The following is a 144,179-nucleotide window of genomic DNA, read 5'->3' on the forward strand; positions in this document are numbered from 1 at the left end:
TTTGTAAATTAATGAATTTATTTATTAAATTACTAAAGAATAAATAATATATTTTATGTATAAGTAGTCTAATAATTATTTCAAATAACTTAAGAATTATTTTCGTGTAACATTAACTGTATGTAAGTATTAATTTTCTGATTGGATATTTTTTCTTTTAAAAATTTACAATAAAGTGAGCTGCACTACAACACAATACAAAAGTTAACGAGAACCAAGAAATTTTTTAAAAACACGTTTGTTACAAAACAAAGATTTAAAATAAAAACCTTCATAGTACAGTATTCTTTAAAAGAAGTATTACTAATTTTTTTTTTAAACTGCTGTTAATCTTACTTTCAAGGCCATTCAGTTATTGTAATTGTCAAGATTTTTTCAACTTTTTTATTGTTTTTTTTTCTTATGTAACTAATCAGTCATTATCACATCACACAAGCTTGCTTTTTAAAACAATATTTAAATACTCGTATTTGTTCCAAGATTCTTTAATCCTTTGTAAATAAAAAAGAAACGAAAGTATCAGCTGTTTCAATTATATATCGGGAAAATATATACGAAGGTTTAAAAAAAAATAAATGAAATATGTAGCTTACTGCACTTATAGTAGAAAATAAAAGAACCTTAATTATATTAAAACTTTATTTTTTAAATTAGTAAACGTTTTTACAAAAATGACTTCAAATTCATGGATTATTTTTGCCATGAATTAGTTGATCAAAAAGCAGTAACATCTAATTTTATTTCTGAACTTTGAAAGAAATAGATAAAATCGTTATGAAAATATTTAAGTATCATTAAAGACACTTTTCCTTGTTCAGTTGAAAGAGTATGTTTAACGTACTATTTAAAAAAAGGGATAAATGCATTATTTTTTTGTTATTTTATCAGTCACAATCATGTGTTTATATCTCATTTAAAGCACCCTAGGTATAAGGACACGATTCAGAATTGACTTGTCTCAAACTAATGATTTGATTTTACAGCCAGACCCAGTGGTGAGTTGAGTGAAATTATCATTGTAGGACTCACTATCACCTGCATTTCGATGGGCTTTGCAAGCTAATATGTAACGTATCAGCATGGCATGTGTAACGTACCAGTGATTAAGTTATGGGAATTCACTCCAATTCTTACTTTTATTTACGGTCTGGGGATGTTTATTGTACTTGAAAAAGTGTATATAATTTTCGGTTTTCACCTATGACCAATATCAGGCAGGTCTTTACAATCATTATGATTACGGTACAAACATGCAATACATCAGCTGCAGATGAGATAAGGAACATAGAAAAAGCTAGGGCAAACCCTTGTTGAATTAAAATATATCTGGAAGAAAAATATTCAAAAAAACCCTTTACACAAAAATAGCCGTATGTTTAAAAGTAAGTTACCCCTTACTATATCAATTATATAGTTTTTTGTAAAAACTAGATTTATACATTTATTTTGTGTGTGTATATATATATATATAAATAATGCATTTGCGGTTGTAGAAGAGGTTCTTAAGTATTTTTCTTGACTTCTACACGTTTTTTGTACTTAATACACTAACATTTTTACAAGTGCATTTTTAAAAAATATGAAGTAACAAATTTTTTAAAAATTCTGAATTTTCTGCATCTTCATTCAACTGGTGTGTAAATATGTGCTCAAATAATTCTCATTAACACAGTTTCAATAGCTTATTAATTATTTTTTTTTACTATTGTATTTAATTTCTATGTTTTAAATTAATAATATGTATTTTAATCACATCTATTTTTTTGTTTTATAATTAATTATGTAGATTTTCTGATCTATCCCAGGTAACTGTTGTAAAAGATTAGCGTATTTTACCCATTCTTGACATGATCTATTTACGTATGTATAATATATCGATCAAAATAAAGGCTTACCTATTTATTTATTTGTAAAATATAAACAATAGAATATAGATTAATACATTTTTCAAAAATAAAATATAAAAAAATATTTATGTAAATAACCTTTTATACATAGCTGTAACAATAAAGGAACTTGTCCTAACTCACTGACTGATTGATTCGTCAACGCTCAGCAAAAACTACTGTAGATAAATTGATGAAAATTTGTATATACGTTTTTATTATGGCGTGACACTAAGAAAGGATTTGTTGATATTCCAAGTTTAAAGCCTAAAATAGAGGAACAATGAAATTTACGGTTTTTTATATCTCAATAAAAAAGAAGATATCAACATTATTTTTGGTGTGTGTATTCTTCCAGTAAATATTTAAAAATTAATCTAGATTTTTTTTAAATTCCAAATTTAAAGGATGCAATGGATTTTGATTTTTTTTGAAACACGGTTATTTTTTAATTTCTCGGTAACAAATGAAGATATCAACTTGATTTTTTGTGTATTTTCACGTAAATATATAAAAACCAACTTCTAGATTTTTGAAATTCGACCTTGAAAGGGTTGATAAGTAAAAAAAAATTGAAAAATAGCTGCAATTTTTCTTCTTTTCCAACTATACTAAATGAAATATTTAGACTGGGGCTTGCAAATACTATTCAGATAAATATCTAATAATAATTTTCAGGTTTTTTGAATTTTGATTTTTTAGGGGGTGGGACGGTGAACGAAGCGGCGGCTCAACCAACACAGTTGCTGTCTCTGTTACAGTATGTGCGACGCGACTGGCTGTACCTGCCTCCGGTTACATTACTGAAAAACCTAAAATAAAAGTAATAAAAGAAATTTAAAGAATGAGAAACGAATTACGGTGACCTCGTAGTGGTATTTTTCAGGTAACGCTTAGACCAGGGGATAAAATACATTTTTACTCGTACTCTGTAGGGGTAAACAGTTATAATTAATATTTTTATGGTGATGGGCGACTGTTCTGAAACCCAAATTCTTAGATCACTCAAAGTTTCGGGTCCTGTACTGATGCTCTGAAGTATTTACAATGCACTGATATTTTTTCATAAATTAAACGGGTTTTAATTTTTATTCATCATTATTATTCCCACAAGCATGAGTTTAATGAACACAACGCGGTCCAAGGGGCAGAACCCTCTAGCTACACTAAATATCCCTGAACACGACGGGAAACGCAAGTAACCATATATCGTGAGCGAAGCCGCAATGTGGGGGCTAGTATATATATGTATAAAAACATATCGTGAGTGATTCATAGTCAAAACCCAGCAAAAACTTCTGAACATAGATTGATGAAAATCTGTATGCATGCTTCTTCCGGTGTAAGTGTACATTAAGAAAGGATTTTTTGAAATTCCGAATTTTTAAGGATTAAAATGGAGAAATAATGAAATTTACTTATTGAACTTCTCGGGAATAGATGAAAATATTAATTCGATTTTTGTACTGTGAATAACTAAAAAAAAGTTTCTAGATTTTTCCCAATTCGACCTTGAAAAGAGTGAAGAAAGGTAAAAAACTTCGAATAATGATTGAAATTTTTGTCCATTTCCGACTATACTAAAGGAGATATTCACTCCATTTGGGCTTAAAAATACTTTCAGATAAATATTTAAAAACCATTGTGGGTTTTTTTTTATTTTAAGGGTAAAAAAGTATAAATGTTTTTTTATATTTTTGCAGTTTTGTGCTACGAAAATTGAAACATTCTACATGAGATTTGGTGAATTTGTAATGGTAATTTATGTTTGTAATTTTGATTATGTATTTCATCAGTTAATCCACGACGGGAAATCTAAAAACAAATTAGTGGATCGTGTGCTGATCAAACTGTTGTACTGAAGAAATTACAATTTACTGATAATTTTTATACAGTTAACAGACTTAAATTTTTATTTATCATTATTATTCTCACAAGCATGAGTTTAATTAGCACAAGGGGTCCTGAAACCCACCGGTTTGGTCTAGTAGTGAATTCCTCATCATAAATCAGCCGATTTGAAAGTTGAGAGTTCTAAGGTTCAAATCCTAGTAAACTATTTTTATACGGATTTGAATACTAGATATTGGATACCGGTGTTCTTTGGTGGTTGGGTTTCAATTAACTACAGATCTCGGGAAATAGTCGACTTGAGATGTGTAAGACTACACTTCATTTACATTCATACATATTATCCTCATTCATCTTCTGTGGTTTCGGAGGCTAAAACGAAAAAGAAAGAGGGGGTCCTGGGAGTCCAGGTGGCAGAACCCCCTGAGTAAACGGGACGGGCGAGTGAAGCGAGTCCTGACATCCCCAGATTTCAATGGGAACGCAAGTAATGATATAGCGCTGGCGAAGCCGCGACGGTTACAGTAGTATATATATATATATATATATATATATATATAAATAACAAATAAAAACTATCTTCTAGAAATACTTCCAAGAAAAATATTTATAAGGTATAATAAGTTCGTAAGAAACCAAACGACATTTATACTTTTTCAATCAGAATTCGTGTATTTTCCATCTAACAAACAGTAAATATCATTTGCGGGTAAAGTATTTTTTGTAAATACCTATTATTTTTTGGTGGTGATTTTTATCAGAAACGTAATGAGAACAACAAATTATATTACATAATAATACTTTTTTGCAAATTAAAAAAATTTCATTGTTCAAAATAGTAAGAAGACTAATAAGTTCTACACATACACATGAATATATATATATATATATATATATATTTGTATATCCAATATAGAATTAAAAATTCTTTAGAACGGAGGCTATACAGGGAAAAGAAAGATCGGAAAAACTAAACCTAAAATATGTTTATTTTTGTAACAATAGGTATAAAAAAAATTATAATCCCACCTTTCTCTAACCATTAGCATAAGTCAGTTTAATGAAATAAAATTTAAAACAAAACGTAAATCTTGAACAGGAATGATTTTAAATAATTAAACTTGAATTTGAAAAAGGTACTTTTTTCAAAGACAAATAACAGTAATTTAGTCATATGAGACAGAGTATGATAATTTAACTTCACATACGATTTTTATTCATGTGATACAATGCAAATAGTTAGGTTATTACGGAAAATATATGATTCCTAACTTATTAACCAATAAATATATCTCTATCTATATTATTTAGAATTGGTATAGGTAATATGGTTTCTAAACCTTCGATTTTCAATTTTCAATGCTTTATTTATTAAATTTTAAGGTGTTTTATTGATAAAAGAGCAAAAAATCTTAAAAAAATCTTTTATTTACAGATTTAAGTGACAGTAGTGCAAAATAAACAAAGAAATTTTATTTTATACATATAAAAAATTAAAATTTTTAGTAAAATACAATAAAATTTACCTTTTTAAGTAAAATTTATAATGTTTTTTTTTTATCTTCAATTAAAATAATAATAAATATATATATGTAAAAATTACCCACACACTTATTTTTGATTCTTAACTTTAATAAACCATATCATATTTTCATGATAAAAATATGACTCGGCTCAATATTAACAGTTAATAAGAACGGAAGAAAAAACAATCAATGATTTTTTACTTAAAACTATTTATTTCTATACTGTTAGTCAAGGATTTAAAAAAAATCACTGATTATGAAATAATTTCTCTTAATTACAACAAAACAGTAATAAACTAATTATAAAAATTCATTTACATTTATAACATTAAATTAAATAGAAAACAAATCTTAAAATGACAACATAAATATATTTGAAAATTCATTTAATAAACTGTACAAAAGTCTAAATCTCTATTATTTTCCGACACAACGATTTTTTTTAATAACAAAAGAATCATCATTTCTGATGGTAAAATTTAACGTGAATCAGAATAGTCTGAAAATTTATTTTAATAAAATGAATACAGTTTTATTAATTAACATAAAAAAATGTATTATATGTATAATTGTTGTGTATTGTAGGGATGATATTATGTAGTAGGTTTATTAAGTGTGACTATAAAGTTATATGGTAATTTAGAACATTAAATTTCTTTAGGTATGAAAATCAAAGTTATTCTATTATACTGAAAGTATTCACAGATGAAAAATTTGTTAAATTAACAAATAAGGCATTACATATTAAACATTTTTTTCATACTACAGTAGAAGTACTTCACACAATATAAAGGTTCAGCTGGATAACCATCAGCTCAAGAGTCTACATAATCTGACTGGGAATGGATCATGGTAATGAGTGTTATTCGGTTTGAATGCTTTAATAAAATTATCCATAAGCAAAAATAAGCATATTTATTAATTAAATACACATAAACAACTCATGTGGCCAAATCACTAAGGTATCTGTACTTTCTGAATTTTATACCATGGGTTTAAACATAAGAAGAATCAATTTTAAACATTTGACTCTAGTTTTGTTGTTAGTTACTTATTCTGAAATATGATTTTTTTTAAAAAAATAGGAAATGAAGTTTTAGTGCAGTTGAAGAAATTTCATTAGCTAAGGAGCTTTATAACTGATGACCTGACTAGCACGTTAGAAATTAAACAAGAATATCGAGAAATAAGCAGGAATTCAATAAGAAGGAAAGACCATTGTGAAAGTTAAACTTAGAGTTAAGGAAGAGACTAATGAAACGTTTTTTTTTTGTAGCTGAAACATGGACGATGTGAAAGGGTCAAAAAGATGTTTATTAGTGATGCGATAGAAAGCTTGGTGAATGTAAGGAAAGAAAGAGATTTCAAATGGTGGATGGGATTATGGAAAAGGGAAAATATTCGGAAAAAAGAGGATAGCAAAGGAAAGAATAAGATGGAGAACAGCAGCCGTGACAGAACCTGCCCTAATGGGAGAACATTTTGAATGAATCGTAGAAAAGAGTGTATGGGCAATATGAAAAATTCGAAATATGTATGCTAATAGGAGAGAAACAAAATTTGATGAAAGTAATAATAAAAAAGGCTAACATCTTTATCAGGGGATATATCCTAGGTAGAAATTATCTTTAATGAAGGATCATAGAGAAAAATGTAGAAGAGAGGAGGTAAAGAAGAAGAAGAAGGACTATAGATTTTAAAAAGAGAAGAAGATACGTGTATTAAAAAAGAAAAGATGGTAAGAATAAAAAAAAATGAAAAAATCATATTTAAACCTGCTGACACATTCACCAAGGAAAAAGTTATTGTTTAGCGCTGTTATTTACATAAAATTTTAACAATAATGTTATAATTACAGATTTAATATTTAACAATATTACTTAATCTTTGAGTCGTAATTAAAAAATTGTAATTTTTATACAGGTTTGTAATTTTAAAAAGAAACTTAACACAAAATACGAGTAAGGTTTCTATTTTCAAAATAATTGAACGACATAACTTCACTGATTTACACACGGATTTCATTAAAATGAATATAACAGTATAACGAGTAGTAAATAACACCGTACGGTTTTAAATTAATATGAAATAAAGATTAAATTAGCATTGTGTCAGAAGTCTAATTTTATTACAGTAAATATTATAACTTGTACAACATAAAGAAGAAATGCTCTACACGAAAATAAACATATAGTACACCGATGTTGACAGGTGTATATAAATCACTTTTTTACTGACGCATAACTCGGTTCAATAAAATTATCTGAAGTTTTATTAAAATGTCAATAAGTTTTATTACAAAATTATGCACATTGTATCCATTGATTTATCACTTCCGCACGTAAAATATAACACAAGTAAAACAATAAATAGTTCATGTACACCTTAAATCATGCTTTTTCAGGACTGATAATAGCATCGATACTGAAGTTTTGTGTGACGGTTGTAGTCTCTGCCGAAGATGATCCTAAATTATGAGTTAAACTGTGTCGCCTTAAGTCACAATTACGTCGAAATACTTTTCCACATGCCGAACAGTTGTAAGGTTTAATATCAGTATGAGTCAAAAGATGAGTCTTGAGGTTTGATCTCTGGTTGAAACTCCTACTACAAACCGGACACTTGTGAGGTGATTCCTCGAGATGAAGTATTTTATGTACCGCCAGCGTACGACTTTGACAGAATCCTTTTCCGCATTCACCACACTTAAACGGTTTTTCTTTTGAGTGAATGAACCTGAAATTAATAATAATTATGTAAATTAATTAAGTAATAAATTCTGTTTTTAAGTTTTTAACATTATAAAAGAAGTAAACGTTATAGACTTAGTGCTGTAGCTATACATTATGAATTAGAGTTAAATTAATCTTATCCATTAGAGTTTAAAATATATTTATCGAATACTTCGTAGAGAAAATATTCTGTTTAAATCACTAAACAATAAATCCTAAATCTCATCCAGGTACAGTATGTAATGTATTTGTATATGTACTTTGTAGAACAAGGTTATTGATATAACTATGATACAACTATTTCGAAGAAAAACAAATCCCACGCCAGGCTAATTAAGGAAAGTGAGGAATGAAGTAGTTTCATGTTACTTCTTTTACTGTACCGAATATATTACTGAATATTCAGTATGCCAATCCGTTGAAATACAGGCTATATTCATACCTACAAAGCGACATATTTCTCTGTACACCAAAGGAAATGGCTGTATACTTATTTTATTATTGGCATCAGGATAAGCAACTTCAATTAATACTACGAGGGACCGAGCATCTCCCGGGATAAGGAAATCGCCTTCTACAAAAGTCGTCAGACTCTACGGAGGGTGGAGGAGCTATAAAAGGCAGATCACCCCTTCCTCATGGAATGGGAAACCATTTCTAAAGGCGGATGAAACCAAAGGTTCAACGGCATAGGATGCGGAAGGCAAGGGGAAACCACCGCATTAAAGATCTTTGTGGTATCCTTAGTCCCATTGGATTATACTCTGGAGAGCATCCAGTTGAAACCTGTCATAAAACAGATCTACATGAGAGAGATATATACATAACATATATCACAGCCATGACAGAAGTAACAAGTCAATGTAACCCGTTTTATGGAAAAGAGCACATTATAATCACTATCTGCACTTAATTGTGGAATAAGTGTATAATTCAGTATGCCAAAATCTTTATTAATAATCTGATGTTTAATACCCAAGATAAATTAGGTAAGTTAATTTGCTGAACAAGCAAATCCTGAATGTTGTAATAACTCAAAATATTAAAACAACGATCTTAGTTATAAATCGATGATATTAACCGATTAATAGTTACCAAAAATCTTCTTAAAGTAATGTAAAAAAAAAAAAAGGTTTTAACTATTTTTGACACTGTTGTGCTTTCCTGTGACTGTCTGTCAAAACTTAACTTTTTGACATAAATGATAGATAAAATATTTTGATAATGAGTGACTATTTATGATAAGGACTTACGCTGGAAAAAATAAGGGTTAGTATGAAAACCGATAAAAATTATAAGTATTTTCTGTATAATTATTTATAAAAAAATATATAGAAATTCTATTATAATGTTTATTTAAAAATAAAATTTTATTTTAAAAAAAATATAATTTCAAAAAATTGTTGAAGAATTTTCTAGCCTTTAATTATTTAAATAGATTGTATTGAAAGAATTATAACTGCAAAAAATGTTCAAATCCAATCGGTCTGCACTTAATACATCAAATTTTAAATAATATTTTAAATATTTATAACAATCTCAGTACAGGTTAGGCTTCGGGTACAACAACAATTATTCCTGCTACCTATAAATATTCATTTAGACTTCATTAGTCCATATGTAAAATAGGTATGAATATTTATATAATTTATTTAGGCATATATTTAAAAAATATATGTGCATATCTGCAAGCAGAATATATTTTTTAACTTTTATATCAGTTAAATTTTCCCTGTTAAAAAAAGTTTACAAATCATATTGTTTAAAAACAGAACACAGTTTATTTATTTGTAGTAATTATTTATTAAGTTTACGATGTACGTAAAACATCTGAGATAAAAGATGCACTAATCAGACTTGGTTTCTATGAAAATAACGATGTTCATTACAAAACCTGATCTAATGGTGAATAAGATGAAAGTGTCATATAGAATATATATATATATATATATATATATATATATAATAAAATTCATTATACAGTAATGTAATTTTTATTGAAATTCCAAACTAAATGTAAATTATTTTACTATTGATTTACATAATTAATTTGCTACTACATAATTTTAATGTGTAGGTTTCATTATTTTTTACTCTGTTGTGTACAAATCTTCCTATTTACTTCTTTTTGATTATGTTCATCATTAATTCACCATATAAAATTAATTTTGATTTCTAATATTGCCAATATTAGTTCAAAAATGTGTTGCAAATATTAGTTCGAAAATATATTGCAAATAAATTAAAATCTAAATTTCGTATTGTACAACGTTCAGGAGTTTATAAAAACTATTTTATTTTGCCTTGTTTGCATGATACATAGCAAAAATTAGTAATTACGTTTTTTCTTTTATATTATTTCAGTGTAGGCTAATTGTTACTTTTATTCTTTCATGTTTAATTACTGTATTTTATATAAAAAAAGTTAAATTTTGTAGATTATGAAAGAATTTCAATTAAAACATTTATTATAGAGTTTATTGTACTGAGGTTAATTATGTAAGTAAAATAAATAAATATAAACATACTTAAACAAAATAAACTAAAAAAAGCTAGCTTTTATTGCTTCAATAATAATCTAAACTTAAGAGTGTAATAGAGAATTGCCCATAGGTTACAACCGGATTTAATTATCTAATAATTTTTCTGTCTATAATCTTCTTTTCTTCTATTTTTTCAGTAATTGTAATTCCCAGTAGGGAGATCTATTCTGGAGAAATTTACAAAAGCACAGCGAACCGAGATGTTTAATACGTTATTTTATACGATCCGCTCAAGTTTGTGCAGCTCGTACGCCAACGCAGCACATTACATGGTTACATATTTTTCCACATAAAATTCAATTAGTACAAGCTTTCCTATTACTAGCAACACCTCATACAACTCAACATCTACCGATTGTTAGCAAAGATTGGAGTGTGCAATCCGATTTCAACAGACAGAATGATGATGAAGTCACGATCACTGGTCCACGATACTAGGGTACGGTGGAAAACTCTATACGCCCTTTTGTGGAAAATAAACATGAAATGTGGTTTCAGCATGGTGGAGCTACATGGCATACTGCTGAATGCACAATTATACGTCTGAGAGAAATGTTTGGGAAACGATTAATTTCGAGATCGTCTGCAAACGTTCATCTGATTTGGAAACTCCTGATTTCTTCTTGTGGGGATATCTAAAGAGGTGTATGTAAATAAACCGTTGGCTATCCAACAATTGAAGTAAAAATAACCACCGACACGTACGGTTGTTATAGAAAATGATGTAAAAGGAGTTCATCTTTGTGAGGCTAGTAATGGATATCAATTAAAGAATGTGATCTTTTATATATAATAAAAATAAGTTTTTGAACATACTATTTAAACTCCAAATAAATGAAAAAAAAATACTTTACGATTGATTTAAGCTTTAATAAGAGGAAATCTATTGTCTGTTTATATTAATTTAGTCTCTTTGGCTAGGTCCTTTTTATCGTTAACATTCTGCTGATTAAGGTTGCGTTCGCTATAAAAGATAGATTGTCAAGATCAAGCGGATAATGCATTTTATATTGTAAATTGGTATTAACTTGTCACTGTATTTTGTATTTAAATCGATAAGAACTGCCTCTAATTAGGCAGTTATTTATAACTACTTAATGAGCTATGTTTAAATGTATCAAATACCTTTTACAAAGAGATAAAATACTCCGTAAATCAAAATGATAAATTCTTAACGAAAATAAAGCAACAATGCAATACTATTCTTAATAATATTATAAGAATTTCTTTTTTACATTTATACTAAATAAACACCATTTTAAATTATTCTTTTGTTTTATTTAAAATAAATAAAAAAATATATAAAAATCTATCAAAAAAGAAAAAAAAAACAGAAATTAGGATGCAGTGAGCACTTAAATATCGTAATAAGTGAATAAAATAATAATTGAATAACATTTATAAATGAATAAAATTTGTAAATTATCTAATAAAAGGATTGGCTTACAACTTAGTAAAGAGACGTACCGAATAAGTACATCATAATAATTATTTTGCATTGTTAGAAATACACACGCGCGCGCGCGTACACACACACACACACACACACACACACACACTCACACACACACACCAATCAACCAACCAAAATAATGAACTATGGATGAAGTGGATTATCTTTAGAATAGGTCTAATTTAATTTAATTTTCATTATTCGTTTAAGAGCTACAAATTCCGCTCTACATAATCTTTAAATACGAGTATATTCAAATGTTAATTATTATTTAAGTTTAACCCCTTAAATTTACTGTAAATCCCAAATAAAGCAATACTAGATTTTAAATTTCGTTTCTGCAGTTACAATACTTCCTTGTACTTCGTACATATGTGTACGTCCAAAAACAACCCAAAATTTAAACTAATTGTATTTTGGAGTTTTTCTTAACTGCAGTAATAATCCCTCATTGAGTGCTTTTCAACGATATTAATAAGTGCTACTTATTTTCACTGGTTCCAGAGTTGTAGCCCAGTAAGATTTTAATTAATAAAATATCTGGCTCTTACAAGGGGAAGGCACATCGGTTCGAATCCGACTTCATTTCCTTCTTTTTTTTTTAATTTCAATATATTGATTTATTAATAATTATTAACCTCCGATTGTAAAAAAAAATTACAATAAATAATAATTCAATAAAAAAAAAAAAAAATGTAAAAATAATAAAAACTCTATGTAATTTAATAGGCGTAAAAAAAATCATGTGGTGTCTAATCAGATTTTTTTTTTTTTTAATTTTGTAATGGACTAAGTAGCGTAGTTATTAGTGAAGGAATTAAACTAAAAAAATGTTAACCTAATTTATTGTCGACATGATTTAATTACCTGTTTTATATTCTTTGCTTTTATTTGTGTTTACTTTCTACCATTTATTTTGTTAACAAAATAAAATCCCTGATGCCTTTATTCACTGTTCATCAATCTCATTGTTTGGAAAAGGTTTTACGATAAAACTTTTTTCTTTATTCTTAATCCTTTTTAAAGTTTTCAAACAAATATTTATACCAAATAAGAATAACATTTATAAAAATTAAAAAAAATAGAAATAAAAAAATATTAATTTTATAGAAATTAAATAATAATCTTTTTTAGGTTGTGTAAATTCCTTGTTCTGGTGGTTATAAGAAATATTCAAGTCATTTTCTTGTACGTTAATCGTATTGGCATAAAATATCTATTTCTTATTAACAAAAATACAAATAAAAGTAAGAAAAAAATTACTTCATGGTTATTACACTGCTCAAAAAAAGGAGTGCAATGTGTTTAGGGTGTATGAATGTTCCACCGTAGCAGCTCAATTGCTGAACCGATTTAGGTGTATGACTCCGCGTTGTAATCCTTACGTTAGCGGGAGTGTCATAAGTATATAAATACATACATATGTATAAATATATATGTAGTAGTGGAGATTTGCTGTTGAAGCATAAACTAATGAACTGAGTTAATGAACTGAAAAAAGTGTGCCTCTATCAAAGCTGGATTTGAACTGAATGATTAAATAAATGGAATGAATAATATTACAAAAATAATAAAATTATAGAATTAAATTTACGTCAAATAAAATAAAATAATATTAAGTAAATTTAGAAAAACTCTGTTTAATAATAATGGACTTTCCGTGGGAACTACATGTGAGAATAGAGTGATGAAGTGACGCGAGCACCTCGTGCAAATTAGACCGATCATCACCATCAACTGGAAACAAATAGGGTGCCCCTGGGGTACTGTTTTGGGAGGTGCAATCGGATGCTCTTATAATACCTCTGCAAACAATAGTCCGATTTTCAAAATTCATATGGGGTATTTTTTAATAGATTGAAGACTAAATTTTGCATGCATCACGTACACTCTCGATCTTACAGATCACGGTTATTCGGAATTAATTTAATATCATAATAACTCAAGTTATCTTAATAACATAATAACCTCGTTATATCTCTTCAGAGAATCTTCCAATTTTCGAAACTCAAACTTATTTTACTAGTACTAACATTTGCTACTATAATAAAAAATCGCGATGGAATCAAACCAGAACAAAAGTTAACTGTTACACTCGGAAAAATCGAGTGGCCTGCGCTACGCCGAGACCAGATTGAACCCGGCGAGCTCCCACAAACGGTTTTTATAGAGCTTGATGCCAGTGCGATTTGAGGTAATGCTGTCGGCATCGGATTGAGAATCGACCTCACTATTGTCGAATTTGATGCTTTAAGGGAACAGAGCAAGTTGGAACGGCGTATGCTGCCACTAATATTTGTGTTGGGCTGTGATGGTGCATAAACTGCAAGGGACTACCCTAGATAGAGCTGTCATAGATCTGAGGACTCGTATCTTTGCCAAGGGTTAGACCTATGTAGCACTGAGTCGAGTAAGACAATTGGAGAGTTTAGCCATTAGTTGTTTCTGTATGATTCGCACGATAAAATGTCTCTCGAGGAACTCAACCGCTTGATAAATCTGTAAGTTTAAATTAGTATACGCCAATTAAATAAATAAATTGAAATGTTGATCGGTTCCTAATTTGGTTCAGTACATTAAATAGTTTTTATCCATAAGTTTTCGAATTGTGAGTTTTTATCGATGATACATAAAAGGTATTAATAAAAAGAATAATAAAAATTAAAAACAGGGCTGCCAAAAAAAAAAATAAATAAATTGAACTGAAAAAACAACAATAAATTTAATTAAAAAAGAAAACGATGTACAGAAATAAAGGAATAAACATCGTTATGCAGTATTTAATTAATAAAAATAATGGATATTAATTGAAAAAAAACTGATGTGGACACCATGTGACTTCCTTTTACGCCTATTAAATACATATACACATTTTTTTTAAATGAAAAGTTCATAAAGTTTTAATTCATAAATAATTTCTGATATTTTTTAATATTTTTTATTGTTATCGAATTATTAATTATCGTAAACTTTTTTTTACAAAGGTTAACAATTATTAATAAATCAATATATTTAAATTAAAAAAAAAGGAGATAAAGTCTGATTCGAACCGATGTACCTTACTCTTGAAGATCAAAATATTTCATTAATTAGAATTTTATTTGTCTATAACTCTGAAACCTATGAAAATAACTAACACGTATGATATATCGTTGAAAAGCTCTCAATGAGAGCTTATTACTGCAGTAAAGAAAAAGTTCCTAACCCAATTTTTTTGGCGTTTGGTTTTCGGACATTTTTGATTCAGTCGATTTCAATCAAAAGGGAAGATACACAACCTGATGGTACTACTATACTAAATCCAAAATGTCAACATCCTATGTCAAATCGTTTTTGAGTTATGCTAGATACTTCGCAAAGTGGATTCAGGGATGGTGAAAATGAATATTTCTGCTGAAAGCCGAAATTTTTCGTAATCACAATACTTCCTGCACTTCGTAGAAGGAAGTAAAAAATTGAAAATATATATTAATAAAATAATGAGTAGTATTTCGTTAAATAAATAAAATAAAATAATCCTCTGAATAGCAATTATTCTATATTAAAGCCCCCTGAGCGAATGTAACTATTTTCGTCGAAGAACAAAATTTTCTTACCGATGAGAACTTACCATTAGGCAACTTCAAAACTGCATAAAGATGCTGTTTTTTTTATTATACATCTATAGTGTCCCTGACCCCAGGAGCTGGACATACAATTAAGCATAAACTCTCCTCCGGGGGGTGCCTTCGCCTCAAACTACCTTGGAAGGCCCGCCCAGGCAGCCGGAACTCGGTCTTTTTGTATGCCAGGAATTCCCAAAAGGGAACTCCCCACCGGGACTCTTACATTCCCCCAATGACATCTCAAAGGAGTACCCACCCGGTCATTGAAGGTGGAAGACCAAAGCCTCCCAGCCCGCCCGGGTGGAGCTGTCCTTCAAAGACAACATGACGTTACTGTGAAACAGATGGACCCGTCTTGCATCCTCGACCTCCGGGCGCATAACTGTACAGCTTGCAGGATGTAAATTGAGGCTCCTGCTTACAATCTTTACGTAAATGGCCGGTCTTACCACACGTAAAATAATGGTCACTACTATCTGTACTATTATAGTACTTCGCTCTGTAGGCCACAGAGCGGAGTCCAGGCCGGACTCCAGCATCTAAAGCAGATGTTGCTCATCGTTGGCAGGCCTTGTCACCCGACAGGCCACTCATCCACACGCCTATCAGACAACAGTTTGTCCTCAATGAGGGGCGGCACTGCTAATGTTATTGCTTGCGTCCCGCCGTAAGCCGGCCTCATTGATAAATCATCTATTGTGACCGACTTACCAGTTATCTTACGAATTTCCCTGAGAAACTCATCCTGCTTCGTAAGAGCATCCACATCCTTAACAAGGATATAGACCCTTGTACCACCCCTTCCAGCCAGGGCCGTAGTAGAAGTACCCTCCACTTTTTCGGTAATATCTCTGCTCAACTGTTTGGCCTCACCACCATCGGCTCGCACCCAGAGGTGAAGATCCTTCCCCTGGCCATTCCGTAAGGAGAGGACCCGGTGTACCCGGCGACAATGCACCCTTCACGGAACAACGGAGGAAATCAGCCCCTCTTCTTTGACCACTAACGTAGTGGTCGCTGGCCCCGCTGGTCGTCGCTTCTTGCTTTGCGGCATCGATGTTGAAGGCGGACGCAACAAATGAACAAAATGCCGCATTCCTACTCACATGGCCCACCCTCGGTCTACCGGCATGAGCCAGGTCCCGAATTCACGGAGCCTGCTAGAACATCATAGTGTTTCGAGGTTTGTCAATTCCAACCGCCATATCAATAATCCAAACGTATACAACGCCTTCTTCCAATTCTGTAGCATCTTCTATCAGGGCTGAAGATTGGAAGACGTCTTCCGGCCAGCCTCTCCAAACCAGCCATTCGATTTCTGCATCGGTGACCCCATTATCGATCGCCCGCCTTAGATTCTCATCTGCCCAGGTCATGTTCTGCCGCAGTCCCCGTCCGGTGTCTGTGAGGCTACATTCGTGATGAAGTTAAGTCAGTGTGGCCTCATCCACCATGTCCAGTTGTGCAGGCCGCCTTGGCTGAGGCCCCACAATTATATCAAGTACGTCTTTAAACATTTTCACATACGGGCAATACCTTCCATATTGCGGGAACACTACTTTATTTCCAGCTTAGTGGTTGCGTTTTGACGGACAAGTAAGGTCAGTTCTTCAACATACCGGAGTAAAACTCCATTGTTAAACGCCAAAAACTTCTTCCGTTTCCAAAGGTCCGCACTTGCACCACTCTCCGGTTTCGTTTCCTGTGGTTCATCCTCATCCATGCGGGAGACAGGACCACGTTCGAGATCGGAGGCGTCCTTCCAGGAGGACAGGGATCTCCTACTGCCGGCCTTAGATTTTTTCTTATCCTGTGTTGTTGGAAGAGAAAGCCACAGCCTGCGTTTCCCCAACGCTCTAGAAAGGCTCGGTCCATTGTCCTCAACGTCGTCACCTAATTTCATTGCTAGGGACGGAAAATCTCTTTCAAGGATCCCACTACCCGAGGCATCCGCAGAGGCCAGAACCGGTGATTGGACAGTCCTCTGCCGTCGCCGAGCCGTTGCTTCTCCCCTCTTCTTCTCTTTTCGCCTGGTTATCAGCCAATCTGCACGTCGAATCCCTTCTACTACCATCTCTGCTAGGCTTTCACAGCCGCTGCTATCGGAGAGGACTTCCCGCACCTGGACACGAGAAGGTCCCTCTCCTGCGGGATCATCATCCTACTACCGGAGAAAATCCCTCCTCATCGAGTCCAATCGCATCCTCTGACCATTCGGTCATGATTTACAAGCAAATTAAAAGAAACCAAAAATAAAAACGAAAATCAACAGTAATTAATTGAAAAAAGTAATTAATTCGATACAAGTCGATATAAACGAGTAAACAAATCAAACCGCCTAACAATGTTTAGTACTTTATTTCCATACCTTGTTTCTTAGTTTTTTTGGTACAATTTATTTATTTTTTTGACAGTCCTGTTTTGTAATTTCTATGATTATCTTTATTTTTTTAAATTTTTATTATTTAAATAATCAAAACGAACAAACCAATATTTTTTTATTTTTAAAATTGATTGATAATGGTATTACTATTTGTTCAAAAATGCCCAAATTCATCAATGGAAAATTATTAAATCGTAAGATTCTTTAATCTTTTTTTTTTTAATTTTACAGATATTTTGAACTTATTTCAAGAATTTAAAATGCACAGTTAATTATATTTTTAACTGAAAACTATCAAGAAATGAAATGAAAATTCATGAAACAAAATTTTTATTGATATTATAATTCAGGAATTTATATAATTTTATAAAAAATTAATATTATTGTAGGATAATGTTCAAATGGTGAAGAACTATTTCAGTGAAGCGTGAATAATATTTGTATTGTTAATCCTAATATTTTCTTATTATTGTTATTATTATTATTATTACAGTTATGACTTCAGAACTATATATTCATATGATATATAAATCAATTACACTACTTATTATGTTTAATATTTACAATATTATATGATCATTAGTAATTATAGTGGGTAACAAATGTATAGGTAATATATCAAAAATATTATTATCCTTCTACAAACCGGTCTTCACATAAAAGGATGTAACTAACTTGCATACAAATATTTCTCGAAGCAGTCTACTTATTGCAATGCATGCGATGTAAAAACAACTTTCACGGATGGGATGTCATTACACTTACACTACATATTATTGCGCTGATCGTAGCATTGAGAAAGACTTGTAGTTAAATATAATCTTGTAAACAGAATGATCTAATGCCTATTGTAGCATTTTATAAAATAACCATTAACTGTAGGTGTGTACTACATAAGTGTAATTTTCTTTGGTAGCTTAACTTATATCTGGTTCCTTTATTTTTTATTGTATAAACATTCATTTCTAGAAACATTTTCCAGATTATTTCCCTTTCTTTTTGAATCACCTGTATATATATATATATATATATATATATTTATTTATTTAACCTATGACACTCCTGGTAACGTAAGGATTCCAACGCAGGGTCATAATCTAAATCGGTTCAGCCGTTAAACTGCTACGGAGGCACAAAGATACATATATCCTAAATATCTTGTACTTCATTTGGGCAGTCGTGTGAAAAATTAATAAGAAATTATAAATAATGGTAAATCGAATGTAAGAGGGAGGAGTTGAATTTAAATGAGAATAAATAATGAGAAGAAAAAAATTATAAAACTGTTAAAAACCTAAAAAATAGATGAAAAAATGGAAGTAAAACAACTGGAACAAAATAAGCGTTAATTACTATATGCAATGGATTATGTGCAGTAATTGTAACGAATAAGATAAATGTCATTATAAAAACTAAGGAATCTAGTTACAAAATATATAATAAAAAAAATATCAAGGAATTAAAATATGTTAAACATATTATGTGAGTTGTACATAGGTGATATGAGTATAGCTTGTATGAGTAGATTTATATGAGGTGTGTACACGCTTCTCAAACGTTCATCGTGAAAAAAAAGAAGAGAAATACTTGGCAAATTGTAAAATTTTAGAGAAATACGGAAGGAATAAAATTGATAAACAGAATAATTAATATAAAGTTGTTTAATAGAATCAAAGAAAAAATCAATTGTTTTTTTTTTTGAAATGAGAAAGAAAGTCAAATGGAGATACAATTTAATGGTTGTTTTAAATTAATAAATAAAAATAATTGTGTTTCATAGAAATGTGAGAAAGACGCTCGTACAAGTCAAGATGCAGGTAATATTCAGCCGTATAAGTGACTGCAAACATTTTATTCCCAATACGTTCCTGCTGTAGAGTGAATAACACAGTCATACCATCAGAAAATATTACCACTCAACACGGACTGCTGGTCCTTGATTACCGGACTGATGGCCATCAACAGTCAAGGAAGTGAAAAACCGAACGAGAACGTATAAAATGATGGAGATTACGCGAACGCCTGCCGCAGATGAAAGCAGGACTTACAACTTTGAAAATTGGTGCCGACCACACTCCGTCCGTTGCCTGTAATGAGATCACTTCATGTATCTGAACCTGTGTTGCAGATGTTCTTGGACTTACAAATACTGACCGGTGTTACAACGACAAGCAGGTCTGTTAAAGGAACGAGGATGTACAAAAGGTCGTTAAAGTTAAAAGTAGTGCATACAAAGCATGGCTCAAATCTCGAGATATGACTGACTACCAGCAGTATAGGGAGTTGAAATCAACTGAATAGTATGAGTTGCGACTGCGAAATCTGCGCATTATAAACGCTAGTATGAAAAGTTGGATAAGCCAACTGGTGTAAACATCTATCGGCTGGCTACCTGAGGCATCCTTATGCCCAAGACTCAGTCTAGTGATGCAGGTCAGGGATGACAATCAGCAGCTCCTCCAATTCGATTGCTATGTCACACAATGAAGATCTTCGAGTGAGTGATTGATGCACCGCATCTGGAGTATTTCAATGCGGCTTTTTGAGAGGCTGTGGAACAACTGATGCCACCCATGCTGTACGTCTTATAAATATCGCGAAAATAACAAGCCAACCCTTATGGCAATATTGTAAAGTCATTTGATAGGATTTAACACCAGCTGATGTAGTATGCGTTTATATCTCATGGCATTCTGAGATTTGTATACGTAAGGTTAAACTTTTCTACAAGGATATCACCAGAACTGCCTGCTGGGCTGCTGGCACTCCGCCATATTCTACCATCAATGTTGGCGTACATCAAGGTCATGTTGCTTTTCAGACTCTGCACGGACACACTGACAGCGGATATCCAGATTCCTCACCCATGGACACTTACGGATGATATCGCGCTGGGCAGTGATAATCAACATATCCTTGAACAGGAGGCTCAGCAATAGAATATACGTCCCGGCATTTATGGCTTGCGTCTCAACACCGAGACCTGAATACTTGGAGTGTGGCGATCAGACTGATAGATCCATAACCATCAGCAGACAGTTGCTTAACAAAGTCACTAAATTCAAATATATTGGGTCACAGATGACATCAGATGGTGACACATTGCAGAACGCGCGGATGAGAGTAGATGCAGCATGAAGGAAGTGGAACTTGGAAACAAAAGTTTACGAGATAGTTTTATACCGGTTGCGTTGTAAGGGTCTAAAGGTCTACCTCTGGTAAAGCCCATCAGGTCTAGGAACGGAAGGAGTGGTAGGGTGACTGGGACATCACAAGGTGGGTGTGATCCCGGTAACCTATAATTTTATAAAAAAACGAAAAGATTTTATAAAAAACGTTGTATAAATAGCATAAATGAGGATGTGCGGCACTAATGTCTAGCTGGAGAACGCGGCAGACCGACCCAAATGGCGAGCGCATTACATATTAGCCCATCTCGTCCCTAGGCGGGAACCATGATAAAAACAGAAGAAGAATAATTTTATGTTAGAAATGTTATACAAAGCGTGAACTTTTAGCCAATTTTCTTATTTTTAATCACTTTATAGGACCTCCCTATCATCAAAAGTGTGACTGAGGCTGGGACTGTTCCAGGGGGCCATGCAGGACCATGCCCCCCAAAGGCCTTGCATTTTGAGAACCCAATTGAAAAGAATTGAAACATTTTAACAATACTGTATGCTCAAAATAACCAGTTTCAAGTTGCAACTCTGTAATTAACGTGAATATATCTTTTTTCATAACAGGCAATTAAGAGAGGCTGACGGAACTTGTTCTAATGCATATTCATAACGACATGCAAATTGATATAGATCGCGTTATCGATCGGTATGCTAAGATGCGTAATCATCGAGATGAATTTATTTTGTAAATAAATTTATTGTATTATTATTAATATTGTTGCTTGAAATAAAATGTATATGCAATTTTAGATTGTAAAGGATTAATTATGAATATTGAAATAAAGGAAGAAACAAAAATCAGCTTAATTTAAATCTTCATCTTATTATTTTTTATTCCATCTTATATTATTAATTAATTTTGATTGTTTGTATGGCAGTTTTGATTAAGTTTCTAGTTTTTAGGACATTATAGTCCTAACAACTTAAGCTTAAAGTTAATTTAGCTTCTGCAGTCCCCGTGGGGGTCACTTCGAATAATTTACAGCTTAATTTCTATAAATCGAAATAAAATTGAAGAAACGTAACGTGCTTTTCTGGTTTTGCCGAAACCGTCCATTTTTGCCTATTTTACAGCGAAATAGAACATCCAGCTTAGCAAAATTACACTAGATCTCTTCTATGGTAGTAGTTTGGGGGGAAAAAAGTAAATTAAAAATCTTGGCGATATTCTTAGAGATGAAGTCTATTTCTTGTTTGGAAGTAGTTTCCTACTATTCAAAAACCTTGTAAGACAGACTGAAATTTGGTTAAAGGCCTGCATTTTACGTTAATATGATTACGTTAATTCTTTATTTTCTACATAATCAACTTTTATTAAAATCATCTTGCTTTATAGTTGTGAAATTAATTTTTTAATTTATTTTGAGCTTAATTTTTGCACACAAATTTTGTACTTTTATAACTATTATAAAGTTTACTTGTATTAATGATGAAACCTATTGGAAATTAAGTGATTTTGACATAGCTGTGAATCAGCAAGTTTTGAAAAAATATGTTACATAATTTAACTTATTCATTCACACATTTATAGGATATTTAAAAATAAAAATATTCCCCTTCAATTGCTTAGTTAGCAAAGATTTAGTGAAGACCATATTTTACAATTTACCGCTTTTATTAACCTTTCGTAAACTTTATTTTTTATTTTTGGAAAGATTAGGGAAAAGGTTTCTTAGTATTCTATTGTGTTTTCAGTAACACTCTTATTACGCTTCAGTCAGCTTAAAATAATACACAATATTGCAATCTAATTAAAGTTTAGGATAAATTATTAATGGAGAAGTAATTGAAAAAATATTTTTATTTAATTACATATAATTATAAAATAAAAAAATAAATAAAAAATGGTAAGTTATTTATGGTCTGCTTAGTTAAAGATATTACATTGTGTAGGCAATATTATATTACTGATCAGGCGTTTGAGAAACCTAACTAATACGGCACGCAGCAGTATGGGTAATATTCAGTTTAAAACAGAGAACTATGATATATAATTTTTTTTACCTCCATAAAATTAATAACTAGGCAGAATAAAACAAAGAGGAATTGACAAGGAAAAAGACGAACAAGCGTGTGCGCACATGCGCAAACACACATACATTGAGAAAGAAAGACAGAGTGAGTCGAGAGTGTTCGAGGTCAAAGTAGTGTGTTCTTGGTTCTAGAGATGTTTTAAAGTGGGGGAATGGACATAGGCGAGCCTCAGGCACACTTATTTATATCTAAAGATGCTACCCCCAACCCCACACTAGAATTCACTCGTGTCTTACTGATACACGTTCTGCCATTCATCCTACTTTATTTTATAAATTGTTAAAGACTATCTAATATTTATTTTATTTCTTTTTCTCCTTAATAAGACTAAACTTAACCTAAACTAAGTATCTTGTTTTAATAAATTTTATTATAAAATATTATAATCATGATTTCCTTATAATAAAGGTAAGGTTTGGTTGAAGTTATTTCACCGAATCAATGCTGAATTTTGTAACTGGGATTTATTTTATAACCTAAGAACCACCAGAACGATTTTCCTACGATACTTAGATTTCAGAAAAAAATAAAACAATTTGTAATATATTCCCTAATAGCCGTAGCATTAAAATGTGTGTGGAACTGAATCTGGAAATATATTCAACCCATCTAATCTAGTGTTGTTAATATTAGCTTTTAATAGACTGATAGGCCAGTCTTTTTAATTAAAATAAAAATAAAAAAAAATATTGGTCTTGTCCAGAATTAACAGCAATATTACTTTGACTGTTCCTAATAGGTTTTAGCAAAAATAAAAAAAAATATGAAAGAACTAGTAACTAAAGTGAACGATACAGATTTAACGTATTTTTGGATTAATCAATCTGTTGTATTTAATAATTGAAAACCTTGACCTGGTGATGTAAGGATGTGATAGTTTGTAGGTACACTAACAAAAAAGAGACACGGTTATCCATGAGTCAGGAACTAATTAAGTTAGATATCAAAAGATTTTGGAATATAAATCAATTAGTCTTTGAAAAGGTGGCAGCAGCATTTTAAAGTAACGACCCAACCATTAGATTAGTGGTTACATTTATTACAATTCCATGCCCTAAAATTAGAAAATAACGTATTATTTGTAATATCTATCTTACTAACCGTTGAAATTTAAACCAGCGTTTCTAAACCTTTCAGTATTTGCGACCCAATCTTCAATCATAATTTTTATCGCGCTTCCCCTTTCACACAGTAACAATGCATACAATAATAATGTATTTTGAGTATTGTGACGCTAAAGCTACACTACAACCTTAATTACAAACCTTACAAATTACTAAGAATAAGTAAATTTATTGATATTTGGCAACACCGGCCGCTGCATTGACAAAATCAGATCGATGCCTCTCAATTGCTCTCTGTCTTACATCCACCATATCGGACATTCTTGCGGCTTCGCGAGAAGTTCCAATTTGTCTCGAACATTGTGGAATGCCTGCGCGATCGTCTGCGCAAAGTGTGTAAATACTGCAGCTCGATCTGCTGAAATTGCAGCAGAACAATGCTGCAATTGTTCTGCTATCGCTGAACAGTAACAACATGAAAGATTTATCGCTGAAGGGTCAAGTCCATCCTTCTATCGCTATCGAATCTATCGTGAATGTGCATATTGTAATTTGCATGTTAATTGCGTGTTAAATATTAGAACTACTTTTCTGCAAATCAATAAAACTCATAGCAACACCCCTCGCATTATTTGCTATATTAAATGATTTTATAAACTGGGTAAACATAGAGTGGAAAAATTGCGTCGAAATATGAACCGATGGTGGTTATTCAACGTTTGGAAGATTCCAAACTATACGAGCACTTGTGAAACAAAAAACTCCACAATGTGTCTGGACATATTTCATGATCTCTGGCTTTCAAAGAAATGAGTTCTGGTCTGAATATTGTACTAACGACGGTAGTAACCGTAGTAAATTATATAAAAAAGAGACCCCTAAAATCAAGAATCTTTTCTGCAAGAAGTAAAGACATGGGTGCAGTTAGTTCAGCGTTACTATTTTATTGCTTGGAAAGATGGTTATCACGTGAGAAATATTTGCAACATGTTCATGAATTAAGAGAAGAGATCGCCATTTATAGGAAAACCGACCGGAAGCCGAGAAGTTTCGAGATGGTTTATTTATGATGGAATTGATCTGTTATTTTATGATGGAATTATCTGGTCAACGTATTTGAGAAATTAAATATCATGAATCTTCAATTCCAATAAGTAAATACACATATGTTGGACACGAATCATATCTGTATTTACTATACAATCATATGTGTATTTACTTGTTAATGCACAGTAAGTACATATGTGTACTTACAAAAATCATTAATAAATATTAATGATTTTTGTAGAAGATTGGAATTGTGGAGCAAAAAACCTAGAAATGTTTGCAAATGTGAACGAATGTGTTAAAAACATTCAAGGCTGAAGAACAACATGTATAAGTTGTTTTTGTAACCACTGAAAATCATTAGCCATGCGGTAAAGAGTTTTAAAAAGTATTTTTTGCTGACGACAACTTGGTAACAAGTTGCAAGTGGCTTAGGGACCTATTTCAGAATACTCCTGAAGTTCTCACAACTACCGAAGAAGAAATCTTCATAGACTTCACGGCAAATGGCGAAATCAAAAGACAATCTAGTAATAAATCACTCTTTGAAATTTGGGCAGGGATGGATGATGAGTTTTCTGCATTGAAAACAAGAGCATTTCGTATACTATTACAATTTTCAACATCCTACCTTTGCGGCACTGGATTATCTGCGGTGGCTGCTTTGAAGACAAAATCTAGATCTCAGCTAAATATAGAAAAATAAATGAGAGTGTCTGTATATTTAATTTAAAAATTCCTCCGAAAAACTTTGCTCTGCAAGATAGGCCCAAGGGGGTCCCTAATAATTATTAACCTTGTTTTTTATTTAGTATTGGTAAGTTAATTATTAAATAAATAGCGCAGTACTGATTCAATCCTAGTTATAAGTGAACTACATCAGTGTAAATGTGCATTTTATTATTTATTATGTATTGTGTTTTTCTTTCCTTTCAGTAAGTAACATATTTTTGTAATAATATTTTCTTTTCGATATGCTCGCGCTCCCCACTTAGTGTTGTCACACCCCATTGGTCGGTGGGGGGGACGGGTGCTACAACACTGATTTAAACTGTCATACATAAATAGTGAATTTTGTATTTAAACTTTTAATTTAAAACTTACTGAGATACAAACACAACTCTGAAAATACTTATTTAAAGTAATAAAAGGCATATTAATAGAAATAAAAATTATTCTGTTAAATAAATATAAGTTATATAGAATGGTAACTCTTTGTAGAAAATTGCACATTGACTATTTACGTCTATTTATTTTATGGCCTAATAGATTTATAATTAATATTAAAAATAAAAACAATAATAGAGAAATGTGCATATTTTTAAGATTATACAACTTTCTTGAAGCGATGATAATTGTACGACTTTTTGGCTGTAGGAGGATTAAATTCTCAAAAGGGTTGGTCCTGGGACAGTCTATATAGAATTTAACATTCAGTCATCCTCCATAATAGATTTTTCTAAAAATTAATCTGATCGGTGGCGTCAATAATGAAGAGAAAACTTTCAAATTTCGGGGAAACTGTGACTAAATAGAACAGAACGAATGGATGTCGTTGGATTGTTTATTGCAGTGACTAAACAACAGTCTGGGTCTTTCTATTTATCAGGCTGATATTTAATTTTTTAGCAATGGTTATAAATTATTTTCAGTTTGGTTTGAAGATGGATGGAGTTTGCGTTCAAGATCCGATTCTTTGAAGATCGTGTTTGTAAAAATATTCTTGCTTTTGTCATTCCTACGGGGATTAGCTTCGGAGATTAGATATTTGTTCCACCGATGTGATTTCCCTTTAGTCCTTCCACTAAAGGCCTTTCAGTGCTACTGCCTTTCGATATAGCTGGAATATTCCTAATATTCTCTAGTTTTGTAGAGGGTTCAACACAATCCCTTCTCGAATTGAGACGCATATAATGACTTTGGCGGTTGCCTGACTAGAAATTGTAAAATGAATGGACAGGAAATCTAGGTTATGGTTATTCTTCTTATATATTGTAATGGTTGAACATTTCGTTTTCTGTAGATTATTAACACACACTTTTACAAAGAAAGATCGTTCGTCCCGCAAAGATAAGTAATCAAACAACTTTTTGTAAATGTGGAAATTTTCCCTTTGTATTTTTTCTAATTACCATTTCACTAATACATGTACCGATTGCAAAGATTAACATATTAAATCGTATTAAATTAACCATATAAAATTATTATGAATATTTAAACATGATTATTTAAACAGTTTTCCAACAGAGTAATAATAATTTAAAGTGTATTAGACTATCCAGTTTCTACTTTCTCGCTGTTTTCAAAGTGAGAGAATTAGATGAGTTGAAAATCAATTAATTTTTTTCTCTATTTATCAGAGATTGAAGACTTTTTTTTTTAGTTAGTGCATAAGAGCTTAATGGAACCACCCGGTTTAAAATCAGCTTCTTATCTTCAGGAGTCGTGATATTGTGATGGGCGAATAAGTGAATAATATTTTCAGTAACATACAAAACAAAGCCAAAAACGAACACTTAGTAAACAAAATGGACTACTTTTTATTATATTGAAATCTTTGTCAGAAAATGATCACTCTCTTTTAAAATATTTCTAACCCAGAATCAAGCAACTAATAAAATGTACAATAACATTTGATGATATAACTAAATTTTTACGATAATTTAAAAAGAATAATATCAAGCTGTTAAAATTATTAACATAATTTACGTTTAGGTAATAAAATTAATCAAATGGATCTAAAAAATTTTTTTCCGAAAAACCTACGTATTTTTATACAATCGGAATATTATAATTTATTTTTAAAATAAATAATTAATATTACTTTTATAAACTTCAACGCATATTCTATGTAGTCCATAAATAACAAATTTATAATTTAACCCGCGAGTAGAACTGAATATAACTAAGTATTTAGTAACTAAATAAGTTATTTATATTTACATTTATTAGTTTTTACGATGTTTTTTAGTATATTGAAGGTTATATAAAAAAATTATTTTAAGTCAATAATATACGATTTCAACATTAAAAAAAACTAGGGACTAAAAGGAAAAAGTCAATGTTGTTCCTTTTACAGAAGAGAAAACCAGTTATTAATGTTAGGTAAGGGCACAACGTGTTATCATTTCAACACTACACGTTAAAATAGGAAAGGTTATGTGGTTAAAATAACTTTAAGAATTAATTGTGGTAATCACTGATGTGAAAATAAAAGGTATTTGAGAATAACAAATCTTAAATTAATTTACATATATATTTTTTTTTTTATTATTATTTTTATCATTACTTGATTTTAATATTAATAATTGTTTAATTATTAATATTAAAAAATAAATTTTCCTATATAATAAATAGAATAATAAAATCTCATAACGATATTTATTAAAGGACAGAAACATTTGTTTAACTTTTTACCGTTATTTATTTTATCTTTTTTATACTTAATTAATGGTATTTTTATTTATTTTTTATTATATTGTACTTTGTTCTTATATTGTTATTTTTATTTATATTTATGCAGAATTACTTATAATTGTAACAATTACAAAAGTATAAGTTAATAAATCGGCTGTCTACGTATTTTTTAAGATTACTTATAAGATGTATAATTTACACATTATAACAAAATATTTCATAGATCAGTTGTTCAACCTGTTGTTCACAAGATACAGAACACAGGGTTTTCGAAATTAAACACGATTTGTTTGATACAAGGAGAGGATTTAGTTGTTTAGGCAGAAGGGCTCCAAAATTGTTCAAAATAAGTACCTTGGGACACTTATTTCTGACGTTAAAAGTTGTGAGGTTGATATGAGAACCAGGATCGGCCAGGAAAGAGCAGCGATTTGGAAATTGAATAGCTAACGCTGGTCATCAAAGATAACAGTCAGAATTAAAAGATATTGTTTAATGTGGTAGTTGAACCTATTATTTGATGGCAGGCGAGCAAAAAGGATAGTAAGCGTTTGAAGGCTTTGTCCTTTCTACATAGAGTACCGACTTTCAAAACTAGACAGAATAAGGAATGATGTAATGAGAAACAGAGCAAAAAGGACAACTTCTATAATTTAAAGAATCGAATAAAAACAATTGATTTTGCATGGACATATTCAACGAATTAGTGAGGAAAGGTGGCCGAAAAAGGTGTTAGATTATTCTCCTATCGCAAGAAGGAAGAAAAGTAGACCCAGAAAGAAGTGTTGGGGTGCATAGGGCCACGGAAGAGTGAAGAATGGTGGAGGGTGACTGGATGGACAGGGAAGTACATAAACGTGTGGTATGCGTGGAATCTGTAGAAACCCCGTTTAAAGTAAAGTATGTTTGAAATAGAATAAAATAATTTCTCAAACTTATTGATTAGCATTTCTTTCATAGCTAAATTAAAATAGTGTCTGGTTAACAAACTGACTTGTACATTCGTTAAAAATGTCGCTACATTTTCCTAGGTTTGGAACTTCTTTTGACTTTATTCTATAAAGAAAGGAAAAATTATGAGGAATTTTTACGCGTATGTAATTTTTTTGGTGTAAGTTGATGAAATGATAATAAAACGAATATACTTAAAAATATTTTACAAAAATTTAGTTTTATGATTTTTTCCATTCTGTGGTCATTAAATGGGTGTGAGAATAAATGTATGAAATGTATTTACGATAATTAGAAAACTAACTAAAAATTGTGATCAACATAAAAAAAAATTGATTTACAAAAAATATCTACTGTTTAAACTTAATTAAATATTTTCATGAATGAATTAGGAATAATTTAGAAAATATACTACAAATTGTATTTTCTATAAATCTATAATGTGATTTTTTACATATACGGTATAGTTAGAAGGGAAAAAATTAGTAACTGATCTTACACGAAGAAAAATGACTAAAATCTAGTTCCCTCATTAGATATAACCTCACTAGATATTTCATTCAACTACAATTTTTCTAAACGGCTTACCATGAGTTTACATAATTATTTTTCATCCACAATATCTGAAAGAATTGAGTGAAATTAAGTGATAAACGAATAAATGCCGTCGATTCTTATTAGCGGGTTGGTCTAGTGTTGAACTCATCACAAATCAGGTAATTTCGAAGTCGAGAGTTCTAAGGTTCAAATTCTAGCAAAGGCAGTTATTTTTATGCGGATTTGAATATATGGTAGATACCGGTGTTCTTTGGTGATTGGGTTTCAATTAAACACACGTAGGAATTTCGAACTGAGACTGTACAAGAATACAGTTCATTTGATACATATCATCCTCATTCATCCTCTAAAGTAATACCTTATGATGGTTTCGGAGCCTAAACAGAAAAAAAGAAGGTAATACAGATTGCCAGTAAATTGGAAAGCAAATTTTTCTGAGCATGCGCCTTTGTTTATAACAGACTGCATCCTCTTTGGATTCATTATCTTCAGTACATGTTGTGTGATATTAAAAATAGACTATTAAAACGTAAGCTATTTTCATACTGCATACACGTTAAAGACATGTATAATACAATAAAAAAATTAATAGATTTTTACTTTTTATTAACTTAATCAAAATAGCATGTTTATTTGAGTAAATTCATTAGCAAAAATAACTATACGGTTTACTGCAGACATATTTATTTTAAATTTGGAAATATCGTAATGATGTATTTATCCATTAATTTATTTTATATTTAGTATCCTGTTTTTATTCATATTGTTAAAAAATAATTTATTCAGTAATTGGTTTTAATATTAAAAAATTACACAAGAAGAGATCATTACATAATTATCTGTACTAAGGCAGGTTCCTTCCGCATGACCGTCTCTATTTGCCTCTACTATCAGCTAAATTTTAAGATCCTGATACCTCCCATTTTACTTTACATTGTTTATAATCTTTGTTGTATTTTATACCTTTGACTGATCCTTCTAGCTGATAATTTCTCTTCCTTTTCTCATGATATGTCCCAGCCACATAGCCTCTTCTGAGTGGTTCTGATTAACCTTAATATTCTCGTTAAATGTCCTCTGTACTTTATTTTTCATCGTTTATCCATTTAATTTTCTTTAATTTCCCCCTGACCGTAATTCAAGTGCTTTTTACCTTTATTTTTCTTAAAGTCTATATTTCATATCCGTCCAGAAGCACTCGAAATTTAACACTTTACAAGACGCTTCTTCAAATCTAACTCCATTTTACTACAATCATTGTTAATACAAAGACAGTAGATAAAATGCAAAATTTTAAGGTACTACTTATGAAATATTGTCGAAAAGAGCTCAATGAGGGCTTATTACTGCATTTAAAAAAAGTCCAAAATCCGGATTTTTTTTTAATTTTGGGCTTTTTTTTGACACTTTTGGTTCAGTCAATTGCAATAAAAAGGGGAGGTGCAAAACTAGATGTTACAGTAGTAAATCCAAACTTTCAAGAACCTGTGGCTAATCGTTTTTGAGTTATGAGAGATACATACATACGTACAGAATACATTCATACGTTGAAACTAGTCAAAATGGATTCAAGGATGGTCAAAATGGATATTTCTGATGAAATCTGATAACCGAAATTTTTGCGATCACAATACTTCCTTTCATACAAAGAAGTAAAAACATCGTAATGAGAGTGACTATGAGTATTAGTAAGTTAAATACGTCAATCTTCTCTCTGTGGTTCTAATTATGTATCCCTGAGTATACACACACACATATATATATATATATATATATATATATATATATATAGAAGCGTTCCTTAATAAAATGAATAGTCTCACGATTTGAATATTGCGACATTTTTTCTACATAAAAGGATATGAAATTTATACTTTCTGATAATATTTACTTTTTTGTAATTAGAGCTATATTTACATCATTTTATATACGAAAATAAACTAAAATTAGTTTGTAAATATTAGTGTTTAAAGTAGATTCATACTATTTTAACGATCACAAACCATATAATCCCGGTTACAGAGTCTTCATACTAATATTTCATATATTTTTTTACCATTTCCAATGAAAATTCCATCAAAAAACTACTTTAGTTAAAATATTTCAATTTTAAACTGCTATGATATTAGTTTCCAAAAGATATTTTTCAAAAAAAAACACACTTAGTGATAGAAAAGAAAATGTACTCGCTACTACTTATAAAAAAAATAAAATAAATAAATAAAATAGGCCAAATCTAAATGTTTTTAATGCAATAAACATTAAATGCAGGAAAAAAGATAATTCGGTATTTTCAAAACCACTAACAAAATACATAAGATTCTACCACAAACTGATAAAACTGATTTTTACAAATAACACCTCAAGAACATACAAGATCGTTCGAACGAATGAATCGATCAAGCGCTGCATTGCTGCTATCCGGCGCACCATCATTGGTCCGCTCTGCGCCAACAGCAGATAAAATAAAAATTTGAACACATACAACAAAAAACCCACGCACCATCCTTTTTTATGGAGAGTGAAATTAAATCGTCTTATTTTATTTCACTTTTACCGACTTTTCGAAGAAAAGTACGGTATTACTTCCGGTCATATAATATGGGTGGGGGAGGGTGAGAATGTGATTCTTTACGTTTTGAAGTATGAGGAGTACGAAAATACCATTCACTTAAATTTGGGTTTCCTTATATATATTATGTGTATGTAGGTCTACGTGTAAATTTTTATGGGTCAAAAATTACCAAAACTACTAAATCAATTTCAATGAAATTTAGATGTGCTGTAGTAATGTACCTGAAAGTGTGCATGTAAAAATTTGACAAAGATTGGTTGAATCTTTCTTGAGTTACGCTCAATTTAAGATCGAAAAAATTCTAAGGTTATATGTTAAGTGTGTAGTGGTGTACTTTTTTACAGTGATTCAGTGATTTGCAGTGATTCATTGTATCATAAAGTGGTCAGTGAGTTGAAACTTGATGCTTGTGTTTATGATCTACGGGTTAATCGAACGTATGTAGTGCATTGTACTATGTAAATCAGTGCCTTTCTGACTACGGAGTAGTGAGGGTATCGGAAACGAAAAGTCGATTTTCTTGTGCAGAACTGCGTAACAGTTCTTTCTTTTTAAATTATGTATTAGAGAATTTTAATAACTATTACCAAATTACAATTTGAATATTTTTTATAATTATTTTTTTTGCACGATGAATTAATTCACTGCAATAGATTACAGAGAAGCTTGTACGTGGGAATATAGAAAATGGAAATTTGTAGCATATGAAAATTGCGATCACTGACCGGGATTCGAATCCGTAACCCGGATAAAATGCTAAGATGCTACTACTCCGCAACGGAGACCACCATATTTCATTTTAAATATTTATGGTTATTTATAGACTAATTTACTAGTAAATTGTTTTGTAAATTAAATTTTAAAAACATTTTAATAAATCAAATTTATATTAAAGACTTAATGGTTGTTCGATTTATTAACTTTAGATTGGTTAGTGGTTGTAACATTTGAGGTAAATAAATATTTTTTTATGTTGTAGTAATGTTTTATTTTGTATCTTAATAATTTTGAATTATAATGTATGGTGTATGACTAACCAAAACTTTTCTGTTATTTTGATTTTTGAAAATAAATTTAAAAAAAATTAAATACAGAGCGTTTCATAATGTTCTTCAGAGTTTCGAAAATTCATTAACAAAAAACTATTTCACTCATAAGAATAAAACTAGTACTGTACGAAAGAGTTCTTCAAATAGTTTTTTCCAAATATACTAGGCAGTTAGTAAACCATTTGCTCGCTAGGCGTCGACAGTAGAGAAAATGGCTGCCACGGGAAGCGAGAATTCGTTTTGTGCGTCACTTGTCAAAGTCAGTAATTTCTGTGCAACGTGCGTTCCGATTGAAATTTCATAAGGAGCCACCAAGTGACAATTCAATTCGTGCATGGTTTAAACAATTCAGTGAAACTGGGTTGCTTGTGCAAGCGAAAATCAACTGGTCGTCCATCAACCTCAGAAGTCAATGTCGAACGTGTGCGTGCAAATTTCATTCGCAGCCCGTCAAAATCGACTGCGGCTGCAGGCAGAGAATTAGGAATTCCGAAAACAACAGTGTGGAGAGTTCGTAAACGTTTGTTATGCAAACCGTACCATCTTCAATTAATCCAGCGTCCTTCTGATGGAGGTAAAACACGTAGGCTCGAATTTTGCTTACAGTTTCAGTAAAAGATGTTGTTAGATGAAGGTTTTCTGAACAAGATAATTTTCAGCGATGAAGCTACTTTCCATAAGCGGCAAAGTAAACCGTCATAACGTGAGAGTTTGGGGAACTGAAAACCCACACGCTTCTGTAGAACACATTCGGGATTCTCCGAAAGTAAACGTTTTTTGGGCGATCTTTCATGAGGCAGTGTATGGGCCGTTCTTTTTTATGGAAACGACAGTAACCGGCATGATATACCTAGATATGTTACAATTATGGCTTATGCCTCAGCTACTCAACGACTTCATTTTCCAGCAAGATGGTTGTCCTGCCCATTTGGGCAGGACAACCATCTCTTTATGAAAATTCATAAAGAGGTTCGACAGTACCTTAACACAACATTACCTTGGCGCTGGGTAGGACGTGCGTCTGAAGAAGACCAACACATTATGCTGCGGCCACCAAGATCACCAGACCACAGGGCATGTGATTTCTTTCTCTGGGGATACGTGAAAGATAAGGTGTTGCAAGATATCCAATGCTGCAAGATGTCGCTGAGCTAAAGGATCTCATAATCAATGCAATCAATGCAATCTATCGAAAATGACATGTTAGAACGAGTTTGGCAAGAGCTAGACTTTCGTGTTGATGTGTGCCGTGTCACCAGAGGGCACATATTGAACATTTATAGACTTTACCAAAAACTGTTTGAGTCCCTGCTTCACCTCGTACAACTATCATTTACGTAAGTGAAATACTTTTTTTGTACTGAATTTTTGTAACTCCTAAGAACATTATGAAACGATCTGTATATAGCTGAAAAAACTAAATAGATGCTATCTGCAAGTACAAAGAATATATACAAATTTTATAAACAACACGTAATAGAAAATTTGCAAATTACCTCGTAGAAACGCAGTACAATTATAATAATGGTAATTTTACTTATTAAAAAAAAAAAAAAAAAAAAAAAAAAAAAAATACTTCGAAAGTATGAAATTTAAAATCATACTGCGGACCTCCATGGTTGAGTAGGTAGTGTATCGGCATTTCGTGTGGTGGTCCCGAGTTCGAATCCCGGTCAGGCGTGGCATCTATTCATACGCTACCAATTTCCACCAGGATATGACCATATCTATTGATGCCTGCTCTTTTATAATAATAATAAAAAATCATACTAAACTCGATAGATTGTTTAGTAAATTAACAAATTAACTAACAAAACGTAAACATTGAATTATGCTATTTGATATAATGGTACCTTTAATTTTTTACCTTATTATTATAATACCTTTATATCTTTTTAGATTTATACCTTTTTTTAGTCTTCGCAACCACCGTTAGATATTACTTTAGAGGATGACATGAAATGTCAATTATTTAGCGTGTTAAAATGCCATACCTAACCGGGATTCGAACCCGTGACTTCCAGCTGAAAGGTAGAGGTGCTATCACTTTTGCCACAGAGAACGGCAACACATAAAGGTACTTCAATACATTGATGCGCTATTTAATAACAAACAATTTTTCTGTTAGCAAAAGAACCGTAGATAATAATCTTCTTGAAACAACAATTTTCACGTATTCTGTAAGGAAGTCTTCAAAAAATTACAAATATTAAAAAAAAAATTATCCCGTTTTGTCAGCTACATCATCTACCGAATTTTATTTAAATAAAAAAAATAATAAATTTAATTATAATATTATTATTGTTTAGAATTTATTTATATATATATATATCTTTTTTTTTAATAATTAAATATATTTATTGAAACACTACTTTGTCTTCTTACAACCTGGAAAATGAATAAATTAAAATAATCACGAATCGATTTCATTTCAGCATATAGATTTTGTATATAATAGTTAAAGTGATTTGAATAATTCAATAATAATAATAATAATAATAATAATAATAATAATAATAATAATAATAATAATAATTTTGGAATAATGTATTTATACGTCGATTATAAATGTTTATAATCGACGTATAAATACATTTTAACAAAATAATGATACATTACAGTTGTGTTTCTTTTTAAGACTGATTCTCGCTATGGTTTTTTTATAATACGTGATGAAATTATATAGAAGTGAAATAATGTAACAATTTGTTGACATACATGTTTAAAAGAGTAGGCTGTACAATTATGTTTCAATCTTTTAATCTTTGTTTATTCTACACATTATGTTTAGGCTTTGTTAACTTTTTTAACCTTCAATATACATTTCACTGTAAGTAAACTGTGTTCATATTTCATGTCTGCTCCTGGGTAGATTTTATTCTCCATAATTTCATTTCGAAATCTCTGCTTAAACGCTATGAAATATATGAATATTTTAATACATCTGCTTATCTCAACCATACAATTCTGTTATAAATATAAAAAAGTGGTGATCACATGTTATTAATTTATTCACTGTAAAAATACTGAAAGTTTATTTTCAGTTTCAAACCTTTAATCTAACCCGTAATTTTTATGTATCTTTTTTTATGGTATATCATTTTACTATTTAAAAATCTTATAATTTAAAAAATCTTTTCTATAGTTTTATTAGATTGCTAATTTTATTATGTCTTTTTTATCTTCTGTTGAAAGAATTTAATACAAATTACTAAAAATTCATTACTATATCTTGGACTAAGAATTTATACAGATTAAACAGTTTCCTCATTGCATTGGTTATGATTTTGGAGATTTTTGTTTATTTTCTAATTAGATTAGTTAATATCTATCCCTGTGCTCCAGTCATCAAATTTTTATTATTTATTCACTAATTTACTGACTAAAATACTTCTTTAACTTTTATTATGTTTACTATTTCTAACTCTAAGCTATTCATTTCTCGTTTTAAATTAACCTAATTAGTTTACTATTTTTATTTAAATTTTCAAACTCTCCAACTCAAAAAATCTTGGAATGTTATGTAAATTTCACCGCAGTCCAACTGGGAATTATAATTTTACATCTGAAATAATTTACCCAAGAAAACCCTATCAGGAATAAGGAAAAAGAAATTTCTTAAAAAATATGCTTAAAATGTTGTACTGATAGAAATTTTCTGAAAAACCTATCGCTTCTTTAAAATTTCAAAACATTTTCTTAATTTTAACTTCACTGGCCGATGCTACTCTTCTCATTCCGGTATCGGTAGATGTTATTATCAGCAGTATTTTGAATTAAACAGAAATATATTTAGAATGTACCTGAAAGTTTGTCCGACGGTATTCGAAAAGAGATTGAATCGTGTCAATTTATCTATTAAAGTATGTTCAGATGTTGTGTAGTAAAATATAGAGGTTATTTGATATCGATATTGTCAATTTCTTAATTTCTGTCTACGAGTTGGGTATCAAATATTTACTCTACGTTGCATGGAAGCCTTCAAATGGGATGAAACTCCAACAAAAGATACAGTGAATATTTAAAAGCCATTCGCAATAACACAGACTCAACAATTATTAGCCATCTCATAGTTACTAATAAAAATGTATGAACAGTCACAACATTGATTTTAATGTGAATACAAGAACGAACCATCCTGCCGTACTTAAAAATTAAACGTGCAAAAATTTTAAATACAATTATTTGAAATATATAAAAAACTTGAAAATGACGCAATAATTGAACAGACACCATTCAACACCATTTTTTTTTTACCATATCCTAACTACATTTCTATCCGGTACAACTTCAGTTAAAGCCAACATGACAACAGTAGCGCCAGTTATTAAATATAGTCAAGAAAGCAATCAAAGATTACATTTATTAAATCTTTGTCCTTTCAGAGATTTTTACATTTTAATTATCATACAGGTAAAAGAGGAGACGAATAAATCTAAAAACTAATGCTTACACGTTATATTTATTGAATAATTTTTCTTCTGATGGGGGTCAAAAGTCACCCCTAAAATTAAATTATATATACTAAAGAAAAAATAACATCCTATACCAGGTTTTTCTAGAAAAATTGAGGCGTAAAGAGAGCCTTCATCAGAAAATATAAAATAAGAAGAAATAATTGAATGTACCTCTTTCCGCTGTATATTATAAACTGTGAGAAATAATAAATAAAAAAATTATAGATTAAGTGATAAAAGAAGACCAGATACGCTTTAAAATGTTAAGGCTTGTAGAAGATATAGAAGAAAAAATTTGCTCTCCAGATTAATTTTAGAAGTATGCTGGTATCTCAGTTAATGATAGAGCAGATGAAGCTGCCAGAATGCCAAAATTTGAGAATACGAACAAAATCTCTATTCGAGTAGTAGACGTCAAAAATCAGCCAATGAAGCATCAGTTAGCTAGGTTATTACAAAAATTTGCTTCAAAGAATGGAGAAAATTAACCACCAAATTAAATGCGATCGAAATTGCTCCGTATAAATGGAAGAGCGATAAGATACTGCTTCGCCGAGAACAAGTGGCTTTGACAATACTGAGAATCGGACACACACACGATTAACAAATTCATATATGCTTACTCACGATGAAAGATCAATGTGTATTGTAGACAAACCGTCCACAGTTATCATTTACTTGAAGTGTGTATAATGTACGAAAACCTCAGAAAGAGGCAAGAAATAAGAATTAATTTTGCTACTGATATGGAAAACGGTAAAGAATAAACAACCGATTACTGATCTGTTTGTCGTAAGCCTTTTGCGAAATTATGTTTTGTGATACGTTTGACTGAGGATTCCTTATGTGAAGCCCCTTCGCACTTGAGGATGAGGATAGGGTTCTTCGTTTTTTTCAGATAATTTCGTGTTTTATCATATACTTTAATGTTACATTTTTTTGTGTTTTTTTTTTAAGGCCCTGCACACCCTTATATCTGTAGTTTCTCTTGGTGATTTTGTTTATATATTTATTAACAATATGTTTATTTTTGTTTTGTGTAAATGTAAGTGCCCTATACACCCTTACATCTAACGATATCATTGGTGTTTTTTTCTATTTTTAAACAGAGTGACAAGAGCTAATGCCTTAGAAGTCGATGCCCACAAAATTAAAAATAAAAGGTGGAATTAATATCACTTTTTAATGTAATCCATAAATAAGACGAGAAGGAAGATTAGATCAGAAAAAAATGCTGTTCGAGATAATTAGTCATCACTGCTTCATAGATCTTTAATATTTATCGATTTTTTTTTTTAATAAATAGATTAGAACTTGAAAAAATTATAAGAGAATGGGAGAAAGAACATAAAAAGTTAAACATACACGAAAACATAAAAATGGGCACTAAAACTAAATTCATAAATACAAATATTCTGGTCTTCGCAGACGGTATTGCAATTTTTACAAGAGATATAGACGAGACTAAAATCAAAATTAAAAAACTGAGAGAATACGCAAACAAGATTGTTCTTCAAATTTCTTATGAAAAAACTAACTTTTCAACGACGAAGAGAACAAAACTCAAATCCTTAAAATCTCTGACAGCAAAGAAATAAGTAGAGTTCAAAAATATTTGAAAGAAATCGTAACACTGAATATAATTGAAAATAAATGGGATGAAGAATAGAGTACGAAAAATGGAAACTGCCTGTCATCTCACGGAGAACAATTAAACTAAAAAATTCGTGTCATGTAACTCAAAATAAAGACAGTATAAAACTGTAGTCCTACCAGAAGAATTGCATGAAGAAGCGTCTTTGAAGTAGTCTTAAGAACGAGCAATAGCAAAAATAGAGAGAAAAAAGTTTTCAGAAAAATTTATGTACCAAAATTAGAAAGGTGGAATTTATAAATTGAAAAGTGAAAAAGAAATTTATATATATATATACAGGAAAAATAGGGGACTTAATTCAGAAAAAAGGATTACAGTTTTATAAAAATTTATGCAGAATGAACAATCAAAGTTTGACAAAATAAATGTCTACATAAACAAAGCCGCACAGACCAGTTGGTTTAAACAAATAGAAACAAATTTAAAAACATTAAACATTTCTAAGGATCTACGTAAAGACAGAGATAAATTTATTTACAAAAGTGATTCGAGAATCTAAGTTTCCAAAGAGAAAGAAAAATGGGTATAAACCTGAATAGATGGACGGAAGAATTGCGACATCAGCAGAGCAAGAGAATGAAAATCTTTTGGGAAAAGGAAAGGAAGTCAAAACTGAAAAACATGATCCGTAGTGGTCGGAACGAAAAGAAAGAATAGACTAGAACGTAACATTGTGAATGTTATTAAACTCCTTCAAGGTGGTAATTTCTAATTATTTAAAAATTTGTATCTATGAAATTAGCTGATCAATTGATCCACATTTAAAACTTTTATAAGATGTATATTCTATTTTAAAAAAGAAAACTATAAATGAAAAAAGAATACCAGTAAAAATATTCTGAACATATGTCTGTTCGAGTAAAATCTTAATAATATTTATCTTTTTCAATGCCCTGAAAACAAAACATGATCGTTATTAATGTTTATAACATCATAAAATTTTGTTAAAGTTATCTATAGGTATAATTCCGGTTTTTATGAATTGTTTCATTTGATTTGCATTAATAAATCATAAAAAATTCAACATAATAATGTTTAGTTGAAGACTGTGAGAAATAATGTAGTTTCTACATTTTAAAATATATTATTCGTGTTACGTTTGTGCTCCCACATGTTTGCAGTACATCGATTCTATTTCACTGAAGATTGTATCTCTTCGCATAATTGTATTTAGCAGGCGCAATCATGTATAAAAAATATTTATTATATGTATTCTCCATAGCTTTCTCCGTAATTTATTTCTATTCAAGACTAAAAATTAATTAGTCTTCGAGTAAAAGTGGATGCGCTGATTCGGTCGAACGACTTATTTTTTCTCTATTAAAGGCCGTATGCCGGCGGGAGAACAGATTGTTAGATTCTCAAAGAGATTAACGGCTATGGAAGGCGCAATTATAAGGTGTTGTTTGTTTGGTGTTCGCGATTTGAATGCCGTGCACTCCACCGTATGCCGACACCACCGGCCGGCGAAAGCTCACCGAGCGGTCTATTCAGCGTCATCCATCCGTGAAGTCTAAATTCTCAGGAATTAATATCGATTGAGTGTGAGCGAAGCGAGCGGTCGACATAAATCTTGTTGCTGTCCACTTCCAGGAGAGGCTAGGCAGACGTTTAATTGTGAAATATGACCCTGGTAATGCCGCTGTTGTATACGCTTGTCCCAGAATGTAAATAGACGCTATTTTATTATAGATATACTTAAAGTGTAATGTAATGCACAGATGAAATATATTTCTATCTGATAATGCTTTTTTAAAATGCCGCCTGGTACAAAATGTTTTATGTAGTAACATTGTTTGTAATATTTATTATAAATATGCCAAATCTCCTGATACTTTGTTTACTAGGTAATACATAAAAACGAATAATTAAATTACTTTTGACAATAATAGATATTTTGGTATTACTAGTACGGGAAACTTATTAATATGTTTCAACACTTTAAAAACATTTCTTTTGCATATTTTAAAAGTTCAAAGATCTGCAATCAGAGATTCAAGAAAAAGAGCAACCTATTCATTACAAATTTTAAATTAAGTAGTAGGTCTATAAATTTATAATTTAGATTAATAGAAAGAAAATAGCTTTCTATAATGTACAATTATTGAAAATAACTTCATAAATTAAAAATTCTTAAACCGTTTAGAAAGATTAAAAACTAGTTGCGCATTTCGATTGTTAAACAATAATTATTGCAGGTAAAAGAGGAATTATCAAAGGTTAATATAATATGTATTTTTTGTTTAAACTGTTTATCATTTTAGATGGTTTATAATTTATTTATAAAGAATAACAACAATAAACAAATAGTATTACATTTTGTTATAAAATAAATATATTTTAATACATTTTTGGAAAAGGTGTTATGTTTCTTTCCTGATTTAATTTTAATTTATAGGCATTTCCCTAGGTAAAAATATTTTTTTCAAAAAACATGATTTATAATCTACTCGATAAAAGCAGAGACGTCCGATGGTTGAAACGGACCCATGTACTCGACTTAGGGTTGCGTATCAGTTTGGAATCTAACACCGTCAAGTTTAGCGGTGTCATATCTAATTTCTTGTTACTACTCTTTATTTTTCTTTTTTATTTGTTATTACTGTTTGTTTTGTGGACTATACGGTGCTGAAATTATTGGTTTGTGATTTATGACTGAGCTTGAAATTTCATATTTGATTTTAAGTTTGCTTACAACTGTTTATTGTGTATTATTTATTTTGGGATTCCTTAAGGACCTTCTTATCGCGTGCTGTTGTCAGGAAATTTACTTATGACTCCGCAAGAGAGCCGATTGTAATTATAATTGTTATTGTGCAAAAAAAAAAACATGAGAAAATAAATTCATTTTGAATTCAATTCACAATTTAATTAATTCATTATATCATGTGAATTCAACAAGAACACAATTATACAAAATACCTGTGTAAGTAAATTAAACAAATAAAAACAAGTTTTAAATCTGTCAAAAAATAAAAGACGCGATTGCCAAAAAAGGACTAAAAAATAAAAAAATAGAATGGCCAGTGCAGATCATTATTACACGTCAGTACACTGTAGAAGTGCGGAGCTCCTAAATTTCGGACCATTGCCATTAGATCCGTCGTGAAGGCTTTATGTCAATTTGACGATTAAAATATTTAACTTTGTTAAAATTTCCATATACCATAAACTTCCCGTTGCAAAAGTTTGACAATTTCGTTCGAGTTGTTGATTTTGCTGCATTATTTGTATACAGTATAAGTTTTTTCAAATTTATTTAAACATAAAAATATATATACATATTTGTATAATCTATGATAGTCCTGGTAACGTAAGGATTACAACGCGGGGTCATACATCTAAATCGGTTCTGTCGTTGAGCTTCTACGGTGGAATATACATATACACATACATGCACTCTAAATACAATACACTAATTTTTGGGCAGTCATGTAAAATTTGTTTCAAAATAATCTATTAGGAGTATTAGGTAGATTTCGTAAGAAAGCTACCTATTATAATGGGTATCATGATTCGACTTCCGAAAAATTTCGACATATCTTCGCGTTTCACATCTCCAGACCCCAAAACCACCCGTCTGTTCAAAAGTTTATATATAAATTTATATATATGTATATTTCACTTTCTTATGGACAAAATAACTGCCATAATTTTCCGTCAATCACTTTCAAATTTATACCTAAAATATAACGACCTAAAATCTCGGTCGAGTTCGTTAATGGGAAAAATTGGACCTTGGTGGTGGAAATGGGAGGGCTTTTTCAAAAAAAAACAAAATATCACTATAACTTTCCTATTAAGTAAAATATCGAATTCGTTTGAAGTTTCTACTATTCATTGGATAAGAGCCTAAAGCATATATAAGTAACGTTTTTTGATATATCACCAACCATTGGCCCTGGGGTGGAAAAAATCGGGTTTCAAAGACAAAAAAAATCATACCTTCCTGAATAGACACAGAATCGAATCGGTTTAAAGTGCTCGTTAGTCCTCTAAACATTACTTAAAACATTTGTCTACGGCAAAGGATGACCAAAATGTGGCTGAAATTGTAAGAAGATGGGGATTATCGTATGCTAAACATTTGAAACTTTTTTCACATGTAACCATTGTCGTCTTGTAAATTTGAAATTTTTCTTAACTTAAAGGTGGACATCTTTTTTATCTTCTACTTTTTTTTTTTTTACCTCCGGATCCACCTTTAGGCATGCTTCAGAGGATAAAGATGAATGATTTGTAGCGTGTGTGAAAATACCATGCCTGACCGGGATTCGAACCCGGGACCCCCGGATGTAAGACCGAGACGCTACCACTCGCGCCACAGAGGTCGGCTTTTATCCCCTACTTAGTACCGGTGAAGTGTACCTCCGCCTTCCGGTGTGCCAAAGCGGAATTTTTACTCTATGATAAAATGACCAATATTTAATAAGAAATAAAACAAAAAAACAAATATATATATATATATATATATATATATTTATCAAAATTTAATCTTTATTATATTTACAAATTCCTGTGTACTAATGTTAATTATTTTAATTTCTAAATTTGCATCAAGGTATATTTTTATTCCTTTTTTATTTTAAAGAAAGATTTTAGTGTTTTTTATTTATAAATGTATTTATTTTATTTAAAAAACTCTTGTTGAAGTTTTAAAATTATTTTTAATAAAATTTATACAAGGAAATATATTGTCAGATGTTATCCAAAATTTATTCTTCTCAGTCAAGAAATCGTATTTTAATTAATATACAACATGTAAAAATCTCAGGTATATGGTCACTTAAATTAAAAAAATCGCCTCCAATGTTGGAGAATTTAATAAATATATAGAAATTTATTAAATATACCGGTCATTTTACATATTCTCCATGTAAACATATTTTAAATATTAAAATAACTCGACTATAAGTAGTAATTATTAAATTTATTATTTAAATAATCAAAACATTACTGTTAATTACTCGAGGTTAGTGAACGAAGCGAGCGTAGGTTATTTTTGGTTATGTCGATTCCGTGCACTGACGACTCGTATGTATATCAACACAACTTTACCAAACAAAACCTACGCTCGCTTCGCTCGCTAACCTTGCCTAATTAACGATAAATTTACACATTACGTATGTTTATTTCAATAAATATATTAAACACTCCAACATTGGAGATGATTACATATGAAGCAGTAATTATGCATATTTACAAATTAATAAAATCTACCGTAACATATATATATATATATATATATATATATATATATATATACATACATACAGAGTGATTTAGGAGGAATGAGAAGATCTAAATTCTAAAATTATTTTATGAGAAAGAGCTGTCTTTAATTTTTATAAATTCATACCATTTTTCTGTGTTTTTTTGGGGTTTTCACAGATTTTTATTAAATCACTTTTTCTGGAATTAAATTTTCTACAAGTTTTGTTAATAAAATTTATGAATTTATTAATGATTTAATAAAAATATTGTACTTAAAACTGTTTTGGTCACTGAATATTTCTATTTTACTTTGTGTACCATAAAATGTAGAGAGATATAGTTCTGGGACTTGTTTTATTAAATTGTTCACGTCAAAAAACATAAGAAACGAAACGTTTACCACTTATATAACGTCTTAAAAATTTCAGAATGATCTTATTTCGCCGGGGGTACTGAAATTCGGGCGAAATTTTTCGCTAGCCGTAAGTCGATAAGTATTTTCGGAGCCTAACATAATTATACAGTGTACGTATTGATAAATAGAATTATCTTTTGAAAATGTTTATTTCTTTAGCCTTTCTGGAACACTTAAGTGCATAATTTCATTATATATTCATTTCTGCTGACTGGTTAGTTGGGTTTGATAATAATCTCTATTCCTCCACTTATGTTCCGTACAATCTTTTAATCTCCCGTATTTATTACTCGAAATTCTCAATTATCTATTCCACATATTCAATTTTTTTCATCCTTAATTAATTTTACCTTTTAGTTTGATCATCATCAAACTAAATAAACATGGATCTTCTAAAACCTGATCAATCAATTGTCTAACCTAATATTCAGCATTCTTCATTAACGCAATTTTTTATAGGTCCCTTTTCTATTTGTCATCATTATAAAACGCTACACTCCACAAAATGTTTTTCAAAAAATCTCTTATTAATACTTAGAACTGTACTTGATACTACAAAATTTCTATTCTGCATAAAAACTGTCTTTACTTTCACCAGTCTGGTGATATCTCTAATTTCTCGAACATTTTTTGTAATTTTCATATTTAAGTAACAGATTACCTCCATTTTGTATATTTTTCCCCAGTATTTTATTATATTATTTATTATTGTCATATTTAATTATCTATTTTTATTTTTATCTTATTTACTTGTTCACTCCTAGTAATAAATCGATGCCGTTAAGTTTTAAATCAGTTTTATACTCACTGTATTTAATTCTTTAAAGAATAATAATGAATTCATTTTTGCAATCAGTGTAATATTATTTAGACATAAATTTGATGGGTTTTTATATATTCATTGATAATACAAAAACACTAGATAAAATGCAAAAATATCTATTTAAAAGTGCTACTCTAGATGCATCATTAAAATACTCTCTGTTAACTCTGTCTTAAAAAATCTGATGTGGACACCACATAACTTCCTTGTATGCCTATTAAATTACATATTCACATTTTTTTAAAATGAAAAGTACATAAAATTCTATTTCATTAATAACTTCTGATATTTTTTCATATATATCTTTTTTATTGTCGTAATTTTTTTTTTACAATCAGAAGTTAACAAATATTAATTAATCAATATATCTAAATTAAAAAAAGGAGATGAAGTCCAATTCGAATCGATATGCCTTCCAAATATCTAAATATTTCATTAATTAAAATTTTATTTGCCTATAACTAAGGAAACAATGAAAATAAGTACCGCTTATGTTATATCATTGAAAATCTCTCAATGAGAGCTTATTACTGAAGTTAATAAAAATTCCAAAATCCAAATTCTTTTGGAACCAAAAGAAATTGCAATCAAAAGAAAAGGTGCACAATTAGATGTTATAACAGTCCTAAATCCAAAATTTCAACATCCTACGACTAATCGATTTTGAGCTCTGCGAAATACATACGTACATACATGCATACGTAGGTACAGACGTCACGCCGAAACTAGTAAAATTAGATTCAGAGATGGACAAAATGAATATTTCCGTTGAAATCTGAAAACCGAAATTTTTTGCCGTCACAATACTTCCTTTACTTAGTACAAGTAAAAATGATTAATCCTTGTATGAGTAACATAATTAACTTCAAAAGATAAATGTTGTGTAACATTTTTTTACTTTTTGTCAGTTTAAACTACAATCTCGAAACCTGTTTTATTTTTTAAATAAAACGTTATCTGAGTGTAAATAGTTTTTAGTTTTATTACTTTGTTTTTTATTTTAAGTAAATGAATTTTATCTTAATACATTAAAGAAGACTTACGACTTATTTAAAAAAGATTAGAAAATAAATAATTAAATAAAGGAGATCTTAAAAGTAATTTCCAAATTTATCGCTAAAAGTGGATTTATATTTTAGTGTCAATTGTTGGGAAATTGAAAAACCTTTGTTCCTAGCTCATTTTATTTGTAAAATTATTAATTATTATTTATCTATCATCCTTTAAAGGATGATAGATAAATAAATAATGAATTGTAAATAATTAAAATTACGATAGTATTGAAGTTTAGAATGATGAGTTATTGTGTTACTGGTATTTGCTGAAAACTAACAACAACCTTAAATATTTAACCGTCGTAGCAATTAATTCTGCCAAGATAATAATGATATTACAAATAAATCAGCAGCCCAAGAAGTGACAACTTGAGTTAATTTGGGTGAACGATATCGCAAATTAATTATTAATATTATTTTTTATAATTACTCTTTTTAATTAAACTTAAAGCTTTGTTCATTATTGTTAAATTACTTTTGGTGTAGTAACAAATTTTTTTCTTAAAAATAAGTAGTAGTTTCTTATACATTAATGAAGTATTATCTGTATTGTCTTTAAGGTATTTTGTATGATTTTTCATACTTATTTTGTGTGTGTGTGTAATTGAAATCTATTCTTACATATTTATTTACGTTACGGATTGTTTTTTCAAAATTTTATTATTATAACGGATTTCTATAAAAGAGTTGCCTGTATCATGATGTCACCAGTGGAACTTCGCTTAATATGGATCTATATATGTTTCATCTCGGTACTTAATTCTTCCGCTTAACTTTCTCAGGCTTTTGTATGTACCTTACTATCTAGGTGCACAAAAAGTTATAACATTAAAATTTATAATAAAATAAAATGTTAAAACGTTAATAATTTATAGTAAAATTAAACTTTTATGAACAGTTAAACTGTTCACTTTAAATTATTCCAAACAGTTTCAAGTGTAGCGGTACAGTCCACTCACCATGAATTAGAATAAAGAACAGATCCTCCCTTAATGTTGGTTTTTCATGATACTGGTTGTTGTACCCAAAGAATTTGCAAAAATGTACTATTTTGACTTATTGAAAATTCATCAGATTGATTTCGAAGCACCCTCTCGGTATCCTTCGTAAACATGCTTTCATTGAAACCTAGTCGTATTTTTTTCCGTAACCATACTGTTTACTTTATTTATTTGATCTCATCTCTTCACACCAGCCTTAAATTAAGCCTAGCTGCGCTACGTATGAACTATCTTTCATTTAATTATTTCAAACTTACATAGCTGCTTTTGTACTAAAATACTACTTTATTTTAGTACTTTTGTACTAAAATATGTAGAATTTAATAGATTTATATCTACTTTCTAAGAAAATTGTAATAGAGCAAGATAAGACGTTTGCCTGTGGACATTCTTAGAATATTTTTATTAAGTTAGATATGCTGCTTAGTTTTTAAATTACATTGGTATAGTTTTAAAATATAGAGCGTAAAACTGAGTGCATAATGAATTTATCTTTGTACTAATTGAAGGCTGGTGACGATACAGAAACTGCATTAGGAAGGGGAAGCGAAATCAAACATGAGTGTGTGTGTGTGTGTGTGTGTGTGTGTGTGTGTGAGGCGCATGCGCACGTTTGTATGTTTTACAAATTTATTGTGGTATTATTATTCATATAGTGCTGTTATATATGTTATTACATAACGTATTTATAATACTACAAATTATATGTATATATATATATATAGTTAATTACTCTCGTATGTGCAGATAATAAAAAAAAAGTTGTAAATGTTGTTCTTACTTTATTGCATATATATGAGTTTAAATATAACACAAATAATAAAGTTTCTTCAACCATAATGCATTAAAATAGTTCTGTTAAAAACTTTTTCAAATTATTTTTGTAATGCTTCATAATGCGTAATTACAATTTCAGCTTATTTTGTCAAGAAATGTAGGATTTACAATTATTTAAAATTAACCAGAAAATTAACTTCCTTTTCACATATTTTTTAATGGATTATTCACAGGGTATACATCGATTAAAAATAAAGACTGAATTCTTTTTACAAAAAAGAATATATGGTTTATGAAAAATTTACAGAAACGCTATTATACGGATAAAAAAAAAATGTTGTTTTTAATAACTCGTGCTATGAAATTACATATTAATTGATAATGAAAAAATTCACTTTTTGAAAAAAAGAAAATTCTGATAAAAATGTAAAAATAGATATATTTAATAACGTAGTATTTTATACATAAGAAAAAATTTGGCTTGGTTTGACTCACAAACAATGCACTCACTACAAACATCCATCTACAGTACTATATGGAAAAATAACTCATTTATGAATGTTGAATCCATGTTACTTAGCAAAATGTTATTTCATTTCCGTCAACTAACAATGTTTGAAAAAAAAATTAGTTTGACAATCATGGTATTTTTCTGTTATAAAATATTGAAAGATAAGTTCTTTGGTGGGGGGGGGGGACGATTACCAAATTACCATCTTTTGGGATCCGTCCATGATTGAAGAAGACAATGAGTTCATTTTACTTCAAGGTAACACAATTCATGCACGCTTCATTAGTTCAATTACTGTTATTTTAATTTAAATGATAATTTTTTATAATTGATTACTTCCTATAAAAATATTAATTTTTGTTTAAAGTAAGTAAAAAAATTATTTGTAATATTATTAATCTTAAATTTATTACAATAAATATCTAATTATCTAAATTTTCCTTGTTTTAAATACCTAATTTTAATCAAATACAAAGACTTTCTAACTTGTAAGTTAAAATTCAATTACGTTACAGCTTAAAATTGTAAGATAAATTTAAAATTATGAATTGATATTAAATTTTACATTGTTTAAGTCTTAATTTTAATCGTTATAGGTATTAATCTTCGTAGTTCAATGCATTTATTTTAAAATTATATTTTTATTCAGAAGGCCTATTAAGGGATTACAAAAATTAATCAGTTCCTTTCTTATTGAAACTCTCACCGATTGATTATCATGGCTAGATTATACATCACCAATCACCATCGTTGATATAAGTTTCAGTAACGTAGAGTCAGTTCAATAACTTCAGTACGGGTTAAGTAGATTTAAAACATTTTCGAGACCGTTCCCAATTCTACTAACGATCCGTGCTCTAAAAAAAAAAATAAAAAAAATAAAATGAATTTTAAAAGATAAATTATTCATCTATGCTCTACTTTTTGTGTAACAGAAGGTGGTAACATTTATGAGGTTTAAAAGAAACCGCTCATTGGTATGTACGCATATGCAACAGTATGCATACATAAATCTAGATACTGTTAGTCGCTTGTCAACAGATATTCTTTGTTAATTATAAAGATGTTTTAGTCATAAAAGGTAAAAAGGGTTAAAAAAAACTTACCGGAATTCGTTTGAAGGTGATCTTTGATAGCTAAAGTTAAGTTATGATATTGTGTATATTAATATAGAAAGGTACTGACTATATTGACATGTGAATGATGGGGTGAAATAGAGAATATAATAAAGAACAAAATGAATATATGTATACATATGTAACCGGTGATAAAAGGCAAGAAAGGGAAGTCGAGATCGACCGACCGACATATAAAGGTGGTGTGGGTGTGGATATGCAGACAGAAACGGTTTAAAAGCTCTCGGACTATGACGAACAAGAATTTGGATGAGACGAGAGTAACATGGCATGAAAGAAACAATTAAGAATAGTACGTCTATTTGGCCTACGTATACATTATCTCGGTAGCGGTGTCTGTTATGGTTATTTCAGATGGGAAATTAGATAAAAGAAAATCGTCGTGAAGAACCATATGGTCGGCATGCGGTAAGAAACATCTCTTGAATGTGAAAGGATATATATCCGACTGTAATTGAATGTACTACAAAGAAAAGTTATAATACATAACGCAGCAGGGCTGGAGTGAATTATAGCCATCCCATTCGTACCAACACACACACACACACACAAACACGTGCGCACATATTTGCAGCAAAGATGCTTACTATGATGCTATAGCAATAAAAGTTTCACATAAAACGTAGGGCGGAGAAATTAGTAAGTGTTTTTCGCTCTCTTGTATACTGTAATATTTAATACAATATGTTGTTATTATTTAATGAACATTATACAATTTATAATATGTCCGATAATTTATGTTGAAATTAAAATATACAATAATTATGTTACTGTGTACGGGAATCGTTACATAATGTGGATAAAATTCTAGTTAATTAATAACCGGAAAATAATATTCCTTAATTACAAACTAAATTTGGTGTAGTTTAATTGTATTTTAATTAAAATAAAGAAGAAATATAACCGATATAAATTATAATTTTATTTTATTATAATTTGAATAATGATTTTATAACTATTTTATCTTCAATCTAGTATTCCATATTTAACAATAGAAAAATAGAATATTTAGGAGGATTTTCTAATAAATAAAATAAAATTTTAATCTTAATGATGAAAATTGCGAGTACTAGGTTACCTTATTTGTAATTTATTTTACCATTTGGGTGAGAAACAAAACTTAAGCAAAGTTAAAAAACAGCATTTAAAAGAAATGGACGAATAAATCAAATTAGCACAATAATTAACAAACTAAGACTATTTCTGGACAATGCTCAGAAATTTGTGGTATAAACCACAGATTTATACCAATCACTATAGAAACAGTAATAAATATAAATTTTAAAAAAATAAAAAATAAATTAAACGAAATCTATAAACAAAACGTAAAAAAAAATTTAAAAACAATCAGGATCTAAAATAAAATGCTTAAAAGAAAAAAAAATCAAATATTTAACTGAAAATAATATAAATCAACTAAACTAAAAGACCCACAATACAAAATAAAAAAAATAATTAAAAAAAGAAACTTCATAAGAAATTTTCTGAGAAATTCTATGCATACAACCTATTAAGAATAAACAGAATTAGATGATCAACCAGTAATTATAATAAAATAACCCCAAAACTAGAACAACGTAAAAAAAAAATAAAAAAAAAACGCAACAAAGAGTAACAATCCTAATCAATGATTGAATAGTCATAGCCAATCTATGACTTGGTCTGTTTTAATAAAAATTTGGGTTTAAATCTGGATTACACACCCTTTTATTCAAAATTAAGTTTATTTCTCTAAGGTAGTAGTATAGTTGTTAATTGAAATTTAATCGATTTGGCGGTTTTTAAATCATTTTAGAGGAACCTGTAATTTAAATGATAGTCGACGATTTTTTCTGCCTTTAAAAAAGTAGTGGAAAACCAAGTAATTCCTTACTTTCCTAATAAACCTGCATGTAATGCTAATTTTTCCTGAGAATGGCAATGAGATTTTGGGAAATGATTTCTTTTTTACCCGATTTATAAATTTGTTGCACAACTTAATACACATTGATATAATTGTTAAAAAGATATTGTTACAAAATCAATGCAAACTCTGTCCTACCATGGATATGTTTTCAACATGTTTTTACGGACTTCCTCGCAATAGACGATTTAGCTCGATTTTGTTTTGTATCTTTGTGCTTCGTTATTGATTGGAGGAACAGTTTTGCCTACAGTGCTTAATCAGGTGGAACTGAATGACTGCACCAAATAACGACTGACCGTACCTAAGCCTATGATGGATCCAGACCAGATTCCTCTTACAAAATTCTGTGCAACTCGAACATCAAGGGTCTTGAAGAAGAGTGAATTTGAGTTACACGTAATTCGTGCTTAGACTTGTCCGAACTTTGGACCTAGATTGGCAACTGGAAAATCCAGAGTAACAGTATTAGATCTTATTCAGGAATCCACAGCGATTTCTGAATAGCAGAAGAATAGCCTTCTGGCTTAAGGTGTCAGTTAAACTGCCTTCTTCAGAGCTAGTACCATCACGAGAACAATTGACCTTAATCAACCGTAGTTATGTAAGCAGTCAAATTACGACTGATGGTAATGCAATTAGGGTTAAGCGATTTGGGTCTTGATAGACCTCTATAACTCTAGATGAACCTAACTTTTTTGTTAGTGGATTAATTCACACAACTTTATGAAGGATTGTGACTGGGAGTATAATATGACATATATATATATATATATATATATATATATATATATATATATATAGCGAATAAAAAGGGTCAAGCTTGAGTGGGATCAATCCTAAAACTTTCCGGATTAAAAAAAAAGTCATCCTCCATCTTTCCACCACGAATATATTGTATTAATTATGTTTAGCAAACAAAGAGAGCCTGCAGGGTGCGTAGTCTCCAATAACAATGTAACAAAAGTTAAAAAACAATTAATGGAACATCAGTCGATAAATATGAACTATAATTTTCTAAAAGAACTGGAAAAAGAAAGGCCGATTATAATATACATAATTGTCTAAATTTATGCTGCCATCACTTACTGGGCGTTGAAATATAAAATAAATGTAATATGATTTAACATAACTGGCAAATCATTTCTATAAAACAAGCTCTTTTTTATTGAGATTATAAACTATCCCTGATATTTATTACAAAACTATTTCCTTGTAAATCTTAGAAAATGGATTTTATTTAAAGAAATATCACAACTTTATTCTATATTATTAATTACGTTATTTTCAATAACTTGTTCTTTTCCTGGTAAATCAGTCAGTTATAAATACATATTATTTGTATAAATAGATAAACAATGTATAAATAATATTATTCATTATATAGAAGTAAAATATTAACACTAAAAATATTTAAACTCAAAAAGGATTTATGGAAAAAATGAAAATGTTTTGAAAAATCCGAAACATTGTAATTGAATTGTCCGAAACATTGTATTCGCGAATCCATCCATAAAGTGTTGATAATTTCACTACGTTTCAAAGTAATGAAGGACGATGAAAAAAGAGATAGGAAAAAGAATGAAATTACGAGTAAAATGGAACTGTTGTATGCCACAGTCCATAAAGAATATAAGAAACAAAAACATTTTCTATTTAAAACTGTTTCATAAATTTTTTAAATCATACATTTCTGTGCGGAAGAATGTTGCATCACAATCTAGCCGTAGTAAATTAATATTTATTGTTGGTAGATTTCTCATTTTCATCTCGCTATTATTTTCTTTCCCTGATAATAATGATGTTCACTGTATGTTGGTAATCATAATCAATCTTTCACGTGTAGGATTATGTTGTAGAATATTTTTTTTAATTTTAATGGTCTTCAAGTGCTTTTTTGCAACAATACATATATTCGACTCGCTGGTGAAGTTTATCCACAGAAAAATGAAACACAAAGTAGCTGTCTGAGTAAGGTGATTGAAACATGAAGAGAATGTTATTTTCTCGTATGGAAAATTTTGTTGTCCAATACCGCGATTAAAGCAAATAAAGATTTTAAATCAATAATAGAGTGGGATAAATATTAATATTTTAATAAATACAGAAAATAATATAAATAAATAAACAGTTGCTACCACAATTCAAAAGGTAGGTTTTTCTTGAACGAAAATCACTCAAATCGCAAATTTCATACAACAAAATAGTTAATGCATGTAAGCGATATTGCAGCCTAGCAATATTTTAGGATTAAAAGAAACGCGACCAGAAAGGAACTTAATATACCCCCTATCAGTCAAATGACTGTTAAAGAAAATTATTTAAAAAAAAAGTCTTCCATATAATTATACAATGCATATAGTTAAATCTAAAGGGTGGCTATCTTTTATATATATTTTTTAATAATTATCATACATCAAAAATTAGTTTAAATGTCAGGCAAAGATTTCTGAAAGTATATGGTTGGAGTGTCGCTTTATATGGAAGTGAAACTTGGACAATCGGAGTATCTGAGAAGAAAAGATTAGAAGCTTTTGTAATGTGGTGCTATAGGAGAATGTTAAAAATCAGATGGGTGGATAAAGTGACAAATGAAGAGGTGTTGCAGCAAATAAATGAAGAAAGAAGCATTTGGAAAAAATATAGCTAAACGAAGAGAAGACTTATAGGCCACATATTAAGGCATCCTGGAATAGTCACTTTAATATTGGAAGGACAGGTAGAAGGAAAAAATTGTGTAGGCAGGCCACGTTTGGATTATGTAAAACAAATTGTTAGGGAGGTAGGATGTAGGGGGTATACCGAAATGAAACGACTAGCACTAGAAAGGGAATCTTGGAGAGCTGCATCAAACCAGTCAAATGACTGAAGACAAAAAAAAAAATAAAATAATTGTCAAGGAAAAGATATAAAATAAGTATTTATATTCATATTTTTAATTTCTTTTTCATATTTGTTAATTAATTTTTTTTAAATGTGCACTCCCCGATTTAGTATTTTTATTTACAATTCAGTAATCTTCGCTCTGTAATGCATGCCTAATAAAATCCAAAACGGCTGCTTTCAACGAATTCTATTTCAAAGAACGAATATAAATGGAAGTCAGATGGTCAAAAACATGAAGCTATTTGAAGTCGAGTTTTAATTCCATCTACTACCGCTTCATCTATTAATGGGTATTTTGATAGAGCCAAAGGCGATTTAAAATTTTTGCAGAAAGTTATTTTGTTTTTAGTGTAACGATTTTTCGTGAAAAATGCTTCTTCAGAATGTGGTCAGTTCAGTTGTTGGTAGAGCGCCGACTGGTAGCACTCATGAGTTATCACCTAGCAGGTAGTCTTTGTACATTCTACTTCGTAAATAATTTACTAAGTAACTATTTACAAACACACACACACACACACACATATATATATATATATATATATATATATATATATATATATATATATACTCTACAACTTTCGCTAATATTAAGTTATATTAGCGGCAATTTTTATTGTGAAATTTTTCACTGTGGATTTTTATTGTGAATAAGTATGAAAAAATTGGAGATTAAGTAGAAATATCTTCTTGATAGTCATCATTCAGTAACGTTCTTTTTTCCTTGAAATAAATTTGCTAATACAGTAAGATTAGTTTTGGCACTGTAAGTAAAGCCTTTATATTACAGTCCGACGGTTCTTTTTTATGCTTTATTTTCAATTTTACTTTATTGATTCAACTTTTCAGTAGAGCTCAGTTTGTTAAATTCAATAAAAAACACAATATTCACGAGACTATTAGAGATCAATTATTCACGGAACTATTAATTAGTTTATTTTTAATAACTAGAAATTTAAAATGAAATAATTGTAATAAATCATATACGTAACTAGATTACACAAAAGTTAAACGGCTTAATATATTTTTGCAGTTACAACTGTGTAATAATTTAAATTAAAAAAGGAGTCGATTAACAATTTAAACAGCTTAATAAAAATACAACATGAAATCACTTAAAAGTATCATCTGAACGAACCGCAAATGAATTTTCAAACGATCGTTCCGATCTTTAAAAGAATATTACACGAAGCCGAGGGGCATAATCTTTTTAATTTAAAAGGAGCAGGAGTTGCCAATTAGCATGTGGCTAATACCAGTCTTTATATGCAGTTGTGGTATCATTAACTCGAAGCTGGCGGTTGGTTAATACCAAAAACAAGTTATATTGACCGCAGCTACCGATTGGGGTCGACTAATTGGACAGATCCCCTCTCTTACAATGGAACCGCCTTTCCACCATCTTATTTGCCGTACATTTATCTCTTTTCTTTATTTTTACGTAAATCTTTAATGAAATTTAATGTGTTTTTGGATAATATAAGGTAAATAAGTTGCTTAAGGTAAATAAATAAATCATGTTTCAAAAGTAATTCTTTAGAAGTAATAAATTGTATTATTAGTTAGTAATACTATTATACTTAAGGAATATCAAGAACTACACTAGAATTTTTTTATAATTATAAAAAAAATTGTTAACCACTTTATTTTACTTCAAATTCTGACAAATAACTATTTAAACAAAATGATTAGTCATTAAAAGAAATGCATCTATTATAACAAATTTTGTGATGGGAATGAATTGGAAATAAAAGAGAAAAATTATTTAATTGTAACATTATTTGACAACTAAACGTAACTGTAATGTAGTATGATTTAAGGTAAAGTAACTGACATGTTAAATCAATATCAACCGATCATAAAATTTAATTCAATAAAACCATTTCTATGTAAGTACTCTTTTTGTTGAAATTATAAACTATTCCCTTATGTTTCTTCAAAGGTAGAAATCAGGTATTTTTTATGACGTAATATCAGAATGTTTTTCAATAATATAAATTAAATTTTCCTCTTCTGAATTACAGTAGTCGCTTCACAGAAACGGAAACATTAATTTATTGTTTCACTCTGTCTGATTCTGTGGTAAATAAAATCCGTGTAGTTTTGAATATCGATTAAGTTTCAGAGGAATATGCTTGTAAATAAATGTGCATAGCAATATTTGGTGAAGTGTGAAGAAGGAATTGCGAAATCATTTCCTTCCTGACTTTTCCAAACAGTAAACCCTATATGAGATCTTTTTATTCTTGAGAATGTCAAAGCCAGTTTTAGGAATAATTTTTTATTCATATCAGATCAACATTAATCATTTCAGTTATGGGTGCTATAAAAGGAATTCATTATATGATATGGGAATTGTTTCTTCCTACAAAGATAATTGTAACATGATAGTATTAGCTGTAACAATTGCATCATTTTTGTATTTATGTAATATTTTACCTCTCTGTTTATTATTATACGAATATTATTACGTGGTGTTCCTATTTTATTGATAATATTTTATCTTATCTTAATACACCAACTATCCAGCAATCAGTTTTTAAATTAAGCTGTAGAATTATGTTTTCATGTTTTGTGAGTCATATATTGTAATTATTTTTGTAAATAATGTATTTTAAAATGAAGTATTGAAAATAAATTATCACTATTATCATTATTTTTATTATAATTACTGGGTATTTGTTTTAAAACGCAACCCAAACAAAATGCTTTTTAGAAAAAGTTAATACAATAACTTCGGATGAAGAGGTTGGCAGCACTACCTATTGGTGCTTTATAATCAGCTGATAAGATTTGTTTTATTGGTGAACACTTAGTTATTTTTGGTTATTTGTGTTTTTTTATTAAGAAGAAATTGTTTTGAACACGGAAGAATGGATATTTATTGTGAAAAATTATTTAAAAACTAAATCTATTATTTTTTGCCAAGAAACTTTTTAATTGCAGTTCCGGAATAAGAATGTACTAAATAAATCTTCAATTCATCGTTTTCTAAAGAAATATAGGGAGACTGGTTTTGTTTGGAATCAGAGATGTAGCCGTAAACGTTTAGTACTTATTGACGAAATCTTGGAAAATTGTAGGGTAAGCTTTTTAAACTCCCTAACAAATTATTACGAAAACTTGCGCAACAAAACGGAATGTCTCGGTATATTGCCTTAAAGCTACCCGACTACTTAACTTAAAGCCAAACCGCATTCATATATCACATCAATTACACCCGGTTGATTATACTACTCTAAATGGTTTAATCGGTTTATTCGGGAGAGCATTTCATTTTAGTAATTACGTTAATAGCCAAAATAATCGCTACTGGAGCTCCAACATCATACATCACGACCTTTACACCCACACAACATTGGTGTGCGATATACAATTTCTTGGCAAACAATAATTAACCCAACGGCTTGGTTTACTGGTGAACGCCTCTTTCCAAATCAACTGATTTGGAAGTTGAGAGTTCCAGCGTTATCCACTAGATCGTGGATACCGATGTTTTTAGCGGTTGAGTTTCAATTAACCACACATCTCAGGAATGGTCGAACTGAGACTGTACAAGACTACACTCGTACACATATATCATCCTCATTCATCCTCTGAAGTAATACCTGAACGGTAATTCCCGGAGGCTAAACAGGCAAAAAAAAGACGAACAATAATTGGCTCCATATTCTTTCAAAAAATTCTTAATGCAGATCTCTACCAAGAAATTGTAGCGTAATTTATTGTAAATTTAGAATTAAATGAGTGAGGTTCGTGGTTTCAGTTAAATGGGGGCCACACGTCATACAGCAACAGCAACAATGGACCTTTTGAGAAATTTCTTTGGTGAAAGATTAATATCGACTGGTTATCGTTATAGCCAGCTACGTCAACTGATCTTTCTCCTGCAGATTTTTTTCTCTGGGGATATCTAAAAGGTTGTATATTTAAAAAGTAATCCACACACCATTGAAGAACTGAAAGCCAACATAAATCAAGAATTACGAGAAATTGGAGAAGTACGCTTCGAAAGGTTGCACGGAATATGAAAAAGAGGGTAAAGGCTTGCACTGGTGAAAATGGTGGACACTTCAACATTTATTTAAAAAAAAAAAATCTCAAAATTGTTTTGCACAAATAATTGTAATATTTATAGCTAATCGCAGTAAATATAGCACATTATTTTTCTTTAAATTGGATTGCTTTTCTGGGTTGCGTTTTAAAGAAAAAATCCAGTATTATTAATACGATTAGCTTCATAGTTATATAGCTTCATGATTCCCGAATTTTTGCATAAATTCCTATTAGATTGCTAACCGATACAGATAAAATATCCCAAAAAATATACATACATAACTTTTGAAAGTAACAGTAAAGCGTCTAGAAAATGTTACGAAAAATATTTATGACATCAATCATTCTTCACCTCTATTTTGTGGCACGAAAAATGAGTTTTCTTTCATTAATGGAAATAATAATAATATTCAAAATAACATCCTAAGCCTAAGGATTAAAAAAACTACCTCTAAACCTTACGGAAAGGATATTGTAAAAGAATACAAGCGTTACAAAATTTAAATCTTATTCAGATAGGGGCTAGACAATAATACACTAAAAGGAGAAGAAAACAATTAAAAAAGACAAAAAAAAGAAAAAATAAACTAAAATTATGTAGCCTTGATTTTATTAATTATTATCTTAAATTTGGCATTCTACCAGTAATTACTACAGCTGTTCTAAAGAGCTACAAAATTCTAGTTCAGATCAAGTTAAAATTGCAGTTTGACTACTTCTTACTTTATTTATTTGAATGCCTAAATTAGCAGTAATTTTGTCAGACACGTCAACACTAATTGTTTTCTGGTTCAACTGGTTGCATCAATAGTTAATATATATAGAATTAAAAATTCATTGAGCCTCGAATTATTAAAACAGTGAAGAAAAATAAACAATAAATATAAAGGAACATAATAAAAATGATGATACGACAATGTCAAATCACAGATGACATTTAATTATCATGAACATATTAAAGTCTAATAACCTCATAATTTCTATACATCCACTATATTTGAATAGTTAATGACAGTCGTTATTTGTTTTTTGATGATTAATTCACTATATAAGCTTGAAGCTTGTGCGTGGGAATATGAAATGGAAATTTATAGAGTATGATAAATACCATGCCTGACCGGGATTCAAACCGGGAACTCCGGATGAAAGGCCGATACGCTACCACTTCGCCAAGGAGATCGGCAGTTGAGTACATTTAAGAGGGTTTCAAGAGAAAAATTTTTTATTATCAAGTTTAATTTGGAAAACATTTTACGGTAAATTTATTTTCCTCTTAATTATACTATCTTTTGTTAGGCCTGCATCAGAAGATTATTCTGCCATTTAAGTGAAGTAACTTAGGTTTCTTTTTGTTACTGGAGTAAATAAATTTTTGTTATTAGGATGATCAACTTTTGAAAAATGAAATTCTTGATTTTTACAAAAAGAAAAGCAAATAATGTTTTTTTTCTGATTATGAACTTAATTACTACCATAAACAGATAAAATCTTATTTTCAAACATTTTTATAGACAATTATTTGTTTTGGTTTTAAATTCTTTATAAATTACATATATCCTTAAGAGATGTCTAACAGCTGATTTTGAAGTCGAAAGTTCTGAGATTCAAATCCTTGCAAAAGTCGGTTGCTTTTATACGGATTTGAATATTAGACAGTGGATACCGGTGTTCAATTAACCACACATCTCAGGAATGGTCGGCCTGAGTCAGTACAAGACTACATTCATTTAAGTATCATTCTCCTCATCTTATTGGGTCGTGGGTTGGCTGCTTATTGATCACTCGTTGAACAGATTGTATGGTAAATATTAGGAAAATAAATATATTCTTAAGAAATTAAAGTAAATTGTAAGTTAGGATAAAAAATCAACGAAGCCCAGCTACAAATTAGAGAAAACGTATTACACACCTGGGAGCGTAAAATATGTTATATACGGGGAACGGAGAAATGTTGAACTAGAATTTTAAGATGGACCACGGTACAACTAAAAATTCTATAATTTTCGTGAATGCTTTCAGAAATTACATGAAATGCATAAAATGTAGACCAGCATCATAGCCACCCACATCCATTTTAATTTTGAATTAAGAAATCACGGTAAAGCGCGTTTAAAACGTTATAATGATAATTTCAAGGTTGTTTTTTTTACATTAAGTGAGCATAACTGTTGTTATTTAATTAAAAATTTTAAATAAAGGTTTTCAAGCATGTGTTCAGTAACACAGAGAAGTTGAAAAAATTCAAAACTTTTAAAGTATTTCAATCAATTAGCAAATATTGAACTTAGAAATTAATCTAATGATTAATTTTCTGCATATACGAGTTTTGGTCACGGAAATTCGTTGACAATCTAGGATTATTATATTTTGGAACCGGGTAGCTGGTTAAAGTGTTTTAGCTCTTATTTTCAAAAGTGAGTGTACTAATATTTTTAAAAATTAAAATTTTGTTCATCAAATAACAAACATGTTCGAAATTATTGTAGTAATTCTTTTTTATCTTTAATACATCAAAATTAGTCATTTAAATGGGTTGATGCTGTCCTCTAATTCCTTAAATCTATGTTAATCTTTAAATTTCATAATATTTATATCCAGAATTCAAAATTATTCACGTTTTCTAATTTTTGGCCATCATTTACGAATTTTTAACCTCATGAACAACTCTTTTTTAGTAAATAATTTACTAGCCTCAGTGCTTTAATATATGATCTACTAGTTATTATATTACAATATTCTAAAAATTTCTCCACTTTCTTTTTTAAATCTCTTCATTTCATATCCAGTAATCTAATTTTGGTATCTATTTAATTCTATTTTTTTCAAATAAAAACTTTAAGAGCATAAAAGTTTTTCTTCTACATTTTTTCTACTCTAGATTTTTGTTACCAGAGATAAGGTACAACAAAATAAAACATTGAAAAATGTAAATCAACAATTTTGTATAAGAAATCATCAGTATTTCAGTATAAGATTCTATTCCGAGATAATAGTTTAATTAAAAAGTTATAGAAAAGCTGTAAAAATGGGTCATTAACCCAGAATTCCACATTCCACTTAAACAATAATTCCAAAGGAGGCTGTTTCACCTCATGGACACATTAAAAGATTCCGAGTGAGTGACACATAGCGATAAAAGAACAATATGAAGATTGTTTTCCTTGGCAATAAAGTTATTTAAAATTCAAATATTTTAAACTTAAATATCTTGAAATTTAAATTAATATCTCACGGTCTCAATTGTTTTGGCAACATATTGTAAAAAAATAGATCGCTTAAAAAAATTAATATGTAAAAAAAAGAAATTGCAGTTCTTCAATGAACTAAACAATGCAATAAAATCAACAATAAAATCAGACAATTATTTTTACATTAAACTGGATAATGGATTAAAAAATATATATTTCTATTTAAAATTACTTTTACTGTTAACATAATATGTTGTTGATGTAAAGAATTATTTATCTATTAATTTAGGATATACTTAATAACATACTTGAATATTTAAGGAAATACCAATAGGAAGAAGTTTCCTAAGAAGACAACGAATTATTTACTTTTTAACTATTATCTAATATAATGTAACCAGTTTTTAATAAGAAAATTGCTCAGTGAAAATAAAACCAAAGTGATCGTACTATGGGTAAAAATCTTTGACCACCAAAGTTAGGAAATTTAATAATTTAATAATTATTTTTTAAAAAATAAGTGGAACCGACATCAAGACCGTATAATGTGGTGGACGTATATAGAATTATAAGATTCCCACTCTTCCTACCAATGCTGTGCATTATACATACTGTACATTGGGTCTGAAAGGTCTAAAACGAGGTATTTTAATTTTTAATAATTTTATTAACAATGCTACATATATTTTGAAGAAATTCATATTACCAGCCCTTCAGATGACCAAATAACATCATCTAACGTGACGCATACATGTAGAATATCAGGTTTTCCACTGTCCCTACCTACTCCTCGGAAGACGAAAACATATTTTTGTCAATTATCAGACTGATTTTTTGAATCTAAAACATTTTTCAACATGATCGTTTCACGGTGAAAAGTTGCTGCATCAATTGCAGCAAGATTTATTTCAATCGGATTAAAAGGGAAAAAGGTGTGCTCCAACAAATATTAAAAAAAATATGTGCGGGTTGAATACATAACCTCCTTTTTTGAAGTCTGTTAAGAAAGCATTCTCTTTCAAGTTAAGATCATAAAAACACAGCTAATAGCTGTTCAGATTTTAAGAAAATCTGACCAGCATGTAATTGTAATCAAATATTTAGGTGTACGAGAAATGTCAACAAAATTTATTTAGTTTATAAGTTTTACGATCTTTTTATATTAGAAAAGAATATTGTATATAAAAGCAGTCGCTTGAAGTGTCTGCCCCGGTGACTTATTTATTGTTATCGAAACACAACTTTAAATGGAAACTGGAGGCGCATGAAAGTTAAGGGCAAATCTAAAGGAACGTACGCCGTACACCGTCGCACCTTTAATGCTACTTTTATCGATAACCAAAAGAGATAGGGAATAAGACAAACAGATTTTTTTTTGTAGAAAAATTACTTTCATATACCGCAGATAGTTTTTGAATTCGTTTTAATTAGAGGTTTGGGCACAGTAAAGTTGAATATTGGTAAGAAACATAATCCAGTTTTACCGCAAGCCATTAAAACAACCATCATCTTGAAAAGATTAAAATTTTGTAACGGACTACAGCAGTAGTGCTATGGTCTTTCCAAGTATAAAAATTATATTCATGAAAAATTTCAGCTCATTTGGTCGAATAGTTTTTGTGTAAATTAGTAACAGACTCACAGAACAGAAAACACAAGATTTTTATATGAAGTATAATATAAATGTGTACAAAAAATACGATTGAGGAATAATATAAAATTTACTGATCTATTTACGATAATTTGAAGCGCATTATTCAGCTCCAAATTCAGCAGTAAAGATATGAGCAAACAGTAAGTTATATGTAAGAATAGTGGATTAGACCCACAGAAAAAAATAAAGAAATAATATGATGATAAAATGAAAGCGGACTTAGAGACTAATTATTATTATTACCGTGAAACTTTACAATAAATAAGTTAATAATTTACGTTTTTAATGGTTTCTTATTTTTACAGATTTATTTATATAGATTACTTTTTAACAAAGATAGATTTATTGTTATAGTAGAGTACATTTGATTACATTTATGATAGTCGATGAAATAATATAATCGCTTGTTTGGTTACAGGGAAAGAATTACTTGTAGTAAATTACAGGAAAATTTAATATAATGATTAGTTATCGAAAACGATTTGTAAATGAGGAAGCTGACCATGTTATTCCGTAACTGAGCATTTCTGTTGAAGACATAGATGTTTTGATGAATAGTTTGAACCGTATATTAACAGAAAGTAATCAAAGTGAACTGATGATCTAGCTCTACGCCAATGAACAAAATTCTTTGTTGTAAATACACGATGAAATATTACAAGTACTTTTATTTAACACTTAAAAGGTTTCTGTTCATTTATTTATTTTTAATTATGAAATGTTAAAAGTTTACGCCATTCTATATTATTAAACTCTCAACCATACGGTTAATCTATTTATTTTTTTTTAATAAGAAATTTAATTTGGCAGGTATTACTATAATCAAAATGATGCCTCATAAAAGTTGACGGTATTTTTTTTTAACAATGGCTTACTTATTAGAATAGGCATAGCGGTGTATACTGGGTGGAATAAGGTGGAGAGGGTTCGGCCTGCTCTGATGTGCTCTACGGTCAAAGGTCATATCGTGTCCCGCCTGAGGTTAAATGCTGCGATCTCCTAATGACAATCGTTCTTCTCGCTCATACACTCAGCACTCGGTCTTGGCTACACTAGTACCTCTAGAACTCTTTTTTCATATCCACCCACTCGAGATCAAACATAACTTCATGATGTTTTAACTTATGCAACGGATACTCTCTATTATACATAAGCTATAAAGGTACTTCGGTAAAATATCAAATATAATTACAGGGACCAAAAAGTGCTTACGAAATTAAATACGTATTCTATATACCACAAATATATTTAAATTAATGTATAAATTGTTTTTGTATTTGGGTATGTTTGTGCGTGAGCGTTTGTATGTTGGAGACAGTATGACAGACAGTGATGTACAGTTAGAAAACGGTTTAAATGAAGAGATGTTCTTATATACTAAACAGTTAAATTAATTTTTATAGCGTTTCCCGAGTTTAGTAAATTATAATTGCAGAAGATGAAAGGACACAAGACGAAGAAGATCTCTCTCTTTCTTATGACAATCAGAATGATAAAAACCAAAGGAAATAGAGAGTAAATGTACGAATAAACTTTAAGAAAATTTTTATTTAAATGAAAATATTGACCATTAAGTGGAAATGAAGATTAGAAAAGTAGTAAAAAATTGTTAACAAAAGAATCTTAAAAAAATTATAGTTAAGGTTATTTTTGCTCTTTTCTAATAAAACAGATTATAAAATACGCAAAAGAAATACTACCGAATAATTTAATGTAAAATTTAATATAAGTAAATACATATATTTTCAGTTTTTCATTTCTATATGTAGTTCACTTTACAGTTTACTATTTCATTATGTAGATCACTTCAGAATAGTTAAGTAAGATAATAAACAGATTAAAAAAAGAAACTATTCCAGCATTAACTGGATTATATGGATGAAGGAAAACTTCTTGAAAACTTTGATAAGATTACCAACAAAAAAAAAATTATTTTAATAAAAAATTCTTTTTCACTAAATTAGAAGTTAGAAGCGTGGATTTCCGGTTTCAGTTAACATCAAAAACGTTCCCAGACCAATTTTTTTCTCTAACTCCAGTTCCTTGAAACCCATTCGCTTGAAAATAAACGGAGCTCTATTCCCAGTAGGTTTACATCACCAATCAAGTTTCAACAAACTTGGTTACAAATAAAATTTGTGTCCGATACAGTGGACAAAAAAGTTTTACATACATACATATATGTTTAAGTATATAAACATTGCAGAATCGTGTTCAGGAGATTCCAAAACATAAAGAAAAGTTTATCCCCCCTCCCCCAACATCCACTTATAAAATTCGATCGGATTAAGTAGATTTCTACCATTTTTTTTTAATGAAAAATGGCATGCCTAACCGGGTTTTGAACCCGGGACCTTCAGATGAAAGACCGAGACGCTACCACTCGCGCCACGGAGGCCAGCCTTTAAATTTTTAAGTTTCTGTTAGGATATAAAAAATTAATCAAAAAAATATTTCAAGTGGCATATACTAAACCAACATCTCTCAACCAGGGGTTCACGGTGATATGAAAGGGGGAGTCGCGAAATTAGCTTACAACTTTACACCTAAACAATAATGAAATCATTTTATGAGAAAAAAAAATTTATTATAATTATTTTATTTACATATAAAAACATATAAAGAAAATAAATTAATGAGATGGTGTTGCATTTATTTTTCATTTAAAAGTTTCTTCATACACGGATCTATGTTGGAAACACAAAAAAACAAATTGTTTTCAAGTAATAAAAGACGATTCCTATATTTAGTTTATGGCGCAACCATGGACAAAATCCCTTTTTACAGACGTAAAACGTGACACGAAAGGGATTAATATTTTCAATGCTTCTGTGACTAAATTTCCATATTCACTTCGACGGGCAAGCCAAAATGTATCTAAATTTTCAGATGTCAATTGTGATTGCAACGTTTTCTCGGCAGACATTTCGATGAACTGGTCGTGAATCTCAATTGGTAACCTAGGAGTTGCAATAACATTTTTTCTAAATGGATTCGGTACTCATCAATTCGAGAAATCATATTTAGATTCCGGGAAATATTCCTCCAACTGTACCTTTAGCTCACGCAAATAAATCTTCATTCTATCCAAACTGTGGTGAATAATAGTGTCTTCTTCACCCAAATCTTTCTCAATATAACAGGGAGTGTAAAAAAATCAGAATATTTGCTTTGTAGGTGAATAATCCAGACATAAAACTTTTTAATGAAACATTGTCATTAATAAAATATTTTTATCCCGTTCTTGTAAATTGACATTCACGTCGTTTTTCGAAAATACATCAGCTAAGGAAGCCAACAGAAATATATACTCATTATTTTTGTAAAAACATTGTGAATGGCGTTTGTTTAGTTAGTAATGAGAATGGCCAATAGAGTATAAATAAAAGTATTTTGCATGCTTCACCAGCGCTACATAGGATTTGTATAGAATAGTATAGTATAGTAGTATATATAATTGACAAGCTTATCCCTTTATATAATCTATTTTTAAGAAAATAAATGGGAATATAAAACATTGCGTCCAGTAGAACGAAAAAACCTGAAAATATACCCAAGAACTCCGGTTTTTCCTATGAACCGGTTAGCTTGAAGATCAATACGGCTCTTTTCCCGATAAATTTGTATTACCCAACCAATTTTCATCAAAATCGGTTAAGATTTGCGTCCACTAGAGCTGACGAAAGAATCTTATACATACATACATACATACATATGTATATAGACTTGGTTATAAGTATATAAACATAACCGGGTGCAGTAGCGATTTCCAAATTCTTTGGAAATTCATTAAATGAAATTAGTTTAAAATAAATTTAAAAAATAACAAACATACCAGATAAAAAAATAAAAAAAACAAATATTACGTGAAGAATTGAAAGGAATATAAATTCAGCCATCTTAAACTGTCTAAAAAAATAAAAATATGTTTGTATAAGTAGCTTAGCCTAGGCTATATACGAGTAAAAACACTGTCATTTAATGAAACTCTATCAGACGGAATTGAAGAGCTGGTAGAAAGTGGTAACATAAAGCAATTCTTTATGCTGATTTCATTTATGAGAATAGTGAAGTCAGAAGTATATACATTGCCAGCCCACTTTGAAAATTCATAAATTAAAACTGGTGCGGAATAAGCTGTTTCCTAAATTATATTAAACATGAAATTGAAAAAAAAATTAACATATTTACATAATTTTAAATATTTTTGAATTAAGCTTACTCGATGTTAATTTATTCAGACTCAAGTAATTAATTGCAAATAAAATATAATTATTATTAAAATATAACATGCAATTAACCATATTTAAACTGTAATTCAGTCAAGTTTTAATGGATTTTTTTTTTCAAGGAATTGAGAATAAAATATCAAATGGAGGTTACTTTAAGCGGCTCTGCTTACTAATCGTACTTACCCATGACCCTTATTATTATTTTTTTTTAATAATTACGATCTGATAAAACAAATAAATTACCTTAATTTACTTTTATAAAACAGAAGATTTCTGAACATTACGCAGGTTTCTATAAAGCTTTTTAATTCGTAATGGTGTAAATTGTTTATGTCCAGTTACAGGCTCTAAATATTAATAATAATTTAAATTGCAGTATAAATATAATTAAAACAACTGTTAAGAATGTAAAACGATTAAATTACTGTTATCTCTATTTATTGAGAACTAAGTCAAATTATTTTATGTAAACCTATTATCTGGATGCGTTTCATTTAAAAAATTTAATTAAACAGTTAATTTATGTGTAATACAACAAACTTTTGAATAGTTGAAGGTTATAAATTGGTCCTGTTATCTTAATATAACGTAAATTTAAGTAAAATTTGATTGTATACGTTTTGTAAATAATTTCTAAAAAATATATTGTAAGGGAAATATTTTTAAAATAGCTGGTAACAGATTTTCTAAAATTTCGGCTAAAATTTCGATAAAAGTTTGAGTTTTATTTAATCCTTGGATAAAAATAAAATAAAATTTGTTATATAAAGAGCGATCTACGTAATGTATATTTACATTTCTGCATAATTCATTTATAATTCGCATAGCAAATAAATATCTTAAAATGCATATCACACATTTTAGAACCAAAATAAAAGCGAAAGGATGTAGATTTAACAAAATCAAATAAGTATAAGAAAACAAGTCTGTGCTTTTTGTATGAATAGTATCTAGTTATACTTGTTGATACTTGATTTTATACGGACTAACACGCGCATGTTTGAACAGGTACAGGCAACTCAAGGCGTAAAAATCAACCCATAGCACAATCCTGTTCTCTTAATCTTTTGTGATTACTGGGCTTTTGTATTGTTATTACTCATTCGTCTTTTCTCTTATATAAAAGTAAAAGAAAAAAATAATCGTTTTCATTCCAATAAAACGCTTTGTTTTAAATCTTAATAACATTTGTTAAAACAGTCACTGTAGTCATAAATTTAATGTAATTTGTCATATTATTAAAATTCTTTATTTTTAATTATTGAGAGTACTTAACGTTCAATTGTTCGCAAAAAGAATAAGTGAATAATGTTTGAAACAATACAGTTATTTTATAAATTTGCCATCTTATAATGTAGGATTAAAATGTTTACACACGTAAAACGAATACAGAGATTTTGTTTCAAGTGGTATTTCATAAAAAAAATTTAAATTCCTTAATGAAATTTTGTTTAGCTTCATTTAAGTATTTACAACTCGAAAATTATTACATTAAAAACTTTTATTAAGCTTATCAAAATATTTTTTCTAAAAATTCAGCCCGATTTCAGTGGGGGAATGGTTGTGTTTTTTCACCTTCCATGGACAATTGTTAAACGCAATAAACGTTACCAACCGGAATAAACGTATATATAGAGGAGTGAATTGCTATTGGGCTTTCTTTACTTTAAATCAGTTGTATACATACTACACATCTGTTCGTTGTTTCGAAGGAACAGATTTTAGACATTTTAATTACGTCAACAAAAAACTGACAACACAGTTGTAGAACTTTCCTGCCATGCGGTTTTTTTCTGATGCACGGTTTACGCAAACAACTTAATTTAATATATTAACCATTTTATTTAAATATAATATTTTTTATTTAATTCTATGATTCTAATTAAAGCGTACGCGCATACCGTATTTCATTCGTGCGGGTGTGGCCGAACTAGCGGCCACTTTAAATACTTTTTTACACTGTAAATATTATTCATTTATTTAATTCTATCGTTCTCACCTGTTATGTTACAACATAGAAAACGCTACAGCAGCTGTACGTCAGTGTTATACTAGCGCTCCTTGTGGTGAGAGGGGATATTAATGACATACTATACCCACTTATTCACTAGATTAAATTGAGCATTTTTTGCGGTGGAGGTGCGATTTTGAAAATATTATTTTTTAATTGTCAAAAAATGTGCGTAAGAAAAAAAGAAATCTCGAGATTAGGTGAAATCTCGAGATACTAAGGGTGAACTTGCTCTTCAGCCTCAGATTATAAATTACAGATTATCTGAAATAAATGGAGTTATCAGGAGCTCAATACTTTAGCTGGAATACGAAGGATAAGGATAAACATGGTACAAAGGGGCCTACTGCAGATCAGGTGACTATATGCTGATGATGATTTTAATTGGTATATTACACATCATAAGGAATATTTTCATTCTTTAATTTGATTTTTCTAATGTTTACGTTGTAATCTGTTCAACTAGTAAACAATAAGCACCCCTCATTAGTCAAAATTAAGCAGCCCTATGTTTAAAATACGTAATGAAAATTTTTCAATCTGTTTGATACTTAGTCCGTTTTGTATCATCAAATAAAAATGAAAAAAAAAAAAGAATAAATAAAAAATATATATATAAATAAATGATTCTAATGAATAGTAACACACTTTATGGCATTGAATTCTGAAAGAAAGAAACAATAAAATGGATTCCATTGAGTAATGATGTAATATTGAGGATACAGTAATAATAATAATAGTAAACAAGATGAGTGAAAAAAGTTGAAAAGATTAAAAAAAAAATACTTTGTAGTTTTGCGATTCACTGAAACAAAAGGTATTTAACTCGACTACAGCAACCATAAGACAAGCATATTACTCAGTTTAAGTATCACTAAATTCAACATTTTCCTTTCGACAGGTGCTAAAGCATTGAAGCTGATGTGAGACCGTGTTCATACAGACAAGGTCGACGACTGGCATTACCGGTAAAGCTGACATTACTCAGACAACGAGGTTGTAATTCATCACCACATTTGAAATGTAGACTATTATATTCATGTATATAAAGAGTCGCTTAGCAATGATCTTCATTACTTATTATAAAAATCCATCTGTGACCATAAACTATTTCTTCATGCATTAACTCATGTTTTTTATGTTACAATTTTTGTTCTCTCGACACAGATTTAAAAATATGATGATTTTTTTTTGTCATATCATATGCTCTTGTGAGAAGTTATGGCCAACAGATGAAATCATGATATATATTCTGCCGTATAGAAGTAGTCTAACATTCAACCAGCCGTTTTTTTTTTTTTACTATATAATTTGTTCTTAAAATAAATATATATTAGTGGCAAATTAAAAAAAATAAGAAAATTAACCAATTAATTTCTAGAATAATGTAACCGTAAATTTTGAGTAACTTATATTTTCGTTAATGTTAGACTTTTATTTAAAGAAAATTATAAACACTACTTGTCATTTCAAAAAAAAAATCCTTAATTTCAACCGTTTCATAAAAATTAAGTTTTTGAAATGTTAAAGTAGAAAATATACAGACCACACACGCGCGCGCGCACGTCATAGATGATTACGTCGTAGTTTACATAAAGATTCACCCTGATACATGACTGCATGACAGTATTTAACAACCCCCTCTTATGTGGTTTAAGTTCCCCCTCAAGTGGTTTGAAGTGGTCCTTCAAACTTCCTCAACCTATTTAATTTAGTAAATAAAAATAACATTTTAACATTCCTCCATCAAGAATAATGAACATGATTCCATATAGTGTAGATAACATTTTATTTACTTATATATCAAAATTCTAAAAATTTAATTTTTTATTATTTTCATTTCTTTTATATTTTCCGGAATCTTAATTATAAAATTAATTGTAAATTTAGATTTATAAATGACATAATGTTGCACATAATATTCGATTGTTGATAATTCATATCAACTTTTTAGAAAACGATGAAATTAATTTTTGTGTATTTAAATGACTAAGTCACCGCATAAGCTTAAGACTTAACGAGTGAGAATATTAGTAGCATATGATAAGTGCCAAGACTGTCGGAGTTCGAGCCCTGAATCTTCTGGATGAAAGATGAACATCCTGCAACATAGGCTGGCAGAAGTTACATTAATAATGATAAATCAGTTGAGATGGTTTAAAATGTTATTCATTTTATAATTTTCAGCCTTCTACGTTAAATTTGAATATTAAAAAAAATTTCAATAAAATCAAAACAATTAGTAAAGAATTTATAATCTCAGATTTAAGATTAATTTGATCACTTAAAAATTGTTGATTTAAAAAAAAATTCCACGTAGAGCAATTTTTTTTACTAAGTTATATAGCAAGTATTTACTTCAGAAATATTTTAATAGTAATGTTAAAAAGAAATTATTTTTCATGACATCAAAGCCAGATAAATAATTTTAACTTTTAACTATAACCTTAAAAACTTCCTTTTAATTACAACGTTAAGCTCAAAAAGAATTGGAAATACAAATAATCAAATTAACACATACCCCTACATATGCACGACCTCACGCATCAACCCTTGATCATCCATATATAATTAATATTTCTTTAATATTTTCAGATAACTGAACTTCTGACTGATAATTACTGCCCCAGTCTTACAGTATTTCCAGGCGGCGCTATGATAATACAATTTTTTTCATTTCTTACAGTCAGTTTTCGTGTCCCATATTAAATGATCAATAACCGTTTAATACAATTGATTTTTTAAAAAAACTAGGAATTTAGTAATGCATTCAAAATAAATAAAAAAATAATCGGGGATCTTACCGTAACGACAGAGTGGCTTTAAATAATCTACTGAAGAGTGCAGATAATATCGACGAAGCCGCGAGATACTTAAGCTCAACAATGCGAGGAGCTACTTGACGCACCACATCTAGTGTGAAGCCTACTGATCTGGCAGGCAGGGACTAATCGAGGGAGGTGTTAGACCTGATTTCTGACAAGAAAAGGATCAGGAGAAGATAGCAGTGCTGTAGTAGATCGGAGAACAGGACATCCTAAACAGGGCTGGTCAGAGGTTCAGAAGACTGCTCAGGAAGATAAAGAATGAGTCTTTCAGGGATTTAGTTGAAAATCTGTCCCCTCTCAAGAGACACGATTACACATTATGGAATATGGAAATGTACGAAGAAATTCGGTCAGCCATCCCTCTCATTTCCTCATTTAAGGAGTCCCGACAGATGGGCTTGTGGTGATGTCGAGAAGGCCGAACTGTTTGCTAAACATCTTAGCATGCCACTACCACAACATCTTTTCCGGCCACGATGAACAAGGAGCAGATGAGAGAGAAGTATTTGACTTTCTGAATAGCCTTGTCCCTCTGAGTCTGACCATAAGACTATTCACTTTGGTTTCTAGTGAACTCAATACGATAGAGAAACTAAGAAAGATTCCTAAGTTTGACTCTACAACGCATAAGATGCGTTGTATTTGAGTTGTGCATTTAATGCCAAATACAAAGCACCCAAACCACTATAAAATAATTATGAATAATGTAATTATGATTTCGTGATGATACACATTATAATTATACCTACATATTGTTATAAAAGGATGATATAATTTTTGTTCAGAATAACTTATTCTATAATTAATAATTTTCAGACCGTTCTGAGTGAATAAAAATTATTGAAGGAATTTTACCGGTATCAAGTATATTGAAACAAATAATGTATTAAACTATAAATGTTTCTATTAAGAATTTATGTTTTCATTTATTAGAAAAGTGATATAATTTTTTTAAGTGCTAAAATTTTATTACTCTTATAAATAAGTAATATTATTCACAAATAATTAATGATTATCCAAGAGTAATAGGAACTGAACAGTGAGTGTTAAACGCACACGGTGGTTATTTGATATAATCAGATGTTAAAAATGAAATATTATATTATTATTAATATTAATTATTTATTACTATTTCATTTGATCTGTCTAATAATAATGATTAAATCCACTGTTGTTTGTTAAGTACACGCTTGGAAGGAAAATGTTAATAGAGATGAAGGTGCGCGATATTAAGGTAAGTTATATAATTACACCAAAAGTTACAAAGTGTGAAAGGATCTTGGAAAGTTTTTCACATAATTACTTAAGAATTATTTTATATAACTGTAAATATCAGATAAATCAAAGAACTGCAACAGTAATTAATTACTAAATAAAATATATATGTGTTTATATTTTTTTAATAAAACTTATTTCAAAAATTGCATTAAAATTAAAAATAAGAAACTATTAAACAACAAAAATCTTGACTTTGTTTTAAATTGGCATTGTTTGTTTATAGTTTGAGCCGAATTCAACAAATAGAAATGTAAAATTCTAGATTTATTTAAATTATTCTGAAAATTTTGCTTAAAATATAGGTATATGTACAAAAATGTCTCTTCTGTGAGAAAAAACCGTTTACAAGAAGCAAACGAAGCGATAAAAATAATTCTTAGTTAAAATAATTAAAGAATTAAAGTGAATGCCGTTTGAACTTGCCCTTATCATACAATTGTAGATTATCTCTTTATTTATAATTTCTCATTTAATTTTCTTAAAGTTTCTCGCGAGTAGAATACACTGAGTTACACAATTTTCTCAAGTTCGCTAGAATAAAGTGGTAGATAATGATGATAAAATAATAAATAAAAATATTTTAAAACGTTTAAGTGATAATATGACAAGGTTGTTTAAAAAATATTTCAAATAAACTATCTAGAAGAAGAAGCATATAATGGAATCGTCAAATCGTCAACAAATTAAATAAAGAAATGATCAATGAAATCGGTTCATTTGTTCTTGAGTAAGTTCTTACGTAAGTAAAAAAATATACTTCGAAAGTACGTACGTACTAGTCAAATTGAAACCTCCCATTTTGTCTAAAGTTGAATAGGAAAAAGAAATATTTTTAATATACTAAAGGAAATAATAATAATAATGAAGTATTTTTAAACTAGTTTAATATGAGAATGCAACTTAAAATACAGCGAACATCTCTACTGACCTTCGTTAAAGTGGGAAGACAATTTTAAGGAAGGAATTATTGATTTATACCAACAAATTTTACAAACTAACATGATATTTCAATTAGAATGTATTATGCAATACATATAACGTTTTAATTCAGTTTCTTTTCTAATGTAGAACAATATGTCGGACATGTACATTTAAATCTACGTAAAATTATTGGCAGATAAGTAGCGCAAAAAAGATTTTTTAGATCATGCAGTTCAAAATTTTGATTGACTGGTGTTTTGAAATTCTCCAAAAAATAAATATATTATCTAATAAATTTTTATACGTTTTCAAAATATTAAGTTTTTTAGCATATTTTAACGAGTATAAAATAATTTACATACGTAACACAATCAGTATGACACTGGTTCTAGTACTTCTCCCATAGTAGATTAGAGAGCTCTTTAATTCATATTTTACATAAAAGATCTAAAAATATTTAATATGTTAAACAAAAATATCAAACTTACATTTGTGGGAAGAGTTGTGTTAGGAAATTCAGCTTATTTAAATTATAGAATACTGACAATTTATTTACCAGACTGATATGATAGTTGTTATAGTTAAATATAATTTTTTTAAATATATTTGTTAATGATGCCACAATCCGATTTAGTAAAATTCGATTTACAAATTATATACATGTCTATTTTATTATTTTTTATTATTATTTTTTTTATAATAGTAGGATAATATAAAATATAAATTTATTAGTTACATTATATATTTTACTTTCTTACATTAAGATACGTAAAGTATATTTTAATATAGTTAATAATTGACATAATCTAATTATGTGAATAATTTAATAATGTAATTATAATAATGTTATTTAATTTAATTATAATTAATTTTCTTATTTAAGTGCTTCACATAATTCAGAGAAATTTTTACTGAGTTTTTTAATACTAGTAAAATTTAGTTGGAATAAATTAATTAAACAAAGACATTTAATACACTATTTTATTATGTATTATTTGGCGGAATATAATCTAAAAGAAAATTGATGAAATTGATTTTTATTTAATTTATGACTATAACAAGATAAAATTACAGCCATTTTGAAATATAGACAAAGGTAAAATAAAATAACATTTAAACCCAAATTAAATAAGATACTTTTATAGCAGTAAACATGGTAACGTATTTACGGGTAAATATAAACCAATAAATCTTAAATAATTCTAGGGAAAAAAATTTTGGTAGAAAATGCTGCATTCATTTAACGACTTTAAACGAATCAATTTTACTGAGGATACATAAACTAAAATCTCTCGCTCTCATAACTAAATGGAAGTTGAACAAGATTTTTTTACGTACATGTACCTGATATTCTTAGATGACAGTTAAGATTTCGAGGACACAAGCTATAAATTTCACTCTGATCTTTTGTCGTTTCATTTGTTTGTATGATTGCGTGAACTTTGTTAAAGACAATAACAGAAGAGACAATACAGATAGAAGATACAATGCGATGGAATATAAAAAGAACAACATAGTGAAAGTGGGATGTGGGATATTGCACAAGCATAAGAGTTAAAGTTAAGCAAGACGCAACAGCTATAACTAAACATGCGAAGGGGCAAGTGGGCGCATTACCAGGCTTCAATCGAACCATCATAAACAACAGACTGAGAGCTGAGCATAATGCGTTGCACTCGTACCGCTCGCTTTATCTCTTTCTCTCTTATTCGTCGAGTAGGTCCAAATACTCATTATCTCTGATACAACAGAAATATGTCAGGCTAGACGAGGTCGATGCAAATGTAAACTAACAACATCCATTTTCCCGGTGTCAATTCACGCCTTTTTGTTAAATCACTCAGATGATGGTATATGTGCGAGTGAAACAGCTGATGTTGTTTTCTAAAATCAGCAAGGTAATATAAATTCTATTCTTGCGTACAGAAAAATTATTATCTTGTAACTATTCTATTTCCTTTCATTTTTTGTCAGCTTAGAACACGTTCAACAAGAGGAAATTGTTTCTTAAAAATTTGGTTCTATTCATGACATCTAGAAGCAATCAGAAGTGTTTAAATAATTAATTTTTCAATTAATTAATAATTAATCAATTTTCTTTTATCAGTTAGAAATTTAAATCTTTATTGTTGTTTTTGAAACATTGATTGATATTGCAACTTTTATCTAGGATTTAATAGCCTATTGAAAATGCAGTTTTACGCTTTTTGTCTTGTAATGTATTTTCTTAATCTTTTAAGAGGTTTAATTGGAGAGCAAATTAAAAAAAAAAGTTGAAAGTTGTTGTTGATCTAGTAATGAGTAATATCATTAACGTAAGCAGGCTTTGAATGTAATAATTTAACAATTAATTAATAATTAAAATAATTACATAAAATAAGTAAAATTATTGACGGGAATGCACAGTTTTCTCAGCTAATTATTTTCATTCCCTCTACTTATTGATGTAGATAAAGCATATCTATAAATATATTAAATAAAGCCGATGTCTAATAAAGCTTATTAAATTTAAGCATTAAATTCAAAAGACCCTACTGTCAGTAAATATAAGCCCCTGAAAGATTTGGTACTTTAACATTACCGCTAAATGTTATGTTTAGTAACGCGAAAATAATTCTGTTGTCTAATTATTTCTGTCCACACAAAAAATCAAAAGCAAAACTATTTATATCGAGAAATAAACCGACATTTTAAATTTCTTTATAGCTTACTATAATTTATTGCCTTTGTATTTAATTAAACGTTATATTATATTTTCTATGTCCATTAATTTAAGATGAAAGAGCTTTAAATAAAGTACAGTTCTTGAATTTTCGGTTATTAATAGACAATACTGAACATTTACTGAAATGGAGGGGCTAGAGTAAAAAAGTAAAGGATGCAAGTAGAATACATTTTAAATAGAAAATAATGTTTTTCCACCGCTTTTTCAAAATTTTATATCAACAACTGAACGTATAAAAGTAAATCGAATGTCTATAAAACCACTTTAAGCCTAATTGTAGATAGCTTCGTTTTTTTTTGAGACGAAGCTACGTTAAACATTACTGCGTTGAAGAATTTCCTGTAGCATTTTAGAGTTACACTATTCCAAATGAATAATCACGTTTGTGAATAATAATAATACGATTCATCGTTATGTAATCTGTAAACGTTAATTTGTTGTAAAGATTTTTTCAATATTCTTTTCAATCATTGAATAACTTTCGCGGCTTTCTTATTTATTCCCATAGAGTAAATAAGCAGATCATGAAAAAATAATATGAAAATATATATATTATATACATAAAATTTAAAAAATTATTTATTATAATATACTGTTGTTATTTCTGCTTCGGAATTCATTCACACGAACGCTATTATTTTAAAGGCCACACAATAAAAATATCTTCACTTTCTATTGCATCATAGATGGTAGTAATGAGTTACGGAGTAATCCATTTTTACCGTTTATTTTTAATTTTTCGTGAAATATACAAATCAAATAGTTGTTGATCTGGTGAGCCAACAGTCTTCTGGCGGTTGGTAACAATTATACATGATAAGATTAACGGTTTACCAGTTTAGCTGATCACATGCGCAGCAATGAATTTTATTATACAGTCTGTCGATATAAATTTTACGTAATTCATACATTCGTTTGGAATCATTAAACGAATCAATATTTTTGTATTGTTGAACTGTATTCTTGTAAATGTTATATAAACGTAAAAAGATATTAATGTATGAAATACTGCCTATTTTAACTGTCAGTCTAAATGACTGTAAATCATCTGAGTTATTATTGTGAATTGAACTGGTTTAGTAACACTTACAAGTGTTAAGTATTTAAGATTCATTTCGCAATCCCCAAAAGTGAGAAAGTTAATAGAACAACTCATACACAAGGCTAATCTGGTTTTTATGTATATATTCCACCTTGAGTAAGTTAAGGCGTGCAGACGTGCAAGGGCTGGCATGTGCAAATACACACATAAATAAAAGTGCTAAATGTATATAAGAATATATTTAAACTGGCATAGTAATAATGATTACAATAAAACATGATATTCATCCGTAGAATGTCTGCCCAATAAAATAAAAAAAAAAAAACATATTTTGATAAAGTAGCCTCCAGTTAACAAAATAATAAAAATAAATAACTAAATATAAGATAAAAGATAGCTTTATTAAAATAATTTAAAGAATCCTAAAAGTTGTTTTAGTCATGTAACAACACGTTAAGCTTAAAATGTGAATTCGTATAATAAGAATATCTTCATGCCGAAACACGCCACCATTTGTGAATGTTACACAAATTCCAGCTTGTTATAGTTATATAACCAGTAGAACAAGAAACCCACAGTTGGCAGCAATGATTCCAGAAGAGATGGAAGTGGATGTAGATCAAAAACCGATAAGAAAATACCCTCAAGAAAGGTGTTGCAATGGACAGCTGGTAAGATTTGACAATTTATTTGATCGTTTAAAATGGAAAGTTGTGAATTGTGTGCTCGTAACATAAGATGTACATTCCACAGATCTCAGTCAACACATGGTTCCTGCATAAATACATGGCTACAGTTTCAGTTAAAAACTTCTTTTTTTCATTATCGTTCCTCGTCCTGCTCTTTAAATTGCTTTTTCTAATCCTATCGGTACACATTTTACTAAATACATTTAGTGACTTAAGATTTATCAACGCTTTATTTATTTATAATAATATTATAATAAAAGATGGTACCACAGGGTTGTTAAAAGCATCTGTGGACAGATGCTTTTAACAACCCTGTGGTACCAGGGTATTTCAGTATAAATGTATTTGATGTAGGTTTTATGGACATTGTTCGTTATAAAAGTAAGATTTCAACGGTTTTTAAAGATTTTTGTATGTTTACCCATATTTTAGTTCCACTTGGAGAAAAAACAAATATAGACATTTGCAAAACATTTATTTAAACTCTAACTATTATTAGCAGTCCACATAATAAATTTTAACTTAGAATTTGCTGTTGGTCTACTCCTCTTTTTATGTAACTTTTTTTTTTAGATTTTCTAGTTGAATACTTGAATAAAAACTATATTATTTTTTCAGTTTGGAATAAAGGCAGTTCTTTCTTGAAGAAAAATATTTTAATATATTCTAGCATTGGGTGAATCGAATATATATTTATTTATAATTAAATATATATCCTATCCTAAAATAGTTATGGATTGATTTTACAGCTTCCTACTTAAAATGTTGAAGAAATATTCCATTTGAAAAAATTAGAAATTTAATTTCTTAAAAGTTTCAAATTATATATTTTACATTAAAAATATGGTTGAAAAATATATTTTCCGTCGAATTTATCCGTTTTAACAACCCTTTTTACTGTTGTTTACTTCTAAAAAAATGTAGGCACAATATTTATCAACACACAATAAATTTGGTTACAACCACGAGGTTAAATATTAAAATATACTTTAAAAACCATTAAATTCAGACCAATAAAAAAATATTGTTTTAAAGAATATTGTATTCTTTAAAATGCCGAGTAAAAGATAAAAAAATAAAAATCACAAAAAAATATTTTATGTTTTCTTAATGGTGCAGAAGAAAACATGCTTTAATACTTAAATATAATTAAATGTCAGATCTAGAACATTTACAAATTACTTGATACGTAACAAAAATCATTCTCAAAAATGGCATAGTCATGTTTCCACATAAGGCTTGCTAAGAAAAGTGAGGTAAGAAGTAGTTTGCTACTGTTGTATTACTAAGCTTACTTTACTCTGCGCCATTCCAAACTTATGAAATGCAGTTATAATATTAAGCACTGAAAATTAGTAGTTCATTCAGTTCTCCACAGGGACTGACTGAATAATTACGATAATTACTTTTGTAAAAACTCACAACTACTTTAACCTCAAGGTGCTTCATGCCCAAAATAGCCATAAGAAAGACAAATACAGATACTATAAAATATTGTATAAGTATTGCTTCTTCTATGGAAGCATGATGGTTTATAACTATCGGCACGTATGTTGGCACAAAAAACTACTAGCGTTCAGCAAATATTTGGCACGGTACTAGGCTGACTGAAAACATTGTCATTTTAATATAGATGAACAATTATAACCATTATAACCAAAAGTACATATGATGCTACTAATTAAAACGTGTTTAGTATCCCAATTAATATTATTATTTTAAAGTAATTTAAATAATTATTTTTTCTAATCACATTATTGCTGTAGCTCAAATTCCGATGTCGCTGTCGTCGGTAAATTGTAAAGAGTTCGTGCCCGATTCTGAATTCACATTTATCACAAAATTGTCAATGTGCACAACGTATAAATGTTCATCTTCATGTAATTTTTTTCGACGTTGACAACATGCTCGCAGACATTGCTCTACTCAGCGTCAGACAATTTATAAAATTCCACTTCAGCTAAGTTAAAAACGTCCAACATGTTAAAGTTGTGTTTCTTTTATCTACTTGCCCTTTAACTTGACTCCAAATCATTTCAATAGCATTTAAGTCAGGGTGATAAGGTGGCAACCATAGAACTGTGTGACCATAATTTTCGAAAATGCCATCTATTTGAAAATTCTTTTGATTTTCTTTATATAATTTTATAATATCATATAATTCACTCTTCCGACATAGCAGGAGAACAGTTAATTCATTGTTCGGCTAACCATTTTATCATATCGGTTTTTAAAGAGTTAAAATTTGGCTGCTTTTGTAGCAGAATCTACGATGCAATGATACAATGATCGACCGAGATGGCAAGTTGGAAATACACTTCTCCCGTAACCATTTCGTGATCTTTTCAAAATCCATCATTTTATGATAATCTCCTTTCTTATTTGACTCATACACAAGTAAAGTATTGTTAATTAATCCTTTATGACAGTCGGCATGAACAATTATTAATATTGAGCCCTCGGTCACTGGTGTTTTCAGTCCCTCATGAAAATTTGTTGTGTCTACCCACGATTTTGGTGTGGCTTGACTATCGTGAACGTCGGTTTTATCTGTGTATACAATCGGTCTTCCTTCTTCGCGAAACAGAGAAATTTGTCGCAGAAATTTCATTCTTGCACTTTAATGTCATGCCGTTCTATAAGTATTTTCCGATTGTCTTGCTGTCTTTTTCACCTAAATCTCATTTTACATAATATTCTCCTTAATGATCTTTCACTCCCATTGAAATTAATTTAACTTTAGCGAGCGATTTGCATAATTCCTCTTCACAGTGGAACGCATTTTTCGGTTACATAAAATTTATTTATTAAACGCCTCAAAGCATGCATGTTAAACGAATCTAAATTGCTCACAGCACTGGAGCGATTTGCCGTTTTCTCGGCAAAACGAACACGGCTGGTTTCTCAGTCTCATTTGATTTCCCTTCTGGTATAATTCTTTGGACCGTTCGTTTGATACTTTTTTCGCTTGAGCAACCATATTCAGTACTTCATTTTTCCTCGCTATTCCGGTTCCGGCATTGTTTTGTAAAAAGAAATTGTAAACGTTGAATACAATTTCCCTCGCCTGACTGTTAACTACTGTACCTTTTCTTCCTAACTTGGGTATTTTAAAAGAAAATAATTCTATTAAAATATTAAAAATCTACATGACAGAATTTATTAAAAGCCTTAAATGAAAACTACACAATAAATAGTAAAAATAAATCACTAACAGCTATTCACTTCGTTAAGTAAAATAAACAATACGATAAATGTTTCTATAATAACCACACTTCAAGAAAGTAATTACAAGCGATGTGTGACATGATTCTAAACAGCGCAATGATTAGAGTAGATTAAAAGTAAGTAAATGAAATTCTTAGAATTCCGTGTTGTGTTTACAATTCATAAATAGTACTTAGTCATATATGATTCAGGAAATCTATTATTAAGGAATTCTATTATTATTAGTTGCTATACACTACAGGAAGGCCTAGATCACAACATCAACGTATAATTTAGATTAAAATTTCAGAATTGGATACGCTAGTAAGTTATGAAACCTGTTTTTTATATATTACCATATCACAAAAGACGTATAGAAAATGCGATTTTCTTTTTAGTTTGTTCGTAACAGAAGCCAATGCTGCAGAATATTAGTACATAGGCTTTCAGTCCCTGCGCCAATGTATGTGCCGGCGAGTTTCCACACATTACCTCCATTCACTATGGGAAAAGATGTTATAAATATTTTTTGTAGAGTTTATTCAGAAGTTCAAATACTTCCAAAATATTCAACAGAAGTCCAAAATATTCAACATTTAAAACTAAATATTTTTATAAATTCAAAAAATAAATAAGTTCCTTATTATTATTATTGGAAATAAACACCTATTTTTAGGAGTGACCGGTTGGTTCCTTAAACCGGTTCGGTTATTACATTTAACAGCCATTTTATGGGCTGTAACCGGTTAATTATTGTTGTAATACGACTTGAAAAATATATAAGGATTGTCTTTTGTAAATTATTGTTATCTACGAAAACTTATAGTTTGAAATTAATTTCGAAGATTTGATATTATGTTTAGTGAGTAATTACATTATAAATTTTAAAATTGAAACAAAAAATTTTTTTTTTTATTTATTTAATTTATGAAATTATTATTTATAATTTACCTATAAGTAATTTAATTTAGAACTGCTTTTTACACGTCCGCCCAAAAAGAAGTTTAATGTATCTAGGATGTATGTTTTTCCACCGTAGCAGCTCAGCAGCTGAACCGATTTAGATATTTGATTCCGCGTTGGAATCCTTACTTACCGGAGAGTATATATATTTAATACGTGTATATATATATTTAAATAAATTTAAAAAATCTGGAAAAAAATTATAGAGTACTGTATAGTACAAATATTAAACATTAATACAAATACTACGTACAAAATTATCAACCGCACCCTCTTTAATTATTCTGTATTAGTAAATTAACTTACATTAAAAGCAATGTTTATCAACAATATTATTTTTTTGGCAGTCTTTTTTTAAAAATATTTATCTCGTTTTATGTTATCATCATTATTTACTACTCGATTACAGTGAACTTGAAAAAATAGTGTAGTAAATGTGTTCAGTATATTCTGGTGAAACTTTAGAAAAATGAATTGAGAAATTCAAAGCAAAAGAATAATTAAATATAATTTAATTTAGAATTTCTTTTATTCACATATATTTGATAAATCGTATGTTTTGTAAATATAAGAAAAAATAAATGGATATTCACAGTAAAAGGTGTATTGTGAAATGGATATACTGAAAAAAGAAATGAAAATTATATTAATGTAAGATATATATTTTCTTCTTACATATAATTACTCGTATAAATAAATAAGAATATATATTTACATCCTTTATATTTCTCATCTTATAGTACGTATGACACTTAAAATACTGAAAAGAAGTCATTAAAAAATCTAAAAAAATTAGAAAAAGAAAGAAAATAGATTTAAAAGATATAGAATACAACTTATAATAACGTTATATCTGTAATTAATAATACTCAACATCGTGAAACTAGAAAGTGTTTAAACAGAATATTCTGATTCTGATAAGTTTCAAATTAAAAAAAAAAAAATATGAGCTTTCCTGGCTGAAAAATTTGAATCTATTTCATTTAGCCTTTATTACCTTGTCTTGGTGTGCATTATTGGTATAATTATAAAAAAAATTCTGAATGAAATGTAAGTTTATGAAAATTCATTATAAACTTAAAATATTATTCAATGATAACTTTTGGCTTGGAGTTACAAATTTTAATTAAACACAAATAAAGACATGGTATTGAATCTAGAATTTATAAGATTTTATATTAAATCGCATTAAAATCAAATTTGATATTTTACATTATAATGGACTATTTTACCGTAATCTTATTGATAAAGGTAACCTGACAGAAGACACAAATTATACCAGAAAAAGAAAGATTCTAATTAGCTATACTAAGTAACATGAGAAATTCCCTTTTCCTTTAATTTCACTGATTGAAATACATTTTTATAAATTGTTTTTCCCTAGGATTTGAAGTATAATAAAAATGATTACTCTTAAATAAAAGTCGCTCTAGCTGCCATAATTGTATTAGAAATACTTTACACGTGTTAGAGCTGTAAGAATGACTGGAAAACTCCGTTTACATCAACGTATTTGCAAACCCTTTCTGTTGTGAAATGGTAATTTAAAAGCTGTACCTCTACTTAGTAGCGGTACAGCTTAACTTAGTGGGCGTTCAATTTAACTAAAAATATACAATTACAATGAAAAGAATTTAGTAGACCGGTACTGCAAGATCATCTACCCTCTGATTAAGGTATTCATAACCCCTTATTTAATTTTTTTATTAATTTGAAATTCACTTCTGTGTTAAATATGCTTACGTGTTAAAAATCGTTGTAGAAGTAGATTATTGGCTCTAAAACCAGTTTACATATTAATCTCAAACAACCTTTCTACTTTTCTACATTTTTTCCTATGCAAATGAATGACAGTAAAAATATTTGAAATTCCATAACAAATAATTAAATAATATTTTGTACTTTCAGATACATCTATTACTATTTTATGTAACAAGGTGATAGAATACCAGTACATCACAGATTAATTTTTAAAAAAATTTTCCTTAAGGAAATCAATTCTTTAAACAACATGTTAATTTTTCCATTTCATGGTTAAAATTAAAAATAAGTTTCTAACTGTATTTTTAAGAGGTGAATAAATACCTGTAAAAGTATACACCTTTTCTTTATATATATTAAATTTAATAATTAAATAAAAATTCTTTTTAAACTAAGTCACCTTGTTTCTAAGTATTAAAAATTATTAAGTAAGACTGCATATACATGCATGTACCAATTAATAATAGCTGTACCAGCATTCAGTAGATAATGTCTTTTGATGTCAGTATTATGAGGGGTTTTCCGTTGATAGCATTAATAAACTGATTAATATAGAAAAAAAAATAATTATAGATGCAATTTTCATATAAATAATTTATACGTTTGCTAGCTATTTGTAAATAATTTTTATAGAATTATAAATAAATAATTTAATTGATATTTATAATTTATATATATATATTAGCATTTTTTTAATAAAACACAGAGTCAAAACCAGTTAATGAATTGAACATTTAACCAAAGAAAACTTTTCCGTTAATCGGAATATTCAACAAATCAAAATAAAGTAATAACATGTGTCCCCTTACTGCTTCGCAGCGTTCTTATTGCAAAGCAATGTTATATATCTAAAAATATAGGCTAAAACCCTATTCCACCTACAACACGTCTCATCTCGAACCCCTTGCTTTTCTCTTTCCTTTCTATGACAATAAAATGTGTGCTCAAAACCTATTTCCAGTCAGTCCAGACGTTCTACTGAACGAAACAGATTGGTTTTTTTATTCTGCTCGGAATGGTCCGCAGATTTGTCATCAAGCATTGACAAACTTTCAAGCGATTTTCCTATCTGTAATAACCTCAGAAAGGAATAAATGAGGATTTTTGAGGTTTTCCTAGAGGAGACTTAAGTTTGGCGTCCGATGAGACTTGTTGACTTATCTGTATGTCGTTCTGATCAGAATAAAAAAAGAATTAGCCCGATTCGTCCAGTAAAACACCCACATGGACTAGAAGTAGGTTTTCAGCTGATTTTTTTTATATATAGATTAATATACAATAAATATTGGAGTAACATGTCTATAAAAAAGAAATTGTCAAAATAGTCAAGGCAATATTTATTTTAAACTTAAAAAACTATAAGAACCGTAATAATGCGTATTTTATTATATTTCATATTTTTTATTTCTATTAAAATTTATTCATAATTGTAATAAATGGAAAAAAAAGTAATATGATAATAAATTATTAAAGCGACTTTAATATTTTATCTGTTTAGTCACTATAAGTGACTAGAATTTAAGGTCACCGCAGCCCAGCAACAATACTCCTACGAGCTTAAAGGTTGATTAGTTTGAACAAACAACAATTCATTTTAACTAGACGTGTCTTATGGTATCACTAATCCAACATCGTTTAAATCTTCATACAGGTCTGGTCTGTACGTCTGGTACAGAAAAATTGCTGATTAGAATTTTAACTTGGTTTAGCCTTAAAATGTGAAAGTGTGTTTATGCGATAAAATTTATCTTTGACGTATAAGATATGTAAATGTTATTGTAATTTTGTATTTGTTACACAAAAAAATGCATCTGTTATTTTTCTAATAGTTTTGACTGAATTGTTGATTTTGAAGTACAGTAAATTTGGTAACTATACTTAATCTTTTTAAAAAATATTTATTTTAAAACTTGGAATTTTAGAGTAGTGAAAATTTTGAGGTCCAAGAAATCAAGGAGTAGACACTTGGAGTTAATCACTTTTTATAAAGTGACGTGTACAGAAGGGTTATTATTTTAAATTTATTTAAATTAATTTTTTTTTGCCCAATAACAATTATAATTACAATCGGTTCTCCTGCGGAAGAGTAAGTTTCCTGACAAGAGCACGTGATAAGAAGGTCCTTAAGGAAGCCCCAAAATAAATAATACTTAATAAATAGTTGCAAGCAAACTTAAAGTCAAATATGAAATATCAAACTCAGTCATAAATCACAAACCATTAATTTCAGCACCACATAGTCCACAAAACAAACATTAATAACAGATAAAAAGGAAAAGAAAGAGAAGTAACAAGAGATTAGATACGACACCACTAAACTTGATTCCAAACTGTTACGCAGACCCTAATTTGAGTACATGGGCTCGTTTCAACCGTCGAACGTTTCTGCTGTTATCGAGTAGATTAACTGCAAAGTGGTTTACTTGATTCTCAAGCCTTTGCAGGTATTTCACGCTGCGCTATTGTGCAATCTCACGAACCGATGGGAGCTCCAGATAATCGTGAATCTCGTCATCCCGCGCGAACCACGGAGCTTCGGCAATTGCCCTCGCTACTTTGTTCTGAAATCATTTTATAATTTCCACATTACTAGTACTAGCCGTTCCCCACAATTCTATACCGTACGTCCAGATTGGGCACAGGATAGGCTTGTAAATCAAGATCTTGTTGGATAACGTGAGGCCTGAGTTCCTCCGTAGCAGCCAATGAAGTTCCCTGTACCTTGCGTTTAGCTGTTTCCTCTTCATCCTAAAGTGACACTTCCAGGTCAAACGCCAAAGTTCCAGATACCGCACAGTCTCCTTTTGAGGGATCAAAACACCATCGAAGTACACACCGGGACAGTCACCTCTCCGCATGGCAAATGTGATGTCCCACGACTTACCTTGATTAACCTTAATCCTCCACTTTTTCTGCCACATGCACACACGATCCAGCGCCATTTGTAGGTTTTGCGAGGCTAGCTCAGGGTTTTCGTTAACGGCCAGGTTAGCAGTGTTATAAGCGAACGTGGCGACGATGCAATCATCCAGGACCGGAATGTCCGCAGTGAATATGGAATACAACACAGGGCCCAGCACAGAACCCTGAGGAACACCTCAAGGTTCTAATTTAAATAAAACTAAAAATAAAATTTACTCGTTGTTAACTTTTTCAATGTTATATTTTCTAAATTAAAAACTAATTCATTACAAAAAACACCTACAAATTCAAATACATTCAACGGATTCATTAAGGATACATTTTTAAAATAATAAAAAAAGTTTTTTTTTTGATATTTCAATTAAATATCAAAAATAAAAACATAAGGGAAAAAAGGGAAATAACAAGAGTTCTTTTCTTTTTATTTAAATAATGAACACTTAATCATTTTAATCTATTTTATATAAAATTTCATTTATCTTATTTCAGTTTAAAAGAAAAAAACGTTTTAGAAGTTTTATACAATATTGTCGTAATAGAAAATGTGTAATTTAAAAAAAAAAAATAATTTAAATTTGAAATAATACAAATATAATACCGAAAACTAATAATTCTTTCTCTCATATAGAATAAAGTTATTTTTTTAATTAAGCATAAAAAAGAACCATACATTTTTGAAAAGATTTCGATGTTAGAAATAACAATGAACTATAACAACTAGAAAGGTTATCTGATTAATAAAACGAAATCTCACACAATAATTGTAAAGGCCACCTCTGCCTTAAAAATAACCGCCAGATATCATGATAGGGAGAAAAATGATAATCTATATCTCAGTTTAACATTTTACAACGTAAGTGATAGCCCATAGACACTCTCTAAATTTCTATAAGTATTTAAAAAGTATTTACACGAAAATGCTAGTATGATTTTATCTTAATAAAATGTCTGTTATGTTTGCGCGGTGAAGAGTTGGCAGTATCTGATTTAACCAGGTTTTGTTGTATCTAACTGGAAACGTTATAATCATTTTCCTTTTATTGAAGACATATGAAGAATAAATGTACTCTTTATTTTATTTTTATTAGTACCATATACGTGTTTTAAAGTAAATAGTAAATAAATAACTAAAGGAAAATAAATACATTTATTTAAGATGTAAGGTCTATTAATTCATTTTCAAAGAAAGAACGAAATTCAAGTCTGATTCAAAGAAAAAAAAATCAAGAAATTATTAAGAATTTGAAGAAAGTTTGTGGCAAAATAAACAGCATTGCAATTAGGTTTCTTATTACTTTTGAAAAAGTATATGGTGTAAGAACGAACCTGAACTTGTTCCTTAGTTAGATTAATATGATTTAATTTTGCGAAATAAAATAGTCCTAGGAAAAAAATTTGATAAAACTTTTGTAAAAAATTGAGTCAAATTGAGTCATAAATTTTTGTAAAGGATTTTTATGATTTATATTTTATCTACCTATATAACGCCGGTAGTAAAGTTTCTATATTTCTGCACCGTTTTTGTTCATTTATGAGTACGTTTACCTGGTCGGCATTTCAGATGGTAGGTTAATTGTGTAGCAAAATAGGACAGAAAAGAGTGACCGCTTACTTGTTTACTCCACTTGTTAGATCACACTATAAATATTATAGATTCCTACACATTCAACATTTGACACGGTTGAATCGACCTTCCTCAATACACCCGAAATGTGAAGATGAAGAGATAAAGGATAAGGAAAACAGGGAAATGGAAAATTGAAAATTTTTAACAACGGATAATCTCCAGCATTAGACAAAGAATCACACCCAAAAAAATAGCTTCAAGTCTCCCTCCAGATAACGTGCTTTTATTCCACTTCAAATAACTTGAAAGCCGGCCTACCACTCGGAGCGAGTGGTAGCGTCTCGGCCTTTAATCCGGAGGTCCCAGATTCGAATCCCGGTCAGGCATTTTCACACGCTACAAAATAATTTATCTCATCCTCTGCAGCAATACCTAACGGTAGTCCTAGAGGTAAAAAAAAAAAAAAAATAACTTGGAAGACCGAGAAGGAATTTTTTAGCCATCTATCATCAGGTAAACTTCTTATTTTTTCCAAAGATGGAAGGGGCATATTATTAATGAAAGACTAAAAATATGTCTCGCACTTGTCCTCCACACCGCTGAAAATCGGGCTTATAATTTTATATAAGATATAACGAAATCATATTTCAAATGAAGTTGCTCCATGTTGTTTATTAATATCAAACTAAATTATAAACCTATTGACTAATGATTGTCATATTTTTTTTTTATGATAATGTGTACGTTGCAATCTGTTCAACTAGTGAAAAATAAGCAACTCTTCCCACGGCCCAATGAAATGAGGATGATTTACATGTCACTTATGTATAACATGTAAATTAGGTGTAGTCTTGTACAAACTCAGGCCGAAAATTCCTGAGATGTGCGGTTAAATGAACCCCAACCACCAAAGTACACCAATGTCGCTTTCACTAGGATTTGAACCTTAGAACCTTTAACCTCAACTAGTGTAATCTGATAAATTTTTATGAATAATTAAATTAGTAATTTATTCTACTTGGTATGAAATAATACAATATATAAATCATATCATAAATGGGTAATAATGATATGCCACAGAAAACAAAAGGAAGTGCCCCTGTACTCGTCTGAATGGATCAAGGAAAACCCGTGGTACGGTTTCCGAATTTCTTGGATAAATTAAGGGAAGAAACCACTTACAACCTTAATCGGAGTAGAATCATAAAATTCCCAGCTAACTGTAAAATCAAAAATAGAGCTGTTTAATTTTTACATTCATGTTTAACAAATTTGAAAAAAATTAAAAAAACTTTTACTCTACAAATTATTGTTTAAAAACAAAACAATATTCCCTCTCTAAAAGAAAATCTTTTAATTTCATTTTTAGAGAAATAATGAAAAGAGCTTTTATTTTTAGATGTACTTACTCATCTAAAAGTAAAAGCTTTCATTCATCACTTTGATTTTTACCAACATTTCTTATAAACAGCAGCATTTTTGAGAAAAAAGTTTGGTGCTTATGTCGAAAAAAGTTTGGTGCTTATTTCATTAAAATGAGTTTATTTATTTAGTTGTAGGAAAGAATAGAAGAATAAAAATGTATTTGGCATCCTGGCTTTGTCAATTTGCTGAAAATAACTTATATTAGACAGTTATATTAATACCTGTACGAAACTCATAGTAGACAATTCAGCAATTGTTTAATTAAAAATGGTACATTGATACTTTTGTAAAAGCATACTAAACGTAATTAAAAAAAACAAAAAAAAAAACAATAGTTGTACATGCTCTAGTTCGAAGACATTTGGATCGTTTTAGATGAAAAAAAATTGAACAATTCCGTTAATCGTAAAAGTGGTGGTACTAGATATAAAAAACTGAAAAAAATGTCCGTTAGCAAACGTAATTTTATTAAACATAATACTTAAAAAGCCTTATGACTGGAGCTCATATCTGATATTTAATTTTTAACAAAACCATTTACGTTTTAACATTCCATTTCAAATATCTTGAATTTTAAACAAAATTATAAGAAAAAAAATATCTCAGTTTCTGATAGAATATGACTGATTAAACATAAACATATTCATTCTGATTATTTAACAATAATCATCAGTCTAGTTATTTAGTGACAAAAAAACTTTTAGATATTGTTCACTTCGTGACGGTTAACTTTAAACTGTAGCCTAAACCTCGATTAATTCATAGTATAAAGTTTTATTTATAAAATAAATAATCTCAGAATAAGTTTTTTAATATTGCTTATAAGCAATATCTTTTTAATTTTATTTTTCTAGTATGTGCAAGTACACTGTAATCTGTTCAACTAGTGAACAATAAGCAATCCATTCCATCCGGCCCGATGAGATGAGGATGATATATATGAGAGATAAATGACGTGTATCTTGTGCAAACTGAGGCCGACCATTCCTGAGAAGTGTGGTTAATTAAACCCCAACCACCAAAGTACATCTGTATCCACTGTCTACTATTCGAATCAGTATAAAAGCAATTGTCGTTCACTAGGATTTCAATGAATTTTAATATTTTACTGGCTGAGCAAACCAAACAAGCCCTTTTCCTATGAAAATCCATGATATACGTATCCAAGGGATTTTTAAATGAAAATAAGCAATTTTTTAAACAATTTACCGCAAAAATAGATGTGTTGTTGCAAAAAATCGCTTTTACGATGAAGAGCTATAATAGGAACTATATGGTTAATTTATTAACAGCCGTTTCAAGTCACCTGTTAAACACCTGAAATTTTGCACTTCAATGGAATCATTTTTGTTAATATTTAAATTAGATAGATTTCACATTTTAATGTTAAAAATTCAGACTAAATAGAGGATAAAAAAGGGCACTGATGATTTTCTAACAATAGAATCGTGAATCAATAGTTTATATAAATCTTTTTTTTATAAATGATAATTTCCGCTTACCAACAATTATTAGTAATGATTATGTTCTAGCCCTTTCGGAAAATATTATTTCCATCTTCAGGAACATATGTTCATTAAATAAATATTATAAATTCACTTCACATATTAAACTTAGATTAAAATAAAATAAAATTTATATGAAACATAATAACTGACCGTCAAGTAAGTAAAATCATGTTATACGTATACGCGTCTTGTCATTAAAGAAGTTTCAACTGTTATGACAGTTGAGACTCCTTTAATTTCCGAAAGTCCTAGAACATCATCACTACTAATAATTGTTGATAAGCGGAAATTTATAAAAAACTTTTTATAAATTATATATACCAACGGACAATGCTAAATAAAATTAATCTTAATAGTTTGTCAGTGATTCTCAATAGTTTTAGCTCTACGATCCCCACAAATTAAAAAAAATATATATTTATATATATATAATGAATATTTCGCTACCTCCTCAAACACAACCAATTAATCTTAGTTAAAACTATCTAGCTGAGTTAATAGCGACGGGCCTGAACATCAATGTATCAAGTGAACAAACATGAGCAATTTACAGGTTCCAACTTGGTGTGTACGTGTTCAATGTAATTTGGTCTGCTTACATAATATTCGCTGTGAGAGCTACATGTTCGAACATGCATATTTTACGTTTGAGCATGTCGTGCTCACAACAGTATAAAAGAGGTGACTGCAGCATGTCAATTTAGTTTCGAAACCAAACGTGAGTTTGGTACCTTTTTATTTAATTTTTTAAAAGCCTAGTTTCATTGAAAATAATAATAATTGAGGTTTCGGTTTTTTATTGTGCGGTCAAACGGTGTAACTTTTTTTCAATTTGACTCTTATTCAAAATGGATAAATTTGTGAGAAAATGAAGGCAGCCATCTACATCCAATGAATAGATTTGTAAAATATGACAAGACTGTGGAAAGACAATTACATAAATTGTGGTTTTATCTCATTGGACGGAAAGCCACAAAGCATTGTTTGCTTTCTAGTCCTCTCCAACGAAAATATGAAGCCATCAGAATTAATTTGACACTTGGAAACTAAACACAGGATCATAAAAGCAAATCCTTGCAATTTTTATTACTTTGGGAAATCACAAACTTTTATTTGTAAATCAAGCCATACTGATAAAAGTTCACTTGAAGATCTTATCTCTTAGCATTAACAGTAGGTAAGATGTCCAAACCCATACAGTTGCAGAAAACCTCATATTCGCCTGCCGCAATTGATATGGTCAATGTTTTAATAGGCATGGACGAAGCATATAATTGAAAGAAATTCCGCTTTCTAACGACAGTAATGGCGAATTGATGACATGGCTGCCGGTGTTCGTGATCAGATAATTCAGCAAGTGAGTTCAAGTGAATTTTTTAGTTTATGATTTGATGAATCAACAGATGTGGATAATATTTCTCAGTTTTTATGTTTTATGAGATATAAATGCAATAGGGAAAGATCAATCAAAGGAAATATGTTTTTTTCAAATCAATACCTTGTCATGCAACAGGACAATGTCTTTTTGATGTTTTTTAAGAAGATATAAAACATATAACATAAATTGGACAAAATTGCAGACAATTATACTGCAATTGATAAATTGGAGTATGTAGTGATTGTGTAAAGGCAGTAACTGGAACATTTTTTTTTTTGAAAAAAATTAAAAGACCGTCTTATACCAATGGAGGAATGGACGCACTGCTTCCTTTGCATATAGACATGCTGCTGTGAGAAAAAATATACCAATTAATCTCAAGCAAATTCCTCGTAAAGATGTAAAAATGGTTAGTTTTATTAAAAGTCGACCTTAAAAAAATAGACTATTTGCTAAACTATGCGATGAAATGGGAGAAAAGAAAAAAATCTCTTCTTTCCATTCAGAAGTCAGATAATTTTCCCCTATCGAAGTATTAATCCGGTTATTGGAATTACGAGAAGATTTAGTAATATTTTTCCAGGATAAACAAATCGTTATTATCAATGTTTCTACATAATAAGTAAGAAAATTAGTTAGTTGATGTATTCACGCATTTAAACGACTTGAATGTGAATTTACAAGAACGTGATAATAATTAATGACAGACAAAGTTCATGGTTTCATTAAAAAGCTTGGTATCTGAATTTTTCACTTTCCAAGCAAAAATTTTGTTTTGTTTCCACTACTTCCGATTATATTGAGAAAGATTTGGGTGAAGAAGACAGTTTTATTCACCACAGTATGGACGGGATGAAGATGCATTTGCATGAGCTAAAAATTCAGTTGGCGGAGTATTCCCCGGAAGGTAAAAATGATTTCTTGAAGAGATGGGTACTGAATCCATTTTGTGAAAACGTTATTACAGATGCTAAGTTGCCAGTTGACATTCACGACCAGCTCATCCAGATGTCTCCCGATAGAACGTTACTACTACAATTCAGATCTGTAATTTAGATACGTTTTGGCTTGCTCGTCGAAGTGGATATGGAAATTTAGTCACAGTAGCATTGAAAATATTAATCCGTTTGGTCACGTCTTACTTCTGTGAACAGAGTTTTCATCTACGGTTGCGCTAAAAACCAAATATAGGAATCGTCTCTTATCACTTGAAAACAATTTGCTTTTATCTGTTTCTCACGTAAATCCACGTGTGGGGAAACTTTTAAATGAAAATCAAACGCAACTGTCTAATTAATTTATTTTATTTACATGTGTAAAATTTAAGTAAAAGGTTTATAATACATTTTTTTCTCATAAAATGATTTCTTTATTGTTTATATGTAAAGTTGTAGGTTAATTTCGTGACAACCTTTTCATATCACCATGACCTCAACGTTGAGAAACTCTGGTTTATCTATATATTACTAAAAATATTTTTAGATTAAGTTTTATATCCTAACTGAGAAAATTAATTACTTTAACAATAATATAATAAATATTAGTTTTTAGCGGATTTCCACAAAAAAATGGTAGAAAACGCTACTGCGCCCGATTTTGTTGCGGGGAGCGGGACCAAATTTTCTTTAAGTTTTGGAGTCTCCTGAACACGATTCTGTAATGTTACAGAATATTACAGAATCGTTTTTACGTAAACGTTTCTTCATCTGCTCTATCGGATGTAAATCTTAACCGAAATCGAAACTTGATGGAGTGATTTAAACCTACTGGGAATAAATCCCCATTGATTTTCAAACGTAGTTGTAGGCTAATTTCGTGACCCCTCGTGAAGGTTGCAACCCCCAGGTTGAGAAACGGTGGTTTATGTTTTTCTTTTTGAACATCCTATATTCGTGATAGGACTGGTATATAAGACAAAGGATTTAATCTATAAATCAATTAGATTTCAATTATTGTTGTAATTTTTGAGTTCGAATCTCATTAATTAGTTTCGTCCAAACAAGATTTCAGTTATATTCTGAGGTGTATTTCCAAATTTTTGTAAGTTCAGAAATATAGTCGGACTATGATAAAAAGTCTGAGGGGAAACACAATTGCTGCAATAGAGCTCTGTCTATTTTAAGCCAGTCTAATCTTAATAAGTACAATTACATCAACGTATATTTAGGTTTCATGTAATAATACAACACAGGTTACCTTAATTTTTAACTAAATAAAGAATAACTTTAAAATGTTTTATTTAATGCAATAGTATATTCTACTATTAGGGTAATTATTGTTTTTACAGAAGTAGTTTGTGAAACGTCACGTACTTTTAGACAGTTCAGTTAACTGCCTTGAAGCAGTACCATGATATGGTACGTGTATAACATTATAATAAATGTAATTCCCTGTTTACAATTAAGTCTGTGTTGAACTCGAGTAAAATAACATGTTTACAAATACGGTTATGTGTATATTCACATATTCAGTTACAGCTCGTGGCAGTCGCTAAAGAAAAAGTAAGTAATTTCCGCTTATTAACTTATTAATGTTCACATATTATTTAAAATATCTTATAGCCATATATATTCATTTACGTAATCAGATAATGAAGAAAGTTTATTACGTTGTTTTATAAATAAATCATGATTCACCACACCTTTATTTACCATTAACTAAATATTTAAATGAAGTGATAATAATACGATAATAAAAATAATACTATTTCCATAATAATAGAATAGTAGTGATAATAATACAGTAGTGAAATTACTTAACTCCGGGTTTTTCGCTTTTTTCTTTAAATTCAAGTTAAGGGATTATTTTATTATAATTTTAATTAAATTCAGCTAATAACATGAATAGATACTGCATATTTAAATAACAGTATATAATTCTTGCAACCGGTAGAGAACCATTCTTTTAATTTTTTTTTTTAAACAAAAAATAGAGAAAATTATGATTTCATACCTATCTCAAGGAAAAATATCTACTTCTCAATAATCTTGAAAATATTTCATCTAACCTTTACAGCTTAAAAATTGAATGCACGTATACGTTAATTTCAAATTGGTAACTTTAATATATATTTTTTTGATTTATAAGCATTAAATGCATTAAATGCATTAAAAGCAATAAATGATTTATAAGCATTATTTATAAATCCAGAATAATTCGATTTCATTTAGAATTATAAAAAAAACAAAAATATTTTACTATGCTGATAGTATTGACAAGTGGAAAAGACTTAATGTTAAGTAATGTATTTAGAAGAAAGACTCCGTCTAAGAGTAAAAATATTTCACGTACAATTATAGAAGTAGGGTAAAGTTTCTATCTGTAACCAGGCGTTTGAGAATTTGTTAAAATTTTTTTATTACTAAGACAGCAAAAAACTTAACCTTTAATGAGGCTACAAAAACAAATATACGTACCAATTTTTCACATTTTAGTGATAATTAAACTGCAATATCTAACGAAAATGTAATGACTTTTTAAACGCATAGTATAAAATCTTTTACTGTCGGTAGCATGACGAAATTAATTTCTACTGTGACTATTTAAAAGCAAAATAATTTCATATGAACTGAATTGTAGGAAAAAAGAATGAAAAAGTTTACCTCAGGTAAAGACAGAAAGCAGTCGTAGTTATTAATTTCTGAATGAATTATAAAACCGTGGAACTGTAAAACTCTGTCAAATCTGAGGGGGATATAAGATTAGAAAAATAAATGCGTGAGTCTGAATTAGTTTCTGGTTTTAATATTGAGAATAGATCTTTTATTTATCTTATTATTTATTTATTTGTTTAAATTCGTGGTTCTTCTCCTCATTATCGTTATGATAAGTTAATAAATTTGTGTTGAAGGAGTTATTTACCTGTCGTTTTGAATTTATATTCTTTTCAAGGTTTTTATATATTTCATTACTTTTAAGTTTTTTTTTTGTTTCAGTAAAAAAAAATTACATTTATTTAAATAAAATCTTCTGCGTCCGATTTCAGAAATAGTTTAAGAAAGATGTGAAATTTTTAGCTGTCCGGGTTTCAATGAGGATGATATTTTATGACAAATCAAAAATTATACATGCAATGCAGAGGAAAGTGATAACAATGATAACTTCTAATAACGAGTGAGATTAAATTCAAATATATCACCAACATACTCACTTGTTTTAATATATATATAAAAATTATGTATGTGTAAGTTGTATTAGTAAGTGACGAGTTATTATTTAACGGCTACAGGCTTCCTGACAAAAATTAAATAGCCGCTTTCAAAAAAAAAAAAAAAACAAAATACCGATGACAGGTTTACCAGAAAAAAATGAGAAAAATATTACGTTGCATGCTATCAAGCCTCGTCTACCGAAATGCAAATAATATTTACGTCTACAATTCATACCTTCACACTGTTCTATGAAGGAATTACTGTAAAGTGAACACGATTAGTCTCAGAGAAAATCACTCAGAAAAAAGAGCTACTTAAACCTCAAGATGCTTTGCAGGCATTACAGCCAAAAGGTAGACTGAAACATTCAGTGTGAGGCCCAAATTAACATACCTCGTTCAATGGGAAACTATGAATTAAATTCACTGTCCACGCTCAGAAGCAGTATTTACAAATACTCTAAGTACATTTTCACCCAGTGAGATGAAGTATTTACTATTTTTGAGATAACAAAAAATGAATAAATAAAAGTTTATTTATTCATAAATAAAAAGTTTATTTATAATAGTTACCCTGTTTTTATATCCTAAATAAACAGTACGACTATTACAGAATACAAATTAAATTTATGTTAATGTATTCATAAAAATCTGTTTTAAAATTAAAAACTTGACGAAGTTCAGTTTTATTTAATTGTACAATTGATTACCAAGCTAGTGATATAGAAATCACGTACTAAAGAAAAATTAAGTTATTTTACAATTCTTTAATTTCTATGAAGGTATTCTTTTGGAAAATCTAGTTAGCCTTGAGGTTAAAGAAGAAAATTTCAGGTGACGTAAATACTAAAAGAAACATATCTGTCAGAAGGAAAATTGGAATTTATTTTTTTAAAGTAGCTGGTAACGGTAATTTTCTATGTTGTTTTTAAATTGGTCTCCCTTTTGATAATAACTTCAATGGTTTATTTTGAATTCTGAGCTAGATTGTCTTCTTAAACACAATTCTTTTTTAAATGACACTAATAAAAGAATACAAACTCATATGAGCAATCATCTCAAACTACCACCATAACAGAAAGCAAAAAACACGGGTCTTTTCTAGAAATCAAATAACAAAATTCAGTTCCGCTCTAATGAAATACCCAATTCTGTTATGAACAAACTAATAAAGAACTAAATAACATCGTAAAAAATAATATTATTCCAAAATATAATATTATTTCACTGGAATATAAAGGGAACCTAACACATTTCTTATTTTCCATCCAAGTCTGAAACTTTATTAATATCCGAAATTCTAGTAATTAGGATTTCTTTGGAGTTTTTTTATTAGAACCGCTGGAAAAAAAAGTGTAATACACATTGAAAAATATTTTATCTTACAGTAGTAAAATCAGCCTTATAAAAAAATCGATATTTTTTTAACAGTTTTAATGACAATAAAAATTTGTATTTGATAAAAAAACCGAAAACAGAATCAAACTATACTAGCAAAGATTAAATTGAAAATACTATATCATTATACCAATGGATAGCAACAATCTTTAAGTATGGTATAATTCAAACTTGTCCGCCTAGGTAACCACATGTTTGAGAAATATTCTGTCATGTAAATTAAAAATATAAATACTCCTATAATTTAACCTCCTGTGTAATTATCAAGAAATAATAGAAATGTAGTTCAGTTTATTGCTTGAGATAGCTTTTGCTTACTTTTATTATTAATTAGTAGAGAGGAATGCATCTGATTGCAACTAATGATACAATATAAATTTGAACTTATTTGCACACTTAGATGTAAAGTGAAACCTGTTTTAATTATTGTGGAAAATGAGATGAAATGTATTAGGCAAATAAATTAATGAAATTCAAACCGATGTTCTTCTACCACCTCTGTCAGCTGAGCTACTTTTTGTAGGAGACTGTAGTAAAAAAATGGATGGACATGATGGTGTTCAAGCTCTGTGCAGCATCCCTGAACATATTAATTTCACTATGACTAAGTAGTATAATTTAAGTAGTATAACCTTTCCTTAAAAATATTTTCTTCTTTATCAAATTTTGATCGCAAAGTGGGAGTGGGGTTAAAAATAATTTTTCTTTTAAGTTTTAAGATATGAGGAATTATCTTAATTACGTTTAAATTATGAGGAGTACGAAAATACCATTCACATAAATTTACGTTCCTTATATGTTTTTATACAGACTGTATCAAGAAGTTCTTCCGGGACTTTTATAACCTATTGTATTCGTGAAAATAATGGAAAAAATTTATATAAACACGGGTCCTGAAATGTTTCGTTTGTGAATTACGGCTAGTAAAATTAGTAGAATTATGTTTTATTATGATTTATGACCTGAAAAAATGAATAAGATAGGTCCCAGAACAGTATAAGCAATAGTTTTTAAGAAATCTGAGGTAAAAACCAATAAATTGTTCAACGCTAGAATGTTATTGATGAAATAATTATCGATGCATTTTAGGCGTGGGTACACGACGTCTTTCTAAGAGAAAGACGTCGATTGAAGAAAGAGGATTGAAGTTTTGCATTCGTTGGTTTGCAGGACACTTAAACAAAATAAATTTTTATCCTTATCATAAACAGCCAGTTCAACATCTACTCCCAGGAGACAGTTCGCTTCGCTTGGAGTACTGCAATTGGTGAAATATATATTTATTCGAATGAACTTACAAACATCGCAACTTTTACAATAATTTAATAATATTATGTCAACATTATTATTAACGATATTATGTCTATAGTATCTTTTTATCACAAACACAGGTCACAATGGGTCAGCCATTCCAATGCTTTGGGGGTAAGATCATGGATGTCGTGTAGCGAGCCTCTAAAAGATGTATTTGGACAAACCAGGGCCAGGTGGGCGAGATCGTTTGCTCTTCAACTTCACATCGGCTACATCGTGAGCTTTCCGTAGCTTCCCATTGAGTCAGGCTCTTATTGTAGATACCATGATTTGTGCGAATCGTGTTGTTGATGTTACACGACTGTCTTCTGGGAACAGTAAATCTTGGTACTCTCAGAGTTGGATCTGTCACAAGGTTGGAGTTAGTGATATTCTGACTTTGCCATAGTTATGTCCAGTAATCCTTTGTGTTGAGCTCGTTGACCCGATTGGCGGCTGCTACAGATGGATGTCTGGACTTCAGTCTCTAGTATTATTTGAGAAAATCTATATCGGCATGAATAGGTAGAGACGGGTTAGCATTATATTTTTCCAATTGTGATTTGAGAGCTGCCATGGTGAGGGGGTGCGATATTACTCATAATTAATCCATACAGGACACTTACTTAAACATTAGAGGTGCCAGTACGGATCCTTGTGGTAGGCCATTTTGTAGGCTGTAGAAAATGCTTGGCTTTCCGTTGTGCTGTACTTAGAAAAGTCTATCACTCAGCATCTCATTCAGTAAATTAAGGAATGATTTGTAAGGAACAAGCTGGTACACCTTGAGTAGTAGTTCTTCTTTCCAGACCGTATCACGGGCTGAACTTAAATCAATAAACGCAGGAGATGTTTGAAGCTTTTGTTGGAATCCTTTCTCCATATAGGTTGTAAGCGAAAGGACCTGATCGCAGCAACTTCTTCCTGGCATAAAACCAGCCTGCTCCATTGGTATACCATTACTGACAATGGGTGTTAGACGTACAAGTAGTATTCTTTCTAAGATCTTGAAACATACGCTTAAAAGTGCTATTGGTCTGTAGATTTTAGGTTGACCGATGTCCTCCCCAGGCTTAGAAATAGCAATTACTTTACTTTTCTTGAAACGCTTTGGTAACTTACCTCTTCGCAGGATATCATTATAAAGATTTAAAAGCCATCGTTTCGTGTTTGGACCAATGTGTTTAATAAACTCAGGATATATGTTGTCTAAGCCAGCTGCATTTCTACACTTTGTTAAATTGATTGCAGCATTGAATTCTTCCATTGTGATGTGGCTCAAAATGGAAGGCGCTGACTTTTACGAATTTCATACCTCACTTCTCTCTTGTGTGTCTTATCAATAATGATCTTCGATAGGTTCTTAATTATTTTGGTTATGGCTTCTGGTCTAGTTGTGTTAGTAGTAGCGATGGGTGCTTTTTGTCCGATTTCCAGCTTGCGCAATAAATTCCATGCTGTCCTGCTGCTATACTTAAAGTTGAGGCTCTCCAGCGTTTCTTTCAATCTAACTGTTCTTGCGTTGTTTAGGGTTTCCAGCAATTGTTCGCCTACAATGGTCTCTCTTGCATTCATAAGCATTGTACAGTTCTTGGCGCTCTTCATTCCAACAGGGAATGTAGGATTTTATTACTCCTGGGGGATATATTTTTTGGCAAAGCTGACTTATGACTAATTGTTGAAATAAAATCGACAACTCCGCAAGAATGTTATTGTTTCTCGACGAGGTAAATTTCACTCGAGATGGTTTGATCAGCTTACCAATGAGCATACACATTGGGAGAAGTAAATCCTCATGAAAGGATGGAAGGCAATCTTCAGCATTGATTAGTCGAAGGAAGGTGCGGCCTTCTTCACAATTAGCTGTTTGAAACGTTCATATTACCTGGCCGCTTAAATGTTAAGTACTACTTGCACTTTCTTCAAGAAGAATCACCGCATTTGCTTGAAGATGTGCCTCTTTACGCTGAGACGTAAAATAGACTTCCAGCACGATGGCGCGCCTCCCCACTACTCTTGTTCCGTTTCCACTCAATTAAATTTTCATTTCCCTGAGAAATGAATTGTTCAAGGAGGTCAACATTTCTGATCACCAAGAACGCCTGATCTAACACGTTTAGAGTTTTGATTCTGGGAATGAATGAAAAATATCTTATAGAAAAAAAAATTCCTGCAAGGAATTAATTGTCCACATTATGGTTGCGGCTGAGCAACTTAATGACAGCCCGGAAGCACCAAAAAATGACATCAAAAGCAGTTCAGAAGCGTGCCAAAAAATGAATTGAAAGTGGTGAGCTCATTTTTGAACATACATTATAAACTGGTATGAATAATGCACTTTGGTCTAATGTACTGTTTCTAAATAAAATTCGACTTTTTCTAAATTTTCGTTGTTTTATTCAACTTATTTTACACCACTTTGTTCAAAATAAATTCTCTATATGTTTTATAAGTTTTTTTTTGTGATTTTTACCCGTGTGACAATGTTATTTTAAGAAAAACATAAAAACCAGTGTTTTTTACCCCAATTTATTGGTTTTCACCCCAGATTTCTCAAAAACCACTGCAGATACGGTTGTGGGATGTATTTTATTCGACCATTCTTATTCGTTATATAACATAAGAAGTTACATAACGTAACTTTCGTTATGTAACTTCTTACGTAACATAACATAAAAGAAGTTTTACATTAATAACCGGAATAGCTGAAAACCGAGCGAAATCTTTCATTAGACGTAATTCTCAATTCTGCATTTTGAGAAATATATTTATATGAACATTTTACGTTACTTTCACGAGTATAATAGATTATAAAAGTCCGGATAACTTTGTGATAAACTCGGTACAAACTTTTTTGCTTCGAAAATCTCCAAAACTATTAGATAAATTTAATTGAAATTTAGGCAGGATATGTTGGTGTATCTGTAGTTGTGTATATGAAAATTTGATGAAGAGTAGTTGAGTAGTTCAATATAGAGCCGAAGAAAAATGTTGATGTTATGCTGACTTTGTATCTGTGTATTTTTCATAAGCGTTTATGCAGTGAGTCGCAGTGGGGGCGTGAGTTGAAACTTATTTTTGTTAGGGTGTAGTGATTAATCGAACGTATGTAGTGCGTTGTTCTCTGGAAATTTGTGTATTTCTGATTAAGAAATAGTGAGGGTGTCGGAAATGAAAGTTCGACCTTCTTGTGCAGAATTGCGCAAGACTTTTTCTCGACTTTAATTTGCTATCAAAATAGTGCTTACTACTCAAAACTTACTGGTAATAATAAAATTAACTAAAAATACATTAAGAATACCTAATTAAAATACCTATAATGCTTTAAATAAATTATCAAGATATGATTTATTTTAAATAATTGTACGTAAGTTTCATAATTACATGAAATAGTTAAACTAAAATTTAGTCAAGGAATAAATAATTTAGTCATTCCTGCGAATGAGAAAATTACTATAATAGACTCACTATGCAACTGACCAACATTGAATAAGTAGAAAATAAAGAATACTGGACAAATACTGAGTTATATTATAAATCCTATATGCTTATTATAAAGTAACATTTTCTCACTATTTTTCCAAAATGAAGAAAGTTATAGACAACGATATTTTAGTTATCGCCTATTTTTCAGGTGATATATACTTTTATCAAGAATGATTATTTTAAAAGTTAAAAAACAATCCTAGTATATTTTTTACAAATATGTTTACCAATGTTTGTTTTTAAAAGTTAAAACCCCTAGTATATTTGTTTGATATCAATCTTGTTTTTTACCTTGATATAATTGTGAAGGTATAAAGACTCAATATACCTTGATATAAAGACTCAAAATCATCGGAAAAGAAATAAAATAATTGATATGATAGTTATACTAGTCCTATTATGTTCTTATAAAAGATAGAACAACATTTTTTTCTTAAAACTTATAAGAAGTTTGTTAAGTTCCTCATTAGTAAAAAAAAAAATCTTTTAAGGTGTAATTTGACTTGGTACATCAGTACATGAATATGTTATTTCTAGCCTTTTAATTGACTTACGAAATTCCTGTGTTACTCTATTTAGAAAAATCATATATTAATAAGGTCGTAAAGCCCTGTACAGAAAAAAAGCTATTGTTAGAATCTTTTATGATGATAAAAAAATGAAATATGAAGCAAAGAATTAAGTTGACCATAATCCAGTTTTAATCATCTTTTTTTAAAAATGAAATTTTCTGCAGTAAGCAAAATTTTGTTCATATGAGAGTCGAAATAATAATGTAATTATACTAGAAAAACAAAAAATGAGAAGTAGTTCTCAAGAAATTATATAATTGTGTATAAGATAGTCATTAGTGATGTAAAAAAGTAATAGTTAAAGAAACAGTAAAGAAATAACAAATTAAATATAATTTTTCTTAAATTTGGTGTATGAATAAAAAATACTCGATACCTGGAAATAATAGTAGCTCAGGTAATGAACTGCAGTAAGTAAAAATTAAGAGAAGAAACATTTTCATTAAATATTAAGAAAGCTTAGATCTAATTTTATTTATTATTTCATAATGAAGTAGATTTTCATGATGAGATAAAAATATTAGAAGTATAAGCAAGCCTTCACCCGAGTTTATATTTAAAGGAAAAATAAAAACAATAACGAATTTTAAACCTAACATGGGTTCTATGTTTATTTATAACGACGTATCATCTTGTAACCATCTGAGATGTGATTATTGGTCTCTTTACCTGTCTTTTGAGATATGAGCTCTTTTTTACAAGCTTCTCTACCTGAGATGCCTTTTTTCTTCCTCTTTCAAAACCATAGGTAAATGAAAGAGATCCTTTTTAACCACTGCTTTCTGTTATAATTTAGTAAATTTTATCCATCAAAAATAAAACCTACACTTATTTTGAAGAAATATAATCCAACTTCTTGTTGATAATTTTTGATATCTATATCAACATTTTGTTCTGTAATTAATTGAAAGTTTACCTTTTTTTATTCAGGTATAATAAACAGAAAAAAAAGAAAAAAATACATAAATGTTTTCTTAAACCAAAGTTTTATATAATAATAGAGTTAAAATTATTAATACTTTTTTCTAACAATAATTATTGGATGTAGAAATTAACTCTCAAATGGTAGACAAGACCCAGATAAAGCAAACTGTATTAGTATAAATAATGGTGCAATAATTCTATATAAACTAAAGATTGTATGTCAATTATAAAATAATCAGCACTATGAATCTGGCTTTATATGATCGAATGTTGTGATAATTATGTTGATTATGAGTGATGTATTTTTTGAAGGAAAAAATAAAAATGTACAGATTTTTTTTAATCAGTCTGGTATTGACATTTAAAGAATTATTCTAATAAATAATTCTCGAAAAAGAGACAGATAGACTGAAAATTAAAATTTACAAATGGAAAAGGTAAATGAAACTAGGTAGACTGATATTTTTGGTGGTAGCGTCTCGGTTTTTCATCCGGAGGTCCCGGGTTCGAATCCCGGTCAGGTATCACATTTTCACACCCGCTACAAATCATTCATCTCATCCTCTGAAGTAACACCTTACTGTAGTCCCGAAAGTTAAATAAAAAGAAAAAATTGATTTTGAATTTGCATTTTTAATCTGTCATTATATTATTTCCTCTATTATAAATTTGGATTGAAAAATCATGATCTGATTTCTTATTTTAATCAGTTAAAAACTTACATAATTTGTCTAAAGACAGATTCAATATTACAGAACTATCTTTACAAACAAACAGTTCTAAAAACCAAAGGAATATGCCCTAACAGAAAAGATTAAACTAGTCGATGTCAAAAAAAAATATTCTTACAATTAAAATCTTTAGTAATTTATTATACGGACACGTACGCGCCTGCGCATATATATATATATATATATATATATATATATGAGTGTGTGTGTGTATTTTAGAACTATCATTCTGTTGACTGGTTTGGTGAAATTCTTCACTGCTATCTATTCTGTGCTAATCTCAACCTCAACATATTTACTACATCTTACGTCATCGTCTGTTTTATGTGTTATAATCTTTATCTACATGAAATTATATTACTTCTACCGGTATTTATATCACTAAATTAAGTAAACCAAGATGTCCTAATACAAGCAGCACTAATCAAATTTTTTTTACAAAATTCTACCAAATATTTTTCTCCTTTCCTATTTTCTTTAGACTTCTTAATTCTGAATTTTATCAGGCCATAGAATTTTCAATATCTTCCAGTCAATGCTGAATTTCAAAGGTAGCATTTTTTTATTTTTCATATTGTCTATATTTCACTACCATAAAGCACTAGACTCCGCAAGAATATTTTAAAATATTTATTTCTAATCATATGTAATAATTATGTATTGCTTTTTTGTATTAAGTAGCTTGCTGACATTTCAAATTAAATTTAGATAAAACCTTATTTTTAATTTTATTTTAAAAATCGAAATTTTTATTTTTAATGCTTGGATTCTTTTCCTATATTATATTTGATAGAAGAAAACTAAATTTGATTGAATGAACACAGTTATTTTACCGAGAGGGTTCGCAATTTCTAGGCATATTATTGAAATACTACAAGCCTACCAGTTACCTTTGAAAATACTGTTTAACAACAATGACAGTTTCATTTAAATAGGATCAGTGGCTCTTAAGTTAAAATATGTATAACAGGCAGGTAGAAAAAAAAGAGAAAAGTTTTCTCACGTTAAAATATTTTTTTAATAATTTAATCATGTTATAAAATTAAAAAAGAAAATGAGAAATAACGTTAAAATTAAAAAAAAAAGATTTATTTCAAAATTTTTCAATCGTCAAGGTGATTTAAAAACAAAAATTATTATTAAGAATTGTTTTCGGAAAACTGCAGGTTTAAAAGTTTTTAGACTGTTTTATTGATGATACGTGCTCTAAGTTAAATTATACTGGTGTTAATAACGCTGGAATTTATACATAAAATAATTGTAGTAAATTCTTTGAATGCTAATAGCGTCGTTTATATGGTTAGTGGGTAATGCCAATTCCAGCATTATTAATGAAATATTATTTTCCAATTCCAGTATTGTTAATGAAATATTATTAACATTTTTATAGTTAAGCAATAAGATCTAAAATACTTATATATAGGTTTATTTATTTCCTCGTATTTTGTGCAGAGGAGTATAAAATAACTTTCTTTCTTTTAATGACATTCCTATATACTAGATTTTCCTGCAAAATATATGGTTTACACAAATAGAATGGTCTCCATAACAGTATTTAAGTTTTTAACTGCATAGAAGGAACGTAGATAACAGTTTATGACACATATTTTAATAAAATTACTGAACGGATTTCATTTTTATTTGAAGAATTTCATTAATCTTAAACAAAAAATAAATAGTACAATTTGATGTTTTATATAAACGCAAGGGGTTTTGCAATCTACAAATACAATTTCCTCTATCAATAAATGTATGCAAGTATGCATACCTTTTGCCCAGTTGGAATTTAGCTGAACAGTATTTTTTCAATTGAATATTTACATGAGGACTGGTACAGATGCCTTCTTTAGTAAAGATTTGCTCAGTTGGTCTTCTTTATTTGAAGGTGAAAAAAGCAAATTTTGCAAAGAGCATTTGAACTGGTCTGTGGATTTGCAACTTGTACTGCTCTCATTTTTAATAAAGATTTCTAATTTCTTCATGAAACCTGTCTGGGATAAGCATTTACAACATGAAGGGGCTTAGAATCCCTCTGAATGTGAATTCAAAGGAATTATTTAGAAAAATTCGAGTAAAACGTTTTAGAGAATTATGGAGTGTTGGATAATTGCAATTGAAATGATAATTATGTAATTAATTTTTAAACATTAATTATCAACCAAAAATTGACTGATTTGATATAATTTATTTGAAATTCATATATCAATATATGAAATATGTATTATTTGAAAAAAAAAATTAAATAGAGAATAAACATGTAAATAATTATCCAAACTGCCTTAATTTATGCTCATGTTAAACATGCTCATGCCGTGTTTTATGCTCAAGTCAAATACCTCAGAAAGAAGTTTTGAGGTTAACATGGTTTAAAACTTTTTATTATAATGATAATCGAGACACAGTTAATTACAGTAATTTTTTTCTGTTAATAAAGATTTTGTTTTTAACCCACCCTGTTGATCTAGTGGTAAACTCGTCGTAAATCAGCTGATTTCAAATTCGAAGTTCTCAGGTTTAAATCCTAATAAAGGTAAGTTATTTTTATTCGTTTTGAATAGTAGATTTGGATATCCGTATTCTTTTGTGGCTGGATTTCAGTTAACCACGCATCTCAGGAGTAGTCAACATGAATGCTTGTTCAAGAAAACAGATTGACCGGTTATGTTACATTACACTGATGATAAGTCGCTAATGGGTTTAACTGTCGATGTGCGACTATAAATAAAAAAATTGGTTTGTGCAGTTTAATAAATTTTTTTCTTAATTATAATTTAGAAATGCATATCCTCTAGTTTAATGTATGCAGTTGAACAGTCGATAACAGATGGTTTTGTACATGTGGTCTACAGGATAATAACAAATGTAATATGAGTTTAAATCATTTCTAAATTATTAAAATAATTATAACAATAAAAATAAATTATTTCTTTAAAAAAACGGTTATATAATAACAGGTAAAACTCTTTCAAAACATTTTTTTTACTTAATTAATGATTTATGAAAAAAGCATTTCATTAAAATAAAATTATTTTTGTAAACGTTAATAGGATAAATATTATCAGTCTACAATTTATTTATCAATTTAGAAATGGATTATAGAACTTCAAAATTTATAAGGATAACATAAAAATATTTTCGAGAGCCAATTTTCGGAATTACTGTATAAAAATTGGATACTTTCTACAAAAAATATTTTATGTTTGAAAAATTCTTCTCCGCCACCTTTATACACACATAAGATAATTAAATACCCATATTTATGTCTACTTAAACGAACACGGATTTCCCAGACACGGATAGTGCTTTAAACGAGATATTACATACAAATAAATAATATACAGCAGTTAAATAAAATTTTTTTATTATCTTTCTGTATTACATTATAATATTATATCTCATGTTGGATCACGAACTCAACCTATGAAGGAAACCGTATACTCAGATGTAATTCACATATTTTAAAGAAATTTACACGTTTCAAGAAAAGACATGGAATGTGGACAAAGCGACGACCTATCTCGGGTTACAATAAGCCGGTATCCAGTCCGACAATCCATTTCCATCTTGTTGAAATATATTCTACCTCAAACATCATTTCATTTCATCTCATAGTTATCTCAAAGCATCGCCAAACGCCAATTGTTAAGAATAATTTTATTTTATTTTTTACTAAAAACAAAAAAAGTTAAAATATAACTAATCTTTATTTATATATAATACTTTATTGAAATATTTTTCTTCTAAGTATTTAATCAAAAAAATTGTATAACATTTCTATAATCATCCGGTTTTCGTATTATAAAAATGTTAGGAAAGATACAAACAATGCAGATGAACATTCATTACTAAGGTATTGTTAAATTTATAAGGCATTACTCATGTAGCTCATACCTAAGATAAAAAAAAAAACAAAACAAAAAAACAATATTAATTCATATTACACAATTTCTACACTTTTTTCTCATAGGAAATTAAACCCTGTCCTATAATGTTGTAAATGGTAGGGATTAACCTTCAAAATATTTAAGAATAATTCAAACAATCTATTTAAAACATATATGTCAGATTTTAAGGTAAAATTATTATTCAAATAGTAGAATATAATTATATAAACACAAACAAATTATTTTCATAAATAATAAATTTGAGTGGATCCATAAGTTTCAACTGTTTAGAATAAGTGAGTACAATGGATATGAATTACGTGTTGCTCTAACTACTTTTAAGATTGAAATTTTAAGATGAAAATTTTTTATCAATTATGCGTTTAAAATTATTTTTAGTCTGAGTTATTGTACAACGAGAAGAAATTGTAATGACAGATTTTGAACAAATATTTAGTTTTTAAAAGTTTTTTGTCACAGAACATGTGAATAAATTACCAAATGTTGAGAGGGCCTTACAAGAAAATCATAAATTTTATCATATAATATTTTAGAGGTTGTAATAATGAGAAATCTACAATTTTTTTCTTGCTAGTTTGTTATAAAACAGACTTAAACTACCTAAATCTATATTTAATATGTCAATTTTCCTTATTGAACATTAAATATAATCTTCGTAATTATTTTATTTTAAAAAAGGAAAGGATTAAAAATAGTAAATATTATATTAAAAATAGTGAAATTTCAAGAAAAATGTTTTATGGATGAAATATTTGTTTTGGTTATAAAAATTAGATTAAAATAGTAAAATATTTATAAGCAAGATAAAGCTTTCAGATTAAATAGTGAAGCAGTATATAAATAGTAAAATATAAAGCGTATAAATGTTTTAGTCATTTTTACTGCGAAGCATTTAAAATGTATTATACAATTTATAATGCATTACAATTACGTTTAAGTTAATTTTCTTACTACAAAAGAGATTAATTTTGACAGATTTTACATTAAATTGTATTTTACATAGAAGTGCTTCCATGTAGACAAAGAACATTACCAAAAAGAGAAAATTAATTTAGTTATTTGGTTAAATAATAACTAATCAAAAAAATTACAGTATACATAAAAATATTTACGCAGTTATTACACGATTTATTATATACTCGAGGTGTAAGAGTAAAATGTTCATTTAATAAAGAAAAAACTATGAAACTAACATATTTTTTAAATAAAGATTAGTTAACAGAAAAGAATTACTAATTATACATGAGCCCTGGAAATGAGAATAGTTACGTTAAGAAACTGCTTAACTTAACAATTGGGTTATGTTAGAATATGAATTACAATTAAAGTTGCTTTAAAAGTGATAAAGAATCCAAAATAAGTTATTCCAAAACTTACGTTTTAACATTATTAACAAAAATTAGGAGTAATAACACAGTTTGTATTTAAAAGTAGTAACACAGTAGAAACAACTGCAATGTTACAAAAAATAGATCGCTTGTAAAAGTATTTCCAATTGTTCGCACATGAATCTTATGGTAACTTAATAAATTGTATTGTATTGCTATATAAATTTATTAGAAATTCATTTATTGCTAATAAAATTAAAGAATTTTGTATTAAAATTGTACATTTATTAATAAATGATACTAAAGCGAAAATACAAATTAAATTACTCATATACTTCAATAATTATAATTCAGTTATTAGAAATATCGGTCCAGTAATCGATTCTAGATTTTGGCTAAGCATTTTCTCTTCCGTTATCTTGTTTATTATGAGATCAGTAATAACATTTCACATTTATTCTTACAAATTTTGAAGTTCTGTTCAAAAGTAAACAAATAAATCTAAGTACTCTAATGTTTATATCAAATAATTACTTTATCGTGGAATATTACGTGATTAAAATTATGTCAGATAGTAATATATAGTTTACAATTTTGTATCTTATTTATTTAATCAATAGATGTATAATATACGTAGCATTAATATGTACGAGAATTAATATGTCTCGTATATATGGAATATTAATGTAATTAATAGACCAGAAGTCATATTGTACACGGACGATTTTCTGTTTATAAAACTTTACGGATATATAAGGTTACTAAAATCAAGGTCTATTATACATGATTATAGGCTTTGCGTAACAAACGTAAAACAATTTTGACTTCTACAATATAATTTCAATTCTTGATGTAAAATTACTTTACATAATGATCTATTAACGTCATATGAACTAAACTTGGTTCAATTGTAGTTAAGGATGTTAGGATGTTATGTAGATAAATTATATATCTTCGTTGATCGTACTTCTCATGAAAAAATATTTTATTTTTAATGTATTATACAAACATTATCATTATTATTTTATATAAAGCGTAGGCCTATATCTTATAAAGCCTATGTATACAGACACAGACATATTCCCCTTAAATACTGTAAACGGGTGCAAGAATTAGATTTTCTTACTACTTTCTATTCATGAATACAAAAAAATTGTTTATAATTTTCTATATTTTGAAAATATAGGTCTATTGCTATTCCAAAAATTGTCCACAACAAGTTTGTAAATTGTGTGTTGGCTTATAAATACACTGATGATGTGTCAAGCAGTCTTCTGTATTTGTTGAATGAAAAAAAAATTGCAACACCTTTAAAATGTTTTAAAAAGATAATTGTGCCATGAGGTGGTCCCTTAGAATTAGAAAAATTTTAATTCCTACCTGTTTTACTAATTATAAGTTTTAGGTAAAATATACATTCTATGTTAAATTGTTAAAAAATGTTTTACTTATTGTAGGTAAAAGTCTTCCAAAATTATGATTATTTACATTCTTATTTTGGTTGTAATCCTTTTAATATTAAAAATTACTCAGAATGGCTTAGTTGTATTTCAATAATCATAACCTAGTTTAATATTTCCTGCTGTTCCGTGTTTTAAATTTTGTTTCTACTTAGAGAGAAACCTATTTGTCTATATATTTGTATGTATTTGGGTTACTTTTTATGGATAAAGGGATACGTTATTAAATGTAGCTTATACGCGCATGCGCATGTCATGAAAGTATAAATCATATTACTCACGCGAACAGCATCTTTATTTATGTAACAATCAATCCTTAGGTTTTAATTAAAAATAGAGTAAATAAAAAACAACTAATATTTATATATGTTAAATAGTTAACCTAAAGGTAGTTGAATATCAATTAAATATTAATAAATAAGATTTATATTATTTTAGGTTATAATTATTTTAAGAAATTGTCAGTATATGGGATCGATCATAAAACATCAGTTAATTGGGGGGAATATTTGTAATTTAGAAATTAAAATATTAATAAAGATTATAATTTTAAATTTACAGTATTTTTAACTGATTCTTTTATCAAAAAAATTATATTTTATTCATTTCGTTAATAATTTATATACCGTTTTTTAAAAATCTGATTAGCTAACGGTAAATTAATTTTATAAATATTTCTTTAATCAAAATCTTTAACAAAATTTTGATTTATCATAATTATTTTCCTAATACAAAAATTTAATAAATAAACGATAAACAATTTTTTCGTAATTAAATAGTTATTTAGAATATAATAACTAAATATAGGTTAATTCTTGTCAATAATATAATGCTATGGAGAATCTATATTACTGTAACGAGTTCATAAATTTTGTGTTAAAATGACAGCTTAAATAAAAATATTTAAATAATTCTGGTATTAATTTAAAACATAAAAAATCATTTTACATAAATACTGCTATTATTATTATTATTAAAACGGTCTATGTAAACTTTTTCAATTCAAATATAAAAATAAACAAAGTTATTAACGATTGAAATAAAATGTGAAAGTTATCGTTAGAATATTAATTATAAGAGTAATTATTCATTACTTTTGTTATTGTTGTAAATGGTGTTATCAGCTTTTCCACTTTTCGATTTTAAATTTAAAATATATTTATTTTATAAATAGTAATAAAAATAATATTTTATTGTATATATAATTTCATTATTGACATAATTATGCTTTAAAAAAATACGTTCATACAAATATAACATCATTTTTTATTTAAATATAACAAATAGTAAACACTAAAAATTAAGCGTAAAATAATAATAATAAAAAAAAACAATACTTTTGAAAGGTCTGCATAATATTGATTATCCCATTAAAGTTTTCATGCTTTTTTAAATAACCTTAATTGAAAAACTAAGTAATTTTTAAGTAAAAAAAAAAAACTGTCGGTAAATTAAAAAAGAGTTAATGAATGCTGAAAGATGAATTTAATGAACAAGCATATAAATCATAATAAATATACATAGATGAATTATTAAACGTAATGTGCATAACTGATTATAGACGCAGCGGTAACTAATCGATCTCTATTACTGTATTGGCGCTCTTTTAAACTCGTAAATCAAATCTTTCAAATCCTTTTGAAAATGCTTTCAGGCTACATTAGCCAAACTCATACGTAGCGTGAAAACAGATGGGAGTATTATGTATGCAAACTATTATATTACAACTAAAACTTATTTTTCACGAGTTTAACCGAAAATAAAGTATTCTATAATTAATCCTTAATCATAATAATTAACAAATAGTTGGGAAAAAGTGATACGATTACAATAATGATATTTATTAATAATTATACTATTAAATATAAAGAATTCATTAACACAGATGGTGGATTCAAAGGCTGTTACAAAACTGCTTAAAAATAGTTTTAATAAGTAAATTACCTAAAGACATTAAAAATAAAAGGAAAAGTGCATAGTATTTTGATCATCGTCTTTCACCTGGGTCATATACAGATGAGTCTATTTTATTTGAATTGCAATTTAGCTGTATTGGTTTAAACCTTATTCAATAACTGTACAATATGTCAGAATACGTGTTGATTTTTTCTTCAGATTTCTGTTACGCAGAAGTAAATTTTTTTGATCATATGTTTACGTATTGTATTTTGTAAAAATTATTTTTATTTTAGTAATAATTTTGTTAAATGTTAAAATATAAAAAGAGGTTAGGATATACATATAGGTTATAATGCACAATTTTATTAATAATCGTAAACATAACTTTAGATCATATTCCGATAAAATAATATATAATTAAAAATTAAATGCGGAAGTAAAAAACTCACCTGTGATCCCTGAGATGATCTTGGCGACGAAAAGCTTTCCCGCATATGTCACATGAATACGGTCTCTCATCGGTATGGGTGCGTTCATGTATCAGTAAGTTGTACGATTTGGTGAATTGACGGTTGCAGAACTTACAGATGAATTTCTTCTTGGGTCTGGTCGAAGAAGAGGCAGTGGTTTTATAAGGGGTTGTAGTCGTCGTTGTGGTAGTTGTATTCGTTTCAGTAACGGTGGTAGCGGAAGTCGTCGGTTGGTATAATAAAAGGGAGGGGTAGGATGCTTCTCCAGGAAAGGCAGGGGGAGAGGGGCTAGGGGGTAGCGGAACTTCTTCCTCGGGTTCTTCCGGTAATATATCTTGCTTGGCGTCCTCCTCTGACTCCGGTTTGGCAGTCGGTAAACGCTGGGAGGAACTTACGGAAGTGCTGAGTCGATGTAAGGTAAGATAGGATTCTAGAGCTTGCAGGTTGAGCGCTGCGGCCGCTGGTGAGTCCGGGGGCAGCAGGGCGGCTTGTTGTAATGAAGACATCATTGCCGTTTGGAGGCTGAGGGCCACGCTCTGCAGAGACCGTTGAAGAGCCGCACGAGCCACTGCTTCCTGGTCCTCTTGCTGCCCACCGCCTCCAGCCCCTTGTTGTTCTTGCATCCTGCTGCATCAGAGAGTTCCCGGTAATTATGCGCCTCGGTCACCGGTACATCGATAATCCGTTAAAACAAAAACCGATATTATTATGATAATTATAATAATAATAATAATCCCCCGCCTACGTAAACACTCCTCCACAGATTACGATAATTAAACAATATCGCGAGAGTTGTTGAAAAATAGAATTGAATTGGGGTGCGGCGGGGGTGGGGGACGTCCGGCCGGTGGAGCTGGTGGCGCGATACTAACGCCACCTGTGCCGCGCGCGCGCACTGCCGCTCCCCTCTCACCAGCCAGCATCATGATTTACTGTACAGTCGTGACCAAAAGCAGCTCCACGCATCACATGCCGGTGATAACGACCGAACAGAACGGACCGACTGACAGACCGGGCCTTTCCCCTCGCTGCACTCATGAATAGGTCTACATCACTGAATAAACCGAAACTGACCACTTACAACACTCCACCACCACAAGAATATAACACGGCCTGCAACATTCCATGTCAAGCCACGACTGTACACGACTGCAACAGATAAGATTGCAAATATTACCTCTACATTACCGTAAATTTAATCGGAAAACAATTAACCTGTTTAACGTGAAAATAATGTAGCTACATGTTCGTATGTATGCGTGCGCGTGTTTCTTGTTTAATAATACATCGAAATTCGAGTGCGATAACTCAGAAAAGCATTTCACATAAAATAACCACTTAAATTAATAATGTCCATTCATAAATATTCATTTAAGAATAGTTCATCCGATAAAAACGCAATAATTCTCAAGGATAAATACTTTTCTCCAACAAAACTAATATTCTTTGCGGTAACTATCAGATAAACATATTTCAATAATATTTAATCTTAATTTCAGCTTACATGATGTAAATATTCTATTAAATTTCGATTTTTCTCTTGAATTATGTAAATGCTTGTTTTATAAATCATAATTTTGTTATTGGAAATATATATTTTTTTAATTAAATATTTACCTAGTTTATTGAGTTCATTGCAATTACTCTTTTATATATTTGAAAATGTTCATCGCGTTGCTGGAAAATAATTTTTTCAAACGATATTATTTTCAAAATATTACATGTTACTTACTTTTTCTTCTTTAATAACAAACATTGTCGTGATTTTTTTAATAATAATTAGCGACGTTATTAGTTAAAAGTTAATCCGCGGACACTCACGTTTTACATATATGCAGACTTATATGAGTACCCAATCATGTTTAGAACATATCAAGTAAATATTGGAACACTCCACAAAATATGCGCAAATACTCTTTTCAATAATTCGTGATACTTTAAAATTAATAAATAGAAATATTTACTTTGTCATCACTGATTGTTTGTACTTCCTTCCTAATATATTTCTTTACCCTTCACCCATTAATAATATGCACCGTTTATTCAAATTATTGTCTTCATTTACTGCTTTTACTTCCTAAAATTCCTTTTAGAATTAAATTCACTAACCCTCGATGCTTTAATATTTACATGGCTCTCTTTTTTTCAAGATTCTGAAAACCAAAATTTGTCTTTTCCAGTTCATCATGGATTTTCTTTAATTTAGTTATGTATGAACCCTAAATATATACGTTCTGCTACAATACCATATTTCACAAGTCTATGTTCTTTAATTTCCTTGCTTTTCTAATGTCAGTATTTGGCTGGCATACAACTATTTTAAAGACTTTTTTTAGATTTCTTTAAAATAATATCTTAGATTTTGATGTCTTCTTTATTTCATCTATCCTTTATAATTTTACTAATTATATAACAAAATTCTACATCTTTAAGTATAACTTTATGTATTCTTTACAATAATGTTTAATATCTGTTTGTACAATAATAAATATTTTCATTAATGTTCTACCTCCCATTTTTTGGTTTCCATTTCACTAGTATTTATTTTAAAATTGAATTTCTTCCCCAGTAATGAATCCGTAGTATTCATTACTTCTAAATTATCTTACTTTCAACCAACATTATATCAACGGAGATCAACATTTTATTTTATTTTTTTGTTTTGACTGTAGTTCTTCCTTTAAATTCTTCTTTTGTACATTTTTTCATCTAAAAATTGAAAACAAAAACGAAGATTCAACGTCTACCCTAGTCTTTCATTTGCTCTATCTCAGCCTGTTTTCAGTTACTCTAAATACATGATTTAGCCTAGAAACAAATTATATATATATTTCCTTTAGTCCATTTTAAAATTACACATTCTATTTAAATTTACGCTTATAAATGCTTTTTAAAAATCTACTAATATCGTTACAAAAAAGTAAGGGAAATAACTTTAAAGGACAATTTAATTGTAGTGGGGATTTCAATTTTAATTATGATAAATTTATTAAAATTAATAAACAATATAATATTATAAAATTATTATATTATATTTGTTAAAATTTATTATTTAGCAATCTATTTCAACCACTGTTAGTAAAAAAGGGTTATGTAATAAAAACCTATCATAAAAATAATTAAATACTGGAAATGTAGAAATAGAAATTAAAGAGAGAGTTTAATTAAAAAAATAATAATAATAAATTAAAAAAAAACATTCTCATTGAAGATATTGTGCAATAAAAATTCAATGTAAATATAGACATGTATACTGCACCAAATAAAGTAAGTACAAAGTATACATATAAAATAATTTTTATATAATTTGGGTTTATGTATTTGTATAAACTATTTTTTTTCTTTCATAAGGTGAAAAATAATTGATAACAGCTTTATGCCAAAACATTTACACGAGCTTTGCTCCTTGAAAATATCGACGAGAAAATCAGTGGTAGAGCCAATTCTTACTATTGTTTTTTGTTATAAATTTTTTTCCATCGTTCATTTACAGTCGTATCATCCGTGGCTGAGTAGGTAGTATCTCGGCATTTCGTGCGGAGGTCCCGGATTCGAATCTCGGTCAGGTTATTAATTTAATTAAATATACATAAAGTTATATTAATATTCAGTTCTTTGAAAAATTAATATTAAATATAATTTATATGGTGGTAAATTGAAATATATATATATATATATATATATATATATATATATATATATTAATTATAAGGAAATGCAAGTATTAGTTTATAAAGAATAAAAAATTCGGACATTATGTGCATGTTTTTAGTTTTATTAATCAGTATTTAATTTACGAAAATAAATAAAATAGATTACATCAGTAGGAAACAGTGTAATATTCAAAATAGGATATTTATTTTTCAGCTGAATAGATAAAATTAATTTTACAAACATGAAGGAAGTAATACAACTAAATATAAAATACTTCGTACATAAATCACAAATAATAAAGTTGAATTGTATTTTGTTGAAAAATATTTGTGCGATAATAGGACCTAATGCTATATTTTCAGACCTTGAGAACATATACCTTTATATATATTTATACCTTTATATATATATATATATATATATATATATACATATAAAGAAAAGAATTATTATTTTTATTAGTTTTCACTGCAAGTTTCTAACTTTATTAAAGTACTATCAATATTATATGGGTTGCAAAGTAATCAACTTTAAACTTAAGATAAATATATATAAATATTTTTATTACTAAACATATTTTGGCACAAAAAAACCGGTAAATTTATCAATTGTTATTGATAAACAACGGGAATATTTTACTAATATTGTTACGTAAAAAAATATTTTAACGAAAAAACAGAAAAAGATGTTTTACATTACCGAACGGTTGTTTTCTGACTTGAGGCATCAGCCATTCCAGGATATATTTTGGCAATTAAAAAAAAAACAAACACCCATTCATGGTACAGTTATTACAGAATGTGAAGAATAAAAGTTATTTCTAGAATTTACCGAAATAAATAGTCGTACATTAGATTGACATTTCAGCAAAATAAAGGTGTTATTTAGCCTTTATAATGGACCTCGTTAATTTCATCTAAATTTTTGTATAATGAACACTGATACTCTCAGAAATAGTAAACGTGACTATTATTTCTAGTATCACTGACGCTTTATACATGACAGTCATAAAATAATTTTGCAACTGAAATACAAGCGGTATAATGTCTTGATTTTTACATTCCTTGCGTCACAGTCATAAGAAAAACTGGAGATAGTGTAAAGCAAAAACCCCTTTCTTTCCATCAAGGTGGATCCGTGGGTAGTCATCTCTCCGCATCGTGAATGTCACATGGTTCGATTTTGCTTGGTTAAAGCCTATTCTTCAGGAACTCAACCATATGTAGATTAAATCCAACTCAAATTGTAGGCTATTCCATGCTATAGTTGGTCTGGCATCAACAGCGAGAACAGCTTGTCATTCGCGAAGGAAGCGACAGTAACCTTGTCTTTAGTCGTAAGGTCTGTAGTTAAGATGGAGTGTAATACGGGCCCCAAGATATAACTCTGAGGAACCCCCGACTTGATTTCGAAGAAAGTGGAGGATCCCTGCTTATATTTTACCGAAGAAAAATGTCCTTCTAGGTAGCGGCATAGAATAAGTTAATACGGTTAAGGAAGACTCATCTCCAATTTGTACAAAAGGCCAGGGTGCCAGACCTTATCAAAGGCGTATTGGATGTTTAAGAAGGCCGCCTAAAGAATATATATTTTTTTTAAGGCTACTGATGAGTACGCTCATGAGCCTGTGTGTTTGCTCAATAGTGGAATTCCCGCAACGGAAACCGAACTGATGGTCAGGAATCACATGGCCACGCTCCAACACAGGTCACATCCTGCGAAGAAACAACCTTTCGAACCACCTTCAGGTTTCAGGATTATTATTCTGTATGAAGCCACATCGTGTACCGGTTTTTCTGGTTTAAAGATCGTGAACCATGATTATTTGCAAAGCTTTCCAGTTCGTAGGAAAGTACGTAGTCCGGAGAACTCCATTAAGTAGGTGTGTTTTATATACCGATGGCTTTGAAAGATAGTGTAAAGAAAATTTTGGTGATTAAAGCAAAGCCAGGTCTCTTTTGTAAGAATTTTCCCTTCTTGATCACATGGATAACTTTGGCTGAAGAGAATGGCTTAATAGGAAAGCCCATAGGAATTGGGCTATTTGCTCCTCATGGCCCTCCAGAAGGAGCAATTGTCTCTACGTAAAGGCAATAGGCTTTGAAAATAACACTTAAAGGTCTTATTCTTACAACTTTGCAATATCCGTTTCAACTTACGAACGGTCTTTTTTAGAGATGTCCTATCCTCGAATTTCCTGTTCATTGCCACCTTCTCCTGAGTCTCCTTTCCACAGCAAGGTCTAACAACTCCCTCGGGTGGTCTGTATTCGTTCAACCCTCACGTTTAACCTTTAGCATAGATCGCCAAACAGCCTCCTGTAGGATTGAGGTCAAGTATTGCGTCGCGTTATCGATAACATGGGAAGGTCTTACCGAACAGGCATTACCTACTTCTCCTCCTCAATCCATCTATGTTGAAGTCTCTTCTATTGTTTTGGATTACTGGTGACACTGCCTACTTAATTCCTAACGTGCTGACAGTGAGCAGAACAGCTGAGTGGTCAGACGTCGAATTGAAGTTGCATATCCGTTGAAATATTCATGGTATACTTCGAAAATTCCCGAGGATAAAAGAAGATAACAAGTCAGGGATTTTATTAGGATCCGATAGCCAGTAAATAGGCTGCATTCCTGAGTCACATTCATATGCATGCTAATAACGCAGTTCTTCAGAGCCTTCTTCTAGGTGAAATTAGTCAAGATCTCCAGAGTGCTATCCATTCTAGTCGCCGCCCACAATAAAACGTGGCAAGAGTCGAGAAGAAATCAGAGAAGGCAATTGTCGTCTAGTGTCGAGAAGGACAGCGTACTGCAAACGCTCTAAGCGGTTTAAGTCAATCCTGGATTTCTACTGAGCTAGCCTGCAATTGATGATGTTCCATGATGATCAACTCCGGCAGTTGATGATGTTTCGTGACGTCTTTAACTATAACCGCGGTACCTCCGTGTGCTCTACCATCGGGATTGTTAGTGCAGTAGATAGATAACCTCGAACACGAAGGAAATTCTGATCATTGAATGCAATACAATGTCTAATGATTCAGTACGCAATAAAGCTTTTAGTTCTTTTTTCCGACCTTCTTCTCCATTAATATTCCATTTTGAAATTCTCAGGAAATTAGCCATTAACAGAGTTTGATAATTACTTTAGTAAGAAGTTCTGTTAGGTTTCCTATTTGTTGCACGATAATCTCTACATTGGATGACAACTTATCTAGGTTGTCCTCTAAAATGTTCTGGATATCGTAACAAGCAGCTGCAGCATAAGATCATGAGTAAAGAGGAAAATTTATATGTGGACCACCAATCGTTTTCCTAACTAATTTGGGGAAGGTTACATTATCCAAATTGAAGGAGAGCCTGCCTACCTTGATTTCCATTAGAAGTAGTTACTCTCCTAGTCATGTAACCTTTTGCCTCTCTTTTCTCTTCATGATCTCTTTGTAAACCTTACATCCCGGGTTGCTTGCTGGATGGTTACAATGGTATAGGCAAAATAGCTCGAGTGTTCTAATTTTAAGTGAAATCGGAAGTCCTACGTCCTTCACCGCTTTCCACACATCTATAAGGCCGCATACAATTTTTTTTTTTATGGGTACTGTTGGCAGCGTTTTCTGGATGTAAGGATCATAAGGAAATACATTTTTTGGACAACGTTGCATCAGAACTACCGGTTGCCTACCCATTTTCATCGATTGGCCCAGCCCAAGACTGAACCATCCGTGAAATCTTTTCACAAACATCGATTTTACACTGGTATCGAATAATAAAAATTAGATATATAAAATAATACCCCTACAATTCCTGTAATCCAACAACTCACGTGTTCTAGAATAATACACGTAAATAAAAAACAACTCAAAAAATTAGCAAAATGTAAATAATCTTGTTATTTAAAACAGCTAATAAAAAAAATTATTCTGACTTAAATTTTTATTAAAACGTTTCTTAACTTTTAAATTAACGTTTTTCTTTTGCCTTGTTAAACGAAAAGGTGATTGTTAGTGTGAAAAAACAATTTTAAGATTTAAGCAAATTCCATTAAAGATACCACTCAAAAATTTACAAATTTTGTAAAAACAATTATGATCTTTAATTTTTTTTAATTCATCTTTTGTTTTAAGTGACTATTCTTTCAAATATTTTTTCTTGTTAACTGATGAAGTGTGAAACACGATATTTTATCCGATGAACAGTGAAGCCTTCTGAACAAAATTTCAAGTTAAAAAAATTTACAGAATACCTTTGGAAAAGACTCATAATACATGTGTCATAAAACACGTAATATTCAAAACTTGTATAGCTATGCTTAAAGTAAGCATTTAATGCCAGAGGCAACTATTAAAAACCGGAGGGATAAAGGGATTTTCCAATCAAAGCTTTAATTAACATCCCAAGCCTAAAACAAATTTAAGTAATATTTAAACGACATATTGGCTACAATCATAACAGGAAATGAATAAATTTCATTTTTTTTAAAGCAAACAGAAATGAATTGGGATTTCTTGTACCACAAATATACTTATATTTTAAGTGAAAAAATTATTAACTGGTTGGGACATATTAGGTACACAAACTATTAATGTGGATCATTTATTTCTACACAAAAGAGAAAACACTTGCACACCGACCACCTTTAAATATTGTATTCCGTTACATCGTTCAATAAATTAGTTTTTGAATTAGAACTCTCTGGTTCTATTTCCGAATAAGACAATTTTTTTCTTTACGTCTTGTTACACCTTCATGTCCATTTAATTATCATTGTATGTATAGCTGTTGTGGTGGAGTAAAAGAAAAACTATACTACACTATCTCAAATTAAAACTATATTCATATTTGTAGTTATTAAAAAGAGACTAACTTTGTTAATTTGTTACTACTGCGTGTAATTAACGAGTGTTTTTTTCTTGTTATTATTTAAAACCTTTTTTTATGTTTTTGAAATTCACTACTACTACTACTACTACTAAATAGAATCGAATTCTTACTTCTTTAGATGTGTAAGAAAATACACATAATAATAGAGAGAAACAAAAACCATGTTTTCTCATATATCCTTAAAATTGAGTGAATCATACAATAGTTTTGCAGATCTCTTACTTTATAGATTTAGCATTGATCTTTGCCAAAACTGATTTTAAACAATACGGGATAAGCGAAAATATTTTATACTTTAGGTTTGTTTTTATTAAAAAAATCAATTTAAATTGGATTAAAATAATCTCTATTATTTTATACAGTTTTATTTTATATATTAATCATACTGTTCAACGGGTTTTTTGTCTGTGACTAAACACACGGTACGAAAGAGGGAAATTATTTCTACGAAAATACTACCTGCGTCATATAAAAACTATGAAGTATAATCTTTGTTATTTCCTTGATATCAAATTAATTTTTTTTTTTTGGATCAAACAAAACCGAACTTATGAATTCTTACAACGTATGAAATAATGATGATACGCCAATTATTTATCTTGAGAAAGTGTATCGTCACTCATGTCAGTATTAAAACTTCTCTTTTTGCAACACAAGCATTAACCAAACTTGTTTTCTTATATTATAATCGATTATGATTACTACTTTTAAACACTATAAAGAACAGTGAAACCATTAACATGGTGACGGTTATAAAATGATAAAAACTATCATACCTTGTTTAAAATTGAGCCTGGATTTAACTAATTTTAAGAAATTATTTTTATCAATATTCAAATATCAAATAAATTTATGAATTTATCAAATATTCATTTAAGAAAAGTTTTATTCCGTATGAAAAACGAATATTATATATTTTTTTGGATTGCCTATAGAATTTTTTTGAACCTATGATTATCATTATATTATAGGTTATCATGGGAAAACGTAAAAGCCTACTAAATGAAGAAAATAAGCTAACTCCGTACATCAAGAGGCTAGTCACGTATGTAGGAAATTCTAATGATGAATCATTTTAAAACAAGAGATAAATATTAAAAATTAAAAAAAACAGGATTGCCAAAAAAAAAAAAACATTGCTCTTTAATATAGGATAATTACTGTATTGGACAATTAAGAGACTGCGAGTGGCAATTTTGTATATAGCATAATTTTTTATAGTTTTTTAAGTTTATTTAAACCTATTTTTTATTATATATATATATTTATTTATTTATTTATGTAGCCTTTGACACTCCCGGCAAAGTAAAGAATCCAACGCGGTATCATACATCTAAATCGGTTCAGCTGTTGAGCTGCTTTTTTTTTCTTTTCCGTAAGAGGAAAAAGCTCTGCCAGGCTCGCTTTGACGGCAAGTGCGTGCTCTCACCCCCTAAAAAACCTCCCCCTCTAGTCACGCAGGGGACATATCTAATTCACATGTTATGTACACAGCCCCTGCGCAACCACTCGGGCGCTCTTGTCACCAAATTAGAATAGCCAGAGCGACGTTCCCAGGGGATCATCGGCGAATGACGACTCCCAGGAACCTCCCCCGACCACCCCGTAAGGATGGCCGCCCATAGCCATCCAGTATCGGTCTCTCCGCCACAGGTCAACTGCAGTCTTCCAGTTTGCCTGCCCCTCTCCGCCTCTGCCTTGTTTCTAATTATGGCTGACACCGCAGTCGATACTATCGTCCAAGCATCTGTTGAGCTGCTATGGTGGACCAAACATACATAAATACGTTCACCCTAAATATATTACATTCCTTTTTGGACAGTCGCCAGTAACACCCTTGGTAACGTAAGGATTCCAACGCGGGTTCATGCATCTAAATCGGGTTATCCGTTTAGCTGTTACAGTGATACAGATGTACGTACGAGATCTGCAAATAAAGTAATGAGACTGGTTCAGAAAACGTTTTAAAAACTTTTTACTTACAACTCAATTATACATGGACTCTATCATACAAACTATTAATGTTGATTATTTATTTCTACACAAAAGAGAAAACACTTGCACACCGACCACCTTTAAATATTGTATTCCATTACATCGTTCAATAAATTAGTTTTTGAATAGAACTCTCTGGTTCTATTTCCGAATAAGACAATTCTTTTCTTTACGTCTTGTTACACCTTCATGTCCATTTAATTATCATTGTATGTATAGCTGTTGTGGCGGAGTAAAAGAAAAACTATACTACACTATCTCAAATTAAAACTATATTCATTTTTGTAGTTATTAAAAAGAGACTAACTTTGTTAATTTGTTACTACTGCGTGTAATTAACGTGTGTTATACTCGTAATTCCATTGGGAAGCCACGCAAAGCTTCAAGTGGTTTTCCCACTCATCATAGCAGTATTGGAACTCAGAAACCGGAATATCGTTTAGATGGTCGGTTACATTTTTTAAAATGTTTTCTACTGTCCTAAAATGATGTCCTTTGAGGTGTTGTCTTAAGTTCGGGAACAGGAAAAATTCGCAGGGACTCAAGTCAGGTGAATAAGGCGATTGAGGAACACAGGAATATATTTCTTTGCCAAAAACTCATTAATTGAGAGTACAGTGTAACAAGGTGCATTTGCATCCAATTGTGTTTGATGGCTGGTCTCACGCGGGCAATTATCAATTATTTTCCGCAGTCTTTCAAGAATTTCTAGGTAAGCATAATGATTTACAGTCTGTCCTGTAGGCAAAAACTCCTTACGGAAAATGGCATTACTATCGAAGAAACAAATTAGCATGGGTTTGATTTGCTCATTTTTGATTTTTTGGGACGTCATGAGTTTGAAGTGGAAACCCTTATTCTGGCATTTTGTTTCTGGGTCTTACTCAGATATACAACGTTCATCACCAGTAATAATATTTTTTAGGAAATCAGTTTCAATTCGCCCTAGAAGATCGCGCACTTCCATCCTGTTGTTTTTCTGTTCAACAGTGTGGTATTTTGGGACCAATTTTGCGCAAACATTTTTCATGTCCAATTCGTTTGTCAAAATTTGATGATTTAAATTCAATTATTCTGCTGTAATTCTGACTGTTAATTGCCGGTCGTACCGTATGAAGTCTCTAATTCACTCAACATTGTCACTTTTTGACACTTTTTTTAACAGTCTTCCAGAACGTGGATAGTCCGCAACTGATTTCCAGCCATCTAAAAATGGTTTAAACCACCTAAAAACTTGGGCTCGTGACAAAGCAATATCTTCATACACTCTTTTCTGTTTTGAAAAAAATTGAGTTGCATTCTCACCGAGTTTACGACAAAACTAGATTGCATAACGTTGCTCATAATTAGTATCACTCATTTATGTAACGCACAACAAAAACTTGTTTCACGAAAAGATTGTTTACGTCTCACGTAGCAACAATAGACTAAAAATATTAATACCAAAAATAAATCAGCTGTTCATATAACCATATTTACTAGTAAAACTTTACAGTGTTGCCACTTTGGCTGCCAAAAAAAAAACTACTCTCATTCCTTTATTTACAGACCTCGTACATACTACATACATACATACACCGTAAACACATTACATTCCTTTTGGAGCAGTTGTGTAAAATGGTTTTAATCAAGTGAAAAAAACAGCTCCTGAAGAAAATATTGAGAAATTCGGTCTTTGAGCTGTATGGCTGCAAACTTTAGACCTTATACTTCGTTACTTATTGCTTTTGGAAGGATTAATAAATTACTAATACATAAATAATAATTCAATATATGTTATAAAACAATAAATAAATAATTAAATTATTGAACAACCATAAATAAGATACCCGGAAAAAATTAGATTCAGTGAAATAAGTAGGTCACCATTTTACAGTATAGTAGTTAGATTTTTGACCAATTTTTTCTCTTATTTTTTCTGATTTTATAAACGACAATCTGTAAATTTTAGTACGTTAAGTACATCACACACCACGAGTGGAGCTGGAAATGAGTTATTTTATGAAGTTTGAACCTGGTCTCAGGTATTTTTTTAATATCTAGACAAAAATAAATCTTTATTTAAACTATAAACGCAAAATATTTTACCAATAATATGACATTTTAAATGTGATAAAAATATTCTAATATCCTGAAGAATTGTGGTAAGAATGAAAGCTCACTCAGCTTTGATGGGTCTTGAAGCTGTCTTTGACTAATATTTTCTCAGTAAGTAAAACATTTTTTCAAACTCTTGTTTTCCTTTCTTACTTAAATTTGGTTCTGTGGGCGTAACTCATATTTACTAGATCCTGGCTGAGGATGCTGGGAGCATTCTCAGTATGGGATTCGACTGAAGAATTCATCTTGAGAGAGCAGTATTATTAGGGTGATAGTAGTCTGGCTGAGATCAAACTATTATAAATTATTCTAAATTAGGAAACGTATTCTCATGAAATGATCAAATTGATTTAATTTTTAAAAAAACTAAAATTGCACTGTTTTTCTTTGAAATGACTTAATAAAATACTATTAAGTATTTCTTGCAGCCACTTATACTCCAGACTACAATATAGTCAATTGAAACTTCCTTACAAAATAAGAAAAGGTTTTCAAACTTCAAAAATAAACGGTCAGATCACTATTTCCATTAAATTTGAATCTTGTAGACCAAAAATTAGTAAATTAAAAGTATTCCAGATGTTTATGAACTTGCATTTTTCTAAAAAAGAAAAGTAATTTATTTCTTAAAAGTAATACTGACCCCAAAGGGAAGACACCATCAACCAGCCCCTCCGTACCTAGCCCTTATGGGCTTTACCGGAGGACGTCTTCAAAACCTCGGCATATGACACATTTCAGTCCAACTCAGCCAGGATGCCAACGATGCGAATGCCACAAGAGACATTCCCATCGGTGTACTACTACCTACGGAGAACTCAAACAAAACACATCAACCAAGTCTTAAACAAGACTGAATGGACTAAACTATGACGACAACTAAGGAACTTAACTACGTACCAGAATAAGTGAGTTCAACACAAGACGCAAAACAAAAACACGATCATCGCAACAACACTATAACAAAACAAAACAAAATCAAAACAAAACTGAAAACAGGAAATTAATAAAAGTAAAAGTAAGGGAAAAATCCAAGCCGGGCTTTATATCTTCTCAGCAATCCTTTCTTTTCCTAAATAGACTATGAAATTCTTAACAACTGCCTATTCGACCCGGCTTCTCCAGTTTACACGGAGATCCAACGCCGACCCGAGAAGATCAAACCGACTGATGGTCTCCGCGTGCATATCCCTTCAATTAAAAGAGAAATGTTTTTGTGTAAATCAATAAAATACTTTAAATTACTAGAAAGAGCCTTCTAATTTTGTCATAACCATTGTTGATAAATTATCTAACTTTTTAAAATATCTTCCTACAAATTTATTTAAAATAAAATAAAAGTAACTTTCTTTTACTCAAAAACTTTTGAATAAACTTTTCACTTTTGTTGAATTTTTAAGTAAAACTGATTATAAATAATAATAAAAACCTACACACGTAGGAATTGTCGGCCTGATTTTGTTCAAGACAACATATTTACCTGTTTACATTACACTGATAAGTCGGTAATGACTAAAAAAACCTGTTAATGTCTACGTCTGAATATGCTCAAATAGTTTTCATTATCGCTATCTGAATTATGATCTATTTTGTAGCCATTTTACACATTTACTGTCTTATGTACTATATCTTCACGTACAATATTTACTTTTTTAATAGAGTGTATTTTGTGATGCTAATCTGATCAGGTATTTTTACCACAGTTTTCCTTGATATATCCAAACATAATTCTGGGACTGTTCTTATTTTATACATGAAGTAGTATGTATAACTAACCACTCCTGACGTGATCTGTAAAATATGTTATTTTGTATCTATCAAAACAAAAAAGACTAGCATTCTCTATAACGGCTTCACTCATTATAGAACTTTATATGCATAGAAAACTTCAAAGGAAAATTATTTTTAAATAATTATGTGCGGGATGTTGATCTCAGAATTATGTCTATTCAAAAATTACCGGATAAAATAATATATTTAGGTAAACTATGAGGTTCCAAAATAATTTTTTTAATGAAATCAGGAAGATATTGAAACTATTAGTACTTATGAAGAACTTTTTTATTTCCTACAAAGTCCAGGAGTTTCATTATTTCACTTTTTTGGCATTGCAGTGCTTACATATTTTAATCAAATTATCTATCAAATTCAAATTCAGTCAATTTCAGGATGATAATAAAAAACCGAATTGAAATCTAATATATTTCTTGATTTTGAGCCAAGCATATACGTTACTCTGCTACTCTTTGAGAATACTCTGGCGTAAATTCACGTTGTCTACGATCATAAATTCTAGAAACCCTAAGTTCTTTGTCATGTCTGTAAACTCTCTAAAATAGAGGTAATAAACCAATTAATACCAGACTGATAATCGAATCTATGCCGATTACAAGAGGGTGAAAAAAAATTGAAACGGTATGATTTACTCCGATGGAAATTCTTAGCTCAGGATATAACAATTTACAATGCTGCTTTGCTCTGCTGAAGATGAATTCTCGCGAGTAGCCACCACATTAGATAATAGCATTAAATTTAGCAGAACAAATCGATATACCGAAATCCAATATTCCTTAAAACATCAAAACTTTGTTAAATATGTAAGTAGTCGTCATTCCTTTTAATTTTATTACCAAACTAAATTGTTTTTAAGTATGTTAAGGTAGAAGTACAAATTAATCATTTATGGACAATTTTTTTTGACTTCAAATTTTATTTACATTCGGTTACATCGTAGAGAAACCTTAAGTAAATCTGATCATACATAAGCACTTGTTAGGAATTTACTTTCGAAACTCTAATTACACTGATAGACAAAAAAAAACCTTGTATTGTTTGTTTAAGTGTGATACCATTTCTTGAATTGTTTTTTGCTTACAATACATATCTGTAAATACAATTTTTCTATTACCCTTAGTTTAAAATAAATTATGCTTCAAAAAAATTAAGGGAAAATATAGTTAAAATTTATCATTTTGCATGGCTATACCTGTGTTAGAATGATTTAGCTGATACTTTTCTTTTATAAATAACCTCACGCACATCCAAAATTAATGTCCAACAGTAATCGGCTAGCATGCTAATATTCCATTTCCATTTAGTTGTCGGATTTTTGTTTGCCGAAAACATTTTTGTAAACATCTTTAAATGAAGACCAAGCTGCACTTTCTACATTATTTAACATTGAGTTAAATAATCATCATCTTTGACCAACACTCTTATTTGAGGATCAAAAAATATTCCTTCTTTAATTTTTCCTTCACTTACATTAGGAAATTATTGCTTGATATACAAAAATCTGGGACTATCCTTCTTCATTGCTTTTACAAAATTTTTCATTAGTCCTAGCTTGATATGGAAAGGTGGTGAAAATATTTTTTTGGGTTCAACTAAGGGCTAATGAATAATATTTTTCCCGTTTGAAGTTAAGTTCTCTCGTTTCTTCCACCCTTTGGTAAAATAATGTTTATCCCTAGTTCGGCTGTTCCATTTGCAAAGAAAACATAGCCTAACTGCATGCCTGAAAAAATAGCTACAACTTTAAAATCACCACATATGTTCTAGCTATGTTTTTTTATAATTTATTTTTTCCGGAATGTGTTACATCATATCGTATGTCTCTTTCAAATTAATGCCATAAGCGATTGGTATCGAAGGATATTTGTTACCGTTGTGTAGTAGAATTACTTTTAAACTATACTTGGACGAATCTATGAAAAGGCGCCAGTCCTTAGGTTTATGAACTTGTTCTAAGTGCAACTTAAGCTCATCAATATTTGTGCAATAAACCAAATTATTTTCATCAATAGAATACTGAGAAAGTTATTTTTGTCGGCTTTGAAAGTCCAAAATGTTTGTATTTTTTTCAAGTAAATTTCAAACTTGCAGTCTTCATCCTAATAGTTCAGCTTGATTTTTTGATAAATGTAATTTCCTAACCAAATCATTTAATTCACCTTGTAATATAATATGTGGCTTATTGGAAGATAATTCAAAATCAAAATCATTATTGTCTTCTTTAGTACTGCCTGATTCTTAATCGCTGCTTTCGAAACATACATTCACCGGTGGCTCGGGAACTGGAATAATTTCACTGTAAGGTACAGGCCTGATTGCAGATTGCAATGAAGGATATTTTACAGTATGTTAAGATTTTTTAGAAATTCCATACACAGTTGTTAAACAAAAGTAACAGTCGGGTACATGATCCTTTGGTGCACGCCAAACTATAGGTACACCAAATGGCAAAGCCTTCCGTGTACCTTTCAGCCATCATCTTAAATATACAGAAAAATTAGTGCATACTGTGTGCCCACGGGTTATCCTGATCACCAGTTTTTTACTGAAGGTACAAATGAGATGCTTTTTTAATTAAAGGTGTAATGTTTTATCTATTTGATTTTACGATAAACTCATCACATACATAACAAAAGGCATCCACATCAATTATACATTTTCGAAACATTATGACACTGCACTGTTAACAATCTTAAGACAACAATAAGACTGAACAAAATTAATTAATTCCTAAATTCAGTGCTTAATACAAACAACACAGTTGTGTTTTCAGCTACATGTTCTGACCTGCACAGACATGATTAATCATGTCCATGTAGGCTCACTCTTCAGTATTAGATATGATCTCAAAATATGTGACTATGATATGATTTATTTCTTTATCTAGTATTGTTTATTTATAGCTTACAAATTATGTTAACAAATTAAACAGTAAAAAATCAGCTAAGAAAATACAATATAGGAGCTTAAAATGCTAACTGTATCTAGAAAAATTAAAAAAATTCCTTTAATTAAAATTTAAAGATTTTTCAAAAATGGTTGGCGATAGAAAGATTCTGAGTTCATATTCGTTTTCAGCATAAAAAAAACAGATTACAATTATGTATTGCATGTTAGGAAACACAAATTATGTTTATCCGTGTAATTAAAACTAGTATCAAAAATTGTGAAGAGAGTTCATGCAACAAAGATCAATCAACAACAACAAGAAACCAAAAAAAGAAGGAACAGATGAGTAAATAGAAATAGAGCACTCAACAGGGTGCATTAACTTAAATCACATAAATCAGATATCATAATATAGCCAGTATAATAGCCAACATCACTTCATAATCATTACACAAATCAAATCATCATAAATCCCATGGAATCACTAAGGTCTAGTACGTGGAGGTGTTTAAGCCTTCTAAAGTCCTTACCTTGATTCACGTGGTTGTTTTGGAATAAACTGAAGCGTTTTTATCTATCCCCGGACAAATCATAAACCCAAATATTCATGGATCTCATTATTTTACGTAAATTACGGTGCCTCTGTGATACACCTCACCAACTTCTCCTGGAACCGCTGTTATATCTCAACGTTGCTCTTACTTGTTTTTCCCCATAGTTCAATACCATAAATTCAAATTGGTTTCATGACTGCTAAGTACAATAACAGTTTATTAGGTAATGATAACTGGACCTCCTCTACAGCAACCAGTATATTTCCTTAAACATGACGTTTAATTGCTTTCAAACTTTTCAAAAATGAAACTTACATATCAGATAAGGATCCAGGCGAAGAGAAAGGTACTTTACGCTATTGGTATGCTGGATCAAACGCCATCCAGGTTGACTGCGAATAGTCTTCTCTCCTCATGATGAAGGTCACGTGACTTGACTTCGCTTGATTGACTTATATTCTACATTTCCCCAGCCACCTGTTGACTTGATTCAATTTAGATTGCAGAGTAGCCGAGGTTGTGTCCACATCAACAGCCAGAATAGTAGTACAATCAGCAAAAGAAGCAATGGTGATGTGGTCCGCAGTGAAATTGTAGAATAGTACCTTAACTGAGCCTTGAGGCACGCCTGATGTCGAAGAACATAGGCAGCTCCTAACCGTACATTATCTAGGGAAATCGTCCTTCCAGGAAGCTACACGATTGATAGAGACGAAATAAAATTTAGTAAAAGAAGTTCCAGGTTATTTATTTACAAGTTTTTTAATGATTTATGTAGTAGTGAGAGTCATGAAGTTTCAACCGTGGTAACATAATGGAGTCATAAGAAAGCTACTGTTAAAATTTCGTTATGATTGGTTCAGTAGTTTTTACGGCTATCGGGAAACAAAATAAAATACTTGTCTCTTTGTATAGTAGTGAGATACTACTACAACCGCAAAAAAAAAAATCGTAAAAAATTATATTTATTTAAATTTTATCCATTGAAATATTTTGCTAATATGCGTCCTTCAGAGATTAAATAATGAAATCATTCGCCCAATGTGAGTGGGAGTAGAATCAACGATAAAATATTTAGTTATATTGTTTCTATTCTATTTATACGTACTCTAAGGAACTGTTATGAAATAAATCTGATTATGATCTTAAAGAAAATTTTTTCCCAATTTTTACTTCTGTTTGTTTACTATATAAACCTTTAAAGTAAATTAAATTTGATTAATTAATAATAAAGTATTAATACTTACGAACTGGTTATTCTATTTTACTAGCTGAAACACTAGGTGTTCATCATGACAATACTCCTAATCTTTCCCGTGAAAGAGTAATTATCCAGTCAGAATCAAAATCTTTCCCTAAGATAGTTGTATAAATAAAAATTTATTACTAACTCTTTTAAGTAAAACTATTTAAAAATATAAAAGTAGAAAAAAAACAGTAAAAGATTGAGCTATTGGTAACTAAATAATTCGACAAGAAAGATGTTACAAAGTGTGAAGTAATTTAATACAAGAACATGAATAAACTACATATTCCAAGCATATTTTTATCAAGCTCATGCATGCGGCTTTTGTAACTCATGCATATAAACATGGTAAATATATATATATATGATATACTTACAACGGGCAGTTAAAAACATAGAGAAAGATTATTATGACTGGAAACCTTACAAGTTATACTACTCGCTCTATACCTTTTCCGATGTGTTTGAATTTAAATCATTTTATAATAGCATTAGCAAATTAAAGATGGTCTTTTTTATTTCCTAATCAAATTTATATTGAAATGTGTTTTTTCAAAAACCTAAAAAAAATATCTTTTTTTAACTACACTTTTTAACCTTTCGCTTATGAGAAACACTCAAAAAATCTTTATTGGCTTCCTTATAGATAAATTTATTTCATTATAGTTGGTCAATATGGAGACTTTTCAACTGGGTTTTCCAGTTATCTACAGTTTACCTTTTAGAAGTTATTTCAGTCAGGAGTAGGTATTATTAAAAATTAAAAGGACTGGGTTTTGTTTTGAAAAAACTAAATAGAAAAAATATGTGTATAATAATTGTAATTATATTATGGGAGTTAAAAATATGTGGGGGGGGGGGAGTTAAATGAGATGTGATGTTAAAAATGCGCACGCGAGTGTGTGTGTGTGTGTGTGTGTGTGAGGGGGGTTAAAATGATTGTTAAAGATGTAATGTAATAAAATAGTTACATTCATTATGTGAATATATTTATTTATATAAAATAAGTTTGTAACAAAAAACCTTTTACGTTCACGAAAAAAAGAAATACTCGTAATAACAATAATATTCACTAGAAGCAGCTTTTGTGGAATGCTGTTAATAAGACAAAATGTCGGCTAATCAATTTACTGTGACAGTTGCTAAACGTTGCCCGTACCTTCGCAAAATATCTAATCACATTTTTAATACGCTCCTTCAATTCATCCGTTACTTAATAAATATTATTTTAATTATTATAAATATTTTTTTACTCGGCTTTTCAAAACAAACACAGTTTTTCGTATTTAAGTTTTAATAAATAACTGGATAATCAACTGGGAAAATTTGGATTACTAAATAATTTTTATTTCATTAATTACGAATATTTTCGTAATTTTAGGGTTCTCGATTAAACGATACAAAGTATCTTTTTTTTTAAACTAAATTATGTTACCAAATTTACGGTAAAATTTATATTTTATTTTCATTTCATTTTTAATTTATAGAAATATATTGTTTTGCGGAAAGAACTAAATTATATTAACTTTCTTCTTCACTACTTAGTTACATGAATTTATATTATAATGTAGTTTATTACTTTATTTGATAGGAAAAATAATTTATGTTTAAATTTATTTATGATGCATACATTCTTAGCGGTTAAAATGATATTCTGATTGAGAAAATGAAGTCATAGGGTATTTCTAAGGGTAATTTTATTTCGTATAATTTAATCTTTTAAAAAAAATTCTGTTGTTTTCCTGTTGAAAGTTTTATTGGAATTTTAATTAAAATTTAAACAAATTCAGCGAAAGAAAGCTGGATGTTTAAACTTAATATTTGTATTCCGATAAAATCCACTACGTACCACTAAAAAATGTTACTAAGCAAGTAATAGTAACATAGATATCAAACAGCGCTTCCAAACAAACTAACGAGAGCAATTGCAGAGGCACCATGCTTGGTTCACACGGAATGATGGAATTCACGAATATATAGAGCTCCCGATAGTTCGAGAGGTTGAAACAGCGCAGTGTTAAGTACCATAAGGGGTAAACAAAAAAAGACCGAGTCCCGGTCACTGGGTAGTGGTCCGGGGGAGACGTAGTCAAGCCTGGCTATCCCTGCTTCAGTGGTTAGAGGTAAATGGCACGAAATTGTACCTGACAGAGACCCGGTCTCCCCGTGGGGGGGGGGGATTACACTCTCTCTCGGCAGGCAAAAGATAAAAGAGCCGACCGTGGGGGGGGGGGTTGACCTGCCATGCCGGACTTTCAGCCGGTAAGTGGGGAGGCCTCCTTAAAGTAAAAGGACACTCTCCTGGGCCGAGCTTTACTTAATTGTACGTCCAGTCCAGTGGAGAAGGGAAAAAAGTGTTAAGTACCAGCAACAACTTGAAAATCACGTCAACTACTTAGCAGTCAATCTGCTTGATAACAACAGGGATGTCCAAAGGTTGAAACGTCTCCATGTGCTTGACTTAGGTGCTACTCCATGAGAGTTTGATAAATGACCACGCCAAATCTAGGGATATTATTTTTATTTATTTTTTATTTATCAATATTTCGTTTTTGTGGACTATGAAGTGTTGGCAGAAATATATTTTTTTAATGGACTTTAAGATACTGATAACTATTATTATGGGAGTTCCTTAAGAACCCCTTATCATGTGTTCTTATCAAGAGATTTACTTATGGTTCCACTTACTTATCGGCTCCACCAGGAGCCGATTGTAAATATACTAGTTGTTGAATAAAAAAAAAAATAAATAAAAAAATTAGAACGACAAATTAAATAGTGATTTTTAAAAAATGATAATTTACAGTCACTTAATAGCATAAATTTATAAAGATAGGAGCCCTAAAATTAAATCAAAATCTCCATCTCTGGCGACCTGCCCCTCCTGGGAATAGCTGGTAAAGCATTACTTCAGAAAGAGGAATAAGCGCCCACACACACATTCAGACAACAAAGCAAATAGCTTTGTATCTGTAGCAAATAACAAAAGCAAACAGCTTTTGTTATATCTGTTTTTGTGTGTGTATGTGCCTTGGCACATACACACACAAAAACAGATCCACACATAACTAAAAAACCTGCACAAAACAACACCAAACACATTTGAACCAAACAAACCAACACGTATACACCACCCGCGCACAGACACACTCACATTAACAACTCTCGTAACACTCGTACTTACTATACGCATACTTACATGCCATTAGCTTTAGCTCGAAAGTAGGGGAAGTTCCCGGGACCCCAGCCGGTGGAGTGACCGCGTCTTAATCGCATCCAACCTACCCCTGAAATATCGGGGGCCCTCTAGACACTCGACCGCGGCCCTGTCCCCCGCACCGGACCCCAGGGCCTCTATTTAACCTACGGCTTTCTTCGGCAGAAAGTAATTTCTCCATAACTGCTCTAGCACAACAGGCAACAGCCGCCCAGTGATTCTCACTGGTTAACATAATTTCCTGGAGGTCCTCAGGTTCAAACATTTCCTGTCTGCTAATAGCATCTACGAACTCCTCAAATCTAGTACAGGAACAAAATACTTGAAAAGGCGTCTCTTCAACCGCACAAGCAGGGCAGCCATCTGAGTGGTCCAACCCAAACCTATAGAGATAGCCCTATTGAAGTTATAGCATCATTCACAATATATTAGTATATTAGTTAACGTAGGTAAAATATTTATTAAAAAATAATGAAGACACCTTTTAAAATAATACGATAAAGAGTATTAGCAGTAAATGTTGTAATTAAAAGTTATTTCAAAACGCCCTATTACTTTATTTAGCTAAATTTATAAGTAAAAAAAAATAATTTTGTAGGTACTGTAAAAATTTAACTAATATAAAAAATAAATACATAATGTCATCTTTATTAGCAGTCAAAGAATTCGATTCAATTTATGAATTTTTCCAGTTTTATAAAATGCTATTGATAATTTATAATTTGATAATGATATACGAGTAAGCTTTATAATTACGTTAAATTTTTCTATACTTTTTCATTTTATCTATGTGTTCTTAACGATTACGGAAAAAAGGAATTATGGAATTAAATTAGAAAGTAACATCTTAACCACCTATGAACATAATCAAAAGAATATTTATTTAAATGTACAAGACCTGTTAAATTATGCCTATATGTTAAGTAACAAGAAACGACGATAAACCTCTTAATTATCATAATATTAACCTACTTTCGAAGATCATCTTGTTTAACTAATAAATGTAATTGCTGTTTACAGTAATTATAATTAGGAACAATAACATAAATGATTTCTTTTCTCTTTTAATAAACTGAAGTTGGATTTACAGTTTCCTAAAGATAAATGAATTGTACACTTTTTACAAAAATGTTAAGTGTGACCAATATTTGAATCCAAAATCTTGAGAATGAAGTCCACAGAAACTATCCATCCTATAATTATATATCTTTAGGTGTGAAAATTTTTATGAATATTACAGTGGTAGTTTCATTTGACAAAAACAAGCTGAACAAAGTTGCAATACTTTCCTGGCGGAAAATACTTTCTTATAAAATGGAAAAATAATGATTCGTGAAAATAAACCAAAAACACTTTTAAAAAATTCAAAAAATCGATATTTTTAAACTTTGATCGGCTCCACCAACCAATATTGCGCACAAAGTATTTCTTTTTGGACCACTTTCACTGCTACCATATCTAGGAAGACATAAAACGATTCGATTAAAAAATATGTAGCATCTAAAAACTTATCTTTATTCGATTTTTGGAGCAAATGATTTTTTTAATGCTAAGATAAGCACGCACGCATATACTAAGCTTAATGAAAAGTGGAGTTATGATTAAAAAATTTTGGAAAATTGACCCCAAAACACTCTCTACCTCACCCCATGGAGATATTGATTCCAAAATTTAACAACAGATTGCCTCATACACACTAGTCTGTGTAAAAAATTTGATCAAAATCGCTTTATCTAGTCGAAATTATTTATTAAGCTTCGAACACGCCAACAGACGTACGTAATTACGAACGAACATATCCCTCCACTTTTTTTTCGTTTTTGGAGTCCCTGAGTCATGAAACGTCGAGAAATGAAAAAAAATCATACCCCATTCTTTAACTGATTATCATACTTTCCTTCTTGCAGCATATATTTAGAACTGACGCCAGGAAAGTAAAAGTAGAGAAAATCAGTTGACACAGAACTTCCTTGGCCATTCCAAGGTGATTCCCTCCGTCCGGATAAGTGGATATACTAGTTTGTTTACATTCAGTACACATACTTTCTTTCTTTATTGAAAAAGAAATAATTTTACCGATATATTTTTTTAAATTCCCTGTACATGATAAAAAAAAAATAGTTGGATACTTATTATTATACAAGAAAATAAGCATTATTCAATTTAATAAAAATCTATTGCTGAATTAAGAAAAAATAAATTTTATTTTGTAAAATATTAATTAATTAATATTGCTTTCAAGAACGTTTATTTTATTTATTAAATTTGAATATCTTAAGGTAGTTCAGACAAAATTTTTCAATGGTTCTTATGATCCTTTCAGAAAAATGCATTTCCTTTCTTTATTCTTAGAATAAGGTATCTACCTATTTCTTACACGATATATAATGTATTATTATTTGAATAAAATATTGGTTTTTTATACCGAGCTAAATAATTATGTTAATCCATATGAAAAATATTTATCAATTAGTAATCTTTATTTGCAAATTTTATTTACTTTAATTATAGCACTTTAAGAATGTGATTGTAAAAAAGAAGGCTTAAATTTAGATGGATATTTTGAGTATACTCACTAAAAGCTTTTTTTTTTTTGAATTAATAGAGAATGTTGTGAGGAATTTTTACTCATAATATTTTCCTTTTTACTCGGTAAAAGTATTCCGCAGTATTTATTGCACGACATGTATTTAGATAGCAAACGGGGAAAAAATAAGATATATAAATTTAAGGATGCTCCATTATAGCCCGCTTTGTTTAATCTTTATCTTAATGAAGTGATCGTTCGTGGAAGGAACTAGCTACAAAAGGCGTTTTAATTATTAACATAATTTTAATCGTTTATTATTGCGAACCGTATGGCTATTTTACAGTAGGATAAGTTACAGTACAATATTTTTAAATTTTATAAAGATACAGAACAATATAGTTGCTAGGTCTTAACTTTTAAAACTAAGGTTTAGTTTTAAGAGAAGGGAGCCTGTTAGATCAAAGATTGTGGACGATAATAAAATAATCGAGCAAGTGGGCTTCCTTGACTACTTTGGCTGTCGCATATCCTGTGACAATAGCAATGACGTTGAAATGAAGAACAAAAAGTTTAGATCGATGTATGATACTGTTAGAAAGAACCTAAAGAATACGGCGAGAATCCAAAGCCGGTTCAAACTGCATACGATCATGGCAGTTCCAACATTTCTGTATAGCAGTGAATCATCGATCTCTAAAAATAAGGATATAAGTAGAATACAAGCTGCGGAAATGTACTTTTAGAGGAGTTTGAGGGGTGTAACAAGGATAGGTAGGTTGAGGAATGAGAACATTCGTCAGGATTTGGGTATTAATAGTGATAACTGTAAAATACGCCATTATAGAAGTAAGAGGGAGTAACTTCTGGAGCGAATGCGTGATAAAAGAATTCCTGAGAAGTCTTTTTTAATGCACTTGCTGGTAGGCGCGATAGTGAAAAACCTAGAAAACGCTGAAAAGATGTCGGAACAGGTCACTGACCTAACCCGTGATGAAATAATGACGATGAAAAACTAAAACCGGGTAAATTTTACGTATACTTAATCTTCTATGGGAATATTTAAACTTCATTCAACCGATGAAATAAATTATTAATAAAACTTTAAGCGAACATTGCATTAAGATTTTTTACCGGTAATTTAATTACTTTAACAGTCTTAGAAATGGAAAACTCAAAAAAAACCATCGGGTAGGTATATTGTATAACATTATTTATATATTTTTTTTCAAAATATCACGTAGGAGACTTAAATAAGGAAAACATTACAGTAGATAACATTAAGTTATGACCTTAATTTAGAAGCGGTAAAAATACATCGATTTATAACATTGCTGTAAACAATTAACTTAACGTATCCCTAAATGATTTGCAATTTTAATATAGATAGAATGACTGGCACAGTACGAATTTTAAGTACAGTCAAGGACAGTACTACAGAGTAGCATAATAATATTGAGCCAGCCAAGGCTAAGGCTATACACAGCTACGCTAGCTAGTTCTTCACGTGGCGTGGTCAAACCGGTAGAGTCGCTTTATTTTGAACCTTACCATAGCTTATTGAGGTATTGATTTTACTGCGCTCGGCAATAAAAATAAAACTTTTGAGTTATAAAAGCTAGTTATCCCTTCTCTTAAAAATATTTCTTATATTACGTCATGATACTATAAAGAAATTTAATTAGTACTTATTTTATTTCAAAATGAATAACTCATCGCACACTTCAGCTTTTAGTTTTTAACAGGTATTTTACATGGTACAACAGGTACATCGTATTTTTAATCGGACTTAAAATTTGTTGACTTCATCCACATGGATTCTTTTAATTATTTTTACGGAGTGGAAAAAATAATTAAATAGGTAGTAGTACGCGTAATTATTTAAGATTTATTGTAACTCATTACGCAACTATACGTAAATCAATTCAATTTGGTATTAAGTTTCTATTAACATAGCTGAATCAAATTCATTTAATGAAAGTACTCGCCAAATATTTACGCTAGTAAATTGACAATATATCTCCTGATGGTGGTACGTTTTTAATTTTTATATGGATTTATTTTTACTTATTAACTTACGAAAAGTATCCGATAAGTCTCTTCCATAAAGTAAGTAGTTATTTTTTAAATTAATGAATTGTTATAATTGTAAAAATTAAAAATTTTTTTTAAACAAACGTTGATGAAAGAAATCCTGAGATTATAATTACAAAGGATAATCCTTTTTTATTTTTAAATCTATCATGTCTTTTCTAAACTACAATATTGAATTGTATTTAAGGTAGATATTAGGTATTAATATAAAAATTATGTATGCATTAATTCAAAATATTTCAATATAGTATTATCGAAAGAATTTTTTTTTAAAATAGCATCCCGTTTTGAGATAATTACTGAATTACCGAATACATTTTGACTTAACTGAAACAATTTAAACATTCAGTAATGCAACAAGTAATTTATAATTCTCGTAGTACGGCGAATAGTTATGTAAATTATAGGAGAAGATTATAAAAAGACTGAAGTTTTAATGTCAATCTTTTAGTCGGATAGAATTATAGTTTCTCTAGAATTAAGATAAAAGTAAATTAATAATTTTCCCTCATCATTTTAACGTATTTTTATTTAAGTATTTTATTTAAAACAAAATTTTGTGTTCGAATA

At 29.7% G+C, this 144,179-nt stretch overlaps 1 protein-coding gene across 1 annotated transcript; it reads right to left on the minus strand.

Moving 5' to 3' along the window:
• Positions 1–5,759: 5,759 nt before the first annotated feature.
• Positions 5,760–117,697, minus strand: LOC142333459 (uncharacterized). Its single transcript, XM_075380616.1, has 2 exons — positions 116,636–117,697; positions 5,760–7,999 (listed from the first exon to the last, which is right to left on the minus strand). Exons 1-2 carry the CDS (start codon positions 117,277–117,279, stop codon positions 7,654–7,656), a joined length of 990 nt encoding a protein of 329 aa, XP_075236731.1. The 5' UTR covers positions 117,280–117,697; the 3' UTR covers positions 5,760–7,653.
• Positions 117,698–144,179: the final 26,482 nt, after the last annotated feature.

Source organism: Lycorma delicatula, chromosome 1 (assembly GCF_047948215.1).
Source record: "Lycorma delicatula isolate Av1 chromosome 1, ASM4794821v1, whole genome shotgun sequence".
Lineage (NCBI taxonomy): Eukaryota > Metazoa > Arthropoda > Insecta > Hemiptera > Fulgoridae > Lycorma > Lycorma delicatula.

Bases quoted from the DNA above. Each gene is read 5' to 3' on its own strand.
- LOC142333459 (XM_075380616.1), bottom strand. From the start codon at position 117,279: ATGCAAGAACAACAAGGGGCTGGAGGCGGTGGGCAGCAAGAGGACCAG. The intron at 8,000-116,635 runs GTGAGTTTTTTA...TATTAATTTCAG, and splicing joins GATCATCTCAGGGATCACAG to GTTCATTCACTCAAAAGAAA.